The sequence below is a fragment of the Oncorhynchus mykiss genome, chromosome 25, assembly GCF_013265735.2.
Source record: "Oncorhynchus mykiss isolate Arlee chromosome 25, USDA_OmykA_1.1, whole genome shotgun sequence".
NCBI classification, from domain to species: Eukaryota; Metazoa; Chordata; class Actinopteri; order Salmoniformes; family Salmonidae; genus Oncorhynchus; species Oncorhynchus mykiss.
Window position 1 is genome coordinate 39,750,025 of NC_048589.1, and position 144,179 is coordinate 39,894,203.

General features: G+C 44.5%; 2 protein-coding genes across 4 annotated transcripts in view; both read left to right on the plus strand.

The window, feature by feature from the left end:
- Positions 1-27,497: 27,497 nt before the first annotated feature.
- LOC110505904 (EMILIN-1) lies at positions 27,498-108,007 on the plus strand. Of its 2 annotated transcripts, XM_021585376.2 has the most exons (9): positions 27,498-28,182; positions 88,618-88,740; positions 94,884-95,095; positions 95,226-97,661; positions 98,327-98,353; positions 99,109-99,234; positions 99,367-99,384; positions 100,826-100,960; positions 102,153-108,007. In XM_021585376.2, the coding sequence occupies exons 1-9, from the start codon at positions 28,034-28,036 to the stop codon at positions 102,473-102,475; spliced, it is 3,549 nt and encodes a 1,182-aa protein (XP_021441051.2). In that variant the 5' UTR covers positions 27,498-28,033; the 3' UTR covers positions 102,476-108,007. The 2 variants fall into 2 exon arrangements, with proteins under 2 accessions (XP_021441051.2, XP_036818948.1); XM_036963053.1 differs by lacking the exon at positions 98,327-98,353.
- A 31,614-nt stretch (positions 108,008-139,621) lies between these two features.
- The window catches only part of LOC110505907 (synaptosomal-associated protein 25-B), a 76,808-nt gene continuing 72,250 nt past the window's right edge, over positions 139,622-144,179 (plus strand). For both annotated transcript variants that reach the window (XM_036962705.1, XM_036962704.1), the window contains exon 1: positions 139,622-139,723. The gene's annotated coding sequence lies outside the window, so the exon portion shown is untranslated. The remainder of the gene's footprint in view (positions 139,724-144,179) is intronic.

The window sequence follows — 144,179 nt, forward strand, 5'->3', positions numbered from 1 at the left end:
CACAGGGCCATGCTAGGTCTCTAAACACAGGGCCATGCTAGGTCTCTAAACACAGGGCCATGCTAGGTCTCTAAACACAGGACCATGCTAGATATCTAAACACAGGGCCATGCTAGGTCTCTAAACACAGGGCCATGCTAGGTCTCTAAACACAGGGCCAGAACAGGTCTCTAAACACAGGGCCAGAACAGGTCTCTAAACACAGGGCCAGAACAGGTCTCTAAACACAGGGCCAGAACAGGTCTCTAAACAAAGGGCCAGAACAGGTCTCTAAACACAGGGCCATGCTAGGTCTCTAAACACAGGGCCATGCTAGGTCTCTAAACACAGGGCCATGCTAGGTCTCTAAACACAGGGCCAGAACAGGTCTCTAAACACAGGGCCAGAACAAGTCTCTAAACACAGGGCCATGGCAGGTCTCTAAACACAGGGCCATGCCAGGACTCTAAACACAGGGCCATGCTAGGTCTCTAAACACAGGGCCATGCTAGGTCTCTAAACACAGGGCCATGCTAGGTCTCTAAACACAGGGCCATGCTAGGTCTCTAAACACAGGGCCATGCCAGGTCTCTAAACACAGGGCCATGCCAGGTCTCTAAACACAGGGCCATGCCAGATCTCTAAACACAGGGCCATGCCAGGTTTTTAAACACAGGACCATGCCAGGTCTCTAAACACAGGGCCATGCTAGGTCTCTAAACACAGGGCCAGAACAGGTCTCTAAACACAAGGCCATGCTAGGTCTCTAAACACAGGGCCAGAACAGGTCTCTAAACACAGGGCCAGAACAGGTCTCTAAACACAGGGCCAGAACAGGTCTCTAAACACAGGGCCAGAACAGGTCTCTAAACACAGGGCCAGAACAGGTCTCTAAACACAGGGCCATGCTAGGTCTCTAAACACAGGGCCATGCTAGGTCTCTAAACACAGGGCCAGAACAGGTCTCTAAACACAGGGCCAGAACAGGTCTCTAAACACAGGGCCATGCTAGGTCTCTAAACACTGGGCCAGAACAGGTCTCTAAACACTGGGCCAGAACAGGTCTCTAAACACAGGGCCAGAACAGGTCTCTAAACACAGGGGCAGGCCAGGTCTACATTTATAGAGGGATAAACGACTGAAGGAGTGTGAGTCGCTGGCCGCATCTCTCTGAAGACCTTGTCAAGGCAGAAATTCTGAGGAAAGAGCCTGACAGATTGGTTGGGTGGTGGACTGTGTGTGTGTGCGTGTGTGCCTGTGTTTGCCTGTGTGTGTGTGTGCCTGTGTGTGTGTGCTTGTGTGTGTGTGCTTTTGTGTGTGTGTGTGTGTGCTTGTGTGTGTGTGTGAGCGTGTGAGTGTGCTTGTGTGTGTGTGTGTGCGTGCGCGTGTGTGAGTGTGCTTGTGTGAGTGTGCTTGTGTGTGTGTGTGTGTGCTTGCTTGCTTGTGTGTGTGTGCGTGTGCGAGTGTGAGTGTGCTTGTGTGAGTGTGCTTGTGTGTGTGTGTGTGTGTGTGTGTGTGTGTGTGTGTCAGAGAGCATGCAAGCTACATATTTGGGGCTATGTAGCAGTCAGGGACACTTGAGAGCTTGTCTGGTGATGTAAGTGACCTGTCTCCGATGAGAAGGTTAGCCAGCGGCCAGGCAGACACGGTCAAGGGTTTGTTACTGGACATTTATATTCAGTGTGTCAGTATCATCAGAGTTATATGGAGTCTGTGGTCTGTTTCCATTAGACGGACTCATTCAGGAAGATACAGAAACACTTCCAAATCAACTAGAGGTGAAGTTACTGAACTCTGAAACGCCTGACGTTGAACTCCATGGTGAACAAGTTGGCCAGGCTCCCAGATTATTGTGACCTTTTAGGAACTAACCACAGACTCTAGAGGATGATGAAGACATCTGACTTAGCGGAGGCCCGGTGGTCCCTTTAAATCAGAGGCCGGGCTCATTGCGATGGCTGGAGTGGAATGAATGGAACCTTTGGACGGTGTCATAATGGAGAGTTTGAGACCTTCCTCTTCTATTCATTCCATTTGCGCCATCCTTCCTCCACTGACATTTACTGCAACTGACAGGGTGCTTTTGACATATGACATTGTAAACCTTTAACCATTCAAATAAAAATATCCACCCGAAGCCATATGTCTGCTCCACCTGATTGCCCTATAGCCAGGTGAGGCTCTAGCCCTTTTAAGTGACACCTGACTGGCCCCTGTTAAACCATCAATGTCAGTCGTTAGCTCCATTCCTTAATTAACCCTTTGAATGTTTGTTCTTTCTGAATTGAGGAAATTATTTTTTTTTTTAGACAGTTATATTCTCAGACAGTGTTTTGTTGAAGAATTCCGTGGGACGAAAGGAATTAGAAGTCCTAATATTGATGTCGTCAATCTGATTGTTCAGCAACTGGAGGACATATGGCAACTGAAATACCAGCTTGAAAAAGTTACACATAGCCCTGTGTGGAATGTGTTGAGTGAGGGGCATTGTGGTTAGTAGATGTGCATAGTGTGGTTCCCCCAGGGCAGGTGCTGAGGCCAGGTGAGGAGACCAAACAGGACTATAAATAGCTCACTGTGTGGACCCCCCAGGGCAGGTGCTGAGGACAGGTGAGGGGGGGGTCTATACAGGACTATAAATAGCTCAATCACAACATGCCAAGAAACTCGGTCATAGAGATATTTCAGTTTCCAGTCATTCTCAAATGGCTTTGAAAGTAATGAAACATTAGAGCAAAGATAACACACTACATATTTTCAATCTGTACTAAATAATCCCTGCATACTCCAAAATGATCCTAGAATGAAACATGAGGTTAACGGGTTGCACTTTAATAACAACAGGCTCTGTACAACGTTGTTCCCATAATAGTGCCCGTTTGTGCTTCGTTCGTGTGTCCTTTTCAGGTTAGTCATTCTACTTTGATTAGGTGTATTTATTAAAACTTGTCTGAATGTAAATAGTGACCTCATTACTCTTCCGTCTCATTTTTATCAAGAAAGTATTAAAAAAAAGAAGAAAACCGTTTTGTTTATAAACCGTATGGGTTCGGTTTCCTAGACGCAGATTAAACCATATCCTGGACAATAAACAAGCTCAACGGGAAAAATCTATTGCAATTATTTTCCCAGCTGTGTTCTATTTATGTTATATCTACCATGGTAACTGCTGCTCACTACTATGGTAACTGCTGCTCACTACTATGGTAACTGCTGCTCACTACTATGGTAACTGCTGCTCACTACTATGGTAACTGCTGCTCACTACCATGGTAACTGCTGCTCACTACTATGGTCACTGCTGCTCACTACTATGTTCACTGCTGCTCACTACTATGGTCACTGCTGCTCACTACTATGGTAACTGCTGCTCACTACTATGGTCACTGCTGCTCACTACTATGGTCACTGCTGCTCACTACTATGGTCACTGCTGCTCACTACTATGGTCACTGCTGCTCACTACCATGGTAACTGCTGCTCACTACCATGGTAACTGCTGCTCACTACTATGGTAACTGCTGCTCACTACTATGGTAACTGCTGCTCACTACCATGGTAACTGCTGCTCACTGCTATGGTAACTGCTGCTCACTACTATGGTCACTGCTGCTCACTACTATGGTAACTGCTGCTCACTACTATGGTCACTGCTGCTCACTACTATTGTCACTGCTGCTCACTACTATGGTCACTGCTGCTCACTACTATGGTAACTGCTGCTCACTACTATGGTCACTGCTGCTCACTACCATGGTAACTGCTGCTCACTACTATGGTCACTGCTGCTCACTACTATGGTCACTGCTGCTCACTACTATGGTCACTGCTGCTCACTACCATGGTAACTGCTGCTCACTACCATGGTAACTGCTGCTCACTACTATGGTAACTGCTGCTCACTACTATGGTAACTGCTGCTCACTACCATGGTAACTGCTGCTCACTGCTATGGTAACTGCTGCTCACTACTATGGTCACTGCTGCTCACTACTATGGTAACTGCTGCTCACTACTATGGTCACTGCTGCTCACTACTATGGTCACTGCTGCTGACTACTATGGTCACTGCTGCTCACTACTATGGTCACTGCTGCTCACTACTATGGTAACTGCTGCTCACTACTATGGTAACTGCTGCTCACTACTATGGTAACTGCTGCTCACTACCATGGTAACTGCTGCTCACTGCTATGGTAACTGCTGCTCACTACTATGGTAACTGCTGCTCACTACTATGGTAACTGCTGCTCACTACCATGGTAACTGCTGCTCACTACTATGGTCACTGCTGCTCACTACTATGGTCACTGCTGCTCACTACCATGGTAACTGCTGCTCACTACCATGGTAACTGCTGCTCACTACTATGGTAACTGCTGCTCACTACCATGGTAACTACTGCTCAATACCATGGTAACTGCTGCTCACTACCATGGTAACTGCTGCTCACTCCCATGGTAACTGCTGCTCACTACTATGGTAACTGCTGCTCACTACCATGGTAACTACTGCTCAATACCATGGTAACTGCTGCTCACTACCATGGTAACTGCTGCTCACTCCCATGGTAACTGCTGCTCACTACTGTAACGATGTACGCTGAGAGAAGCAAGTTCATTTCATTCATTCATACATTTATTAAATAAACGAACATGAAAAAGAAACACGAAGAGCACACCAACATGAAGCAGAAACAATGACGACTGGGGAAGAAACCAAAGGGAGGGACATATATAAATATATATATATATATATATAGGGAAGGAACCAAAGTGAGGGACATATATAACTATATATATCTATATGTATATATAGGGAAGAAACCAAAGGGAGGGAAATATATAAATATATATATATATATATATAGGGCAGGAACCAAAGTGAGGGACATATATAAATATATATATATATATATATATATAGGGAAGGAACCAAAGGGAGGGACATATAAAGTGCAGGTAATCAAGGACGTGATGGAGTCCAGGTGAGTGTCATAATGAGCGTAACGCTGGTGACAGGTGTGTGCAATAACGAGCAGCCTGGTGACCTAGAGGCCTGAGAGGGAGCACACGTGACAACTACCATGGTATCTACTGCTCACTACCATGGTAACTAAGGCTCACTGCCATGGTAGATGCTGCTCGGTACCATGGTAACTGCTGCTCACTACCATGGTAACTACTGCTCACTACCATGGTAGATGCTGCTCGCTACCATGGTAACTACTGCTCACTACCGTGATAACTACTGCTCACTACCATGGTAACTACTGCTCACTACCATGGTAGATGCTGCTCGCTACCATGGTAACTACTGCTCACTACCATGGTAGATGCTGCTCGCTACCATGGTAACTGCTACTCACTTATCCTTGTTCTTTTATCTGCTAGAGGAGAGCCTTGTAATGTGTTATAAATCATCCCTGGAGGGGAGCCTTGTAATTTGTTATAAATCATCCCTGGAGGGGAGCCTTGTAATGTGTTATAAATCATCCCTAGAGGGGAGCCTTGTAATGTGTTATAAATCATCCCTGGAGGAGAGCCTTGTAATGTGTTATAAATCATCCCTGGAGGGGAGCCTTGTAATGTGTTATAAATCATCCCTGGAGGGGAGCCTTGTAATGTGTCATAAATCATCCCTGGAGGGGAGCCTTGTAATGTGTTATAAATCATCCATGGAGGAGAGCCTTGTAATGTGTTATAAATCATCCCTGGAGGGGAGCCGGAGGAAAACAACAGAACACACCTACACAAACATGGAGAAGAGACCCAACCTATATCCTAATGCCTACACCCCTTACCCCTTGGCTCTGACACCAACCCACCGAAACAGAGAGAGAGAGAGATTAGAGAGAGAGAGAGAGAGAGAGAGAGAGAGAGAGAAAGAGAGAGAGAGAGAGAGATTAGAGAGAGAGAGAGAGAGAGAGAGAGAGAGAGAGATTAGAGAGAGAGTGAGAGAGAGAGAGAGATTAGAGAGACAGAGAGAGAGATTAGAGAGAGAGAGAGAGAGAGTGAGAGAGAGAGTGAGAGAAAGAGAGAGAGATGAGAGAGAGAGAGAGCGAGAGAGAGAGATTAGAGAGAGTGAGAGAGGGAGAGAGAGAGAGATTAGGAGAGAGAGAGAGATTAGAGAGAGAGATTAGAGAGAGAGAGAGAGAGAGAGATAGAGATAGAGAGTGAGAGAAAGAGAGAGAGATTAGAGAGAGAAGTGATCCACCTTGTAATTTTTCCACCCTGTGGTTTCACAGATTCTTTCCTTCGCTGCTCACATCTGCAGTTTATCAGCAGGACGCACTCGTCCCTTCTCCCTTTCTCCTCCCCCTTCACCCTCTCTTTCTCTTTCTCTCCTTCCCCTCCCCCTTCACCCTCTCTTTCTCTCCTTCCCCTCCCCCGTCACCCTCTTTCTCTCCTACCCCTCCCCCTTCACCCTCTTTCTCTCCTTCCCCTCCCCCTTCACCCTCTCTTTCTCTCCTTCTCCTCCCCCTTCACCCTCTTTCTCTCCTTCCCCTCCCCCTTCACCCTCTCTTTCTCTCCTTCTCCTCCCCCTTCACCCTCTCTTTCTCTCCTTCTCCTCCCCCTTCACCCTCTCTTTCTCTCCTTCCCCTCCCCCTTCACCCTCTCTTTCTCTCCTTTCTCCCCCATCCTTCACCCTCTCTTTCTCTCCTTCCCCTCCCCCTTCACCCCCTCTTTCTCTCCTTCTCCTCCTCCTTCACCCTCTCTTTCTCTCCTTCTCCTCCCCCTTCACCCTCTCTTTCTCTCCTTCCCCTCCCCCTTCACCCTCTCTTTCTCTCCTTTATCCCCCATCCTTCACCCTCTCTTTCTATCCTTCTCCTCCCTCCTTCACCCTCTCTTTCTCTCCTTCCCCTCCCCATTCACCCCCTCTTTCTCTCCTTCTCCTCCCCCCTTCACCCTCTCTTTCTCTCCTTCTCCTCCCCCTTCACCCTCTCATTCTCTCCTCCCCCTCCCCCTTCACCCTCTCTTTCTCTCCTTCCCCTCCCCCTTCACCCTCTCTTTCTCTCCTTTCTCCCCCATCCTTCACCCTCTCTTTCTCTCCTTCCCCTCCCCCTTCACCCCCTCTTTCTCTCCTTCTCCTCCCCCCTTCACCCTCTCTTTCTCTCCTTCTCCTCCCCCTTCACCCTCTCTTTCTCTCCTCCCCCTCCCCCTTCACCCTCTCTTTCTCTCCTTCCCCTCCCCCTTCACCCTCTCTTTCTCTCCTTTCTCCCCCATCCTTCACCCTCTCTTTCTCTCCTTCCCCTCCCCCTTCACCCCCTCTTTCTCTCCTTCTCCTCCCCCTTCACCCTCTCTTTCTCTCCTTCTCCTCCCCCTTCACCCTCTCTTTCTCTCCTTCCCCTCCCCCTTCACCCTCTCTTTCTCTCCTTTCTCCCCAATCCTTCACCCTCTCTTTCTATCCTTCTCCTCCCTCCTTCACCCTCTCTTTCTCTCCTTCCCCTCCCCCTTCACCCCCTCTTTCTCTCCTTCTCCTCCCCCCTTCACCCTCTCTTTCTCTCCTTCTCCTCCCCCTTCACCCTCTCATTCTCTCCTCCCCCTCCCCCTTCACCCTCTCTGTCTCTCCTTCTCCTCCCTCCTTCACCCTCTCTTTCTCTCCTTCTCCTCCCTCCTTCACCCTCTCTTTCTCTCCTTCCCCACCCCCTCCCCCTTCACCCTCTCTCCTTCCCCTCCCCCTTCACTCTCTCCTTCCCCTCCCCCTTCACCCTCTCCTTCTCTCCTTCCACTCCCCCTTCACCCTCTCCTTCCACTCCCTCCTTCACCCTCTCTTTCTATCCTTCCCCTTCCCCTCCCCCTTCACACTCTCTCCTTCCCCTCCCCCTTCACCCTCTCTTTCTCTCCTTCCCCTCCCCCTTCACCCTCTCCTTCCACTCCCTCCTTCACCCTCTCTTTCTATCCTTCCCCTTCCCCTCCCCCTTCACACTCTCTCCTTCCCCTCCCCCTTCACCCTCTCTTTCTCTCCTTCCCCTCCCCCTTCACCCTCTCTCTTTCTCTCCTTTCTCCTCTTTAGTTCACCATCTCTCTTTATTTTTACTGTGATACTTACACCTCAATGAATGTTAGAGGTGTAGTCATAACATGGGGTTGGGTGGCGGGTGGAGGTGTTTTGGTGGTCACAGGGCCTGGTGCTCTACGGCTACCCCTCCCATGATCTTGCTTTTCTCCATGTTTCTCTCCCTCTGTCGAAGAGAGAGGTGCATTTCTCCAAAAGTTCTGCTTCACTCAGAGGGATATGCAATTTGTAAAATATTAGTGAACAGAAAAGGGCTACAATGACTGAGGGAAAAAGGTCCACTCTGAGCATCACCTGAGAAGGACAAAATAGATGAATTCAGATCTAGGGTAATGGGATGTCTCTCTGGCTGGGAATCGAACAGACCGGGATTCAAACAAAGGCCATTTGTCTGACGTTGGTGCAGGTCACACTCACAATAAATGCTGCAGCTGTCGAACATCAAACATGAATTACCTTTAAAAGTCTGTTGGTGCATTGTGGTTTGCTTGAAGCCGGGCCTCTATCTTTTATTTACATAATAATTATTACATAATAATAATAATAATAATACAAATCAATATAAAAAATATGAGAATAACTGAACACAACACTGCTCTACTTTTAACTTGTAGCCTGTGACCTCTCTCTCTCTCTCTCTCTCTCTCTCTCTCTCTCTCTCTCTCTCTCTCTCTCTCTCTCTCTCTCTCTCTCTCTCTCTCTCTCTCTCTCTCTCTCTCTCTCTCTCTCTCTCTCTCTCGTAAGGATCTCTGACCTCTGACCCCTGACTAGGTGGTGTCAGGGCAGATTTCCTCCTCTTCGTCTGAAGAGGAGTAAGGATCGGACCAAGATGCGGCGTGGTAAGTGTTCGTCATTTTAATGGAAAAACTGAACACTACAAAGTGACAACCTTGACGCTAATCAAAACACTGTGCTAACAAGCAACGTAACATAGACAATCACCCACAACCCACAATGACAAAACAGGCTACCTAAATATGGTTCCCAATCAGAGACAATGACTAACACCTGTCTCTGATTGAGAACCATATCAGGCCCAAACACAGAAACAGACAAACAAGACATCCAACATAGAATGCCCACTCAGATCACACCCTGACCAAACAAAACATAGAAACATACAAAGCAAACTATGGTCAGGGCGTGACAGTTGGGGTCGTGAGGTCAGGTGAGGGCCTCTATGGGGCGTTAGGGTCCTTGACCCCCCCCTTTTAAACATTCCACAAGGTAAAGGACAGTAAAAGAAAAGAAAACACTTCCTAGAAATGTTTCATTTGAAATGGTTTGGCATTTGATTAGTGATAGAGAACAATACGTTCCTCTCTATGTTCTCTACTCCTCTCTCTGTTTTCTACTCTAGGTCTTTATCTTTAGTTCTCATCAAATCAGTTACCATCAGATCAATTACTATCAGATCAGTTACCATCAGATCAGTTACTATCAGATCAGTTACCATCAGATCAGTTACTATCAGATCAGTTACCATCAGATCAGTTACCATCAGATCAGTTACCATCAGATCAGTTACCATCAGATCAGTTACTATCAGATCAGTTACCATCAGATCAGTTACCATCAGATCAGTTACCATCAGACCAGTTACCATCAGATCAGTTACCATCAGATCAGTTACCATCAGATCAGTTACCATCAGATCAGTTACTATCAGATCAGTTACCATCAGATCAGTTACCATCAGATCAGTTACCATCAGATCAGTTACCATCAGATCAGTTACCATCAGATCAGTTACTATCAGATCAGTTACCATCAGACCAGTTACCATCAGATCAGTTACCATCAGATCAGTTACCATCAGATCAGTTACCATCAGATCAGTTACCATCAGATCAGTTACCATCAGATCAGTTACCATCAGATCAGTTACCATCAGATCAGTTACCATCAGATCAGTTACTATCAGATCAGTTACCATCAGATCAGTTACCATCAGATCAGTTACCATCAGATCAGTTACCATCAGATCAGTTACCATCAGATCAGTTCAAATTAAATAAAATAAACTTTTATTGGTTGTGCACACAGATTTGCAGAAACTATCGCAGGCTCAGCGAAATGCTTGCGTTTCTAGCACCAACAGTACAGTAATCCCCAAGCTAAATGCTTGTGTCTCTATCTCCAACAGTAATACCTAGCTAAATGCTTGTGTCTCTAGCTCCAACAGTAAGACTTAGTTAAATGCTTGTGTTTCTATCTCCAACGGTAATACCTAGCTAAATGCTTGTGTCTCTAGCTCCAACAGTAATACTTAGTTAAATGCTTGTGTTTCTATCTCCAACGGTAATACCTAGCTAAATGCTTGTGTCTCTAGCTCCAACAGTAATACTTAGTTAAATGCTTGTGTTTCTATCTCCAACGGTAATACCTAGCTAAATGATTGTGTTTCTAGCTCCAACAGTAATACTTAGTTAAATGCTTGTGTTTCTATCTCCAACGGTAATACCTAGCTAAATGATTGTGTTTCTAGCTCCAACAGTAATACTTAGTTAAATGCTTGTGTTTCTATCTCCAACGGTAATACCTAGCTAAATGCTTGTGTTTCTAGCTCCAACAGTGCAGTAACACCTAGCTAAATGCTTGTGTTTCTAGCTCCAACAGAAATACCTAGCTAAATGCTTGTGTCTCTATCTCCAACAGTAATACCTAGCTAAATGCTTGTGTCTCTAGCTCCAACAGTAATACCTAGCTAAATGCTTGTGTTTCTATCTCCAACGGTAATACCTAGCTAAATGCTTGTGTCTCTAGCTCCAACAGTAATACCTAGCTAAATGCTTGTGTAAGCGTACATGTTCTTTTAATGGAAGAACGAACACTGAACAAAACTAATACAAAACAACAAAACGAACCATGAAGCTGTATGACTAGTGCAAACAGGCAACTAAACATAGAATAACAACCCACAAAATACCCAAGGAATATGGTCCCCAATCAGAGACAACGATAAACAGCTGCCTCTGATTGAGAACCAATCTAGGCAACCATAGACATATAAACCCCTAGACATACAAAACCCCTAGACATACAAAAAACCCTAGACAATACCTCGTCACACCCTGACCTAACCAAAATAATAAAGAAAACAAATATAACTAAGGCCAGGGCGTGACAAAATGCTTGTGTTTCTACCTCCAACAGTAATACCTAGCTAAATGCTGGTGTTTCTAGCTCCAACAGTGCAGTAATACCAAGCTAAATGCTTATGTTTCTACCTCCAACATCAATACGTAGCTAAATGCTGGTGTTTCCAGCTCCCTGGAGGATATGCAGTGTTCCCCCGATGATACGTTGGGCTGACCGCACCACCCTCTGGAAAGCCCTGTGGTTGAGGATGGTGCAATTGCCATACCCAGCGGTGATATAGCCCAACAGGATGCTCTCCATGGTGCATCTGTAGAAGTTGGTTAGGGTCTTAAGGGGCCAAGCCAAGTTTCTTCAGCCTCCTGAGGTTACAGAGGTATTGTTGCGCATTCTTCACCATGGTGTCCGAGTGAAGGAACCATTTCAGGTTGTCAACGATGTGCACGCCGAGGAACTTGAAGCTTTTGACCCCCTGCACTGCTGTGCCTTGCAGTCCACGATCAGTTCCTTCGTTTTGTTGATGTTGAGGGAGAGGTTATTTACCTTGCACCACTCCGCCAAGGCTCTCACCTCCTCCCTGTAGGCTTCCTAATCGTTGTTGGTATTTCTGTCTACCGCTGCCATGTCGTCAGCAAACTTGATGATTGAATTGGAGATGTGCGTGGCCATGTAATCATGAGTGAAGGGGGCTGAGCACTTACCCCTGTGAGGGCCCCATGTTGAGGATCAGCGTAGTATAGGTGGTGTTGCCTAACCTCACCACTTCATCAGACCATTGATTAGTGAAAGGGGCGGCAGGTTAGCCTAGTGGTTAGAGCGTTGGACTAGTAACCGGAAGGTTGCAAGTTCAAACCCCTGAGCTGACAAGGCTCTGTTGTTCTGATCCCTGAACAGTTAACCAAACCCTAGGCCGCCACTGAAAATAAGAATTTGTTCTTAACTGACTTGCCTAGTTAAATAAAGGTAAAATTAAAAGAGAACAATATGTCTTTATCTTTATTTACCATCAGATCATTTACCATCAAATCAGTTCTCATCAGTTCAGTTCTCATCAAATCTGTTACCATCAGATCAGTTCTCATCAGATCAGTTCTCATCAAATCTGTTACCATCAGATCAGTTCTCATCAGATCAGTTCTCATCAGATCAGTTATCATCAAATATGTTACCATCAGATCAGTTATCATCAGATCAGTTATCATCAGATCTGTTACCATCAGATCAGTTATCATCAAATCTGTTACCGTCAGATCATTGCGGTTATGTTTTGCTGACTGTAATATGTGACTAGCATTGTGTACCCCACTCTGTATATGACCTAGGGCCCAACCCAGTATATATGACCTAGGGCTCAACCCAGTGTATATGACCTAGGGCTCAACCCACTCTGTATATGACCTAGGGCCCAACCCAGTGTATTTGACCAAGGGCCCAACCCAGTGTATTTGACCTAGGGCTCAACCCACTCTGTATATGACCTAGGGCTCAACCCAGTGTATATGACCTAGGGCCCAACCCACTCTGTATATGACCTAGGGCTCAACCCACTCTGTATATGACCAAGGGCCCAACCCAGTATATATGACCTAGGGCTCAACCCAGTGTATATGACCTAGGGCTCAACCCACTCTGTATATGACCTAGGGCCCAACCCAGTGTATTTGACCAAGGGCCCAACCCAGTGTATTTGACCAAGGGCCCAACCCAGTGTATAAGACCTAGGGCCCAACCCACTCTGTATATGACCTAGGGCCCAATCTACTCTGTATATGACCTAGGGCCCAACCCAGTATATATGACCTAGGGCCCAACCCAGTATATATGACCTAGGGCCCAACCCAGTATATTACCTAGGGCTCAACCCAGTATATATGACCTAGGGCCCAACCCAGTATATATGACCTAGGGCTCAACCCAGTGTATATGACCTAGGGCCCAACCCAGTGTATTTGACCAAGGGCCCAACCCAGTGTATTTGACCAAGGGCCCAACCCAGTGTATATGACCTAGGGCCCAACCCACTCTGTATATGACCTAGGGCTCAACCCAGTGTATATGACCTAGGGCCCAATCCACTCTGTATATGACCTAGGGCCCAACCCAGTATATATGACCTAGGGCCCAACCCAGTATATATGACCTAGGGCCCAACCCAGTATATGACCTAGGGCTCAACCCAGTATATATGACCTAGGGCCCAACCCAGTATATATGACCAAGGGCTCAACCCAGTGTATATGCCCAAGGGCCCAACCCAGTGTATATGACCAAGGGCCCAACCCAGTGTACATGACCAAGGGCCCAACCCAGTGTATATGACCAAGGGCCCAACCCAGTGTATATGACCAAGGGCCCAACCCAGTGTATATGACCAAGGGCCCAACCCAGTGGAATGTGAGATGGAGAGAAGTGACACACGTTTAACCGTGTAGCCAGTGTTTAAGAGCCAGATTATAAAACGGTTATTCTTCATTACGATTTGTGGGTGGTCTCAGCTCGCGTTTCCGTTCATAACAACTCAACAACAACTAAAACAGAGGGAGGGGGAAATTATGCTGCACAGGAGAGAAGCCTCATGTGTACTAAAATTACCACAGCCCTTTGGCTTTCCCTTTACACACAACCACACACACACACACACACACACACACACACACACACACACACACACACGCACATGCATAAACACTATCGTCAGCTCTGAAGTAAGAGGCCAGGGACAGTGTTCCAGGGAGGGACAGTGTTCCAGGGAGGGACAGTGTTCCAGGGAGCGACAGTGTTCCAGGGAGCGACAGTGTTCCAGGGAGCGACAGTGTTCCAGGGAGGGACAGTGTTCCAGGGAGGGACAGTGTTCCAGGGAGGGACAGTGTTCCAGGGAGGGACAGTATTTCAGGTCCAGTCAGGATTCCAGGGAATGTTTGGCTGCAGCTGCCGGGCGAAGGTCAACTGAGGTCAACGGAGGTCAACTGAGGTCAACGTTATCCCTGGACGTCTGTGTGTGTCCCTGTCCCATCTCTGTAATGGACAACTTGACATATTTGTTTTGGGAATCAGTAATTTGGCACTTCCTTCACTCTTAGCTTTTGATTGAAATCATGTGGGATCATTCCATGAGTATCTTCCTGTTGTTTCCATAGAAATCCAGCCCTAGTGTCACTGCGTGTTGTGTGAGTTAGGTTAGGCTAGATTAGGATAGATTAGATTAGGTTAGTTTAGGTTAGGCTACATTAGGTTAGATTAGGTGAGATTAGGCTAGGTTAGTTTAGTTTAGGCTAGATTAGATTAGGTTCAAATAGGTTAGGTTAGGCTAGTATGCTAGATTAGGTTAGGTTAGGCTAGATTATGTTAGGTTAGATTAGGTACATTTAGGTTAGTCAGTCTTCTTGAACAGCTGCTGAGTCCATAGTGGTACAATATACTGTGAACATGTTTGGTAAGGTTCTAGTGTTCTATTCAGTCACAGGGAGGTTCTAGTGTTCTATTCAGTCACAGGGAGGTTCTAGTGTTCTAGTCAGTCACAGGGAGGTTCTAGTGTTCTAGTCAGTCACAGGGAGGTTCTAGTGTTCTAGTCAGTCACAGGGAGGTTCTAGTGTTCTATTCAGTCAAAGGGAGGTTCTAGTGTTCTATTCAGTCACAGGGAGGTTCTAGTGTTCTATTCAGTCACAGGGAGGTTCTAGTGTTCTATTCAGTCACAGGGAGGTTCTAGTGTTCTATTCAGTCACAGGGAGGTTCTAGTGTTGTAGTCAGTCACAGGGAGGTTGTAGTGTTGTAGTCAGTCACAGGGAGGTTGTAGTGTTCTAGTCAGTCACAGGGAGGATGTAGTGTTCTAGTCAGTCACAGGGAGGATGTAGTGTTCTAGTCAGTCACAGGGAGGTTGTAGTGTTCTAGTCAGTCACAGGGAGGTTGTAGTGTTCTAGTCAGTCACAGGGAGGTTGTAGTGTTCTAGTCAGTCACAGGGAGGTTAATGTGTTCTTCTAGTCAGTCACAGGGAGGTTAATGTGTTCTAGTCAGTCACAGGGAGGTTAATGTGTTCTAGTCAGTCACGGGGAGGATGTAGTGTTCTAGTCAGTCACAGGGATGTTGTAGTGTTCTAGTCAGTCACAGGGATGTTGTAGTGTTCTAGTCAGTCACAGGGAGGTTGTATTGCTCTAGTAAGTCACAGGGAGGATGTAGTGTTCTAGTCAGTCACATTGAGATTAATGTGTTCTTCTAGTCAGTCACAGGGAGGTTAATGTGTTCTAGTCAGTCACAGGGAGGTTAATGTGTTCTAGTCAGTCACAGGGAGGATGTAGTGTTCTAGTCAGTCACAGGGATGTTGTAGTGTTCTAGTCAGTCACAGGGATGTTGTGGTGTTCTAGTCAGTCACAGGGAGGATGTAGTGTTCTAGTCAGTCACAGGGAGGTTGTAGTGTTCTAGTCAGTCACAGGGAGGATAATGTGTTCTAGTCAGTCACAGGGAGGATAATGTGTTCTAGTCAGTCACAGGGAGGTTGTAGTGTTCTAGTCAGTCACTGTGAGAATCTAGTGTTCTAGTCAGTCACATTGAGGTTAATGTGTTCTTCTAGTCAGTCACAGGGAGGTTTTAGTGTTCTAGTCAGTCACAGGGATGTTGTAGTGTTCTAGTCAGTCACAGGGAGGTAAATGTGTTCTAGTCAGTCACAGGGAGGTTGTAGTGTTGTAGTCAGTCACAGGGAGGTTGTAGTGTTCTAGTCAGTCACAGGGAGGATGTAGTGTTCTAGTCAGTCACAGGGAGGTTGTAGTGTTGTAGTCAGTCACAGGGAGGATGTAGTGTTCTATTCAGTCACAGGGAGGTTGTAGTGTTCTAGTCAGTCACAGAGGTTAATGTGTTCTAGTCAGTCACAGGGAGGATGTAGTGTTCTAGTCAGTCACAGGGAGGTTGTAGTGTTGTAGTCAGTCACAGGGAGGTTGTAGTGTTCTAGCCAGTCACAGGGAGGCTATAGTGTTCTAGTCAGTCACAGGGAGGTTGTAGTGTTGTAGTCAGTCACAGGGAGGTTGTAGTGTTGTAGTCAGTCATGGATCTGTGGATGACAACACAGAACAGGTGCTTCATTGTTAGATCACTGGTTTTGGTTCTGCTGGTATGTAGCTTGTTTTTGGTTACACGTTCAGGAATATCTGAAGACTTGCAACTTTTACCTTGATGCTAACTCTGCAAATAGCACTGATTTGAAAAGTCATAGTCAAATCAACCAATAATTGAATAATACTGTTAGCAAAAAAAAAAATCATCATTCATTTCCCATCTGTAGAAACTACGAGAACAAAACGGTTCAGAACGTTGGTGAAACATCACGGGAGGGTTGAAAAAAACATTTGGCAATTAGAAATCAAAAAACTGGATGGTTTTCAGAGATAGATATTAAGGGTTGAGGGGAGCTGAAGGATGGGACCAACAACAAAAAACAAATAAAACCAAAATAAATAAAAAAGATATCTAACGTCAAATATACTGTGTCTGTAAAGAAATATATAGTATGTATAAGCAGGAAGTAGAAGTGTTGTTGTCCATTAGTTTAGTCCAATTAAGGGAGGGGTGGGAGGGTTAAAGGAAGATTATAAAGCAGGAAGTAGAAGTGTTGTTGTCCATTAGTTTAGTCCAATTAGGGGAGGGGTGGGAGGGTTAAAGGAAGATTATAAAGCAGGAAGTAGAAGTGTTGTTGTCCATTAGTTTAGTCCAATTAGGGGAGGGGTGGGAGGGTTAAAGGAAGATTATAAAGCAGGAAGTAGAAGTGTTGTTGTCCATTAGTTTAGTCCAATTAGGGGAGGGGTGGGAGGGTTAAAGGAAGATTATAAAGCAGGAAGTAGAAGTGTTGTTGTCCATTAGTTTAGTCCAATTAGGGGAGGGGTGGGAGGGTTAAAGGAAGATTATAAAGCAGGAAGTAGAAGTGTTGTTGTCCATTAGTTTAGTCCAATTAGGGGAGGGGTGGGAGGGTTAAAGGAAGATTATAAAGCAGGAAGTAGAAGTGTTGTTGTCCATTAGTTTAGTCCAATTAAGGGAGGGGTGGGAGGGTTAAAGGAAGATTATAAAGCAGGAAGTAGAAGTGTTGTTGTCCATTAGTTTAGTCCAATTAGGGGAGGGGTGGGAGGGTTAAAGGAAGATTATAAAGCAGGAAGTAGAAGTGTTGTTGTCCATTAGTTTAGTCCAATTAGGGGAGGGGTGGGAGGGTTAAAGGAAGATTATAAAGCAGGAAGTAGAAGTGTTGTTGTCCATTAGTTTAGTCCAATTAGGGGAGGGGTGGGAGGGTTAAAGGAAGATTATAAAGCAGGAAGTAGAAGTGTTGTTGTCCATTAGTTTAGTCCAATTAGGGGAGGGGTGGGAGGGTTAAAGGAAGATTATGAAGCAGGAAGAACTATTTAAACAAATGAATACATGATGCAGACAATTACATTGATAGAACCCACAAACTATCTGCAAATATTAAAGCTGCTGGTGGTCATGACGATGGCTTTAGTGATGACGATGATGACGATGGTGAACATTTAGAACATTTATAAAATGATGAAAATGAAAGTGCTCTGATGAACTGCATTGAAAACCAGCCAGGAATACTGTGATACTGCACAATGAACTACAGAAATGTATGCTGTGTGTAATGTACTGCTCTAATGTAGTTTTGACCTACTAGACATGTAGGTCACTGCAATCAAAGTTTTTTGCTTAATGTAACCTATGACCTTCCCTGAACCGAACAAGAACACTATTAGTCCTGTCAACCTAAGATGAGTCATCTGGTGTCTGAGGAGGTCATGGCTGAGGAAAGGGGATTTCTGCTGCCTGACCACTTCTCCTAAAGTGGAGGAAGTAGATTTGATAGACTTGAGAATGGTGGGCTTGTTAAAACGCTGACGTGATGTTGAAATCTATTATTTACAAATGTCCTTGGTGATTGTTCCCATGGTACCAAATCAAACAAACACCCTTAACTAGAACCCTGAGACATGCATTGGATTCATGCCGAAACAGAGCTCCCATACGAACCATTTTAGATGGGGAGCATAGTACCTTAGTAAAGGTAGCTGTCACAGGCCATGGCCACTCCATAGTCCCCTGTATAAAACCGTTCAGATGACTTTCACTTGTATCTGTTCCCATGGTAACGAATTGAGTTGGGGTCATGGTGTCCAACTGTGTGGAGAACCACAGGAATACGGTCTAACCGTAAACAACGAATACAAACTCACACGGCCAAGCGAAGGCCTTGGTTATGTAGTATAGAGTACTTAGTAGTAATCTGGTGACCCAACGATCTGGTTATGTTTCCCTGCTCAACAATCAAACTGGTGTCTCCATAGACTTGGCATCCCATCGCACCTTCGTAGAAATAGTTTGAGAATGTGTTTTCCCAAAACTATTAATTTCAGTGTTGGAGAGTGCACACACACACACACACACACACACACACACCAATTACCGCTGGTTGTGGTCGGGTGTGAACTGTGTTTCTGGTGTGAGGCCTGGTTCCAAAATGATGATGTAGTGGATGTATAAAAGAAGGATTGTTCAGATGTGGGCACACCCCTCTGTCCCTCTCTCTCTCTCTCTCTCTGCCGGCCTCCCTCTTTTCCTTCTCCCTGTCTCTCTCGCCATCTCTCTCTCTCTCTCTACCTGCCTCCCTCTTTTCCTTCTCTCTCTGTCTCTGTTTCTCTACATCGCTCTCTCCCTCCGTCTCTCTCTGTCTACATCGCTCTCTCTCTCTCTCCATTTCTCTCTGCCTCGCTCTCTCACTCTCTCTGTCTCTCCATCTCTCTCTCCCTGCCTCCCTCTCTCTCTTTCTGTCTCTCTCCATCTCTCTCGCTCTCCCTCCATTTCTCTAAATACATCTCTCTCTGCCTCTCTCTTTCATCTCTCTCTCTGCCTCTCTCTCTCTCTCTTTCCCCTCCCACTCCTGGCTCTCTGGTGCAGATCTTCAGGGAGTAGGGAAACCCAGATGTCATCAGCCCATGAAAGGGTCTCCTCTCTGGGCAGAGAGAGAGAGAGGAATCAGGGGGTTGGTGGTTGGTGCCTGGTGTTCGTTGGTGGTAGTGGGGATCTGAGGTGGTCACACACATTGTTTTGAGACTTACAAAGTGGGGCAGTGATCGTGCTCCACGTGTGTCTTGTCCCCCCTCGCAGCTGGTGCACGTAAGGGTTGAGGAGAGTGGGTGGGGTGTGGCGGGGGTATTTCCAAAATGGCCTTGGTGAGATTACTAAAGCAACAAACAGCTGAGTGACTGGCAGAAGCCACGTAGGGCTGGTCTCTCACCTTTGATTCTTCATACACAAGACTCAGTCTGTGGTGTGTTTTAGCATTTGTAACTGCTATCAATGTTACAACTTTCTTGTAAATGTATCTCTATATCAATAAGGATAACGCTACATGTGGGTAGCTGTACATCAATTTAAAGTTTAACACAGAACAGAACAGAATAAAAATAAATATGGAAACTAGTTAACATTTAAAGTGCTACCAAATGTTATGTTAATAATAACATCAATCTATAAAATACAATAGAGATGTTTCAAATGTATTGCCCCATCCAGTGTGTTCTGTTAATTTGACATGTTCAGTCATTTAGAAGACTCTCTTATCCCAGAGAGATTTACAGTTAAGTACATTCCTCTTCAGATTGCTAGGTGGGATAACCACATATCACAGTCATAGTAAATACCCCCTTTCCTCCATAAAGCAGCTATCAACAGTCAGAGCTAGTCAGGTGGGAAACAAAGTCAAGTGTGAGTGTTAGTTCACAAAAACACTATTGTTTTAAATGGGGTGGTGGGGGCTGTGGGATTACTTAAGAGGTAGGGTTTCAGATGTTTCGGGAAGATGGGCAGGGACTCTGCTGTTCTAGCTTGAGGGAGAAGCTGGTTCTACCTTTGTGATGCCAGGACAGAGAAGCCCTTTGACTGGGCTGAGCGGGAGCTGCCTTTGCGTAGGGGTGGGAGGGCCAAGAGACCAGAGGTGGCAGAAAGCAGTGCTCGGGTTGGGATGTAGGCTTTGAACATAGCCTTAAGGTAGGGAGGGGCAGTTCCTCTTGCTGATCCGTAGGCAAGCACCATGGTCTTGTAGTGGATGTAAGCGTCGACTGAAAGCCAGTGGAGTGTGTTACGGAGCAGGGTGACATGGGAGAACATGGGAAGGTTGAACACCAGGTGGGCTGCAGGGTTAAGTTGCAGGGGTTTGATGGCTCAAAGTGGGGTATCCCAGACAACAGTGAGTTGCAGTAGTCCAGATGGGAGATGACAAGATGTAGTCTGTAGTCCTGTCGTTGAGCTGTTCTTGTTTGTTAATGTTCTGTATTAGGTCTTGTTTTATGTTCTGTGTGAACCCCAGGAACAGTAGCTACTGCTTTCTCAACAGCAAATGGGGATCCTAATAAATGACCAAAATGTCAAGTGCCTGGATTAGGACAGGTACCACTTCCTGTCTGAGGTAGAGTCGTTCACTACAGATGTTGTATAGCATGAACCTGCAGGAGTGAGTCACTGCTTTGATGTTTGCAGAGCACGACAGAGTGTTGTGCAGGGTCATTGCATTCCGTGAGTGGGACACAGTGGAGTTGTCAACTGTGATGGAGAGGTCTTTGAGTGGGTAAGTCTTCCCCAGGAGGAAAAGCAGCTCCGTTTTGTGACGAGGTTGAGCTTGAGGTTGTGGGCCGACCTCCAAGCTCAGATATCTGCCAGGCAAGCAAAGATGCGTGTCGCCACCTGTGTGTCAGAAGGGGGTAAGAAGCGAAGTAGTTGCATGTAATTCGTACAGCAATGATAGGAGAGACCATGTGAGGATATGACAAACCTTAGAGACTTGGTGTATAGAGAGAAGAGGGTCTAGAACCGAGCCCTGAGGAACACCAGTAGTGAGAGTACGTGATGCAGACACAGATCCTCTCCACGTCACCTGGTAGGAGCGGCCTGCCAGGTAGGATGCAATCCAGGAGTGTGCCAAGCCTGAGACGCACAGCCCCGAGAGGGTGGAGAGGAGGATCTGATGGTTCACCGTGTCAAAGGCAGCCGATAGAAGGATGAGAACAGAGGAGAGAGTCAGCTTTGGCAGAGTGGAGAGCCTCCGTGACACAGAGAAGAGCAGTCTCAGTTGAGGGACACGTCTTGAAGCCTTTTCCTACGATAAGAAAGCAGAACCTACTGGTACCACACAGCAGTGATCACATGGTAGAGCTCTAATGTTTTCCCAAACCTGGTACCGGGCACATTTTGTTTTTTGTACTAGCACTACAGAGCTGATTCGAATCATCAAAGTTTGATGTTATTTGAATCAGCTGTGTCGTGCTAGGGTTAGTGGGACCAAGTTTGGGAAACCCTCCTCTAATGTACTACACAGCACTGATTGCATGGTAGTATGCTAGCAGATACCCATAGACTTCCAGTCATTGCACTAACGCTAGTTAGCATTGGCTGGGGAAACTACTTCTAACTTCCGTCATACTGGACACAGAGACATAAAAAGGGTATCATTGGGTTTATCTGACTCTGGGGAAGTAGATAAAGGGCATCATTGCCAAAATCCCGAAGTATCCCTTTAATATGAACTTTAAAGTACTATACAGCACTGATTGCATGGTAGCATTCACTGTTAATATATGCTTGTGACCTCTCAATCTATGTCTGATTGGACAGAATCCTCCAAAACCCAAACACACATACCCCTCTGCCTAATATTCTAACAACTTCTGTCAGAATGGGGGAAGAGAGGAGGAAGTTTGGATTCCTTTAAATGAATAAGAAATGTATGGCATTCCTATTTGTTTGTTGATTTGGATCCCCATGTGCTTTTGTAGAAGCAGCAGCTTCTACAACTTCCTGGGGTCCACAAAAAAACATAACAAGTAACAAAACACTGTTACAGTACTAGACAAGGACAGTCACAAAATAAAATTATGTACGAACAATACAACTAAAACATAATTCAAACATTACAACTAAAATAATACAAACATTACAACTAAAAAAATGTGTGTTAGAGTATGTCTTTGTGTGCATGTGTTTGTATGTCCCTTCACAGTCCCCGCCATTCCATGAGTCGTTTTTTAGTCAGCTTTTTTAAAGGTAATTTTATTTACCTGAGTAATTGATGTTTGCTTGAGTAATAGGAGATGGAAGGGAATTCCATGCGATCTTGGCTCTGTATAATCCTGTGCATTGCCTTTAATTAGCTTTGTACTTGTGTAACGATCGTCGTATGAAGGAGGGGACCAAAACGCAGCGTGGTAAGTGTTCATGATAAATGTAATACTCAAAACACTAAAACAAAATAACAAAGAGGGAAAACCGAAACATTCCTGTCAGGTGCACACTAAACAGAAAATAACTACCCACAAAAACCAAAGGAAAAAGGACAACTTATATATGATCCCCAATCAGAGACAACGATAGACAGCTGCCTCTGATTGGGAACCACACCAACATAGAAATAAAGAAACTAGAATGTACTCCCTAGTCACACCCTGGGCCTAACCAAAATAGAGAATAAAAACCTCTCTATGGCCAGGGCGTGAAAAACGTGTGCGCTGTGAAGAGACCCCTGGTGGCATATCTTGTGTGTGGGGTATGCATTGGCTGTCTGAGATTAATGTTATTTGATTATAAAAACAGTATGGATTTTTCATCACAGTAATATTTCTCAGAAGAAGACCAGTTGATCTCTCGTCAACCCTCAACCAGGAAAGACTGGCATGCATGTTGTTGATGTTAGTTCTGTATGTGAGGTTAAGAGCGAGGCGTGCTGCTCTGTTTTGAGTCAGCTGCAGCTTTGCTAGGTCTTTCTTTGCTGCACTTGACTATTTTACCGGACAGTAATCGAGATGGGACAAGACCAGAGCCTGAACAACTAGTGCAGTTGATTTTGTGTTATGTCAGGGAGCTCTGAATGGAGTCAAGAGGAGGACATCCTGGGAGTTAGTTAGGGTACTCTGAATGGAGAGGAGAGGAGGACATCCTGGGAGTTAGTTAGGGTAATCTTAATGGAGAGGAGAGGAGTGAAGAGGAGGACATCCTGGGAGTTAGTTAGGGAGCTCTGAATGGAGAGGAGAGGAGGACATCCTGGGAGTTAGTTAGGGTAATCTTAATGGAGAGGAGAGGAGTGAAGAGGAGGACATCCTGGGAGTTAGTTAGGGAACTCTGAATGGAGAGGAGAGGAGTGAAGATGAGGACATCCTGGGAGTTAGTTAGGGAGCTCTGAATGGAGAGGAGGACATCCTGGGAGTTAGTTAAGTATCTTTGAATGGAGAGGAGAGGAGGACATCATGGGAGTTAGTTAGGGAGCTCTGAATGGAGAAGAGAGGAGTGAAGAGGAGGACATCCTGGGAGTTAGTTAGGGAACTCTGAATGGAGAGGAGAGGAGTGAAGAGGATGACATCCTGGGAGTTAGTTAGGGAACTCTGAATGGAGTGAAGAGGAGGACATCCTGGGAGTTAGTTAGGGAGCTCTGAATGGAGTGAAGAGGAGGACATCCTGGGAGTTAGTTAGGGAACTCTGAATGGAGAGGAGAGGAATTAAGAGGAGGACATCCTGGGAGTTAGTTGGGGAACTCTGAATGGAGTGAAGAGGAGGACATCCTGGGAGTTAGTTAGGGAGCTCTGAATGGAGAGGAAAGGAGGACATCCTGGGAGTTAGTTAAGTAGCTTTGAATGGAGAGGAGGACATCCTGGGAGTTAGTTAAGTAGCTTTGAATGGATTGGAGAGGAGGACATCCTGGGAGTTAGTTAAGTAGCTTTGAATGGAGAGGAGAGGAGGACATCCTGGGAGTTAGTTAGGGAGCTCTGAATGGAGAGGAGAGGAGGACATCCTGGGAGTTAGTTAGGGAACTCTGAATGGAGAGGAGAGGAGGACATCCTGGGAGTTAGTTGGGTAGCTCTGAATGGAGAGGAGAGGAGGACATCCTGGGGAAGTGTTCTGATGACAGGCACAGCTACACAGACAAGAGTACTGAGCAACACTACTTATTACCACATTCCCTCATGAATCGTTATTCAAACGGAAACACACACCATAATCTACAGATTTCAACACACTCCGTAATTAAAAGGGCAACACACTCCGTAATTTATGTTGCCTGCAGTTATGGCAAATGTCTCAATTTGCCTTGGAGGTTGCATTGAGTCGTGCAATTAAACTCCACAAAATGAATGAATGCGGAATTATCTGGATTACACCAATCAGTGGCAACCCGTCAGTTTGTTTTGCATTAATACGTGTCACATATCAGTTTGCAAACAATGTAAAAACCTTTTTTTTTATAAATAAAGCTGCATACAAACAGGGTCTGTTTTTTGCTTTCTTGAGTAAGGCAGCTCCAAAACGCAGGTGTTTCAGCCTAGCTCAGTGCTTTCTGTGGTGGTGGAGGGAAGAGGAGGATACCAGCGGAAAATACAGAGCGTAGGGATTGGTAATGTTCTCTAGTTTTGTGTTCTTTCACTCATGGGGACAGTACGTCACTGCCAAATCTAAGGGTAGAGCTCGAAAATTGAAGCCCCTTGGGTGCTGCCATAGAGTTACATTAGAAGTGCCCATCCAAGAAGGTTCAAGGTCATTGACCACAGATAAAATTACATCAAATCATGTTATATCTATAGTAGCTTTGATTGGACTGTCAACATACACTACCGTTCAAAAGTTTGTTGTCACTTAGAAATGCCCTGGTTTTTGAAAGAAAAGCAAATGTTTGGTCCATTAAAATAACATCAAATTGATCAGAAATACAGTGTAGACATTGTTAATGTTGTAAATTACTATTTTAGCTGGAAACAGCAGATTTTTTATGGAATATCTACATAGGCGTACAGAGGCCCATTATCAGCAACCATCATTCCTGAGGTCCAATGGCATGTTGTGTTAGCTACTACCAGTTCATCATTATAAAAGGCTAAGTTTTCATTAGAAAACCATTTTGCAATTATGTTAGCACAGCTGAAAACTGTTGTTCTGATTAAAGAAGCAATAAAATAGACCTTTTTTTTAGACTAGTTGAGTATCTGGAGCATCAACATTTGTGGGTTTGATTACAGGCTCAAAATGGCCAGAAACAAAGCACTTTCTTCTGAAACTCGTCAGTCAGTTCTTGTTCTGAGAAATGAAGGCTATTCCATGTGAGAATAAAAAAAAATAAAAAATAAGATCTGGTACAACGCTGTGTACTACTGTCAATTCAGCATGCCTTCTGCCGCTTCAAAATAAATGGACACTCAGAACTGGGAAATCTCAGACTTCAGTGAGTTCAAGACAACTGGGAACTACAAAAATAACGAGCTCTGACTGGGAAAACAAGATTTGAACTGTCATCCAACTCAGAATTCCAAGTCGGGAACTCGGGCCTCCTTCAAGAGCTCCGACCTGAAGATCACTAACGTCATGATTCAAACTTGTTTTTTTTCCCGAGTTCCCAGTTGTCTTGAAAGCACCATAAATCCAAAGAATGGCAGACTTTGATCACAAAGTTTGATGACAGAATTTGCCCACGAAGGACTGCCACGCCACCTTCCTGTTCAAGTGAGCACAGAACAAGTGGCCCATGTGCCTCACCCTAATAATTGTGTATATAATTTAGCCTACTGTTCTGACTTGGTGCAGCCTATAGCCTGTTTTAGAGAAATGGCATCATTGAATGTTGTAAGAGCTTTCATTGTCTGCTTATATACCCCAGATCCTACGGTTCTGATTTGGTGTACAGGGAGAACACTGTAAGAATGGCCCATGTTCTGAATTCCGTCGCTGTCCATTTCAAAAGTGCTGAACAAATAGTTATATTGACTATGTCCGTCCTAGCTCGGCTCATTAATGTCTTAATATAAATTATGGATTGCCTCTTATCCGCTTATCCCTTATGCCATAGTCTGTACATATCAACTGTCAGTAGAAACCACATTTCTAAGCAAGTCAGCCATATCTGCTATGTTTTTTTTAAAGGTAGTAAATGAGGCTGAATTAACTGTTACGCTGCCAGACAAGGCTCCCCTGATAGCCAGGTGTAACAGAGGTAAGGTGTTGGAACAGCTGTTGAATTAACTGTTACGCTGCCAGACAAGGCTCCCCTGATAGCCAGGTGTAACAGAGGTAAGGTGTTGGAACAGCTGTTGAATTAACTGTTACGCTGCCAGACAAGGCTCCCCTGATAGCCAGGTGTAACAGAGGTAATGTGTTGGAACAGCTGTTGAATTAACTGTTACGCTGCCAGACAAGGCTCCCCTGATAGCCAGGTGTAACAGAGGTAATGTGTTGGAACAGCTGTTGAATTAACTGTTACGCTGCCAGACAAGGCTCCCCTGATAGCCAGGTGTAACAGAGGTAATGTGTTGGAACAGCTGTTGAATTAACTGTTACGCTGCCAGACAAGGCTCCCCTGATAGCCAGGTGTAACAGAGGTAATGTGTTGGAACAGCTGTTGAATTAACTGTTACGTTGCCAGACAAGGCTCCTCTGATAGCCAGGTGTAACAGTGGTAAGGTGTTTGAACTGCTGTTGGGACTGTTTCCTGTTGAGTTGTGTAGTGGCTTTGTTGGCATGCATCACTCTTTTTTTTTTGCTCGCTTCATATTTGTCAGCCCAAAGGTTCTAACCAGACTTGTGAAGGTCTCCATTTTTTTCCCCCCGAGGTCTTGGCTGATTTCTTCTGATTTTCCCATGACGTCAAGCAAAGAGGCACTGAGTTTGAAGGTAGGCCTTGAAATACATCCACAGGTACACCTCCAATTGACTCAAATGATGTCAATCAGGCTATCAGAAGCTTCCAAAGCCATGACATACTTTTCTAGAATTTTCCGAGCTGTTTAAAGGCACAGTCAATTTAGTATATGTTAACTTCTGACCCACTGGAATTGTCATATAGGGAATTTTATAAGTGAAATAATCTGTCTGTAAACAATTGTTGGAAAAATGACTTGTGTCATACATGAAGTAGATGTCCTAACCGACTTGCCAAAAACTATAGTTTGTTAACAAGAAATGTGTGGAGTGGTTGAAAAACAAGTTTTAATGACTCCATCCTAAGTGTATGTAAACCCCAGACTTCAACTGTACATTATGTCCAGAAAGTAGGATTGCAACTTGAAAGTAAGTGTATCTAATCAACTTCCCAGTCTCTTATCCACAGAGACGTTTTCAAAGACATCCCTAGTTAAACACACCTAACTCCACAGTTATTTTTCAAGAACACTCATCCGTTTGTCCAAGAGCAGATACTGTATACCGGTGCTGCGGTCAGATAAGTGACAGTAAATATAGACGATGTTCTCATTCGGGAGTTGAATTAGCCCAAGTTGGTCCCAGGCACTGATCTAATGTCAATGTAGAGTTTCCGCTGACCTGAATTTGGGGAGTTTAAGCTGGTCCTAGATCTGTGCAAAATGTGCGTAAGTGCCTGATATGTAGCCTAGGGAGGGGTCGGGCAACGCACTAAAGGAGGGAGGGAAGAAGGAGAGAGAAGGGGAACTTGGGCAGGGGGAGCATAGTCATTTCAATTCTGCTGCGCTTGAAACTCCAGCTACCTTCTTTGCTTCGCAATAACTTTACTAAATTACTAAAAGCGTAAACCTTTTCTCGGAAACTGTAGCTTATTTGAACGTCGGGAAAAACAACAGCAGGCTGACAGATCCGCCTCGGAGTATCTTGGCACATTTACAAGAATTATAAAGTGAATAGCAGCTGCTTTTGGACATCGTTGAAATCAATATAAGTGCTATCAATCAGAGGACTATAGTATCGATGTTGAGGTGAAGACGGGTTGGAGATACTGTCTCACATCCCGCTATAGCCTAACTATGGGTCGATAGTATGGACTTACCCGACTCTGGAGAGGGACAGTGCATCACGGCTGATCGGAATTTACTTCTCCGCTATTCGTGTGGAATAAAAGTTCATTAACAAACGGGAGGATTATTTACGAGTTTTCACTTAAAAGTTAGTTTTTGTTGTTTCGTGTGGAGGGATGGCGGGACCAGTTATGTTTCTTTTCCTGTGGGTGTTGACTTGGTTCGGGGAAATTCGGGGTGCTTCGTACCCGCAGCGGTATAATCTCTACTCCGGACAGACCCAGGCGCTGCCACAGAACGGCGTCCGGGCGGCAAGCAGACACAGGTATTAAACAAACACACAACTCACTCACCTCACTCACTCTGATGTCAAACGGTATACCAAACAGCTGGGAGAAGCTGATGCATTGAATATGTCAAAGCTGATTACTCAGCGAAGGATCCCAACTTGGTGAAAGGAGCAGGCGTGGGTCTCATTTGGAGTGCAGGTGTAACACAGTGTTAAAAACAAACAATAGTTTGTGTTTAAATGACCCCAAACCGTTATTTCTCTAAGAAACTGGGCTATTATATGTTTTACTGCTAAGGTGCTCCTTTCTTTTCTCTCCCATGTTGTCTACACTATAAACACCAAAGAGAGTCCGCTGGAGTAGTTTCTGTCCCTCTTGTCTTTCTCTCTCAATTCAAGGGGCTTTATTGTCATGGGAAACATGTTTACATTGCCAAAGCAAGTTACATTTATAATAAAACAAAAGTGAAAGAAATAATGAAAAATTAACAGTGAACATTACACTCTCAAAAGTTCCAAAAGACTAAAGACATTTCAAATGTCATATTATGTCTATACACATTGTTGTAATGATGTGCAAATAGTTAAAGTACAAAAGGGAAATTAAATAAATGTAAAAATAGGTTTTTATTTACAATGGTGTTTGTTCTTCACTGGTTGCCCTTTTCTTGTGGCAACAGGTCACTCATCTTGCTACTGTGATGTCACACTGTGGTATTTCACACTATATCTATATATATATCACATTTGGATTTGTTTTCGAATTCTTTGTGGGTCTGTGGAATCTAATGGAAATATGTGTCTCTATGGTCATACATTTGGCAGGAGGTTAGGACGTGCAGCTCAGTTTCCACCTAATTTTGTGTGCATTTTGCACATTGCCTGTCTTCTCTTGAGAGACAGATCTGTCTACGGCAGCCTTTCTCAATAGCAAGGCTTTGCTCACTGAGTCAGTACATAGTCAAAGTTTTCTTAATTTTGTGTCAGTCTCAGCTTGGCAACTGTGTTATTACCTACCCTTACCACCAGGGGATGGCCCGTCAGGAAGTCCAGGATCCAGTTGCAGAGGGAGGTGTTGAGTCCCAAGGTCCTTAGCTTAGTGATGATCTTTGAGGGCACTATGGTGTTGAGCTGTAGTCAATGAATAGCATTCTCACTTAAGTGTTCCTTTTGTCCAGGTGGGAAAGGGTAGTGTGGAGTTCATTAGAGATTGCATCATCTGTTGGGACGGTATGCAAATTGGAGTGGATCTAGGGTTTCTGGGATAATGGTGGTGTTGTGAGCTATGACCAGCCTTTCAAAGCACTTCATGACTACAGATGTGAGTGCTATGGGTCAGTAGTCTTTTAGGAAGCTTACCTTGGCGTTCTTGGGTACATGGACTATAGTGGTATGCTTGAAAGTTGTTGGTATTAAAAAAAAAACTCCAGACCACACACAGAGATGATTACAAAGCTCTCCCTCACAAGATTTGTACCTTGTCAGCTCGGGGGTTTGAACTTGCAACCTTCCGGTTACTAGTCCAACGCTCTAACCACCAGGCTACCCTGCCGCAACTTGGTCAGGGACAGGTTAAAAATTTCAGTGAAGACACTTGCCAGTTGGTCTGCACATGTTTGGAGCACACGTCCTGGTAATCCATCTGGCCCTGTGGCCTTGTGAATGTTGACCTGCTTAAAGGTCTTACTCACATCGGCTACGGAGAACTTGCATGCTTCAGTGTTTGCCTCAAAGTGCGCATAGAAGTTAATTAGCTCGTCTGGTAGGCTCGTGTCACTGGGCTTCCCTTTACAGTCCGTAATAGTTTGCAAGCCCTGTGTTGTAGCATTCAATCTTAGTCCCTTATTGGGGCGGCAGGGTAGCCTAGTGGTTAGAGCGTTGGTCTAGTAACCGGGAGGTTGCAAGTTCAAACCCCCGAGCTGACAAGGTACAAATCTTGTGAGGGAGAGCTTTGTAATCATCTCTGTGTGTGGAGTAAAGGTGGTCTGGAGTTTTTTTTTCCACCTCTGGTTGGACATGTAACCTGCTTGGAGGAATTGGGTAAAACGGATTAAAGTCCCCGGCCACTAGGAGCGCCGCCTCTGGATGAGCATTTTCCTGTTTGCTAATGGCCCTATACAGCTCGTTGAAGGCTGTTCTCACTGAGTCTGTACATACTCAAAGTTTTCCTTAAGTTTGGGTCAGTCAGAGTGGTCAGGTATTCTGCCACGGTGTACTCTCTGTTTAGGGCCAAATAGCATTCTAGTTTAAGCTGTTTTTTGTGTGTTTTTTTTTCCAACGTGTCTAGTAATTTTCTTTCTGTTCTCATGATCATGATCATCATCTCAATCTCTTCACTCAAAGACTCAATCATGGACACTCTTACTGACAGTTGTGGCTGCTTTGCGTGATGTGTTGTCTTTACCTTCTTGCCCTTTGTGCTGTTGTCTGTGCCCAATAATGTTTGTACCATGTTGTGTCGCTACCATGCTGTGTTGCTGCCTTGCTATGTTGTTGTCTTAGGTCTCTCTTTATGTAGTGGTGTGTTGTATCTCTTGTCGTGATGTGTTTTGTCCTATGTTTACATTTTTTTTTTGTATTTAATAAAAATAAATACCTTGCTTAGGGGACTCTTCTCCAGGTTCATCTCTCTGTAGGTGATGGCTTTGGTATGGAATGTCTGTGTGTCTGTCTGTCTGTCTGTCTAACTTGCAGAGAGTGAGACTAAATGTAACACAGATGAGCGGTCCTTCCCTCATCCAAATGTTCCATGAAAACAGCGTCTCCCCTCCCACTCACTGAGGGGGCTTACAGGATCTCTAGGGAGGAATCATAGTGTCTAGTAACACCAGTGAATCACATGTTCACGCACACAAAGACACACACACACACATACATCCTCTCTTTTGCTGTCCCCACTCCCTTTCCCGCTCTCTTTATCCCTTTCTCTCTCCCTCTCCATCCCTTTCAATTCAATTCAAGGGCTTTATTGGCATGGGAAACATATGTTAACATTGCCAAAGCAAGTAAACTATATAATTAACAAAAGGGATGGAGAGGGAGAGTGAAAGGGGTCTCACTAGCACGCACACACACCCACGTACGCATCCACGCACACACACACACAGATATGTCTAGGTTATTGCCAGTTTAGTGTTGGGTGTGGTGAAGCGTAAGGAAGAGAAGGGAGTTCCTCCCAGCCATGACGTACTGTAGGAGTTCCCCCCGTCATCAGTAGGAGTTCCCCCCGTCATCAGTAGGAGTTCCCCCCGTCATCAGTAGGAGTTCCCCCCCGTCATCAGTAGGAGTTCCCCCCGTCATCTGTAGGAGTTCCCCCCGTCATCTGTAGGAGTTCCCCCCGTCATCTGTAGGAGTTCCCCCCGTCATCTGTAGGAGTTCCCCCCGTCATCTGTAGGAGTTTCCCCCGTCATCAGTAGGAGTTTCCCCCGTCATCAGTAGGAGTTTCCCCCGTCATCAGTAGGAGTTTCCCCCGTCATCAGTAGGAGTTTCCCCCGTCATCAGTAGGATTTCCCCCCGTCATCAGTAGGAGTTCCCCCCGTCATCAGTAGGAGTTCCCCCCGTCATCAGTAGGAGTTCCCCCCGTCATCAGTAGGAGTTCCCCCCGTCATCAGTAGGAGTTGAACTCTTTGTTATAACAAAGAGTTCAAACAGGATAGAAAGGCCTTACTCCCAGACTCGGCTTACTGCACCCCAAACAGGTTAAAAAGCCCTAGTGACCAGACTCCGCTTACTGCACCCCAAACCGCATAGAAAGTCCTGGCTCCCAGACTCAGTGTTTCTCAACTCCAGCCCCGGACAAAGCACAACTGATTCAACATATCAATTAATCATCAAGTCTTCAATGACTTGAATCAGGTCATTTTGTCCGGATCTACAACAAATCAATGTGTGCTGTTGGCGTACTGGAGGACTGCAGCAGGGAAACACTGCCCTATCACTACAATAACACACAAGCCCATGCTAAATGTGTATTAACTATATGGTACATAGCTCACTTTGATTTGCTTGGGAATTGAATGTAGGGTCGTTCCACCGATTCGGTGCCTCTTGAGAAGTGTAACTCATTTTAACATTCGGTCATAAAGAGCACATGTTCAACTTCATTAAAAAAACATTTTACCATCTCAAGAGGTTAAAGAAAAACCTATTACGTGCCAAATAAAGTAACAGAGTTGACGATTTTAAATCAGCCATAAATCCGCTCGTGACAGGAGGAATGGAAGCTTGGTATTCAACACCATAGTCCCCTCCAAGCTCATCACCTACCTAGGAACCCTGGGACTGAATCTCTCACTCTGTAACTGGATCCTGGACGTCCTGATGGATCGGCCTAAGGTGGTGAGGGTAGGCAACAACGCCACACTGACCCTTAACATACCGTGCTCCCTGTTAACCCACGATGTGCATGGCCGCGCACAACTCCAACACCATCATAGATGGTGGACTTAGCAGTGTGGTGCCAGGACAACAACCTCTCACTCAACGTCACGAAGACCAAGGAGCTGATCGTAGACTATAGGAGAAAGAGAGGAGAGCTGGGAGGAAACCCTGCAGACGACGGGGGAACCCCTACAGACGACGGGGGAACCCCTACAGATGACGGGGGAACTCCTACAGTACGTCATGGCTGGGAGGAACTCCTGCAGACGACGGTGGAACTCCTACAGACGACGGTGGAACTCCTACAGACGACGGTGGAACTCCTACAGACGACGGTGGAACTCCTACAGACGACGGTGGAACTCCTACAGACGGAGGAACTCCTACAGACGGAGGAACTCCTACAGACGACGGTGGAACTCCTACAGACGGGGGAACCCCTACAGACGACGGGGGAACTCCTACAGACGACGGGGGAACCCCTGCAGACGATGGGGGAACCCCTACAGTTGACGGGGGAACTCCTACAGACGACGGGGGAACTCCTACAGACGGGGGAACTCCTACAGACGGAGGAACTCCTACAGATGACGGGGGAACTCCTCCAGACGACGGGGGAACCCCTACAGACGACGGGGAAACCCCTACAGATGACGGAGGAACCCCTACAGACGACGGGGGAACCCCTACAGACGACGGAGGAACCCGTACAGACGACGGGGGAACCCCTACAGACGACGGGGGAACTCCTACAGACGGGGGAACTCCTACAGACGGAGGAACTCCTACAGATGACGGGGGAACTCCTCCAGGCGACGGAGGAACCCCTACAGACGACGGGGGAACCCCTACAGACGACGGAGGAACCCGTACAGACGACGGGGGAACCCCTACAGACGACGGGGGAACTCCTACAGACGGGGGAACTCCTACAGACGGAGGAACTCCTACAGATGACGGGGGAACTCCTCCAGGCGACGGGGGAACCCCTACAGACGACGGGGGAACCCCTACAGACGACGGAGGAACCCCTACAGACGACGGAGGAACCCCTACAGACGACGGGGGAACCCCTACAGATGACGGGGAACCCCTACAGACAACGGGGGAACCCCTACAGACGACGGGGGAACCCCTACAGATGACGGGGGAACTCCTACAGTACGTCATGGCTGGGAGGAACTCCTGCAGACGGAGGTGGAACTCCTACAGACGGTGGAACTCCTACAGATGGTGGAACTCCTACAGACGACGGTGGAACGCCTACAGATGGAGGAACTCCTACAGACGACGGTGGAACTCCTACAGACGGGGGAACTCCTACAGACGACGGTGGAACTCCTACAGATGGAGGAACTCCTACAGACGACGGTGGAACCCCTTCAGACGGAGGAACTCCTACAGACGACGGTGGAACTCCTACAGACGGAGGAACTCCTACAGATGACGGGGGAACTCCTACAGACGACGGGGGAACTCCTACAGACGACGGGGGAACTCCTACAGACGACGGGGGAACCCCTACAGACGACGGGGGAACCCCTACAGACGGGGGAACTCCTACAGACGGGGGAACTCCTACAGACGGAGGAACTCCTACAGACGGGGGAACCCCTACAGACGGAGGAACCCCTACAGACGGAGGAACTCCTACAGACGACGGTGGAACTCCTACAGACAACAGAGGAACTACTACAGACTTTTTAAGGAGATTTATTTATCCCGCTGTGCTACATGTTGTTTTTCTGTCTTCTGAATGACTGACTAGTCGATGGGGTTTGACACGTGATGCATGCATCAAATATGTATTTTAAAGGAAAGCCAGAAACCATAATCACATTTATCAAAGAATGCAGCACTCGCATGGAATGGGGGATTTTTATACTCGGGGCCTCTGAAAGAGGAACTTCTCAATGCCCTCTGCTCAACTCTCATGCTCTGCTCTGCCAAAATATTTTTGCTATCAAAACAGCTTTCTTCTCAACTGTGTGCATTCATCTTTTGATAATGATGAAGTTAAAGTCTTGTAACTCTCACAGAAGGTTTTATTTTCTGTCCACTTTACAAACTGTAAATGAACACTTAACATTCCCCAAGAACTGAAGTGTTTTTCCAAAAATATCAGTCAATGCACTAAGATTACGTACTTTGAAGAAATAACAAAATAATTAATTGAAAATGCTGTGAACTGGGATTAGGTATGAACAACACCAGTCCAGATCCTACGCTGCTGCTGACAGGGTTCTAAATGTTACTAATGGTCAGAAACAGTGGCTTGAGGTCATGGTTACTAATGGTCACACACAGTGAGCCGAGTCCAGAGCTTAATACGGGGTTGCCAGTTGTGGTGGGATACAGGTCAGAGGTCAAGGGACAAGGGTCTAAACACCCCTGTGTCCTGTAAAATGATGACCTTCACTTGGACCCAGTACTTGGAGGACAGGATCAGCTAACCCTTCCCTAATACTAACCTTAACCACTAGTGGGAGAAAGACAAACCTTAACCACTAGGGCTAGAAAGACTAACCTTAACCACTAGGGCTAGAAAGACTAACCTTAACCACCAGTGGGAGAGACTAACCTTAACCATTAGTGGAAGAAATACTAACCTGACTATAGAAGTGCGTCTAGGTTCATTTGGTTTGGAGCAAGGGGTGCCAACCACCGTGAAGGTTGTAGTGTCTGCTGGTTTTCATCTTTTATTTCTAATCTGAAACTGATTAGCGAATACCTGGACAACGTGTTGAGTCTCAAGTAGATCATTCTCTGGAGACAGGGTTACCAAACAGGACTGTGACTCATGAGGGCTGAAGTTGGCCACCCCTGATTTACCAACATAATACCAACCGTATTGAGACCTGGCAAAAGAAATGGGTGTGAAAAGGCAAGAGGTCACCAAAAACAACAATTTAGACAGTTATTGGACTTATTTGATCTTAGGCCAAGATAAACATAACAATGTCTTTGTTTGGGTTGTGTGTTCTTATAGGAGTTGGCAAAAGGTTTATCTCCCCCCTGGCCGTTGTCTAATGTCAGATGGAGTCACACCTACACCACACTCATCCTTCAATCTATCTGTTTTGTCGGATGTGGAATTCATATTAACATTTTAATATTCCAGAGCATCCACCGTTCAAAAATGAAAACATCGTTCTGTACTTTTTATATCACTGCGCTGTCGCATGACTCTGCTTGAAAAAGGCAGAATAACTAGCTAAATTGTTACAAACATTGTGACAGGGATTTAATTGTTTTTTATTGTGAGAAAATACAAACAAAGGTGGTGGCTTTCTCTGCAAAAATGATGTGCAAGGATGTTGGTTGCTACTGCCAGCTTACTGTTGTAGCTATCTTACTGACATAGCTAGCTCTACCTTTACTGATCAGTCCGTAGATCAGCATGTTTCTCCACGATGGCTAAACTTACTTTGTATCATTGGGTCAGCTGATCAGTCAGCTGACTTGGGAGGCTACTGTAATGACTCTGGCAGAACAGCTGCTTCATTAAAACTCATGATAATGGAAGCAACAACCACAGTAGCTTCCTAGCTATCTTTTGTGTTGGAAACCATCAACATTATGTGTGTGCAGCACTAAGTAGGTGGCTGATTGGTTAGCAGCATCATTTCAGTGACTAGCTCAGAAGCAAGCTAATGTTTTTATGCTAGCATTCGTGTCCATTGTCAAACTTCAGAAACACCGCTCATTGAAGCACACACTCCTTAGCGAAATGTGAGGTGGTGCTATGAAGACTTCTCAAACCAAAATACATCAACATTACGTAAAGATGTATTGTTTTAATGTTGATTTAAATCAGCCTGTTTTGAGAATGAAATGCGGTTCATTAGGCGACGGCACCTAGATAATATTTTCAAACGTTAGACAGCACAATGTAGCCAAATTACTTTCAAAGCTATCCCATTACTCTTTTGTGAGATCATTGCAGGGGGAATCGACACGTTGTCTGACATAAGACAATCACCCCCCAGCTAGACTTACAACATCTAAGCTGCTTCGCTATAACACCTTTCAACACTGGCACCGATGAATGGTTCAATACGTCAGTGTCTCTCAGGCTTCTCATGCCCCTTCTGTCTCGGGTTCTCCGAGTTCTCTTCGGAATGTTTTGCTCTGTCATGGAAGAGGCCTGTGTAATTCTGGTCAGGCTCATTCCAGATGATGTGGTTATTGGACAGCTCAGTTTCCCTGTGTGTGTTTGTGTGTGTATTTCCCTCAGTAGACCACAGACTACGCCATTATCTCTCTCTCTCTCTCTCTCTCTCTCTCTCTCTCTCTCTCTCTCTCTCTCTCTCTTGCAGTGCATGCTGGGAGTTTGAGTGTTTGGTGTGGAGGGCTCTGTCCTAACTAACTTGATTATTTTCTTTCAATTTTATTTTCTATGGTGGAGGGTTGAGACACTTTTTTTTTAGCTGTATCCACATTTTTTTTTTTCAAAGTTAGGGTGGAAGAGGACAGAGTAAGTTTCCTGGGGTTTGGAAGGTGTGGTGTGTGCGATGGATTCTTAGCCTAGCGCGGAGGAGAAGCTGTCGATACGACATGGATTCAGGTGTGTTCCTGAGAATGGAGTTGAGGAGGTAGGAGCTGAATTTATACATTCTGCTTCTAGAATGAACAAAGCTGTGGTTGTGTTTATGAAAAGAGCAAATTTGTTTGGTAGGCTAATTGCTAGTGGAATATTTGTAAGGGGTGTGTTGGCGCCAATTTCACCTCTCTCTATCCCTTCGACCATGGTGGTAGTCACAAATTTGCCTCAGTTTATTGCGGATGATCAAATCAGGAAAGAGCTGAGTTGTTTTGGTAAGTTTGCTAGCGGTTTTCGTGTACTGTCAGCAGGCTTTCAGGCAGATGCCGTTAATCACGTTGTTTCGTTCCGGAGGCAAGTGTTTGTTTCTGAATAACAATGAGCAACAGCTAAATGTGCATTTTAAAGTGAGTCATGGGGAGGGGCTCTATGCAGGGTTTGCCAGCACAGATAGTCTACGGTGTTTTGCGTGTTTCACCCAGGAAATGGTTTAGTTTGAGGAAGTGGGTCACAACAGTGCTTAAGGGTCGATCTCTAGACACTGTTTAGATGTATAGTTTATTTCTGGCACTGGGCCTTTTTGAGCTTTGCTATTGGTCTCTTTCTTTGCTGGCTTTTCTCCCACTTCTTATGGAGACTCTTCCGGTAGGCTCGCTTAATATAATTGGCACCAGAGATGCGGGAAAGAGGAGTCTGTTGGGTTAAAATGTAAAACACAAAAAGTACAGGTGTTGTTTCTGCAGGAGACTCATAGTGATGTGGTGAATTAAGTAGATTGGGGGCTCTGGTGGAAAGAGGCAATTGTTTTGAGCCATGGGACACATTTTAGTGCAAGGGTGGTTGTCCTTTTTGTACTGGGTCTGTCTGTAAAAATGTGTTCCTCAAAGGAGGTGTGTAGGGGTAGGCTGCTTGTTGTAAAAGCAGAAATGAACAACATGGGCTTTATCTTTTAGAAATGTGTGTGCACCTAACACAGGGAGAGAGAAGAGAGGGGGGTACTATTTGGGTGTCTTAGACAGGAACTTTCACAGGTAGCGCCTGAGGAGACGCTGGTGGTCGGCAGGGACTGGAACTGTACAATGGATTTTTACGAAAGACAGTAATGGGGAAGAGCCTCATTCAGTGTCAGTGGGAGTGTTAAGGGACATCATTAATCAGTTCGACCTAGTGACTGTTTGGAGAACTAAAGATACCAACACAATACAGTATACATGGGTGAAGGTTTTTGGGGAGCGATAGGCTTTTGGGCGCTACCGTTCTCCCGGTGGAGTTTTCGGATCACAACAACCATGACTCGGCTATCTATTTCACCAGGGCCCTGGCAGGCATCCTGTTGTAATTTTAATGTAAAATTACAAGATGCCACTTTTTGCTCAGGTTACCAAACCTTTTGGGAAAGATGGTGGCAGGGAAGAGAGGAGTATGAGTCTCTGAGTCAATGGTGGGATGTGGGAAAAGTCCAAATTCGGCTTTTCTGTCAACAGTATACAGCTCTCTCATCCTCAGAGGCTAGGAGAATATTGGGGGATCTAGAGTGTAATATTAGTGAGATGGAGGTAGAGATGGTGGGGCAAGGCAATGTAGGCCTCCAGGCTAATTTAGCTGAATTACGTAGGGACCTGGGTAGTTTTTTCCAGGTTAAAGCAAATGGAGCACTTGTAAGAGCTAGGTTCTCCATGCTCAGGGAGATGGACGCTCCCAGCTCTTTCTTCTTTGGTTTGGAAATACAGAGTGGGGAAGCCAAGGGTATGCAATGTCTACGGCTGTCTGATAGGCAGGTGACCTCTGTGGGAGAGATGCGGGCGCGGACTTTGGAATTTTATACTGTGTTGTATAGGGCAGAAATGTGTGATCCTATGTGTGCTCAGGTCTTGTTCGCAGAACTCCCTAAGGTCTCTCTGGCACAGAGGGATGAAATGGACATTCCTCTGTTGTCCCATGAACTGGCAGAGGCCGTAACACAGATGTCCCCCAGTCGTGCACCAGGGGTCGATGGACTCCCAGTGGAGTTTTAAAATAAATTCTGGGGAATAATTGGACTGGACTTCTTTTGCATGTTGCGTGAATGCGTTGGGGTAGGAGTTGCCAATGAGTTGCCGTCGGGTGGCTCTGACTCTCCTGCCCAAAAAAGGGGACTTTTGTGAACTTAAGAACTGGAGGCCTGTGGCATTTCTCTGTGCGGACTACAAGATATTTGCCAAGATCCTCTCTAACAGACTGAAGTCCCATCTGGACTCGATACTACATAATGACCAAACATATTGTGTTCCGGGATGCTCAATCACGGACAACTTGTTATTAATCAGGGACATGTTGGACTTGTCGAGAGGTTCTAATGTGAACTTTGGACTGGTCTCTTTAGATCAAGAGAAGGTGTTTGATAGAGTGGACCATGAGTATCTGTTTAATGTGATGTTTGGGAAGAGTTTTTTTTTTACCTGTGTGAAGCTGTTGTATGCTGGGGCGTCATGTATGGTCAAGGTGAGAGGGGGGCTCAGTAAGCCAGTCCGGGTGAGATCGGGCATTACACAAGGATGCCCTCTATCGGGGCAGTTATATACACTAGCCATTGAGCCTTTTTTGGGCCTGTTACGCAGGAGACTGTAGGGAGTGTGCTGGACAGGCATGGGTGTGGTGACAGGCATTGCAATGTCAGCATATGCAGATTACATTTCTGTGATGGGCAGGATATGCAGGCAGGAGAGACCAGTCTGAAGATGTATGAGGGAGCTTCGTCAACTAAGGTAAACTGGGGCAAGAGTAAAGCTCTGTTATGTGGGGCATCGGGGGATAGTACCCCTCTGCTTCCAGGGGGTTTGCAGTGGGGTTGTGAAGGGCTTAAAGTGTTGGGGGTGTACCTGGGCTCGGAGAGGTGTGTCAGGAAGAACTGGGAGAGGCTATCACAGGCAGCGGTGTCAAGACTGGCCAGGTGGACGTGGCTCCTGTCCCAAGTGTCATATAGAGGGAGGGGGCTGATCATCAACAACCTGGTGGAATCTTCTCTGTGGCATAAACTGGCTGTCCTCAAACCCCCCTGCCGGTCTGCTCGCAGACCTGCAATGCAAGCTGATGGACTTTTTCTGGCCGGGCCATTACTGGCTGAGGGCGGCAGTGTTGTACATGACCGTTCACGAAGGAGGACAGGGCCTGGTGGAACTGGAGAGCAGGGTGGCTGCGTTCCGACTAAAGGCTGCACATATCTGGTGTGTTTGGGGGCTGTCTGTATAGCTGGGGAAGATGTTTCAGGAGATCTGGTGTGTTGGGGGGCTGTCTGTATAGCTGGGGAAGATGTTTTAGGAGATCTGGTGTGTTGGGGGGCTGTCTGTATAGCTGGGGAAGATGTTTCAGGAGATCTGGTGTGTTGGGAGGCTGTCTGTATAGCTGGGGAAGATGTTTCAGGAGATCTGGTGTGGTGGGGGGGTTGTCTGTATAGCTGGGGAAGATGTTTCAGGAGATCTGGTGTGTTGGGGGGCTGTCTATATAGCTGGGGAAGATGTTTCAGGAGATCTGGTGTGGTGGGGGGTTGTCTGTATAGCTGGGGAAGATGTTTCAGGAGATCTGGTGTGGTGGGGGGGGGGGGTTGTCTGTATAGCTGGGGAAGATGTTTCAGGAGATCTGGTGTGTTGGGGGGTTGTCTGTATAGCTGGGGAAGATGTTTCAGGAGATCTGGTGTGGTGGGGGGGTTGTCTGTATAGCTGGGGATGATGTTTCAGGAGATCTGGTGTGGTGGAGGGGGGTGTCTGTATAGCTGGGGAAGATGTTTCAGGAGATCTGGTGTGTTGGGGGGGGTTGTCTGTATAGCTGGGGAAGATGTTTCAGGAGATCTGGTGTGGTGGGGGGGGTTGTCTGTATAGCTGGGGATGATGTTTCAGGAGATCTGGTGTGTTGGGGGGGTTGTCTGTATAGCTGGGGAAGATGTTTCAGGAGATCTGGTGTGTTGGGGGGGGGGGTTGTCTGTATAGCTGGGGAAGATGTTTCAGGAGATCTGGTGTGGTGGGGGGGTTGTCTGTATAGCTGGGGAAGATGTTTCAGGAGATCTGGTGTGGTGGGGGGGTTGTCTGTATAGCTGGGGAAGATGTTTCAGGAGATCTGGTGTGTTGGGGGGGGTTGTCTGTATAGCTGGGGAAGATGTTTCAGGAGATCTGGTGTGGTGGGGGGGTTGTCTGTATAGCTGGGGAAGATGTTTCAGGAGATCTGGTGTGGTGGGGGGGGGGTTGTCTGTATAGCTGGGGAAGATGTTTCAGGAGATCTGGTGTGGTGGGGGGTTGTCTGTATAGCTGGGGATGATGTTTTGGATATACGGTTTTTGAAGTGGTGAGTTTTGTTTTTGGTTATTGTGATGTTTGTGGTGTGGTGTTTTGTATTGTGTGACGGAGGGAAAGGTGAGTATGGTACATGTATGGTACAGGGAAAGGTGAGTATGGTACATGTATGGTACAGGGAAAGGTGAGTATGGTACATGTATGGTACAGGGAAAGGTGAGTATGGTACATGTATGGTACAGGGAAAGGTGAGTATGGTACATGTATGGTACAGGGAAAGGTGAGTATGGTACATGTATGGTACAGGGAAAGGTGAGTATGGTACATGTATGGTACAGGGAAAGGTGAGTATGGTAAATGTATGGTACAGGGAAAGGTGAGTATGGTACAGGGAAAGGTGAGTATGGTACATGTATGGTACATGGAAAGGTGAGTATGGTACATGTATGGTACAGGGAAAGGTGAGTATGGTACATGTATGGTACAGGGAAAGGTGAGTATGGTACATGTATGGTACAGGGAAAGGTGAGTATGGTACATGTATGGTACAGGGAAAGGTGAGTATGGTACATGCATGGTACAGGGAAAGGTGAGTATGGTACATGTATGGTACAGGGAAAGGTGAGTATGGTACATGTATGCAGGACAGGATATATTTTGGTGTTTTATTTTAAGGGGGTAGTGAGGTTTTAATGAAATGAGAATGTTTCATTAAAGAAAGACAAAGTCTCACTCACTCACACACACACACACACTGACTGTCTTAATGTGCTGGACCCCAGGAAGAGTAGCTGCTGCTTTGGCAGGAACTAATGGGTATCCTTAATAAACACACAAACACAGCGAGAGAGGGAGCTCACTGTCTTTGTCAGTGTGTTTTGTATTGTGTTATCAGTCGTGTTTATGTACTGATTCCATGGTACAGGGTGTATGAGTTGATATATACAACGACGCGAGAGTCAAGACTTTGTGCTTTTCAGCTAAAATTATTGTACGGAATTCTTGTCACCAACAAAATGTGGAATGTTGGGGCATACAGTCATCGCAACGCTGCAGATTTTGTTGTGAGGATACATAATCAATACACCGTTTGTTTTGGTATTGCCCTCCGGTAGCTTGTTTCTGGTTTCAGGAATGGCTGAAAATGCATAACATACATCTAAAATTGACCCTAGAAATAACATTGTTGAAATACCAGGTCAGTCAATTACTAATACTCTTAGTAAAGGTATTTATCATTAACTCGATGTCTGTGGATTCTATTCGAAAGGAAATAACTAATATTTGTAATGCATTTTGTTAGTTTATTGTGTATTCAGGCCCTGATGGCAGGGTTAGGAGCTTCCTAAAGACCCAAGGTTATTACAGTCCATCACATTGTGTTAGTTTAGTGTGTATTCAATCATTCAGGCCCTGATGGCAGGGGTAGGAGCTTCCTAAAGACCCAAGGTTATTAGAGTCCATCACATTGTGTTAGTTTAGTGTGTTTTCAGTCATTCAGGCCCTGATGGCAGGGGTAGGAGCTTCTGAAAGACCCAAGGTTATTACAGTCCATCACATTGTGTTAGTTTAGTGTGTATTCAGTCATTCAGGCCCTGATGGCAGGGGTAGGAGCTTCCGAAAGACCCAAGGTTATTACAGTCCATCAGTGTTAGGGTACTGCTTATTGTGTTCCCACTATGTGTTGTATCCTCTTTATTATATAGCAGATTTTTTTGTGCATTTAGTGACTTTTAGTGCATTTAGTATCGTTGAGTGACTTTCAGTGCATTTAGTATCGTTCAGTGACTTTTAGTGCATATAGTGACTTTTTGTGCAAATAAGAAGTTATTCAATCAATCAAATTTCAATCAAATTTATTTTATATAGCCCTTCGTACATCAGCTGATATCTCAAAGTGCTGTACAGAAACCCAGCCTAAAACCCCAAACAGCAAGCAATGCAGGTGAAGAAGCACGGTGGCTAGGAAAAACTCCCTAGAAAGGCCAAAACCTAGGAAGAAACCTAGAGAGGAACCAGGCTATGTGGGGTGGCCAGTCCTCTTCTGGCTGTGCCGGGTGGAGATTATAACAAAACATGGTCAAGATGTTCAAATGTTCATAAATGACCAGCATGGTCGAATAATAATAAGGCAGAATAGTTGAAACTGGAGCAGCAGCACAGTCAGGTGGACTGGGGACAGCAAGGAGTCATCATGTCAGGTATTCCTGGGGCATGGTCCTAGGGCTCAGGTCCTCCGAGAGAGAGAAAGAAAGAGAGAATTAGAGAGAGCATATGTGGGATGGCCAGTCCTCTTCTGGCTGTGCCGGGTGGAGATTATAACAGAACATGGCCAAGATGTTCAAATGTTCATAAATGATCAGCATGGTCGAATAATAATAAGGCAGAACAGTTGAAACTGGAGCAGCAGCACAGCCAGGTGGACTGGGGACAGCAAGGAGTCATCATGTCAGGTAGTCCTGGGGCATGGTCCTAGGGCTCAGGTCCTCCGAGAGAGAGAAAGAGAGAAGGAGAGAATTAGAGAACGCACACTTAGATTCACACAGGACACCGAATAGGACAGGAGAAGTACTCCAGATATAACAAACTGACCCTAGCCCCCCGACACATAAACTACTGCAGCATAAATACTTCTCAGTTAAGTATCCATATTGATAGCATTGTTTTCATGACTGTCTTCCTTCTCTCTCTCTCTCCCCCCATCACCTCACTCTGAGTTGTTTCCTCAGAGAGGAATTATTACACCCGCAAGGCACCAATGATGTATATAAAACATGCTGCTACCTCTCATCTCACACGGAGATAAGGCAGCAGGACAACGACTTCACATTCCTCTGTGGAGAACAGGCTTTGGTGGACCACCCAGGGAACTCTGACACATGCTTCACATTTAGGCATTTATCGCCACAGTATTGGGACATTTATTGAGAAAGGTCTACCAAAATCGCTCTCTCAAATTCACTCCAAGTCTCTCTCAATCTCTCTGTCTTTAATATAATCTCCCTCTCTCTTGAATGTGGCAGTTATCTTGGTGCCATGCTGAAGACTTGGCTGCTACTCTAAAGTGGTTTCAGCTGTAATGATAGTTAGTGGTTCAAGCTGTAGTGATAGTTAGTGGGTCCAGCTGTAATGATAGTTAGTGGTTTCAGCTGTAGTGATAGGTAGTGGTTTCAGCTGTAGTGATAGTTAGTGGTTCCAGCTGTAATGATAGTTAGTGGTTCCAGCTGTAGTGATAGTTAGTGGTTTCAGCTGTAGTGATAGTTAGTGGTTTCAGCTGTAGTGATAGTTAGCGGTTTCAGCTGTAGTGATAGTTAGTGGTTTCAGCTGTAGTGATAGTTAGTGGTTCCAGCTGTAATGAGAGTTAGTGGTTCCAGCTGTAATGAGAGTTAGTGGTTCCAGCTGTAATGAGAGTTAGTGGTTCCAGCTGTAATGAGAGTTAGTGGTTCCAGCTGTAATGAGAGTTAGTGGTTCCAGCTGTAATGAGAGTTAGTGGTTCCAGCTGTAATGAGAGTTAGTGGTTCCAGCTGTAATGCGAGTTAGTGGTTCCAGCTGTAATGAGAGTTAGTGGTTTCAGCTGTAGTGATAGTTAGTGGTTCATGCTGTAGTGATAGTTAGTGGTTCATGCTGTAATGAGAGTTAGTGGTTCATGCTGTAGTGATAGTTAGTGGTTCAAGCTGTAATGAGAGTTAGTGGTTCCAGCTGTAATGGTAGTTAGTGGTTCCAGCTGTAATGGTAGTTAGTGGGTCAAGCTGTAATGAGAGTTAGTGGTTCAAGCTGTAATGAGAGTTAGTGGTTCCAGCTGTACTGAGAGTTTGTGGTTCCAGCTGTAATGAGAGTTAGTGGTTCCAGCTGTAATAAGAGTTAGTGGTTCCAGCTGTAATGAGAGTTAGTGGTTTCATCTGTAATGAGAGTTAGTGGTTTCATCTGTAATGAGAGTTAGTGGTTTCATCTGTAGTGATAGTTAGGGGTTCAAGCTGTCGTGATAGTTAGGGGTTCAAGCTGTAGTGATAGTTAGGGGTTCCAGCTGTAGTGATAGTTAGTGGTTCCAGCTGCAATGATAGTTAGTGTTTCAAGCTGTTGTGAGAGTTAGGGGTTCCAGCTGTAGTGATAGTTAGTGGTTCAAGCTGTAGTGATAGTTAGGGGTTCAAGCTGTAGTGATAGTTAGGGGTTCCAGCTGTAGTGATAGTTAGTGGTTCCAGCTGCAATGATAGTTAGTGTTTCAAGCTGTTGTGAGAGTTAGGGGTTCCAGCTGTAGTGATAGTTAGGGGTTCCAGCTGTAGTGATAGTTAGGGGTTCAAGCTGTCGTGATAGTTAGGGGTTCAAGCTGTAGTGATAGTTAGGGGTTCCAGCTGTAGTGATAGTTAGTGGTTCCAGCTGTAATGATAGTTAGTGTTTCAAGCTGTTGTGAGAGTTAGGGGTTCCAGCTGTAGTGATAGTTAGTGGTTCAAGCATAGCCACGGGAAGTAGTGTGATAATTTGTATGCTTCCAATAAAAACAAAGACAATTATGTTCCATTATTGATAGAAAATGAGGTCGGGCAGAAAGAAAAACATGTTCCAATATTTATAAATGGGCCCCGTTCTGCATGGAGAGCTTTCTGCTCTGTTTTATGAGCAGTGTGCTCATGATATGCTCTTATAGTGCCTTGCAAAAATATTTACTCCCCTTGGCGTGTTTCCTATTTTGTTGCATTATAACCTGTATTTTAAATGGATTTTTGGATTTCATGTAATGGACAGACACAAAATAGTCCAAATTGGTGAAGTGAAATGAAAAAAATAACTTGTTTCAAAAAAATAAAAGGAAAAGTGGTGTGTGCATATGTATTCATCCCCTTTTGCTATGAATCCCCTAAAATAAAATCTGGTGCAACCAATCACCTTCAGAAGTCACATAATTAATTAAATAAACTCCACCTGTGAGCAAGTAATCTGTCAAATAATCTGTCACATTTTCTCAGTATATATACACCTGTTCTGAAAGGCCCCAGTGTCTGCAACACCACTAAGCAAGGGGCACCACCAAGCACCACCAAGCAAGCGGCATCATGAAGACCAAGGAGCTCTCCAAATAGGTCAGGGGCAAAGTTGTGGAGCAGTACAGATCAGGGTTGGGTTGTAAAAAAATATCCAGAACTTTGAACATCCCACAGAGCACCATTAAATCCATGATTAAAAAAATGGAAAGAAAGTGGCACCACAACAAACCTGCCAAGAGAGGGCGGCCCACCAAACTCATGGACCAGGCAAGGAGGTCATTAATCAGAGAGGCAACAAAGAGACCAAAGATAACCCTGAAGGAGCTGTAGAGATCCACAGCGGAGGTTGGAGTATCTGTCCATAGGACCACTTTAAGCCGTGCACTCCACAGAGCTGGGCTTTACGGAAGAGTGGCCAGAAAAAAGCCAATGCTTAAAGAAAAAATAAGCAAACACATTTGGTGTTTGCCAAAAGGCATGTGGGAGACTCCCTAAACATATGGAGAAGGTACTCTGGTCAGATGAGACAAAAATTTAGTTTTTTGGCCATCAAGAAAAACGCTGTGTTTGGTACAAACCGAACACCTCTCATAACACAGAGAACACCATCCCCATAACGACGCATGGTGGTGGCAGCATCATGCTGTGGGGATGTTTTTCGTCAGCAGGGACTGGGAAACTGGTAAGAATTGAAGGAATGATGGATGGCGCTAAATACAGGGAAATTCTTGAGGGAAACCTGTTTCAGTCTTCCCGAGATTTGGGACGGAGGTTCACCTTCCAGCAGGACAATGACCCTAAGCATACTGCTAAAGCAACACTCAAGTGGTTTAAGGGGAACATTTTAAATGTCTTGGAATGGCCTAGGCAAAGCCAAGACCTCAATTCAATTGAGAATCTGTGGTATGACTTAAATATTGTTGTACACCAGCAGGAACCCATCCAACTTGAAGAAGTTGGAACAGTTTTGCCTTGAAGAATGGGCAAGAATCCCAGTGGCTAAATGTGCCAAGATTATAGAGACATACACCAAGAGACTTGCAGCTGTATTTGCTGCAAAAGGTGTCTCTAAACCCCTTTGGGGGGGGGGGGGGTGAATAGTTCTGCACGCTCAAGTTTTTATTTCTTGTTTCTTTCACAAGAAAACATATTTTGGATCTTCAAAGTGGTAGGCATGTTGTGTAAATCAAATGATACAAAGCCCCAAAAATCGATTTAAATTCTAGGTTGTAGACCACAAAATAGGAAAAATGCCAAAGGGGGTGAATACTTTCGCAAGGCACTGTATCTATTCAGTTTGGAGTTGGATACACACTCTGCTGTACCATAGATAGTTAAGGTCTCTATCTCTCTCTGTCCCTCTCCCCTATCCCATAGGCGGCCATTTTGTTTCACATTTTTGGAAGCTAATTTACACCTACATAAATATTCGACAATATAGCTCTATCACTGTTGGCAAAAAAAAAACCTTCTGAATACATGGCTGAGCGTGTAGTGGTGTAGACTATGCCTAGGCTATAGGCTATTTAGTGGAGACATTAGCAGAATATTTTTGATACGACAGGAATTACAGGCTAGTATAGTTCTATAGGCTACTGCTGACTCTGACAAACAGAACAGTGAAAACGGCCTTGTCTGCAACCATCTAATATTTGCTTATGAAAAGGGGAGACATAAATTATACAATATTACGTCCGTCTAACCTAGAGAATGAACTGATTGTCCAAAGACAAAGTTTCAAGTGGCACTGGTTAGTTGCGGCTGTCAGTTTGCCTTTCACAAATGTCAAAATACAATCACGAGAAAAACGTAGGCCTGCAGTTTGGAAAGCAAATGTCAAAATACAATCACGAGAAAAACGTAGGCCTACAGTTTGGAAAGCAAATGTCAAAATACAATCACGAGAAAAACGTAGGCCTACAGTTTGGAAAGCAAATGCCTACTGCTGAGAAGAGTCTGAGAGTCAGACTAATCTGTCTGTAGAAGCTTTTTCTCCACCGCTATTTAGCGATTCTGAGCGAAAAAGTAGGTTATTTTTTAAATATTGTCACTAGTGCATCGGCCGTTACCGCTGAGTAGCCTATTCTTCATCTTCATCATTGGCTGAGTCACAAGAAAGTTTATTTTGACGCCTATTGTAGCCTACATTTATATTTGGTTCTTTCTATAATCTAGAGTACCAGTGAGGATTTCCTACACTGAACAAGTTATTACAGCTGTTGATCAGTCATTGATAATAATCTGCCATGTTTTTTTCATGTCATTACATTAATAGATAAGGGGGATCATAGCTACAGCACCTTCGTAAAGTATTCTGACCTCTTCACTTTTTCTACATTTTGTTACGTTACAGCCTTATTCTGAAATTGATTAAATTAAAAAAATAAATCTCATCAATCTACACAAGATATCCCATAATCACAAAGCGAAAACAGTTTTTTTTCAAAATAAAAAATATGATACACAATAATAACAATGATAAAACAAATTATTATAAATATGAAGATGTTTTTTTTTATCCAAAATTGCATCCGACCTGAATAGTGAGTTGCAAAGTAGCCTGCATTTGGCCATTTGTGTGGTATAAAAAAACATATTTTGCTAACGTCTTCTGTCATGTAAATGAGGTACAGTTGCATGAAATGCAGTTTTAAAGGACCCTCCTCACTCCTTGCTAGAAAATGTTCCCCATCTGTAGAAATCCCCAAAACATGTCTGCTCAACTGTATGCTACTACGCATTATACTGTAGATGCAATGCTTTATTAGAAAGCTGACCCACGTGTGTGTATACATACACATATAAATACACATATAAATACACACGTGTAAGCACGCGCACACTAACCTCCCAGTGCATTTGAGATGCTGCAGAAGTTTGGCCTCATCAGCCACCATCGACTTTCCTGTTTATGGATTAACAAGCTTTCCGTTTGCAGTTAGAATCACATTCCGGTACATTCCGTACTGGTAAAAGACTGTCTCTGGACACCCTGAGGTTTATCCTCTACCAGCTGACACTGTTTAAGTGTTACGGTCCAGAAAGTCTGTGTCACAAACAACCGTGTTTACCTAAAGGGACCGGAGATGGAATTGTTTAAGGTAGGGCTTCCCAAACCTCTAAGAGGTGACCCACCTAAAACATAAACACATTAAAGCTAATGTTTCTATCCACAGAACCATGATACAGTAGTACTTGACCGTGCCCCACCAGTATGTCCTGACCCAGTATGTCCTGACCCGGTATGTCCTGAACCAGTATTTCCTTACCCAGTATGTCCTGACCTAGTATGACCCAGTATCTCCTGACCCAGTATCTCCTGACCCAGTATGCCCTGACCCAGTATGTCCTGATCTAGTATGACCCAGTATGTCCTGATCTAGTATGACCCAGTATGTCCTGACCCAGTATGTCCTGACCTAGTATGTCCTGACCTAGTATGTCCTAACCTATTCTGACCCAGTGTGTCCTGACCTAGTATGACCCAGTATGCCCTGACCCAGTAGGTCCTGACCCAGTATTTCCTGACCCAGTATGCCCTGACCCAGTATGTCCTGACCCAGTATGTCTTGACCTAGTATGTCCTAACCTATTCTGACCCAGTATGTCCTGTCCTAGTATTTCCTGACCCAGTATGTCCTGACCCAGTATGTCTTGACCCGGTATGTCCTGACCTAGTATGTCCTGACCCAGTATGCCCTGACCCAGTATGTCCTGAACCAGTATTTCCTGACCTAGTATGACCCAGTATGCCCTGACCCAGTATTACCCAGTATCCCCTGATCCAGTATCCCCTGACCCAGTATTTCCTGACCTAGTATGACCCAGTATGCCCTGACCCAATATGCCCTGACCCAGTATGACCCAGTATCCTCTGATCCAGTATGTCCTGACCCAGTATGTCCTGACCTAGTATGTCCTGACCTAGTATGTCCTAACCTTTTCTGACCCAGTATGTCCTGACCTAGTATTTCCTGACCCAGTATGTCCTGACCCAGTATGCCCTGACCCGGTATGCCCTGACCCAGTATGCCCTGACCCAGTATGCCCTGACCCAGTATGTCCTGAACCAGTATTTCCTGACCCAGTATGACCCAGTATCCCCTGATCCAGTATGTCCTGACCCAGTATTCCCTGACCTAGTATGACCCAGTATGCCCTGGCCTAGTATGACCCAGTATGCCCTGACCCAGTATGACCCAGTATCCTCTGATCCAGTATGTCCTAACCCAGTAAGCCCTGACCTAGTATGACCCAGTATGTCCTGACCCAGTATGTCCTGACCCGGTATGCCCTGACCCAGTATGCCCTGACCCAGTATGCCCTGACCCAGTATGTCCTGAACCAGTATTTCCTGACCCAGTATGACCCAGTATCCCCTGATCCAGTATGTCCTGACCCAGTATTTCCTGACCTAGTATGACCCAGTATGCCCTGACCTAGTATGACCCAGTATGCCCTGATCCAGTATGACCCAGTATCCTCTGATCCAGTATGTCCTAACCCAGTAAGCCATGACCTAGTATGACCCAGTATGTCCTGACCCAGTATGTCCTGATCTAGTATGACCCAGTATGTCCTGACCCAGTATGTCCTGATCTAGTATGACCCAATATGTCCTGACCTAATATTTCCTGACCTAGTTTGACCCAGTATCTCCTGACCCAGTATGTCCTGATCTAGTATGACCCAGTATGCCCTGACCTAGTATTTCCTGAACTAGTATGGGAAGCCCTGGTTTGGGGTCTAGAGTTTGGGGTTGGTTGTGACCAGAGAACTGAAGATTTGTGTCCCTGGCACGAGTTAGATACATCTGTCCTGTTTCTCCTCAAATCTCTCTCTTACTCCCCTTCTCTCTCCCCCCCCCCCTCTTTCCCCTCTCTCTCCCCCTCTCTCTTCCCCCTCTCTCTTCCCCCTCTCTCTCCCCCTCTCTCTTCCCCCCTCTCTCCCCCTCTCTCTTCCCCCCTCTCTCCCCCTCTCTCTTCCCCCCTCTCTCCCCCTCTCTTCCCCCTCTCCTTAGTGTAGTGTTTGTCCTCAGCCGATCTCTTCCCCTAGCTGACAGAGGTCCTGTTTAGAGAAGAAACAGATGCCACAGAAGGAGAATGTGACAGGCCCTCTCCCTTCCCCCTTCTCTCCCTTATCTCTCACTCTCTCTCTCCCCCCTTCTCTCCCGCTATCTTTCACTCTCTCTCTGCAATATTTCTGTCTCTCTCATCAGTCTGTCTGTTTTTCCTCCCTCTTACCCTCTCACTTGGAGATGTCCCCCCTGGATCTGCTGTTGTGGAGCTCTTTCCCATGCATCTGTCCCTCCCTCTCTTTTCTCTCTCTCTTTTCTCTCGCTTTCTTTCTTTTTCTTTTTTTCTCTCTCTCTCTCTCCTATCTCTCTCTCTCTCTCCTATCTCTCTCTCTCTCATATCTCTCTCTCTCTCTCCTATCTCTCTCTCTCTCTCTCTCTCATCTCTCCTCTCTCTCCTATCTCGCCTCTCTCTCTCTCTCTCATCTCTCCTCTCTCTCCTATCTCGCCTCTCTCTCTCTCTCTCTCTCTCTCATCTCTCCTCTCTCTCTCTCTCTCATCTCTCCCTCTCTCTCATCTCTCTCTCTCTCTCTCTCTCGCTCCTATCTCTCCTCTCTCTCATCTCTCCTCTCTCTCTCTCATCTCTCCCTCTCTCTCCTCTCTCTCTCTCTCTCTCTCATCTCTCCCTCTCTCTCCTCTCTCTCTCTCTCTCTCTCTCGCTCTCTCTCTCTCCTCTCTCTCGCTCTCTCATCTCTCCCTCTCTCTCTCTCTCTCTCTCTCCTATCTCTCTCTCTCCTACCTCTCTCTCTCTCTCTCATCTCTCCTCTCTCTCCTATCTCGCCTCTCTCTCTCTCTCTCTCTCATCTCTCCCTCTCTCTCCTCTCTCTCTCTCTCTCGCTCCTATCTTCTCTCTCTCTCTCTCTCTCTCTCCTATCTCTCTCTCTCATCTCTCCTCTCTCTCTCTCTCTCTCCTATCTCTCCTCTCTCCTCTCTCTCTCTCTCATTTCTCTCTTTCTCCTTTCTCTCTAATTTCTCTTTCTCCTGTCTCTGGCATACATTTGGGGACAGCTGATAAGAGAACAACAACAGTCTTATCTATAGATCAGCATGTGAAATCAAATTGGACGAACACGCCCCAACGTGTCCCAATATTGTTGTGCTGATAAGAGCGTGGGGTCCTGTGCCCAGCTGGTAATGATGTTTGTCCGTGCCGGGACGGTTCAGAGCCCTCTGTGTGTCTTGGCCAGAGCTTACTTGTGCCAAATTCTGCAACTGGAAGTCTGTCCCCTTTTGCCTGTTTATTTATTTTTCACATTTGGTATTTATTTGTTTTTCAGATAGCCACATGGTTAACTGTTCATTGTTTTGCAGCACTTTTAGCACTGATTAATAAAGGATTGTCTTTTCACTGCTGACAGTACAATTATATTATTGTCCTCCATTCTCTCTCCATTTTACATTCCTTTAATAAATGAACTGAATCCACATCAGCATTGTAGTGTTGGAAGGTGTGCCAGATGTGTTGTGTGGCTGTGGATGTTGCAGAGAGAATTACAGAGCACCCAGGCAGTAAAGTTGTTCTGCCCTGGGGCTGCTTTTCTTTACTAGCCTAGACTACCTCCCAGTATGTAACGTAGGCTAGCAGATGACTGCCTGGAGAACAGACTTCCCACGTCTGTCTGTATGTCTGCCTGCCTGCCTGTCTCTGTCTGTCAGTCTGTTTCGCTGTCTGTTTGTATGTCTATCTCTTTTCTCGTTCACTCTGTCTTATAATTCACAGAACTTTCATGTCAAGAATACCCTACCCAATCACATGCAGAGATTAATGTCAAGAATACCCTACCCAATCGCATGCAGATCTTAATGTCAAGAATACCCTACCCAATCACATGCAGAGCCCAATGTCAAGAATACCCTACCCAATCACATGCAGAGCCCAATGTCAAGAATACCCTACCCAATCACATGCAGAGCCCAATGTCAAGAATACCCTACCCAATCACATGCAGAGCTCAATGTCAAGAATACCCTGCCCAATCACATGCAGAGTGCAATGTCAAGAATACCCTACCCAATCACATGCAGAGCCCAATGTCAAGAATACCCTACCCAATCACATGCAGAGCTTAATGTCAAGAATACCCTACCCAATCACATGCAGAGCCCAATGTAAAGAATACCCTACCCAATCACATGCAGAGCTTAATGTCAAGAATACCCTACCCAATCACATGCAGAGCTTAATGTCAAGAATACCCTACCCAATCACATGCAGAGCTTAATGTCAAGAATACCCTACCCAATCACATGCAGAGCTTAATGTCAAGAATACCCTACCCAATCACATGCAGAGCTTAATGCCAAGAATACCCTACCCAATCACATGCAGAGCCCAATGTCAAGAATACCCTACCCAATCACATGCAGAGCTTCCATATGAATCATGTGATGGTGACCATGGGGGACTGATGTAAAGAGGACTTTTGTTCCTTGGTTAGGATTCTGCTCGCAGTTTAAAACATTAAACAGGGATTTCACCAAACTATTTAAGGCTTAGATTCTCCACAACATGCACTAAACATATTGCCCTTGTTGAGACACTGCCAGAGACGTTGATATAGGCATTCAGTCTGCTTCCTTACAAGTAGTGCACTATAGTAGGGTATCATGTGAGATGGGCCCCTAGGTCTTCCTCCAGGGTGGATGACTCAGGATTACCAGGACAAATTGGAAGATAACCTGGCTGGCTAACGGCTGTGTAATCAGGGAGGAGTTAAAGGCACATTACGGTTATTCTGTGGTGTGTGTGTGTGTGTGTGTGTGTGTCTGGTAATGGCACATTATGGTTAGTCTGTGGTATACTGATTTCCCTCCCTCCCTGACTTAATTGTACCCTTCTCCTCTAAGCACTGCTCCGATACAGAGGGAACAAGCCTGCTGTAAATGGTGTGTGTGTGTGTGCATCTGTGTCACAGACAAGTTGGCCAGACATTTAACCACTTGAACTGGAAGTAAGATTACCTGTGAAAGAATAACTCCCTATTTCATGACTGTGTTTATAATGACCTCCCTAGTCCATAACAGTGTTTATAATGACCTCCCTAGTCCATGACTGTGTTTATAATGACCTCCCTAGTCCATAACTGTGTTTATAATGACCTCCCTAGTCCATGACTGTGTTTATAATGACCTCCCTAGTCCATAACAGTGTTTATAATGACCTCCCTAGTCCATGACTGTGTTTATAATGACCTCCCTAGTCCATAACTGTGTTTATAATGACCTCCCTAGTCCATGACTGTGTTTATAATGACCTCCCTAGTCCATAACGGTGTTTATAATGACCTCCCTAGTCCATGACTGTGTTTATAATGACTTCCTAGTCCATGACTGTGTTTATAATGACCTCCCTAGTCCATAACTGTGTTTATAATGACCTCCCTAGTCCATAACTGTGTTTATAATGACCTCCCTATTTCATGACTGTGTTTATAATGACCTCCCTATTTCATGACTGTGTTTATAATGACCTCCCTAGTCCATAACAGTGTTTATAATGACCTCCCTAGTCCATAACAGTGTTTATAATGACCTCCCTAGTCCATAACAGTGTTTATAATTTTATTTTATTTATTTTTTTATTTCACCTTTATTTAACCAGGTAGGCAAGTTGAGAACAAGTTCTCATTTACAATTGTGACCTGGCCAAGATAAAGCAAAGCAGTTCGACACATACAACGACACAGAGTTACACATGGAGTAAAACAAACATACAGTCAATAATACAGTATAAACAAGTCTATATACGATGTGAGCAAATGAGGTGAGATAAGGGAGGTAAAGGCAAAAAGTCCATGGTGGCAAAGTAAATACAATATAGCAAGTAAAACACTGGAAGGGTAGATTTGTAATGGGAGAATGTGCAAAGTAGAAATGAAAATAATGGGGTGCAAAGGAGCAAAATAAATAAATAAATAAAATACAGTAGGGAAAGAGGTAGTTGTTTGGGCTAAATTATAGGTGGAATATGTACAGGTGCAGTAATCTGTGAGCTGCTCTGACAGTTGGTGCTTAAAGCTAGTGAGGGAGATAAGTGTTTCCAGTTTCAGAGATGTTTGTAGTTCGTTCCAGTCATTGGCAGCAGAGAACTGGAAGGAGAGGCGGCCAAAGAAATAATTGGTTTTGGGGGTGACTAGAGAGATATACCTGCTGGAGCGTGTGCTACAGGTGGGAGATGCAATGGTGACCAGCGAGCTGAGATAAGGGGGGACTTTCCCTAGCAGGGTCTTGTAGATGACATGGAGCCAGAGGGTTTGGCGACGAGTATGAAGCGAGGGCCAGCCAACGAGAGCGTACAGGTCGCAATGGTGGGTAGTATATGGGGCTTTGGTGACAAAACGGATTGCACTGTGATAGACTGCATCCAATTTGTTGAGTAGGGTATTGGAGGCTATTTTGTAAATGACATCGCCAAAGTCGAGGATTGGTGGGATGGTCAGTTTCACAAGGGTATGTTTGGCAGCATGAGTGAAGGATGCTTTGTTGCGAAATAGGAAGCCAATTCTAGATTTAACTTTGGATTGGAGATGTTTGATATGGGTCTGGAAGGAGAGTTTACAGTCTAACCAGACACCTAAGTATTTGTAGTTGTCCACGTATTCTAAGTCCGAGCCGTCCAGAGTAGTAATGTTGGACAGGCGGATAGGTACAGGTAGCGATCGGTTGAAGAGCATGCATTTAGTTTTACTTGTATTTAAGAGCAATTGGAGGCCACGGAAGGAGAGTTGTATGGCATTGAAGCTTGCCTGGAGGGTTGTTAACACAGTGTCCAAAGAAGGGCCAGAAGTATACAGAATGGTGTCGTCTGCGTAGAGGTGGATCAGAGACTCACCAGCAGCAAGAGCGACCTCATTGATGGATACAGAGAAGAGAGTCGGTCCAAGAATTGAACCCTGTGGCACCCCCATAGAGACTGCCAGAGGTCCGGACAGCAGACCCTCCGATTTGACACACTGAACTCTATCAGAGAAGTAGTTGGTGAACCAGGCGAGGCAATCATTTGAGAAACCAAGGCTGTCGAGTCTGCCGATGAGGATGTGGTGATTGACAGAGTCGAAAGCCTTGGCCAGATCAATGAATACGGCTGCACAGTAATGTTTCTTATCGATGGCGGTTAAGATATCATTTAGGACCTTGAGCGTGGCTGAGGTGCAACCATGACCAGCTCTGAAACCAGATTGCATAGCAGAGAAGGTATGGTGAGATTCGAAATGGTCGGTAATCTGTTTGTTGACTTGGCTTTCGAAGACCTATAATGACCTCCCTAGTCCATAATGGTGTTTATAATGACCTCCCTAGTCCATAACTGTGTCTATAATGACCTCCCTAGTCCATAACTGTGTTTATAATGACCTCCCTAGTCCATAACTGTGTTTATAATGACCTCCCTAGTCCATAACTGTGTTTATAATGACCTCCCTAGTCCATAACTGTGTTTATAATGACCTCCCTAGTCCATAACTGTGTTTATAATGACCTCCCTAGTCCATAACTGTGTTTATAATGACCTCCCTATTCCATAACAGTGTTTATAATGACCTCCCTATTCCATAACTGTGTCTATAATGACCTCCCTAGTCCATAACTGCGTGTATAACATAAATATGTCCTCCCTAGTCCATAACTGCGTGTATAACAGAAATATGTCCTCCCTAGTCCATAACTGTGTCTATAACTGAAAGATGACCCCCCTAGTCCATAACTGCGTGTATAACAGAAATATGTCCTCCCTAGTCCATAACTGCATGTATAACAGAAATATGTCCTCCCTATTCCATAACTGCATGTATAACAGAAATATGTCCTCCCTAGTCCATAACTGCGTGTATAACAGAAATATGTCCTCCCTAGTCCATAACTGTGTTTATAATGACCTCCCTAGTCCATAACTGCGTGTATAACAGAAATATGTCCTCCCTAGTCCATAACTGCGTGTATAACAGAAATATGTCCTCCCTAGTCCATAACTGCGTGTATAACTGAAATATGTCCTCCCTAGTCCATAACTGTGTCTATAACTGAAATATGTCCTCCCTAGTCCATAACTGCGTGTATAACAGAAATATGTCCTCCCTAGTCCATAACTGCATGTATAACAGAAATATGTCCTCCCTAGTCCATAACTGTGTCTATAACTGAAATATGTCCTCCCTATTCCATGATGCTATGGACTGGCCTGCCTGTTCTCCAGACCTGAATCCAATTGAGCACATCTGGGACATCATGTCTCGCTCCATCCACCACCGCCACGTTGCACCACAGACTGTCCAGGAGTTGGCGGATGCTTTAGTCCAGGTCTGGGAGGAGATCCCTCAGGAGACCATCCGCCACCTCATCAGGAGCATGCCCAGGCATTGTAGGGAGGTCATACAGGCACGTGGAGGCCACACACACTACTGTGCCTCATTTTGACTGGTTTTAAGGACATTACATCAAAGTTGGATCAGCCTGTAGTGTGGTTTTCCACTTTAATTTTGAGTGTGACTCCAAATCCAGACCTCCATGGGTTGATACATTTGATTTCCATTGATCATTTTTGTGTGATTTTGTTGTCAGCACGTTCAACTATGTAAAGAAAAAAGTATTTAAGAAGAATATTTCATTCATTCAGATCTAGGATGTGTTATTTTAGTGTTCCCTTTATTTTTTTGAGCAGTGTATATGGATGAGCAATGACAGAGCGACATAGGCAAATGTAATATATGTCTGTGTGGTGGTAGTCTCTCTGTGCTAGTGATGGCTGTTTAACAATCTGATGGCCTTGAGATGGAAGCTATTTTTTAGTCTCTCTTTCCCTGCTTTGATGCACCTGTACTGACCTCGCCTTCTGGATGGTAGTGGGTTTTGAACAGGCAGTGCCTCGGGTGGTTGTTGTCTTTGATGATCTTTTTGCCTTCCTGTGACATCGGGTGCTGTACGTGTCCTGAAGGGAAAGTAGTTTCACACCGGTGATGCGTTGTGCAGATCGTACCACTCTCTGGAGAGCCCTGCGGTTGTGGGCGGTACAATTGCCGTACCAGGCAGTGATACAGTCCGACAGGATGCTCTCAATTGTGCATCTGTTGATGTTTCTGGGGGTTTTAGGTGACAAGCTACATTTCTTCATGTAGCGCCGCCTTCACCACACTGTCTGTGTGGATGGACTATTTAAATTTGTCCGTGATGTGTACGCCGAGGAACTTGAAACTTTCCACCTTCTCCACTGCTGTCCCATCGATATGGATAGGTGGGTGCTCCCTCTGCTGTTTCCTGAAGTCCACGATCATTTCCTTTGTTTTATTGCCGTTGAGTGAGAGGTTGTTGGGCACACTCCGAGTGCCCTCACCTCCTCCCTATAAGCTGTCTCATCATTGTTGGTGATCAAGCCTACTACTGTTGTGACATCTGCAAACTTGATGATCGAGTTGGAGGCGTGCATGGCCACGCAGTCAGTGAACAGGGATTACAAGAGGGGGAGGAGCACGCACCCTTGTGGATCCCTAGTGTTGAGGATCAGCGAAGTGGAGATGTAGTTTCCTGTCTTCACCACCTGGGGGTGGCCCGTCAGGAAGTCCAGGACCCAATTGCACAGGGCAGGGTTGAGACCCAGGGCCTCAAGCTTACTGATGAGCTTGGAGGGTATCATGGTGTTGGATGCTGAGCTATAGTCAATGAACAGCATTCTTACATAGGTATTCCTCTTGTCCAGATGGGATAGGGTAGTGTGCCGTGTTATGGCGATTGCACCACCTGTGGACCTATTGGGGTGGTATGCAAATTGCAGGATGACCGGTAAGGTGGAGGTGATATGGTCCTTGACTAGTCTCTGAAAGCACTTCATGATGACAGAAGTGAGGGCTATGGGGCGATTGTCACTCAGTTCAGTTACCTTTGCATTCTGCGGTACAGGAACAATGGTGGCCATCTTGAAGCATGTGGGGACAGCAGACTGGGATAGGGAGAGATTGAATATGTCCATAAACACACAAGCCAGCTGATCTGCGCATGCTTTAAGGACGCGGATAGGGATGCCTTGCAAGGGTTAACACGTTTTAATGTCGTACTCGCGTCGGCCATGGGAGGGGAGGGGGCAGTCCTTGGTAGCGGGCCGTGTCAGTGGCACTGTATTATCAATGCGAGCAAAGAAGGTGTTTAGTTTGTCTGGAAGCGTGACGTCGGTGTCCATGACGTGGCTGGTTTTCTTTTTGTAGTCCGTGATTGTCTGTAGACCCTGCCACATACATGTCGTGTCTGAGCCATTGAATTGCGACTCAACTTTGTCCCTTTACCGGCATTTCACTTGTTTAATTGCCTTGCAGAAGAAATATCTACACTATTTGTGATTTTTATATATATTTTTTTCTCCCCAATTTCATGGTATCAAATTATTAGTAGTTACTGTCTTGTCTCATCACTACAATTCCCGTACGGGAGAGACGAAGGTCAAAAGCCATGCGTTCTCCGAAACACAACCCAACCAAGCCGCACTACTTCTTAACACAGCGCGCATCCAACCCGGAAGCGAGCCGCACCAATGTGTCGGAGGAAACACAGTGCACCTGACGACCTTGGTTAGCACGCCCGGCCCGCCACAGGAGTCGCTGGTGCGCGATGAGACAAGGATATCCCTACCGGCCAAACCCTCCCTAACACGGACAACGCTAGGCCAATTGTGCATTGCCCCACGGACCTCCTGGTCGCGGCCAGCTGCGACAGAGCCTGGGCGCGAACCCAGAGTCTCTGGTGGCACAGCTAGCGCTTCAATGCAGTGCCCTAGAACACTGCGCCACCCAGAAGGCCTACACTGTTTGTATTTGACCAAATTCCTAATCATCTTTCCGTGTTTAAATGTGGTGGTTCGCGTTTTCAGTTTTGCGCGAATGCCGCTATCTATCCACAGTTTCTGGTTAGGGTACCTTTTAATAGTCACAGTGAGAACAACATTTCCTATGCACTTCCTTATAAACTCACTAACTGAATCAGCATGTAAACCTATATTATTCTCTGAGGCTACCCGGAACACGTCATCAATCATAATGTATTACAATGCCACAAAATGAGGGGTGGACAATTTGGTGACTGGCTACATCTGCAAAAGAAGAACCCTGCACTGGTCACTTGTGATGTTGAAGAATATCTTGGACATCTTGGCATACAACGCTCATGTCATCTGGATGGCGTTGAACCCAGACTGGAACAGAGCGAAGCGCCAAAGGAGACGGCTCTTTCTCGAGGAGCTGGGCAAGGCATTGGTAAGACCTCAAATCCAGAGAAGGCAGGACCCCAGCTTCTGCAGCCATCATGCAGAGGATTTAGGAGGATGATAGTTCCCCATCTGCCCGACCCACAGAACCAACAACTCAAATACCAGAAGTAAGTGTGAGTGATGTTGCATGTGTGTGTGTCTGACTCTCCTACCTTGGCCTGCTGTAACTATCTATGTGAGTGATGTTGTTGCATGTGTGTGTGTCTGACTCTCCTACCTTGGCCTGCTGTAACTATCTATGTGAGTGATGTTGCATGTGTGTGTGTGTCTGACTCTCCTACCTTGGCCTGCTGTAACTATCTATGTGAGTGAGTGAGATGTTAGTAAAATTCCTGAACTAAGTGTTTTAATCATTCTAGATCACAGCCAGTAACAAGAAGAAGAAGAGCTGTGATGTGTGTGGACCCAATAAGGACAGGAAGACACAGAACACATGCATCAAGTGCAAGAAATACATTTGCAACACACACACACACACAGTAAAACTCTGTCCCTCATGTTGTGTGTAGACCAGCCTTAATTTGTGTTCAATGGGGCGGCTCATTCCATTTTAGTTTACAAAAATCACATTTTGTCCCCAAAAATGAATAGAGCTTTTATTGATAAATGTGATCTAGCAGAGGTAAATGGCAAATATTAACCATGTATACTGTCTGTGTTAACCATGTATACTGTCTGTGTTAACCATGTATACTGTCTGTGTTAACCATGTACACTGTCTATATTGCTTGTAATTGATATAAGCCAACATCTAAGTATTACGTTTTTACCTAGGTTTTTATGGCTGTATCATTTTAAAAACCCAGTAATGTTGTGGGTTCATCAGACATGCGAACATTGAGCGAATAACAAAAACATGAACACCACACAAGGGTTAAGGAAGTGGGAGGATGAATGGTCAGACCATGTGTGTGGATGTGCGTGTGGCTGGTTAACCACATGAAGGACTGCAGGCTAACCACATGAAAACCCCCAGACCAATTAAAGTCCTTGTTAAGGCATTCCTCCTTATGAAAAGATCCTATAGAAGGAGAGTTGTTCTAATGAAACTTTCTTACTGCAGGGGAATCTGACAACTGAATGGCTTCTGTTGTTCTCAGCCTCTCTGTGACCGTGTGGGAGTGTCAAGAGTGTGAATTTACAAAGAGAATGATGGAAAAGAAGTGAGAGGAAGGACTCACATCATTGACCAACTCTGAATCAGTTTAATATGGAACACGGTGTGTAGTTCTCTGTATTCTAGTTCTAGAAGCACCATCTAAGCTAAAGGTTGCAGCTGCTCTGTTATTCAAAACAGCCTGAGATCTTAAGATGTCACAACTTTCTGTACCAAACAATGCATTTTGGTATTGTTCAGTGGTTATGTAATTTCTTTATTTTACTAGTTAAGAACAAATTCTTATTTTCAATGACGGCCTAGGAACAGTGGGTTAACTGATTTTGTACCTTGTCAGCTCAGGGATTTGAACTTGCAACCTCTCGGTTACTAGTCCAATGCTCTAACCACTAGGCTACCCTGCCGCCCCAGGGTAATAGATGGTTGATCAGTTTTGTTTGAAATCCTAACCTTCTCCAGTATCGGCTGGTTCCCTGCAGCCATTTGACCAGTTAGTTGGTACAGTAGACGCTGTTGGCTTTCCTCTGTGTGTAAAGAACAGGACCGTAGAACAGATTAGTTTCCTGGTGAAATTTGGGAGTGGCAGCCTTTATTATTTATTTATTTAACCTTTATTTAACCTTTATTTAACTAGGCAAGTCAGTTAAGAACAAATTCTTATTTTCAATGACGGCTTACCAAAAGGCAAAAGGCCTCTTGAGGGGATGGGGGGGGGGCGTGGATTAAAAATAAAAAAATATACGTCAATTTAGATGGATGCACACATGCAAAAGCTGTCCAGCAACGACAAGAAGACTGGTCTCGGCGAGAAGACTGGTCTCGGCGAGAAGACTGGTCTCGGCGAGAAGACTGGTCTCGGCGAGAAGACTGGTCTCGGCGAGAAGACTGGTCTCGACGAGAAGACTGGTCTCGGCGAGAAGACTGGTCTCGGCGAGAAGACTGGTCTTGGCACTAGTTTAAAAATTGGGATCGTACTTCGTAACTCTCTTGCGTTGTCTGTTTTTAAAGAAAGGACTATCCAGCCAGCGAACCCAGTTGATTGGTGTTTATTCTGACGATAGACACAAGGAAACACATTAGATGTGCAGGACAACAGCTTGTTGATGGCTGTAGTTTCCTGATTCGTCTGTTAGCATGGAAACAACTGTGGATTAGCAGGGGGAGGTAATGTGAACATTATAAATAGAGCCTGCTAGCTAACTCACTCTTACAGCGAGAACATACAAAAGCACATCCCAGAATGCCCCCCAACATTTAACAGGCAACATACAGTGTATATATACATCAGGACATGTACTTAGTGAACTTCAAAACGCGACCTACCGCTTGCATGTCAATATCTTATTGACATCTGACTTAAACCAACCAATTAGAAAACATAAACATCAAATACACATTTCTGCAGTGTCTAGTTGAAACATAACCAATCCTGTTACACACATACATCACAAGCATGGCGAAAGATGCTTGTGATTGACACACACACACACAAACGCACACACACACTCAACCCCCCCCCCCCCCCCACACACACACACACACACTCAACCCCCACACACACACCACCACACACATGCACATGTAACACAGTCTCCATATTGTTTAGCGTTGTCTGTCTGATAGGTTGCGTGTGAGGAGCAGACAGAGGAAGCTGTTTTCACTGAGAGCCCATTAGAGAACACGGCCTGCAGGCAGCATGCAGCAAGTTAAGATGGCGAGACTATGACTAGATGGAGAGATGAGATCAGATAACAGGGACTTTGTCCAGTTCTTTACATTAGGATGGTGAATGTACTCTAGATGAGCTATAGCCATCATATGATGCTGCGGTTAACATGTTTTAGCTACATTAGTAAATTAGTGTTGGGGCCATGTTGACATGCTGTGCGTGTGATGACAGCTTTATTGCAGGGTTTTGATTAGGTGATCCCCTAATCAACTCGAAGGAACGCACGCACGCGCACACACACACACACACACACACTGGGAACGTCCATAAACCTAGCCATTGAGTATCACTATGCCTGAACCACAGCAGATAGCTCAGAGCCACACAGATTAGTGGAATTACAGTCCCCAGGGTTGGCCTTAAATCAAGACATCATATATCGTTGCCTGCAGTTTCGTCTGAAGTTTGCTGGATGAGTTGGAGCTGGGACACGTTGGTCCGCTCTCATTCAATAAACTATTTTCTATTCTATTCAGTTCTATTCCATTCTATTCCATTCAGTTCTATTCTATTCTATTATATTCAGTTATATTCTATTCTATTCAGTTCTATTCTATTCAGTTCTATTATATTCAGTTATATTCAATTCTATTCAGTTCTATTCTATTCAGTTCTATTATATTCAGTTATATTCAATTCTATTCAGTTCTATTCTATAATATTCAGTTATATTCTATTCAATTCTATTATATTAATTTATATTCTATTTAATTCAGTTATATGCTATTCAGTAATATTCTATTCAGTTATATTCTATTCTATTCAGTTATATTCTATTATATTCAGTTATATTCTATTCTATTCAGTTATATTATATATTATTCAGTTATATTCTTTTCAGTTATAGTCTATTCAGTTCTATTAAATTCAGTTCTATTCTATTCTATTCCGTTCTATTCTATTTAGTTATATTCTATTTTATTCAGTTCTATTCTATTCAGTTCTATTCTATTTTATTATGTCATATTCTATTCTATTCAGTTCTATTCGTTTTTATTCAGTTCTATTATATTCTATTCAGTTCTATTCTATTCAGTTCTATTCTATTCAGTTCTATTCTTTTCAGTTCTATTCTTTTCAGTTATAGTCTATTTAGATATATTCTATTCAGTTATATTATATTATATTCTATTCAGTTCTATTCTATTCTATTTCATTCAGTTCTATTCTATTCAGTTCTATTCTATTCAGTTCTATTCTCTTCAGTTATAGTCTATTCAGTTATATTCTATTGTATTCTATTCAGTTCTATTCTATTCAGTTATATTCTATTTCGTTCTAGTCTATTCAGTTATATTCGATTTAGTTATATTCAGTTCTATTCTATTCTATTCTATTCAGTTATATTCTATTTTATTCAGTTCTATTCAGTTCTATTCTCTTCAGTTATAGTCTTTTCAGTTATATTCTATTGTATTCTATTCAGTTATATTCTATTCAGTTATTTTCTATTTCGTCTAGTCTATTCAGTTATATTCTATTCAGTTCTATTTTATTCTATTATTTTCTATTCAGTTATATTCTATTCAGTTATATTTTATTCAGTTATATTCTATTTTGTTCTAAACTATTCAGTTCTATTCTATTCTATTCAGTTCTATTATTTTCTATTCCGTTCTATTATATTCTATTCAGTTCTATTCTATTCAGTTCTATTCCATTCTATTCAGTTATATTCTATTCAGTTCTAATCCATTCTATTCAGTTCTATTCTATTCAGTTCTAATCCATTCTATTCTATTCCGTTAATTCTATTCCGTTATATTCTATTCAGTTCTATTCTATTTTATTGTGTTATATTCTATTCTATTCAGTTCTATTCTTTTCAGTTATAGTCTATGTAGTTATATTCTATTGTATTCTATTCAGTTCTATTATATTCAGTTCTATTCTATTCAGTTATATTCTATTTTAATTCAGTTCTATTCTGTTCAGTTATATTCTATTGTGTTCTATTCAGTTCTATTATATTCTATTTTATTCAGTTCTAGTCTATTCAGTTCTATTCTATTCAGTTCTATTTTATTCAGTTCTATTCTATTTCGTCCTAGTCTATTCAGTTCTATTCTCTTCTATTCAGTTCTATTATGTTCTGTTCAGTTCTATTATATTCTATTCAGTTCTATTCTATTCAGTTCTATTCAATTATATTATTTTCAGTTATATTCCATTCTATTCAGTTCTATTCTATTTTATTATATTCAGTTCTATTATATTATATTCGGTTCTATTCCATTCTATTCAGTTCTATTCTATTCCGTTCTATTCTATTGTTTTATATTCAGTTATATTATATTCAGTTATATTCAGTTCTATTCAGTTATTTTCTATTCTATTCAGTTCTATTATATTCAGTTCTATTATATTATATTCGGTTCTATTCCATTCTATTCAGTTCTATTCTATTCCGTTCTATTCTATTGTTTTATATTCAGTTATATTCTATTCAGTTATATTCTATAGTGTTATATTCAGTTTTATTCAGTTATTTTCTATTTTATTCAGTTCTATTTTATTCAGTTCTGTTCTATTGATTTAATTTCTCTTGTATTTGGTTCCTTTCTATAAGTCCATATAGCTGATATATGATGTACTGAGTGAGACTTGTGGGATGTGCATACAGCACTGCTTTCCAATCTGATCCTCTCTCCTCTATCCTCTCCTCTTCCTGAGGACTAAGGGTCTCTCCAGAGCAGAGTTAGGCTGGGGAGGATGGGACAGATGTTTGGGAAGGAGAAGGCACAAACAGGAAGGATAGAACTTGGTGGCCAGGAAGTGGATGGTGCCAATGGTCACGGAGAAACAAAAAACAAACACAGCAAATCTGGTTGTTATTTGAGATCCCTTGTGTGTGCTGCACTGCAAAGCTCATTGTTTGAATAACGATATGTAATGTACTATAGACGGTCATTTTCAGGATCCCGGTGTGGTTAATGGGGGATATCTCCAGTGTTTTACATGTCTAGCTATAGGATCCCCGTGTGTTTAATGGGGGGTAATTGGGAGGTAATTGGTGGCCAGGGAGGTGCAGGCCGGGGCTGTATTGCCAGATGGATTATGGGAAATTATGAGTGTTCAGTGTTGTCAGTGTCTGGGGGGAGAATGACCTGACTGTGTTTGAAACAGGGTGACTGGCAGGAGAGGGGAGAATGACCTGACTGTGTTTGAAACAGGGTGACTGACAGGAGAGGGGAGAATGACCTGACTGTTTGAAACAGGGTGACTGACAGGAGAGGGGAGAATGACCTGACTGTGTTTGAAACAGGGGGTGCGGATTGATGGTCAATGGCATGACTGTGTTGTGTGGGGGTGGGTAGCTGTGTGGGTGTATAGCCATGTAAGAGGGCTAATGTCTGTGGTGTGCACAGTACTAATCCACGCATTCATTCATTTTCTGCATTGTTTTGCTGCAGGTGCTGATTGCATTTCACACATAATTGCTCTTGTACGTACCACCAGCTAACTTGTAATGCTTCTGTTATTCTGGGTATATTTTGGAATCTGTAAGTAGCTTGCCCTCTCCCTACTATCACTCCCCCCTCTCTCTCTCTTTCCCCCTCCCTCCCTTGCTCCTCTCTCACCCCCCACCTCTCCCCCCCCCTCCCTCTCTCTCACTCTCTCTCTCTCCCCTCCCCTTACCTCTCTCTCTCTGCCCCCTCTATCTCTCTCTCTGCACTCTCTCTCCTCTTCCCTCACTCTCTCCCCCCTCCATCTCTCTCTCGCTCTCTCTCCCAACCTCTATCTCTTTCTCCCCCTCCCTCATTCTCCCTCCCCTCTCTCTCTCTCTCTCTCAATTCAATTCAATTCAAGGGGCTTAAATGGCATGGGAAACATATGTTAACATTGTCAAAAAAGTAGATAATAAACAAAATAGAAATAAACAATAAAAATGAACAGTAAACATTACATTTCAAATGTCATTTTGTACAGTTGAAGTTTTTCAACCACTCCACAAATTACTTGTTAACAAACTATGGTTTTGACATGTCGGTTAGGACATCTACCTTGTTGATGCCACAAGACGTTTTTCCAAAAATTGTTAACAGACACATTATTTTGCTTATTAGTTGAAGTCAGAAGATTACATACACTTAGGTTGGAGTCATTAAAACTTGTTTTTCAACCATTCCACAAATTTCTTGTTAACTAATTGTAGTTTTGACACAAGTATTTATTCCAACAATTGTTTACAGACAGATTATTTAACTTATAATTCACTATATCACAATTCCAGTGGGTCAGAAGTTTACATACACTAAGTTGACTGTGCCTTTAAACAGCTTGGAAAATTCCAGAAAATGATCTCATGGCTTTAGAAACTTCTGATAGGCTAATTGGCATAATTTGAGTCAATTGGAGGTGTACCTGTGGATGTATTTCAAGTCCTACCTTCAAACTCAGTGCCTTTTTGCTTGACATCATGGGAAAATCTAAATAAATCAGCCAAGACCTAAGAAAATTAATTGTAGACCTCCACAAGTCTGGTTCATCATACCGCTCAGGAAGGAGACACGTTCTGTCTCCTAGAGATGAACGTACTTTTTTGCATATAGTGCAAATAATTCACAGCACAACATCAAAGAACCTTGTGAAGATGCTGGAGTAAACAGGTACAAATGTTTCTAAATCCACAGTAAAACGAGTCCTATATTGACATAACCTGAAAGGCAGCTCTGCAAGGAAGAAGCCACTGCTCCAAAACCGCATAAAAATAGGTTGTGTTTAGAGGGAAAGGGAGGAGGCAAACTCTTTTTTTCCTCTAAACATAACGATGGTCATTATGGCCAAACAGTTCTATTTTTGTTTCATCAGACCAGAGGACATTTCTCCAAAAAGTATGATCATGTGCAGTTGCAAACCGTAGTCTGGCTTTTTATGGCGGTTTTGGAGCAGTGGCTTCTTCCTTGCTGAGCGGCCTTTCAGGTTATGTCGATATAGGGCTCGTTTTACTGTGGATTTAGAAACATTGCTACCTGTTTCCTCCAGCATCTTCACAAGGTCCTTTGCTGTTGTTCTGGGATTGTTTTGCACTTTTCGCACCAGTTTAAGTATAGCCAATTGGAATTTGTTGTCTGTATATTTTATAATTTCATTGAAGATACCATGAACACTTATAATTTCATTGAAGATATCATCAACGCCACAAGCCTTTTTGGGATGAAGGTTGTTTTTTTTGTCCTGTAGTTCATTCAATGTAATTGGATAATCCACTGGGTTCTAGTAGTCTTTTATAGTTGATTCTAAGATTTGTATTTGATCATGTATATGTTTTTGTTTTTTGTTCTTTGTTATAGAGCCAAAAACATTGGAGAAGAGGTTTACCCAAATATCTCCATTTTGGATAGATAATTATTTGTGTTGTTGTTTGTTTCGTTTTTTCAATTTTTCCCAGAAGTGGTTGGATTCTTCAATTACATTGAGCTGAGTTCTGACGTGCTGTTCCTTCTTTTTCCGTAGGGTATTTCTGTATTGTTTTAGTGATTCACCATAGTGAAGGTGTAGACGCAGGTTTTCTGGGTCTCTATGTTTTTGGTTGGACAGGTTTCTCAATTTCTTTCTTATGTTTTTGCATTCTTCATCAACCATTTGTCATTGTTGTTCATTTTCTTCAGTTTTCTATTAGATTTTTTTTTATTTGATAGGGAAGCTGAGAGGTCAAATATACTGTTTAGATTTTCTACTGCCAAGTTTACACCTTCACTATTACAGTGGAACGTTTTGTCCAGGAAGTTGTCTAAAAGGAATTTAATTTGTTGTTGCCTAATTGTTTTTTTGGTAGGTTTTCACACTACTTTCCTTCCATCTATAGCATTTGTTAATATTACTCAGTTCCTTTGGCTTTGATCCCTCATGATTGAGTATTGCTCTGTTCAAGTAGACTGTGATTTTCCTGTGATCTGATAGTGGTGTCAGTGGGCTGACTGTGAACGCTCTGAGAGACTCTGGGTAGAGGTCAGTGATAAAGTAGTCTACAGTACTACTGCCAAGAGATGAGCTATAGGTGTACCTACCATAGGACTCCCCTCAAATCTTACCATTGACTATGTACATACCCAGCATGCGACAGAGCTGCAGGAGTCGTGACTCGTTTATGTTGGTTATGTTGTCATAGTTGTGCCTAGGCGGGCATATGGGGGAGGGAATGCTGTCACCTCCAGGCAGGTGTATGTACCCCTGTTTGCCGAGGGTGTCAGATTATTGTCTGGTTCTGGCATTTAGGTCGCCACAGACTAGTACATGTCCCTGGGTCCGGAAATTATTGATTTCCCCCTCCAGGATGGAGAAGCTGTCTTCATTAAAGTATGGGAATTCTAGTGGGGGGATATACAGTAGATAGCACACAGGAGGATATTTTTCACTCTTAAGATAATTTCCTTTTGAATTTCTAGCCAAATGTAAAATTTTCCTGTTTTGATTAATCTAATAGAGTGAGTTAGGTCTGCTCTATACCAAATTAGCATACCCCTGAGTTTCTTCCCTGTTTCACACCTGGTAGTTCGGTGGATGGGACTACCAGCTCTCTGTATCTTAGAGGGAAACCAGTGGGTCCGTCTCCTCTATACCTTGTTTCTTGTAGGATGACAATGTCTGTATTTCTGATTTCTTTGATGAAGTCCAGGTTCCTGCTCTTTAGGCCAAAGGCAGATGACCTCAGGCCTTGGATTTTCCAGGATGAGATAGTGAAGGATTTGTGTTCCTTAAAGTGTCCAGTTGTCCATTGTGTGATTTCGCCTAAGGCCAGTAATTGTGAGCAGAATATGATGAGCATCTGGTACATGCCATTGGCTTGGGCTAGTGTAAGAGTGGGGGTTGGGCCTTTTTTCCTGGTTCCGGGCGAAGGTGTGCACTGCTGCCTTGTAGAGGTGGACCTGGTCATAGAGGCTGTTCAAGTCCAGGGTGGAGTGGTGGGCACTGCTGCCTTGTATAGGTGGACCTGGTCATAGAGGCTGTTCTAGTCCAGGGTGGAGTGGTGGGCACTGCTGCCTTGTAGAGGTGGACCTGGTCATAGAGGCTGTTCTAGTCCAGGGTGGACCTGGTTAAAGAGGCTGTTCAAGACCAGGGTGGAGTGTTGGGCACTGCTGCCTTGTTGAGGTGGACCTGATCATAGAGGCTGTTCAAGTCCAGGGTGGACCTGGTCATATAGGCTGTTCAAGACCAGGGTGGAGTGTTGGGCACTGCTGCCTTGTAGAGGTGGACCTGGTCATAGAGGCTGTTCAAGTCCAGGGTGGAGTGGTGGGCACTGCTGCCTTGTAGAGGTGGACCTGGTCATAGAGGCTGTTCAAGTCCAGGGTGAAGTGGTGGACCAGGTAAACATTTGGTTTTGAGGCACAGTCACAGGAAATACTTGTGTTTACACGCTGTATAGTAGCAGGGTGGAAGTCTTTTCCTGGTAGCAGGGTGGAAGTCTTTTCCTGGTAGCAGGGTGGAAGTATTTTCCTGGTAGCAGGGTGGAAGTCTTTTCCTGGTAGCAGGGTGGAAGTCTATTCCTGGTAGCAGGGTGGAAGTCTTTTCGTGGTAGCAGGGTGGAAGTCTTTTCCTGGTAGCAGGGTGGAAGTCTTTTCCTGGTAGCAGGGTGGATATAACCACTTGTGCATTGGGGAAAGTAGAAGAAGCTTTTTTCAATCACTCCTGTGAGTGCTGTGGCCACCCTTTCCTACTGTGTTCTCAGGTCGTTTGTGCCTGTGTGTATTATTATGTGGCTGGGTGACTCTAGGTGGTCCTCAGACAGAAGGTCTAGGGATTGCTGGGTTTTTGGACACCAGAGTTTAGACACAGTGCGTTTGGGAAAAATGTTTTTTTCTTGTATATATTTCCCATTTGAGTCCATAAGTAGCACAATCTGTGTCTTGTGTATGTTCCCCTGGGCTTGGGGTTCTTCATGTTTCTGTCCCGCTGTGATGTCAAGGCTATGGTCAGGGTCTGGGGTGGACTGTTCTGCTGTGTTGTTGAGACATTTGTCTTCTTGGCTTTTGGAAATAAAATATAGCTTCAGACTGAAAATTATTCGCTCAGTTCCAGGCTGGATGGTGTTTTCAGGTTTATGTTGTTTTCCAGAGAATTTGCTGTATAGCTTTGGAATAATGATCTTTGGCAGTTGTAAGCCTTCCAGGTGATTCTGTAATTCCTTCCAAAATCAGGTTGTAGGTTTTGAGTTTTTATTTGGAGTGAAGGTTATGTTGTAGAGGGCAGTATCCTGTATATGTACCTGTTTTTCTAAATCTATCTTTTTTTAAGAAGATGCTGAAAAATACAGGCGCTCATCTGCTCATGACCTCAACTCTCTCTTGACTCTCTCCCGCTCTCTCTCTCTCTCTCTCTCTCTCCCCTCCCCCTCCGTCACTCTCTCTCCCCTCTCTCTCGTTCTCCTAACCTCTCTCTCTTTCTTCCATCCCTCATTCTTTCTTCCACGCTCCCCACTCTCCCTCCCTCTCTCTCCCCTCCCTCCCTACCCCCTCCAACCCCTTCCCCTCTCTCCTCCATCTCTCTCTCTCTCTCTCTCTCTCTCTCTCTCTCTCTCTCTCTCTCTCTCTCTCTCTCTCTCTCTCTCTCTCTCTCTCTCTCTCTCTCTCTCTCTCTCTCTCTCTCTCTCTCTCTCTCTCTCTCTCTCTCTCTCTCTCTCTCTCTCTCTCTCTCTCTCTCTCTCTCTCTCTCTGACAGTAAGTTCTACGGGGCATTTGCCAGACCTACTCACTCAGCGCTGTCTGTTAAATTTATTCTGGAGAGCTTTAGAGAAAGATGTGATGGAAAAAGAGGAGTGGGCGAACAGTCTCAGGACAGAGATTTGGCCATAAAACAGCACATTTTTAAAACATAATGGAATTCATTCTTTCTGATACACTCTTGCTGCCCCATCTCTTTGCTAGTATACTAGTAGAGAATGAGACAAATCATGTGTGGAACAAACATTTACAATGGAAGCATCTGTGAAAGTTGTCATACTGATAACAAAGCACATGACATAATTATTATGCCAAGTTTTCAAATTACCAGTTGTATCTTTGGTAAGATATATAAAGTGATCTGTGCATTTGAACAACAGTATAAATACTCCTATTTCATTTTGGCATGTAAACAGAATCACCACTGCTGCCCATGTGTTTTAGAACGAGGCAAGAACAGTGCAGCCAGCTGAAAAGTGCATTGGACGGTGACACAACATAAGCACAAGGAAAATGCACAGATGCGACAAGTTGAAAACATATCTCAACTGGGGATAGATAGCTCAACTGGGGATAGATAGCTCAACTGGGGATAGATAGCTCAACTGGGGATAGATAGCTCAACTGGGGATAGATAGCTCAACTGGGGATAGATAGATCAACTGGGGATAGATAGATCAACTGGGGATAGATAGCTCAACTGGGGATAGATAGCTCAACTGGGGATAGATAGATCAACTGGGGATAGATAGCTCAACTGGGGATAGATAGATCAACTGGGGATAGATAGCTCAACTGGGGATAGATAGCTCAACTGGGGATAGATAGCTCAACTGGGGATAGATAGCTCAACTGGGGATAGATAGCTCAACTGGGGATAGATAGCTCAACTGGGGATAGATAGCTCAACTGGGGATAGATAGATCAACTGGGGATAGATAGCTCAACTGGGGATAGATAGATCAACTGGGGATAGATAGCTCAACTGGGGATAGATAGCTCAACTGGGGATAGATAGCTAGCATAACGTCACAAGGATGATGAGTTCTCCAGTAACTTTTTTTTTTTGCAAACCAAAATCCCTGACTTTCAATCTTTGTCATTCTTCTTCTTCTTCTTCTTCTTCTTCTTCTTCTTCTTCTTCTTCTTCTTCTTCTTCTTCTTCTTCTTCTTCTTCTTCTTCTTCTTCTTCTTCTTCTTCTTCTTCTTCTTCTTCTTCTTCTTCTTCTTCTTCTTCTTCTTCTTCTTCTTCTTCTTCTTCTTCTTCTTCTTCTTCTTCTTCTTCTTCTTCTTCTTCTTCTTCTTCTTCTTCTTCTTCTTCTTCTTCTTCTTCTTCTTCTTCTTCTTCTTCTTCTTCTTCTTCTTCTTCTTCTTCTTCTTCTTCTTCTTCTTCTTCTTCTTCTTCTTCTTCTTCTTCTTCTTCTTCTTCTTCTTCTTATTATTATTATTATTATTATTATTATTATTATTCGGAACACTATTCATCTTACACCGTTTAAGGTAGAAACACCTTTCAAACCTTTAAACGTGTAGACAAATCAAATCAAATCAAATCAAATTTTATTTGTCACATACACATGGTTAGCAGATGTTAATGCGAGTGTAGCGAAATGCTTGTGCTTCTAGTTCCGACAATGCAGTAATAACAAGTAATCTAACTAACAATTCCAAAACTACTGTCTTGTACACAGTGTAAGGGGATAAAGAATATGTACATAAGGATATATGAATGAGTGATGGTACAGAGCAGCATAGGCAAGATACAGTAGATGGTATCGGGTACAGTATGTACAAATGAGATGAGTATGTAAACAAAGTGGCATAGTATAGTATAAAGTGGCTAGTGATACATGTATTACATAAGGATACCGTCGATGATATAGAGTACAGTATATACGTATGCATATGAGATGAATAATGTAGGGTAAGTAACATTTATATAAGGTAGCATTGTTTAAAGTGGCTAGTGATATATTTACATCATTTCCCATCAATTCCCATTATTAAAGTGGCTGGAGTTGAGTCAGTGTCAGTGTGTTGGCAGCAGCCACTCAGTGTTAGTGGTGGCTGTTTAACAGTCTGATGGCCTTGAGATAGAAGCTGTTTTTCAGTCTCTCGGTCCCAGCTTTGATGCACCTGTACTGACCTCGCCTTCTGGATGATAGCGGGGTGAACAGGCAGTGGCTCGGGTGGTTGATGTCCTTGATGATCTTTATGGCCTTCCTGTGACATCGGGTGGTGTAGGTGTCCTGGAGGGCAGGTAGTTTGCCCCCGGTGATGCGTTGTGCAGACCTCACTACCCTCTGGAGAGCCTTACGGTTGAGGGCGGTGCAGTTGCCATACCAGGCATTTACAATGGAAGCAATGATTTACAATCAAGCATTTACAATGATACAGCCCGCCAGGATGCTCTCGATTGTGCATCTGTAGAAGTTTGTGAGTGCTTTTGGTGACAAGCCGAATTTCTTCAGCCTCCTGAGGTTGAAGAGGCGCTGCTGCGCCTTCTTCACGATGCTGTCTGTGTGAGTGGACCAATTCAGTTTGTCTGTGATGTGTATGCCGAGGAACTTAAAACTTGCTACCCTCTCCACTACTGTTCCATCGATGTGGATAGGGGGATGTTCCCTCTGCTGTTTCCTGAAGTCCACAATCATCTCCTTAGTTTTGTTGACGTTGAGTGTGAGGTTATTTTCCTGACACCACACTCCGAGGGCCCTCACCTCCTCCCTGTAGGCCGTCTCATCGTTGTTGGTAATCAAGCCTACCACTGTTGTGTCGTCCGCAAACTTGATGATTGAGTTGGAGGCGTGCGTGGCCACGCAGTCGTGGGTGAACAGGGAGTACAGGAGAGGGCTCAGAACGCACCCTTGTGGGGCCCCAGTGTTGAGGATCAGCGGGGAGGAGATGTTGTTGCCTACCCTCACCACCTGGGGGCGGCCCGTCAGGAAGTCCAGTACCCAGTTGCACAGGGCGGGGTCGAGACCCAGGGTCTCGAGCTTGATGACGAGCTTGGAGGGTACTATGGTGTTGAATGCCGAGCTGTAGTCGATGAACAGCATTCTCACATAGGTATTCCTCTTGTCCAGATGGGTTAGGGCAGTGTGCAGTGTGGTTGAGATTGCATCGTCTGTGGACCTATTTGGGCGGTAAGCAAATTGGAGTGGGTCTAGGGTGTCAGGTAGGGTGGAGGTGATATGGTCCTTGACTAGTCTCTCAAAGCACTTCATGATGACGGATGTGAGTGCTACGGGGCGGTAGTCGTTTAGCTCAGTTACCTTAGCTTTCTTGGGAACAGGAACAATGGTGGCCCTCTTGAATCATGTGGGAACAGCAGACTGGTATAGGGATTGATTGAATATGTCCGTAAACACACCGGCCAGCTGGTCTGCGCATGCTCTGAGGGCGCGGCTGGGGATGCCGTCTGGGCCTGCAGCCTTGCGAGGGTTAACACGTTTAAATGTCTTACTCACCTCGGCTGCAGTGAAGGAGAGACCGCATGTTTTCGTTGCAGGCCGTGTCAGTGGCTGGTCGGGAATAGTGTGCTTCCATACAACTTTTTGATATATTTTATACATTTTAAACTACACTGAATGAAAATATAAACACAAGGACATCGGTCAATTGAAATAAATTCATTAGGCCTGTCATGTCTTTGGCTATGCCGGATTAAGTGATATGACATGCTATTCTAGAAAATAATTTCTCCGTAATTAATATTACCTGATTGAGCTAATCATGCAAATGTAATTAACTAGAGAGTCGGGCACCACAAAATAATATTTATAGATCTGTTATCTTCCGAATAAACTCTTAAAGACCTAGTAATATTTTACATCAATAGCAGTCAATATTAATCGTCATCTTAATTCAGTCTCATCTGAAAGTTGTAAATTCTTGGTTATCTGCACGAACCCTGGCTAACAAGATGAACCAGCAATACAAAATTGGGTTTAATAATTTATTTACTAAATACCTAACTAATCACACAGAATTACACATACACATAATATACACATACACATATACACATAATTAAATCATAACTTGATTACAAATTACATCATAAAGGAAAACGATATGACAGCTTGTTACACAAAAGAAAAGGGGCTGGGTTTGAGTGAAAGAGCGGGAAGACTGAGGAACAAAGGGCAAATCTGTGCTATCGTAAATACAGTATCTTATGCATTCTAAATTACCGCCCATTTGGAAAAGGAAAATGCAATAAATATTTACTCTGACTTGCGCTTCGGTAGGTTGGTGGTATATGGAAGGCCGTGTTGCCCAACCTAGTCCTTTGTCCTTTGAAGAATGTCTCTGCTGGTAAATTGAATACGTTGTAGTAACGTCGTTGTGTGGTAGACGGCATACTCTGTCTGTTCCTTCCTAACCCTCGTTTGCAGCGGCTGTTGCTAACTAAACAACTAGGAGGTATCACTTCTGTAGTGAATATGAGTTCAAAGTTCATACCATTCGCAACCAAAGCTCATGCTGATGTTGGCTTCATTCTGTAGTTATTATCTGAACCATTCTGACATCGGACCGTCGTCCTCACGTCCTCGGAACAGGAGGTTATATTGTCATCAAGGGCTTATATAGGAAGGGAGAGGATGGCGTGTTTGAAAAGTTTTATAGCCCAAGTCCCTTCATAGGGGCGGGCCACTGATTGAGCAGAGCCCTATCTTATGAAAACCCAAATCTCACATTTTAGAGGCTAAAATCACATTTCATCCCATCACAAATAATTTAATATTCAAACATTTAAATTGAACAACAATTCCATGTGAATCCAATAACTCTGATGTGTAGACTTTCCACTGTAGAGTTTATGTCATCTTATCATTGATGAGAATGTCTCAGATGACCACCGAACTGACATCATATTCATTAAGTACCACCGCATATGTTCAATTGGTCGGATTACCAGAATATAGTTAATTTCCCCCACCTTCTGATGTTCCCAGAATCTCTATGATAACCAAGGGTTTTGCAAATGTAACATCAGTAGGGTAGAGAGAGGAAAGGGGGGAAAGAGGTATTTATGACTGTCATTAACCTACGCCAAAGGCCAACGTCATGACAGGCCCTAATCTATGGATTTCACATGACTGGGAAAACAGAAATGAATCTTGTTGTTTACAGATACCTTTAAAAAAAGATAGAGGGGTGGATCAGAAAACCAGTCAGAATCTGGTGTGACCACCATTTGCCTCATGAAGCGCGACACATCTACTTCGCGTAGAGTTGATCAGGATGTTGAATGTTTCCTGTGGAATGTTGTCCCACTCCTCTTCAAAAGATGTGCGAAGTTGCTGGATATTGGCGGGAACTAGAACATGCTGTCTTACACGTCAATCCAGAGCTTCCCGAACATGTGAAGCCGGATGTGATGGTCCTGGGCTGGCGTAATTACATATGGTCTGCGTTTGTGAGACTGGTTGGACGTACTGCCAAATTCTCAAAAAAACATTGGATGCAGTTTACAGTATGGTAGAGAAATTAACATTAATTTCTCTGGCAACAGCTCTGGTGCAGTCAGCATGCCAACTGTACTCTCCCTCACAACTTCAGACATCTGTGGCATTGTGTTGTGTGACACAACTGCATGTGTAAGAGTGCCCTTTTAAGGTCCCCAGCACAAGGTGCACCTGTGTAATGATCATTATGTTTAATCAGCTTCTTGATATGCCACACCTACCAGGTCAATGGATTATATTGTCAAAGGAGAAATGCTCACTAACTGGAATGTAAACAAATTTGTGCACAGCATTTGAGAGAAATAAGCTTTTTGTGCATATGGAAAATGTTTGGGATCTTTTATTTCAGCTCATGGAACCAACATGTTTATATTTTTATTCAGTGTATTAAGCTTTTGGCTCTTATTTTTTGTCCTTCATCCACTTTCAAGGGATTTCCTCAGCATTCTCAAGATCCCATTGTGACATCCTCACTCACAACATTCTATTCTATTCACTCTAAACAATGCACTTTTTTGACACAAATCAGCTACTTTGACCGCTTTCCCAACAATTTACAGAAAGGTACAACATATGCAATCTTCCTCTGCTGTTCAAAATAAAAAATCAGAACATCATCATCTGGTACCGATCAAATGTTACAGCTGTTTAAGTAACCGCGTCGATAACATGTTCTCTAACTTTTTATTGTACAACTTTCCTAACATCGTCTACTTTTCTGTTATTCAAATCGGATATCGGAACAAAAATATCTCATACTGATCAAACGTTAATGTTGTTTAAATATGTGATCTAACTTCCTCACAGTCCAAAGTAATAAGGTATATAGTCTATCAAAGTAATCAGATCAGATATTAAAATATATTTACTGTTGACTATATTTCACCACTTCACTTAAGTAAAAGGTTTTCAACTTCTTCCACTACCTCCAACATACTTTCAAAGAGCTGTCGCAAGTCACACAATTTTTATTCATGGGAAATGTACATGTAGTTACAGTTGAAATTGGCATGCAAGCTAGTTAACTACTGGTAGCTAGCTAGCGCGTCCCACTAGCTTGTCCCACTAGCAAGGATCTTACACAGGAGAAGCTAAAACTGTGATGCGAATTGGGCACAGCCACAGAGCCATGATTGTTTGTCCTACCAGATCTAGGAGAAGGTTATAGATGGTGGATCTCTCAGTCCTTCAAATGTTGATGGTTGTACATATCCAGTTCAGGCCCCAGGCTTCCATTGACAGTCATAATTATTTATAATTTATAATTATAATTCACAAGTTCATTGCAATTTGCTACTGCTGTAAAGCCATCTGTTCAGTACCTGATAGAGCAGTCCCAGAAGACCCGGGCGTTCATATTAATGCTCACAAAGGTCCAAAATCATCTGATGAAATCCTAATGTCCTAATGGATAAGCTACCACTGTACCTGAGAGTGTGTGTGTGTGTGTGTGTGTGTGTGTGTGTGTGTGTGTGTGTGTGTGTGTGTGTGTGTGTGTGTGTGTGTGTGTGTGTGTGTGTGTGTGTGTGTGTGTGTGTGTGTGTGTGTGTGTGTGTGTGTGTGTGTGTGTGTGTGTGTGTGTCTGTCTGCCTGCATCTGCCACACTGTTCTTCAACAATGGGGCCCCTCAGGTGTGTGTGCTTAGTCCCCTCCTGATCTCCCTGTTCAACTATGACTGTGTGGCCAAGCACGACTCCAACACCATCATTAAGTTTGCTGACGACACAACAGTGGTAGGCCTGATCACCAAAAACAGACAACCTATAGGGGGGAGGAGGTCAGAGACCTGGCAGTGTGGTGCCAGGACAATGACCTCTCCCTCAATGTGAGCAAGACTAAGGAGCTGATTGTGGACTATAGGAAAAGGAGGGCCGAACAGGCCCCCATTAACATTGACAGGGCTTAAGTGGAGCGGATCGAGAGTTTCAAGTTCCTTGGTGTCCACACCACCAACAAACTAGCATGGTCCTAACACACCAAGACAGTTGTGAAGAGGACATGACAACACCTTTTCCCCCTCAAGAGACTGAAAAGATGAGGCATGGGTCCCCAGATCCTCAAAAAGTTCTACAGCTGCACCATCAAGAGTATCCGGACCTGTTGCATCACCGCCTGGTATGGCAACTGCTCAGGATCTGACCGTAAGGCGCTACAGAGGGTAGTGCGTACGGCCCAGTACAAGGCCAAGCTTCCTGCCATCCAGGACCTACAGTTGAAGTCAGAAGATTACATACACTTAGGTTGGAGTCATTAAAACTTGTTTTTCAACCACTCCACAAATGTCTTGTTAACAAATTGTAGTTTTGACAAGAGTATTTATTCCAACAATTGTTTACAGACAGATTATTTAACTTATAATTCACTGTATCAAAATTCCAGTGGGTCAGAAATTTACAAACACTACGTTGACAGTGCCTTTAAAGAGCTTGGAAAATTCCAGAAAAGTATGTCATGGCTTTAGAAGCTTCTGATAGGCTAATTGACATAATTTGAGGCAATTGGAGGTGTACCTGTGGATGTATTTCAAGGCCTACCTACAAACTCAGCCTCTTTGCTTGACATAATGGGAAAATCAAAAGAAATCAGCCAAGACCTCAGAAAAAAAGTCTGGTTCATCCTTGGGAGCAATTTCCAAACGCCTGAAGGTACCACGTTCATCTGTACAAACAATAGTATGCAAGTATAAACACCATGGGACCGTGCAGCCGTCATACTGATCAGGAAGCAGACACAGTCTGTCTCCTAGAGATGAATGTACTTTGGTGCAAAAAGTGAAAATCAATCCCAGGACAACAGCAAAGGACCTTGTGAAGATGCTAGAGGAAACAGGTACCAAGTCTATGTATCCACAGTAAAACGAGTCCTATATCGACATAACCTGAAAGGACGCTCAGCAAGGAAGAAGCCACTGCTACAAAACCACCATATAAAAGACAGACAACTGCACATGGGTACAAACATCGTACTTTTTGGAGGAATGTCCTCTGGTCTGATGAAACAAAAATAGAACTGTTTGGCCATAATGACCATCATTATGTTTGGAGGAAAAAGGGGGAGAATTGCAAGCTGACGAACACCATCCCAACCGTGAAGCATGGGGGTGGCAGCATCATGTTGTGGGCGCGCTTTGCTGCAGGAGGGGCTGGTGCACTTCTCAAAATAGATGGCATCACGAGGAATAACTATTATGTGGATATATTGAAGCAACATCTCAAGACATCAGTCAGGAAGTTAAAGCTTGGTCGCAAATGGGTCTTCCAAATGGACAATGACCCCAAGCATACTTCCAAAGTTGTGGCAAAATGGCTTAAGGACAACAAAGTCAAGGTATTGGAGTGGCCATCACAAAGCCCTGACCTCAATCCTATAGAAAATTTGTGGACAGAACTTAAAAAGTGTGTGAGAGCAAGGAGGCATACATACCTGATTCAGTTACATCAGCTCTGTCAAGAGGAATGGGCCAAAATTCACTCAAATTTTTGTGGGAAGCTTGTGGAAGGCAACCCGAAACGTTTGACCCAAGTTAAACAATTTAAAGTCAATGCTACCAAATACTAATTGAGTGTATGCACACTTCTGACCCACTGGAAATAAAAGCTGAAATAAATCATTCTCTCTACTATTATTCTGACATTTCACATTCTTAAAATAAAGTGGTGATCCTAACTGACCTAAAATAGGGATTTTTAAATGTCAGGAATTGTGAAAAGTTTAGATGTAGTTGGCTAAGGTGTATGTAAACTTCCGACTTCAACTGTATATGATAGGCGGTGTCAGATGAAGGCCCAAAAAATTGTCAACGGTTCCAGTCACCCAAGTCATAGACTGTTCTCTCTGCTACCACACGGCATGCGGTACGGCACCGCCAAGTCTCGGACCAAAAGGCCCCTTAACAGATTCTGCCCCCAAGCGATAAGACTGCTGAACAATTAATCAAATGGCCACCCAGACTATTTGCATTTGATTATCTATGCATAGCCACTTTACAAATGACCTCGACTAACCCCCGCACATTGACTCGGTACCGGTACCACCTGTATACAATCTCGTTATTGTTATGTCATTTTCTTGTGTTTCTTTTCAATAATTTTTTTTTTCTTCACTTTAATTTATTTGGTAAATATTTTCTTAACTCTATTTCTTGAACTGCGTTGTTGACTAAGGGCTTGTAAGTCAGCATTTCACGGTGAGGTCTACACTTGTTGTATTCGGCATTTCACGGTAAGGTCTACACTTGTTGTATTCAGCATTTCACGGTGAGGTCTACACTTGTTGTATTCAGCATTTCACGGTGAGGTCTACAGTTGTTGTATTCAGCATTTCCCGGTGAGGTCTACACTTGTTGTATTCAGCATTTCACGGTGAGGTCTACTACACTTGTTGTATTCGGCATTTCACGTTGAGGTCTACACTTGCTGTATTCAGCATTTCACGGTAAGGTCTACACTTGTTGTATTCGGCATTTCCCGGTGAGGTCTATACTTGTTGTATTCAGCATTTCCCGGTGAGGTCTACACTTGTTGTATTCAGCATTTCCCGGTGAGGTCTACACTTGTTGTATTCAGCATTTCACGGTGAGGTCTACACTTGTTGTATTCAGCATTTCACGGTGAGGTCTACACTTGTTGTATTCAGCATTTCACGGTGAGGTCTACACTTGTTGTATTCGGCATTTCACGGTAAGGTCTACACTTGTTGTATTCAGCATTTCACGGTAAGGTCTACACTTGTTGTATTCAGTATTTCACGGTAAGGTCTACACTTGTTGTATTCAGCATTTCACGGTGAGGTCTACACTTGTTGTATTCAGCATTTCACGGTAAGGTCTACACTTGTTGTATTCGGCATTTCACGGTGAGGTCTACACTTGTTGTATTCAGCATTTCACGGTAAGGTCTACACTTGTTGTATTCGGCATTTCACGGTAAGGTCTACACTTGTTGTATTCAGCATTTCACGGTAAGGTCTACACTTGTTGTATTCAGCATTTCACGGTAAGGTCTACACTTGTTGTATTCAGCATTTCACGGTAAGGTCTACACTTGTTGTATTCGGCATTTCACGGTGAGGTCTACACTTGTTGTATTCGGCATTTCACGGTAAGGTCTACACTTGTTGTATTCGGCATTTCACGGTAAGGTCTACACTTGTTGTATTCAGCATTTCACGGTAAGGTCTACACTTGTTGTATTCAGCATTTCACGGTAAGGTCTACACTTGTTGTATTCAGCATTTCACGGTAAGGTCTACACTTGTTGTATTCGGCCTTTCACGGTGAGGTCTACACTTGTTGTATTCGGCATTTCACGGTAAGGTCTACACTTGTTGTATTCGGCATTTCACGGTAAGGTCTACACTTGTTGTATTCAGCATTTCACGGTAAGGTCTACACTTGTTGTATTCAGCATTTCACGGTAAGGTCTACACTTGTTGTATTCGGCGCACATGACAAATACTTTTTGATATATTTTTTATTTAGTTGCATATGTGCTTCCATTCTTGCTCAAAAGGCATATGTGTGCACATGTGTGTGTGTGTGTGTGTCATAGGAACGTGACATAGCTCTGGCATAGGACTCCACGGTCTGTGCCAGATGTATGGTCTGCAGCTGTGGGGAAATAGCAGAGGTGGGACCACTATTATTCAAGTCACAAGGTCTGAGTCTCATGTAGAATGGGTCCAAGACACAAGGTCTGAGTCTCATGTTGAATGGGTCCAAGACACAAGGTCTGAGTCTCACGTAGAATGGGTCCAAGTCACAAGGTCTGAGTCTCACGTAGAATGGGTCCAAGTCACAAGGTCTGAGTCTCACGTAGAATGGGTCCAAGACACAAGGTCTGAGTCTCACGTAGAATGGGTCCAAGTCACAAGGTCTGAGTCTCACGTAGAATGGGTCCAAGTCACAAGGTCTGAGTCTCACGTAGAATGGGTCCAAGTCACAAGGTCTGAGTCTCACGTAGAATGGGTCCAAGTCACAAGGTCTGAGTCTCACGTAGAATGGGTCCAAGACACAAGGTCTGAGTCTCACGTAGAATGGGTCCAAGTCACAAGGTCTGAGTCTCACGTAGAATGGGTCCAAGTCACAAGGTCTGAGTCTCACGTAGAATGGGTCCAAGACACAATTCCATGTCGTGCATTCTAAGAGCATGTCAAGTCGACTCTCAAGTAAAAATCTCTACATGTAGATTGACCAAATATAGATTGGGTAACAGCCCAATAGAAATTGCCTGTGTATCAGGCTCAACCGGTCCTATCTGAATGGACACACGTAGAGAAACCAAATGGAACAGGAGCTCAAACTGATAGGTCTAGATAATATAAGCACTTGGCCCTCGGGACCATACAATTACTCAATTGGCATTTACAACCAATAAATTGGTTCTACAATGTAGAAGGCAATTTCCAAATCCATTGTTACATTGATACATTTGTCTTAATCAGACTATTTCAACAGCATGCATGCATGGAACAATCATTTTCTCTTATTCAGTGTTCTGACTACAAAGCGTTACGCGCACAGGCCACATGGTCTTAATTCCATGCTCCACTGAGGCTTTACACGCTCCTATTATGCACAACAAAAAATGACCGAGACATAGGACATAGACACATGGAACCTCGACCATAACCCGGGTAAAAAAAATAAAATAAAAAAAAAACTTTTAATTAAAAAAACACAACTTCTACCTCATGAGTCTTGTGAATGTTCTATAAACGCTGTGCTCACTCAGAGCAGGGTAATAAATTGTTTGGCTAATTGAAAGTGTATTGTAGTCTTATCAGACATGTAACAGAAATGTCTAGGTGTTGCAATTAACGGTACGGGGATGGAATGGTGAAAATCGCTGTCGATTATTGTCGTATTAGATAGAAGGTACATTTACAGCATGGGGCCTATGCATTTAAACGTGTGAAACCAACAGCAAACGTTTCAACAAGAGAGAAAAAAAGCACTCCAGTTGTTAAATACCAGTAGGCCTATGATAGTAATTCTTGCCCCCTTTCTGGTGAATTTGCAAAGAAAACAATTAATATTCTTGATCACCAAACATTTATTTATTATGGCAATCCTCTCTTCCTACAATTTGACATATGTGTTGCACCCGATCCTATAGCTGTACAGCAAATCAGCAATCTGTTCTCTAGCTCACCCGACCTGTGTTGATTGACAGTTTGCTTGTCCAATCAAAGTGCCGAGTGTGCATTTCACTAGACAATCTTATGCATTTTTTTTCTTTTTACAAGGGACGATGCTGCGGCTACAGTCTCTGGCCTCCTGTAGAAAAATCTGCGTCGACTCTGTGAAACAAAATGAGTGACGAAAAATTACCAAACCTGTCCAAATAAATTCAAGTCATCAGTCTCAAGTCAAAGTCGAATCCCGAGATTTGAGGCTGCAAGTTCAAATCAAGTTATCTATTTTCTATCAAGTCGAGTCTCAAGCCATAAAATGTGTGACTGGAAACAGATTGGGGTCCAAGTCATGTGACTTGAGTCCACAATTCTGGGAAATGGGTCAAAGGTCATTGCTGATGTAAGGCTGCAGCCCTGGCCTTGAGGCTGCAAGCGAGGTGGGGACAAAGCGATCATAGTGCCTCTGCGGTTCTGGGTCATACAGATAGGAAATGAGGGGCATTTGAAATCAGAGCTTGGCCACTGCAGACCACACGGATCAGACCACACGGAGCAGACCACACGGAGCAGACCACACACAGGTCTAACCCCAGTCTGAAAACCAATCCCTATGCTTTTTTAGATGAGTAGATTAGTACTTAGTATAACTGAACAAAGGTCATATTTGTAAGAAATATGGTGGAAGCTTGACTAAGTTCTTCAAAAAACCATGTGGAACCTACATCATGTAGCTCACATCTTTCCCACTCTATCAGATCTACAGACACAGGAGGAGTTGAGACGTGGGGTTGTTTTGGACTGAGCAATAGACATGTTGCTCACACAGAGACACAAAGCACAGTCTGGGAATGTGTTTGGGAATCTGTTAATGAATCTGCACAATGCCAAAGTTGGTCAATTAAAGAAAGACACAGTTTATCATGCTATTGTTTTGACATTAGAAAGGGTTGTTGTTGTTAGAGCCAAGATGGCTGCCACCACTGGGGCAGTTTCGCAAGATGAGTTTCACAAGATGATTAACACCGATTGTTGTGACACTGAGTCAAGCATACTCTGCCACACAGTACGCATTCAGTGGTCTGAGAGAGAGCATGCCGTGGTGCAGAGAAAGACAAGCAGGGAAAAAAGACAGAAAGATAGAGATAGAGGGGTGGTTTTGGGAGGATATTACATCATTGCCAAGTGTTTATCATTTTAAAATAAGGCTTGTTACACTCCAAACCCTTTTGTCCCGGAACCCATAAGAACAGCATAGAAGAATGCTGCTGCTTGCAGAAAAAGTCCATCAAGAGCCATGCCGGATGGTGAGGCCTGGTTCCAACCCTCTGTGTCTCTGTGCAGCTGCTTATCCGTTCAAACACAGGACACAGGTCAGATGTGGGGAGAAACAGGACTTCTCACTGGTACTAGAAAGCAGTGAGCTCAAGCTTCAGGCTTGGAGGAATACAGTATAGACCTGGCCTGGTTAGTTTGGTATGCTGACAAATGTATTGCATGCATCACTGTGGCTTCAAGCCAAGACTTTTGAAAAGTGGATGATGAATCCAGAATGTAAAGCCTCAGTGGCATACAGACCACAGCCTATATTCTGATGGAGGGCTACAGTGTCAGGTCAGCCACAGACAGCTGATCCTCCTCTCCTATCCTCTCCTCTCCTGTTCTCTCCTCTCATCCCCTCTCCTCCACTCCTCTACTCTCCTCCTTTCCCATCATATTCTCCTCTCCTGTCCTCTCCTCCTATCTCCTATCCTCTCCTATTCTATCCCTTTCTCTCTTCTTCTCCTCCCCCAAACAGGGGTGAAACCTGAGATGCTGTATTTGCCAGGAGGGAGTTAATGGTGTGATGTTGGCTTCCTGAGATTGGTCTGGTGTTCTAGTGTCCCAGTGTCTTCTAGTGTCCAGTGTCTTCTAGTGTCCCAGTGTCTTCTAGTGTCCCAGTGTCTTCTAGTGTCCCGGTGTCTTCTAGTGTTCCAGTGTCTTCTAGTGTCCCAGTGTGTTATAGTGTCTCAGTGTCTTCTAGTGTCCCAGTGTGTTATAGTGTCCCAGTGTTTTATAGTGTCCCAGTGTCTTCTAGTGTCCCAGTGTGTTATAGTGTCCCAGTGTTTTATAGTGTCCCAGTGTCTTCTAGTGTCCCAGTGTCTTCTAGTGTCCCAGTGTGTTATAGTGTCCCAGTGTTTTATAGTGTCCCAGTGTCTTCTAGTGTCCTAGTGTCCCAGTGTCTTCTAGTGTCCCAGTGTGTTATAGTGTCCCAGTGTGTTATAGTGTCCCAGTGTGTTATGGTGTCCCAGTGTGTTATAGTGTCCCAGTGTCTTCTAGTGTCCCAGTGTCTTCTAGTGTCCCAGTGTCTTCTAGTGTTCTATTGTTTATATAAAGATATGGAAAGAGGTGGTTACAATGGGCTCAGTCTCCCCATTGAATGTCTGAGCATTTATGTTTGGTTCAGAACAGATCCTAGTGTGTTCCTGGTGTTGTGTTCTCTGGCATTGTTCCGTCCCGGTGTTCCGTCCCGGTGTTCCATCCCAGTGTTCCATCCCAGTCTACTATCCTCATGTTCCATCCTGGTGTTCCATTCCGGTGTTCCATCCCGGTGTTACATCCCAGTGTTCCATCCCAGTGTTCCATCTCAGTGTTCCATCACAGTCTACTCTCCTCATGTTCCATCCCGGCGTTCCATCCAGGCCTTCCATCCAGGTGTTCCATCCCGGTGTTCCATCCCGTTCTTCCCATCCCATTCTTCCATCCCAGTGTTCTATCAGTGTGAAGCTCTGCTAGATGCATGTGTCTGAGCGCCCAGTGTGACACCTGAGTTGGTTCACTCTGCAGGGGACAGTGACTGCAGCAAACTGACTACACAGCTCATTTCTCTGTTGCACCCAGTTTTTTGCATTGCCATAACCAGCCCTGGGGCTGCTATGGAAAGTAGTGCATTTTGGGATACAGTGGTTTTCTACTGCAGTGCAATATGTCCCCCTCTGCACAGAGCTGCAACCCCTACGTTAGTTATGACAGGAGATGTTAGCTCTCTTTTGTTGTGAGAGGAACCAGTACTTGATATCCTGGTCAAATATTAGAGTGCAATACTGTATTTGCCTTTCCATGTATTCCTACCTATGACAATGCCATGAACATGACTCAGTCATAACTGAAGTTTTACACCCAATCTCTCTCTTAATTTCTCATCCCAAACTTGCATTTAAATTATTGATTTGTATGCAATATCTGACCTCTGAGCATATGAATGTACAGTTGAACTCGGAAGTTTACATACACCTGAGCCAAATACATTTAAATTCAGTTTTTCACATTTCCTGACATTCAATCCTCGTAAAAACTGCCTATTTTAGGTCAGTTAGGATCACCACTTTATTATTATTTTTATCGATTTTCCAAAGATGTCAAGCAAAGAGGAACTGAGTTTGTAGGTAGGCCTTGAAATACATCCACAGGTACACCTCCAATTGACTCAAATGATGTCAATTAGCCCTTCAGAAGCTTCTAACGCCATGAAATCATTTTTGGGAATTTTCCAAGCTGTTTAAAGGCAAAGTCAACTTAGTGTATGTAAACTTCTGATCCACGGGAATTGTGATACAGTGAATTAAGTGAAATAATCTGTCTCTAAATTTTTTGGGGAAAGATTACTTGTGTCATGCACAAAGTAGATGTCCTAACCGACTTGCCAAAACTATAGTTTAACAAGACATTTGTGGAGTGGTTGAAAATGAGTTTTAATGACTCCAACCTAAGTGTATGTAAACTTCCGACTTCAACTCTATATGACTGACCCTCAAACCTCCCTCTCCATCTCCCTCCCTGTAGAAACTGGTGTGTGAATGTATATGACTGACCCTCTCTGTTTCTCTCCCTCCCTGTAGAAACTGGTGTGCGTATGTAGTGAAGAAGACAGTGAGCTGTGTGGTGGAGGATGGAGTGGAGACCTACGTGAAGCCTGACTACCACCCCTGCTCCTGGGGCACGCAGTGTTCCCGTATGGTGACGTGAGTATTCTTCTATCATACATACACACACATGTACTCACACACACATTTTCACACACACAAACACACATGCAATATTGCGTATACTAACACACGTATACTCACACACACACACACACACACACACACACACACACACATACACACACATATACACACACATACACACACACACGCACGTATACTCACACACACACACACACACACACGCACACACACACACACACACACACACACACACACACACACACACACACACACACACACACACATATACACACACACGCACGCATACTCACACACACACACACACACACACACACACACACACACACACACACATATACACACATATACACACACACGCACGTATACACACATATATACACACACACACGTATACTCACACACACACACACACACACACACACACACACACACACATATACACACACACACATACACACACATATACACACACATGCACACATATACACACGCACGTATACTCACACACACATTTAACTCCAGCTAGTAAAGCTTAAGCCAACACCTTTACACAACACACACACACGCAGCTCCATTCCAGTCATCACAACCAGAACAACACACTGCTGACACACCACGCCTACTATTTTTCCATTCTTTCCATTTCACTCTTCGTTGAGAGAGAACGTAACCTAGTTTGTCATGCTGCTTATGGGAACGAACTGAACGGGGAGACAGACATGTAAGAGAGCGAGACAGAGAGAGGGAGAGAAAGAGAGAGACAGACTGAGAGAGAGAGGGCATAGAACTTAGAACACTATCCAACCAAAAGACACAGAGACCCAAATAATGGTGAATTATGCCTCCGTTACTGTGAGACTTTAAAACTCAGAACCAAAAAAGCACAGTACAACAGCAAGCAGCTGACACCAATTGATGAGTCCATAAACACAAACAACTTCTGGCAAAATTGGAGAACAAAAATAAATAATCCAAACAAGAGATAATTAGCGAAGTAAAATGGTGACATATTGACAACCCATTTTAAAACACCGTTCAACACCGTTCAAATTGACACAAACGCAGAGCAACGACAAATTCAGGAGAAGTTGAATGGATTAGAAAACGCTATAAAGGACAATCAACATCTATTGGACTCCCCAATTAAACTATTACTGACCAGGAGCTCTATAAGACACTAAACTATTACTGACCAGGAGCTCTATAAGAAACTAAACTATTACTGACCAGGAGCTCTATAAGACACTAAACTATTACTGACCAGGAGCTCTATAAGAAACTAAACTATTACTGACCAGGAGCTCTATAAGAAACTAAACTATTACTGACCAGGAGCTCTATAAGAATCTAAACTATTACTGACCAGGAGCTCTATAAGAAACTAAACTATTACTGACCAGGAGCTCTATAAGAAACTAAACTATTACTGACCAGGAGCTCTATAAGACACTAAACTATTACTGACCAGGAGCTCTATAAGAAACTAAACTATTACTGACCAGGAGCTCTATAAGACACTAAACTATTACTGACCAGGAGCTCTATAAGAAACTAAACTATTACTGACCAGGAGCTCTATAAGAAACTAAACTATTACTGACCAGGAGCTCTATAAGAATCTAAACTATTACTGACCAGGAGCTCTATAAGAAACTAAACTATTACTGACCAGGAGCTCTATAAGAAACTAAACTATTACTGACCAGGAGCTCTATAAGAAACTAAACTATTACAGACCAGGAGCTCTATAAGAAACTAAACTATTACTGACCAGGAGCTCTATAAGACACTAAACTATTACTGACCAGGACCTCTATAAGAAACTAAACTATTACTGACCAGGAGCTCTATAAGAAACTAAACTATTACTGACCAGGAGCTCCATAAGAAACTAAACTATTACTGACCAGGAGCTCTATAAGAAACTAAACTATTACAGACCAGGAGCTCTATAAGAAACTAAACTATTACTGACCAGGAGCTCTATAAGAAACTAAACTATTACTGACCAGGAGCTCTATAAGAAACTTCAGGCCCTCAAATTAAAAAAGCATGCGGACTTGATGGCATCCTAAATGAGATGCTCAAATTTACTAGCGCAAAATTTCAATTGGCTAAATTAAAACTGTTTAATTTGATCCTTAGTGTAGGTTATTTCCCTGACATCTGGAATCAAGGACTCATGACCTCAATCTTTAAGAACGGAGACAAATTTGACCCTAACAATTACAGAGGCATTTGTGTGAACAGTAACCTCGGGAAGGTTTTCTGTATTATTATAAATGTAAGAGTTCTAAACTTCCTAACTTCTTTGGGATAGGGGGCGGTATTTTGACTTCCGGATGAAAAGCGTTCCCAAAGTAAACTGCTTGCTTCTCAGGCCCAGAAGCTAGGAGATGCATACAATTGGTCAATTTCGAAGGAAAACACTCTAAAGTTTCTAAAACTGTTAAAATAATGTCGGTGAGTATAACAGAACTGATATGGCAGGAGTTTTTATGGATATAAAGAAAGAGTTTATCGAACAAAAGGACCATTTGTAATGTAACTGGGACATTTTGGAGTGCCAACAGAAGAAGGTCTTCAAAGGTAAGGCATTTTTCATATCGCTATTTCTGACTTTCGCGTCACAACTCCCTGGTTGAAAATGATTTGTTATGCATTTGTGAGCTGGGCGCCGTCCTCAGATAATCGCATTCTTTGCTTTACGGTAGCATTCGCAAGAAGTTTAAGAACAATGGCTTGAGTAAAAGCCAAATTGGATTTAGACCAAAACATCACACGACTGATCATATTTACACCCTACACACCCTAATAGATAAACATGTCCACCAAAATAATACCAAAATATACGCTTGCTTTATCGACTTCCAAAAAGCATTTGATTCTATTTGGCATACAGGGCTGTTCTACAAATTATTATTTCTCTGTCTCCATCTCTCTCTTTTCTCTGTCTCTGTCTCCATCTCTCTTTTCTCTGTCTCTATCTCTCTTCTCTCTCTCTCTCTCTGTTTCTCTTTCTCTAATCTCTCTCTCTCTCTCTCTGTCTCTTGCTCATCTCTCTCCCGCGCTCTCTGTCTCTCTATCTCTGTCTCTCTCTCTGTCTCTCTCGCTGTCTCTTGCTCTGTCTCTCTCTGTCTCTTGCTCCATCTCTCTCTTGCGCTCTGTCTCTGTCTCTCTCTCTTTCTGTCTCTCTGTCTCTCTCTCTCTCTCTTGCGATGTCTCTCTCTCTGTCTGAGTGTGTGCGGAGCGTGTGTTTGTTTGTCTGTTCTAATTGTTTGACAATCAGGATCTCATTTTGGGGTTTGGCTTCCACGCTCCATTGCAGCATACAGTACATTTGCTACAGCCTGAGGACTTCATTCAGAGATTTGCATAGAGAGTATTCTCATCCATCAGAGGGGGGAGGGGTGTCCTATGAACTATGGCTAGCTAACCAATTAAAACACAGCCTGAGTTTCGATTAATTTAATGTAAATATTGAGAAAGAGAGGTAGAGAGAGACAGACGTGACGACTCACTAAATAACAAATACATATTTGTTACTAAGTAACAAGTATTCCTGCGAAATCAGGACCTTTTTGACTAATCTGAAACCAATACTATATACCTTTCTCTCTCTCTCTCTCTCTGTCTCTATCTCTCTCTGTCTCTCTGTCTCTAACTCTCTGTCTCTAACTCTCGCTTTCTCTCTCTTTCTCTGTCTCTCTGTCTCTCTCTGTCTCTCTGTCTCCCTGTCTCTGTCTCTCTCTGTCTCTGTTTCTCTGTCTCTGTCTCTGTCTCTCTCTCTGTCTCTCTCTCTGTCCCTCTCTCTTTGTATGTCTCTGTGTGTCTCTCTGTGTCTCTCTTTCTGTCTCTCGCTCTCTGTCTCTCTTTCGCGCTCTCTCTGTCTCTCTCTCGTTCTCTCTGTCTTTCTCGCTCTCTGTCTCTCTCGCTCTCTGTCTCTCTCTCTCTTTCTGTCTCTCTCTCTCTCTGTCTCTCTCTCGTTCTCTCTGTCTCTGTCTCTCTGTCTCTCTGTCTCTCTGTCTCTCTCTCTTGTTCTCTCTGTCTCTCTCTCTCTCTCTGTCTCTCTCTCTCTCTACTTCACAGCTGGGAAGCAGATGACTGTGTATGAGCCTGAATAATACAGTACATACACAGGAAATAAAACAATTCATGCCTGTTCATGTGCAGGGGTATTCATTGTGAAACATTTCTTCTTTTTTAAAAGGGTTTCTTCTGAACGCAGTCCAACCTAAATTTGGAGACTGTCTGTTTGTTTGTTTGTCTGTTCTAATTGTTTGACAATCAGGATCTCATTTTGAGGTTTGGCTTCCACACTCCATTGCAGCATACAGTACATTTGCTACAGCCTGAGGTCGATGAGGTTAATGTAAAAACTGGGCCACTTGACTTGTGTATTGCGTGTGTTCGTACAGTAATTCAATATGTTTAGACAGTTATCACAGATGTGTACAATGAAGTGCAGTGCTCCTTTAGATGACATGATTGGGTAAAAGGAGATTGCGATGCATGCCTACCATGCCTAAGTCTTCTACAGTAGAGAGTGACTATAAGGACACAAGGCGAGACCTAGATGCAGACATGGGAGGCAGATGGTTTGAGTCTTGATATTTATTAAACAATCCAAAAGGGGTAGGCAAGAGAATGGTTGTGGACAGGCAAAAGTTCAAAACCAGATCAGAGTCCAGGAGGTACAGAGTGGCAGACAGGCTCGAGGTCAAGGCAGGCAGAATGGTCAGGCAGGCGGGTACGGAGTCCAGAAAACAGGCAAAGGTCAAAAACCGGGGGGACTATCAAAAGAGAATAGAAGCAAAAACGCTGGTTGACCTGAAAGGCACACAAGATGAACTGGTACAGAGAGACAGGAAACACAGGGATAAATACACTGGTACAGAGAGACAGGAAACACAGGGATAAATACACTGGTACAGAGAGACAGGAAACACAGGGATAAATACACTGGTACAGAGAGACAGGAAACACAGGGATAAATGCACTGGGGAAAACAAGCAACACCTGGAGGGGGTGGAGACAATCACAAGGACAGGTGAGACAGATCAGGGCGTGACAGATGTTTCTGATACTGTGTTATACACTCGAGCGGAGAAGGAGATTGATTGCAAACATGTTGAGGTCTGAATAGTTTCCCCAGTAAATGATTTAATTAACCTTGGTATTGAGTGAGGATTAGAGTTACATCAAACTGCCCCTCAGGGCAGAAACCAGCCTCCGATGTTCATGCCTCCGTGCCTGGGAACGATGTGAAAATCTCAAATTAAATGCAAATGTAATTAGGGAGAAAATGCTTGTTACTTGGCTTTGTGGCCTGTAGTGAGTGCGTTTTGGATTGAGACACATAAACATTCTCCATAAAGGTCTTTGGCTGAGAGTGCAGTTTCATGAGTTCAGGCCAACAGAATAGCCAACAGTCCCATTGAAACTCAGTGGTAGGAACTCCAGTTTAACTTGGAAATAGATAGATATTAAATAAACAAAATGCGTGAAGTGGTAGAAAAACCCAGCGTGTTAAAATGAGGATGAATGTTGAATTCTGCCAACGGCTAGTGGTGTTATAGATGGCATTTACGCCATTTAGCAGACACTCTTATCCAGAGCTACTTACCGTAGTGAGTCATTTAGCAGACACTCTTACCCAGAGCTACTTACCGTAGTGAGTCATTTAGCAGACACTCTTATCCAGAGCTACTTAACGTAGTGAGTCATTTAGCAGACACTCTTATCCAGAGCTACTTACCGTAGTGAGTCATTTAGCAGACACTCTTATCCAGAGCTAGTTACCGTAGTGAGTATACACATTCTCGTACCGGTCTCTCGTGGGAATCAAACCCACAACCCTGGCGTTGCTCTACCAACTGAGCCACACGGGACTATTACAATTTTTTTTACAAAACTTTGGTCAGTGTGTCAGGGGCCAAAGGCAGATGTACAGTAAGTTGAAAATTACCACCCGTGACCAATTATAATTGCGTACTGTCAATAACATTTACATTTAGTTAACTCTCTTAGTCTTATCCACTGCGACCAACGGTAAGTGTATTCAACTAAGATAGGTGAGACAACCTCATTGTAAATCACTTCACTTCATTGTCGTCGTCTCTGATTCTCAACAGGTATCGAACGTATATGAAGCCGCGGTACAAGGTGGCCTACAAGATGGTGACGGACATGGAGTGGAAGTGTTGCCATGGTTACACCGGAGATGACTGTAGCGAAGGGCCGAGCGGCGGGTCGGGGACCCAGATCGCTACAGCCAGACCCAAACCGTCCCGACCGGGACAGACCGGAACCGACACAGGTCACAGAGGACAGAATGGGGGAGACGGTGGGTGGATGTTTATGTCCCTGCTCTCCCTCTTCCTCTTCCTCCTCTTCAGTCCCTGTCTTCTCCATGTTTCATGGGAGCTCTCATCCTCTTATAATAGAAGTATAATAATATTCTGTTTGTGTTCCAGGGCGAGGCGACAGCGACAAGACGCAGCAGCTGGAGGACAAGATCCAGAGCCTAACCAAGGACCTCCAGGACCTGCAGTCCACGCTGAGGGGCATGAACGAACGCTTCCAGGAGGAGATGCGCAAACCGGGCTTCAGTGGTGGTGGCACCAAGGCCCCAGCGGATGCGGCCCAGCCGGAGATTAAGGACACCATCCACAGCATCCAGACCAAACTAGACCAGCTGGACAACCGGACACAGGCTCATGACAAGAACTTGGTCAGCATCAACAACCACCTGGTCAACGGGAATGGCGGCGGTGGGAATGATCTTGGCGCTGGCACTGGCGACTCCTCTGGAGGCACCGGTGGGATTAGTGGCGGGAAGCTCAACACGCTGAAAGAGGAGATCCTGAGGGAGCTGGAGAGAAGGGTGTCTCTGTCCTGCTCCTCCTGCCAGTCGGGGGTGGAGGACATACGGAGACAGCAGCAGGAGGACAGGGAGCGGATCAATGCGCTGGAGAAGCAGCTGAACGCTGTGGATGGACGATATCGCCAGAGCCTGGACGGCCTGCGCCGCGAGGTGACACGCTCCCAGGGCTTCTACGATTCTGTCACCGACCTCAAGGACAGGGTCACAGATGCTGAAAGGAAGATAAGCTCCATATCAGAGAACTATGATGTCATCCAGAACCGCCTGGATAAGGAGCTGGGCAGTGGCGGTGGTAGTAATGTAGGTGGAGGTTTCCCAGGAGGTGGAGGTAGCTTTGTCCATGGAGGTGGTGGTTTTGGCCCTGGAGGTGGCAGCAGGTTATCCAGGGTGATAGAGGACAGGCTGGACGGTCATCTCAGGGAACTTGAGAGGTGGGTTAACAGTACAATGCAGCACACAGAGGAGACAGAGAAAGACCTGAAGGACTACTTCAACCGTGAGCTGGGTGACCTCCGGACCGTGTTCCTGGACCGTTTCGACGACCAGGGATACCGCATCGGCGACATAGAGCTAGACGTGGGCATTGTAAAGGACCTTGTGTCGGACCACGACAAGAAGGTGACCCGCCTGGCGAACTCCACGGCACTACTAGACAATAGTCTGACTGACTGTGGCTGTGGAGGAACAGGAGGAGGAGGAGGAGGAGTTGGAGGAGGTGGAAGAGAAGATGGAGGAGGAAGTAGAGGAACCGGAGGAACAGGGGGAATGGGAGGGAGAGGATCTGAAGGTGGGGCAGGGGAAGGAGGAAGGGGAGATACAGGAGGAACAGGAACTGAAGGAAGGAGAGATGGAGGAAGTGGAGGAACAGGGGGAACCGGAGGAGGATGGGGAGGAGCTGGAGGGGACGGAGGAAATGATTACGACGGAGACTCTGTGAAGTCTATCACCTGGAGGGTGGTGGCCAATGAGGACGAGATCCGACGCTTTGACACGCGGATCAAGGACCTGTCCGTCTCGGGCGACTCACTCATGGACAAGGTGCTGGATCTCAGCCACGACATCCGCAAGATCAAAGCCCTGACCGGAGACAATGGCGAGCACTTCAACCGCATCGTCACAGAAGTTGAGACGCTCGGGCGCGGCATGGATGACTGCGACGTCTGTGGAAGAGTGGAAGACGAGTTCAAGAAGCTGAAGAACCACACCCTGAACCGCTGGGAGAAGGACATCAACGCCATCCGGAACCGGGTGGATTCCAACCAAAGCTTTTGCTCCCAGGTGTGCTCCACCCTACAGGAAGAGGTGGGGAAACTCTGGGAGGTGGTAGGGAAGTGTAGCGACCAGTGTAAGATCCACCTGGAGACCCCAACAACAGGAGGTGGCACTGGAGGACGAGGCCTGGATGAACCTGATAAGCCCCTGGACGGCCACAGTGTGATCGGAGGCACGTCCAACAACGGCCACCTCAAGTCCCTGCAGGGCGAGCTGTCCGAGGTCATCCTGACCTTTAGCTCCATCAACGACACGCTGAGGGGCCTGGAGCAAACGGTGCAGAAACATGGCAGTGTCATCACAGACCTGGGCAACACCAAGGACAAGATAATCTCTGAGCTGGACAAGATACAGCAGGAGGTGACTGAGCACATTGAGAAGAGCCGCGACCGCCTCGACGGGGTGGATCGCGACGTGCGACGCTTCGAGAGCACCCTAGTGGTGGAGGTGGGCGACTGCAAGCGATCTGGCGACGGCCTGGAGAAGAGGCTGTTCAAGATGGAGGGCGTGTGCGGACGGCTGGACGGCGTCTCTGACTCGCTCCAGAGGATCAAGGAGGGGCTGACCAAGCACATGTCGGGCCTGTGGAACTGTGTGAATGGTCTGAACGCCACGGTCATCTCCCATGGAGGGATCATTGAGAGCATCCAGACCACTCAGCTGGACGGGATCCACGGGAAGATCAAGAACCTCAACTCGTCCGTCAGTCACATCCTCACGGAGTTCCAGAATCTTTCGGAACAGGACCTGACCGGTGAGTGTGCTGACTTGACACTGTATTCCTTTCAGAGAGATTATGGTCTAGACCAGGGCTCTCCAACCCTGTTCCTGGAGAGATACCCTCCTGTAGGTTTTCACTCCAACCCCAGGTGGAACTAACCTGGTTCAGCTTATCAACCAGCTAGTTATTAGAATCAACCCAGTGGGCACAGACGTCAGTTCAACGTCTGGTTTTGATTTACATTTGGTTGAGTTGTCATTTAACAGGAATTCAATGTTAAATAAAATAAAACAATTCACAATGTCATTGGATTTAGATAAAAATGTTGGTGAAAAACATGAAATTACATTGTTACTTTTTTTTATCCAATCAGTTTCCACATTGATTTTCTTGTTTGAAATTACATGGCAACAACATTGATTCAACCAGTTTTTGCTCAGTGGGAGGGGCACTTGATTAGGGTTGGAGTGAAAACCTAGAGGACGGTAGCTCTCCAGGAACAGGGTTGGAGAGCACTGATCTAGATCCAACATTAGTAACTACAGAAATTAAACAATGCATGGTTTTAAAATAAAGAGCATGTTCATTTAGAGAGGATTTACATTGACACAGAGTATTTTCTGAGTTCATGTTGACAATTATATATTTATATTTTCGATTAAACTTATCCTCTCTCTCTCACATGTTCTGCTTTGTAGGTGTGCAGTTGGTTAGAGGTTTGAATGGTACACAGCTTTTGGTAAAACTGAACTAAAACCATCGTGTGTCTTAAACTCTAGACTAACCTTGTCCTGTCTATACTTGACCAGTCTACAAGACAGCACATTCAGTGGGTATAAGGACACAATGAACACGGGTGCATATGTAAAGTCTCAAGTAAACACATTTGCACACAAGTGTCAACATACAGAACGGTGTTAGCTACAATAAACACAGAGGCCCCATCGAACAACACCAAGAAACAGCCTGATGATTACAAAAACATTCATAATCCACTAATTAAAACTAACAATGTCTATTTGTATAATATGTGAGTCTCACGTTAAATGGTGGCCTGCTCTATTAGTGTGTCTGTCTGTTATGCAGTCTTTCATAACACTCCTCGAGGCTTCTCGGGTTACACACGTCTCAGTGTTCAAATAATCTGATGCTTCTGTGTCTGGATCAATGTATTATAATGTCGTAATATGTCATTCAGTGACATATCTGAATGAGAAAACTCCTCCACTGTATTGTTACAGTGGTTTTGTCTGGAATGGTTTCTATGTTCCCTAACAGGCCGTCTTTGGGTCAACTTTGATTATTTAAGTTAAATAATAATGGCAATTATTAAAGTTACTTCAAATGCCTTAAATAACTTTAATAAATACGTAATATTTAAATTATAACGTGTATTGATTATTCAACTTTTTTAAATGTTAATTAAAAAAAAGGAATATTCCGGTATTAATATTGTTGTCATTGCCTCCCACCACCCTAGGCCTGCCTGGTCCTCCAGGTCCCTCTGGGGAGAGAGGGTTCCAAGGGCTGCCTGGCGCTAAGGGGCCCCAAGGCAGGGACGGACCCCCGGGCAGGCAGGGAGAGAACGGGCCCAGAGGATCACCAGGTTAACAGGAACCATACAAGCACTTTATAAATCAGTCTTTATGCCTCAGGAAATTTGTTTTTATATGTTTATGTTTGACTGAATGGTTTGAGTCAGGCTAACTTGTCTCTTCCTCTCTTTTTTTCACTGCAGGCCTCAAAGGTGAACAAGGTATGTTGATGTTTCATTATTAGCATTTGACTCTGACATGTTAGCAATGTGCTAATGCACTCAACAGTGCCGTGTGTTACTTGTCATTACATAACATGAGTATTGCTGAGGGTCATTAACAGTCAGGGTGAATTGAGTTCAGTTTGAGTGTGTGTGTGTGTGTGGGGATCACTGTATAGGTCAGAGGTCAGCATTGGGCCAATGAGAACATGAATCCTCAGAGGCAGCCAGGAAATGTGCACATAATGCTTTCTGGGTCAGCTTGAGCGTTACTTGTGGTGATTGTGAGATACATAGTGTGGCTATTAGAGTGTGTGTGTGTGTGTGTGTGTGTGTGTGTGTTTTAATGTGTAGAGTTGTTGACCCCTTTTTGTTTTACATAATGCTCTGAAGCAATGAAGGCAACTGCATCTGAAATATACTGAACAAAAATGCTGCAAAAACACAACATATAAAGTGTTGGTCCCATGTTTCATGAGATTAAATAAAAGATCCCTGAAATTTTCCATACGCACAAAACTCTCTCAAATTTTGTCAACAAATTTGATTGCATCCACGTTAGTGAGCATTTCTCCTTTGCCAAGATAATCCAGCCACCTGACAGATGTGGCATATCAAGAAGCTGATTAAACAGCATGATCATTACACAGGTGCACCTTGTGCTGGGGATAACAATGACCACTGGCATTCACAGATGAATCCCGGTTTCAACTGTACCGAGCAGATGGCAGACAGCGTGTATGGAGTTGTGTGGGCGAGCGGCTTGCTAATGTCAACGTTGTGAGCAGTGGCAGTGGGGTTATGGTATGGGCAGGCATAAACTACAGATAATGAACACTACTGCGTTTTATTGATGGCAATTTGAGTGCACAGAGATACCGTGACGATATCCTAATGCCCATTGTCGTGTCATTCATCTGCCGCCATAACCTCATGTTTCAGCGTAATGTATGCATGTCGCAAGGATCTATACACTATTCCTGGAAGCTGAAAATGTCCAAGTTCTTCCGTTGGCCTGCATAGTCACCAGACATGTCACCCATTGAGCATGTTCGGGATGCTCTGGATCGATGTGTACGACATTGTGTTCCAGTTCTCTCAAATATCCAGCATCTTTGCACAGCTATTAAAGAGGAGTTTGAAAACATTCCACAGGCCACAATGAACAGCTTGATCAACTCGATGCGAAAGAGATGTGTCGCGTTGCATGAGGCAAAAGCTGGTCACACCAGATACTGACTGGTTTTTAGTTTTCTGAGCCATTGCTTTTGAAGGTATCTTCTTTTTAAAGTCTCTCTCTTGCCATGTTCGTTGTTTACTTTGCCATGTTGTCTGTAATGAACTGTGAACATGGATTTCCTCATGTCAGAACAATGAAACATCATAAATAGTTGATAATAACCGTGCTCTTTCTGAGATGTTGTTGTAATTTTGCCCTCAGGTATGCCAGGTGCCGATGCCAACGTCCCCAAGCTGTCCTTCTCTGCCGCTCTCACCTACCCCATGCTTAGTGCTGGCACCATCGTCTTCGACAAGATCTTTGTCAACGAGGGAGAGTTCTATGACCCGCGGACTGGTACTGAATAGATAGGACTTGTAATGTAATGTTTTTAGTTGCACATAACTGCCTTCATTTGACTGGACCCCAAGAAGAGTAGCTGCTGCCTTTGCAGGAACTAATAGGAATGCATTATAACCCCAGGAAGAGTAGCTGCTGCCTTGGCAGGAATTAATGGGAATGCATTATAACCCCAGGAAGAGTAGCTGCTGCCTTGGCAGGAACTAATAGGAATGCATTACAACCCCAGGAAGAGTAGCTGCTGCTTTGGCAGGAACTAATGGGGAGCCATAATAATCCCCAGGAAGAGTAGCTGCTGCTTTGGCAGGAACTAATGGGGAGCCATAATAATCCCCAGGAAGAGTAGCTGCTGCCTTGGCAGGAACTAATGGGGAGCCATAACAATCCCCAGGAAGAGTAGCTGCTGCCTTGGCAGGAACTAATGGGGAGCCATAAAAATCCCCAAGAAGAGTAGCTGCTGCCTTGGCAGGAACTAATGGGGAGTCATAATAATCCGCAGGAAGAGTAGCTGCTGCCTTGGCAGGAACTAATGGGGAGCCATAATAATCCCCAGGAAGAGTAGCTGCTGCCATGGCAGGAACTAATGGCGATCCATAATAAACCCCAGGAAGAGTAGCTGCTGCCTTGGCAGGAACTAATGGGGAGCCATAATAATCCCCAGGAAGAGTAGCTGCTGCCTTGGCAGGAACTAATGGCGATCCATAATAAACCCCAGGAAGAGTAGCTGCTGCCTTGGCAGGAACAAATGGAGATCCATAAAAAACACCAGGAAGAGTAGCTGCTGCCATGGCAGGAACTAATGGCGATCCATAATAAACCCCAGGAAGAGTAGCTGCTGCCTTGGCAGGAACAAATGGAGATCCATAAAAAACACCAGGAAGAGTAGCTGCTGCCATGGCAGGAACTAATGGAGATCCATAATAAACACCAGGAAGAGTAACTGCTGCCTTGGCAGGAACTAATGGAGATCCATAATAAATACAAATACAAATACTGTGAGTTCAATCTACATGTGAAGGGTATTTATAGCAATTAGTTACATCATTATTTTAGTTAATGTACAATGAGCCAACTGTCAAACCAAGCCATAAACCTAAACAGGGAACTGTTTGCTACATTGCTGTGTACAACATCAGTGAGTATGCTAAGCTAATGCTAACCTCACTATTTCTGTCTCTGTGTTGCCCAGGCATCTTCACGGCGCCCGTTGATGGCCGCTACTTCTTCAGCGCAATCCTGACTGGCCACAAGAACGAGAAGATTGAGGCGGTGCTGTCCAAGTCCAACTACGGAATGGCCCGTGTGGACTCCGGGGGATACCAGCCAGAGGGACTGGAGAACAAGCCGGTAGCCGAGGCCAAGATCACCCCGGGCTCCCTGGCTGTGTTCAACATCATCCTGCCCCTCCAGGCCGGAGACACAGTCTGCATTGACCTGGTCATGGGCAAGCTGGCCCACTCTGTAGAGCCTCTCACCATCTTCAGTGGAATGCTGCTGTATGAACATATGTAAGCCAAAACCCCCTAGGTTGTCCATCTGGAACATAAGAGAGGGAGAGGAAGGAAGAAACGGAAGAAGGACGAGGGAAGAAGAAAGTTAGAGAAGAGAGGGTCTGGGGTTGGTCCCCATTCTGGACTGTTTAGACTCACAGTTTGAATTGACAACCGCTTTTCAAAGCAAAACGACAGGGTCCAGAGATGGAATTACTTTATATCAACTCGCGAAACACGGGAACGAACGACAACTAGGAGACGACTACAACGACAGAAAAGTGTTGTGTTTCTCCCTCTGTGTGTCATTCCTGGCCCTCTGATGTTGTGAGACCTGATGAACTTCTTGAACAAACACAGGATGTACTATAAACTAAGTAGCAGACTGAGAGACTTCGCCATTCATTTTTTTTTTTACCTAGCTCGTCCAGTATATGGAGAAGTGTTTTTCACACCAAATGTGTTGCTACTACTGCAGGATTTTTCTATGGTTATTCTTATTAATATGTCCCTGTTTCTATATTACTCACTCCAGGCATGGGGCTCAGCGTACAGTAGTCCTCAGTGCACCACTGCCGACCATAAGGTCTGCTTGACATCCCACCTTTGCTGCAAAGTGTTTCCCTGTCAAAGAACCAGACCCACTGTCAAGGTCTGATGTCAAGCATTAGGAATAGGGGAGAGAACCTGGAATGAGAAATTCCTTGCTTGATTTTCTATAGCTGATTTCTATGGTGATGAATTCACGTTTTGTGATTTTAATGTTATCGTGCACCTTTTGCCTCCTTGTCTCTCCGTTCTGTAATGCCTTTGGCCTGGCGATCCAAACTTGGCCTTGTTGACGATATTGCTACAGCTTAAGTGTGTTATACTGGTGGTTCCCAAAGACTTTTATGTGCCCTACGTGACCTTGCCAAATGTGCCATCCGTGACCTAGCTAAATGTGCCGTCCGTGACCTAGCTAAATGTGTTGTCTGTGACCTAGCTATATGTGATGTCCGTGACCTAGCTAAATGTGCCGTCCGTGACCTAGCTAAACGTGTTGTCCCTGACCTAGCTAAATGTGTTGTCCGTGACCTAGCTAAATGTGCCGTCCGTGACCTAGCTAAATGTGTTGTCCGTGACCTAGCTAAATGTGCCGTCCGTGACCTAGCTAAATGTGTTGTCCCTGACCTAGCTAAATGTGTTGTCCGTGACCTAGCTAAATGTGTTGTCCCTGACCTAGCTAAATGTGTTGTCCGTGACCTGGCTAAATGTGTTGTCCGTGACCTAGCTAAACGTGTTGTCCGTGACCTAGCTAAACGTGTTGTCCGTGATCTAGCTAAATGTGCCGTCCATGACCTAAAGCCTTCAGACATGTCTTGCCATGCTCCAGACTTATGAAAACATGTTCATACCCCAGACCCAGCCTTAACCACAACCAAGTAGGAATTTGCCTCAACCAAGCAGAAGGAAACTCTGCCCTGTACCCCAGTACAGAAGGAAACCCTGCCTTATACCCCAGTACAGAAGGAAGCCCTGCCTTATACCCCAGTACAGAAGGAAGCCCTGCCTTATACCCCAGTACAGAAGGAAGCCCTGCCTTATACCCCAGTACAGAAGGAAGCCCTGCCTTATACCCCAGTACAGAAGGAAGCCCTGCCCTGTACCCCAGTACAGAAGGAAACCCTGCCTTATACCCCAGTACAGAAGGAAGCCCTGCCTTATACCCCAGTACAGAAGGAAGCCCTGCCTTATACCCCAGTACATAAGGAAGCCCTGCCTTATACCCCAGTACAGAAGGAAGCCCTGCCTTATACCCCAGTACAGAAGGAAGCCCTGCCTTATACCCCAGTACAGAATGAAACCCTGCCTTATACCCCAGTACAGAAGGAAGCCCTGCCTTATACCCCAGTACAGAATGAAACCCTGCCTTATACCCCAGTACAGAAGGAAGCCCTGCCTTATACCCCAGTACAGAATGACCACATGGCCTATAGATCCTTTATTACATCATTAGTGGGAATCAGATGATGTGACTCAACAATCTTCAACCTAACACAGAGTCACACCCCAAAGTGTGAGAAAGTCAGTCTGAAAGCCTCAGTGACCAGTCAGGAGGGAGTATCACCCCTCCCCCCGAACCCGAACCCCCCATTTCTCCCTTAAGCACACGATGTGTTGAACGGCTGCCAAGGGCCACAAGGAGTGAGCGGATCATAAACAGAGCGATGTGCTCTCTCTCTCTAAGAGGCCCCGGTGGACGTCATTAATCGAGGCACAGTGAAGTGTTTACACAGGACGATAAATAAGAAGCTCTCTCTGACAGCAGGGGATGATTACTTGGTCATGTCTGTCGGCCCCCCAATGGCCCAATGATGCAGAGGAATAGTTACAGGCCTTCTAATGGCCCATTGATACAGAGGACTAGGTTCTCTAATGGCCCAGTGATACAGACCGGGCCAGATGCAACAATGAGGATCCTTCAGACTAAGGAAGATGTAACAATGAGGATCTTTCAGACCGGGGCAAATGCAACAATGAGGATCCTTCAGACTAAGGAAGATGTAACAATGAGGATCTTTCAGACCGGGCAAATGCAACAATGAGGATCTTTCAGACCGGGCAGATGCAACAATGAGGATCTTTCAGGCCGGGGCAGATGCAACAATGAGGATCTTTCAGAGCAGGGCAGCTGCAGCAATGAGGATCTTTCAGACCGGGGCAGATGCAACAATGAGGATCTTTCAGGCCGGGGCAGATGCAACAATGAGGATCTTTCAAACCGGGGCAGATGCAACAATGAGGATCTTTCAGACCGGGGCAGATGCAACAATGAGGATCTTTCAGACCGGGGCAGATGCAACAATGAGGATCTTTCAGAGCAGGGCAGCTGCAGCAATGAGGATCTTTCAGAGCAGGGCAGAGAAAATAAAAGGAAGAAAAGCAGGTTTAATTATAACTGAAACATGATGTCAGTCAACTAATTTCTTTCGTTAAAAGACAGGTGCTGCTGATAACACTGCCATCGTCATCAAGGATGTTGGAATTATTTTGGTATGAACGTGCAAAAGTAACCTACTTTTTTTAAGTGATTTGTTTGACAATAAGATGAAAACATCATGACTGATTGTGGTCATGCTACATTAAAAGTACATTTTTACAGTTAAATGACATGTCTTTACTATAAAACCCATAGGGGGGGGGGGTGGTGGGGGAAGCTCAGACTGACCTCTGCCTGGGTCCTGCAAATCACTAAGCCCGCCCCTGTACAGAGGAATATTTTACAGGCCCTCTGATGGCCTATGTGATACAGAGGAATAGTTACAGGCCCTCTGATGGCCTTATGTGATACTCCGCACCTAGTGTTTTCCCAACCCAGTCCTAGGTTCCCCCTTAACCGTTTCACATATTTTGATCTATACCAACACTAGCTCACCATAACAGGATCAGGATGGTGCTTTCCAGTGCTGCATTAGACTGTGTGTTATTTACTAGGAAAATGGATTCAGTTTACAGAACAGCAAATGGATACCAACATATTTGGCAGAGAGGTACACCATTGCAATAAAATACATGGAGTTGTATTCAAATTCTATCACTAGTTCTATCACTATTCTATCACTATTCTATCACTATTCTATCGCTATTCTATCGCTATTCTATCACTATTCTATCACTATTCTATCACTATTCTATCACTATTCTATCACTATTCTATCGCCGTTTTGAAAGACGCTGCATTTAGTTGAGAAGCTGCCGTCTTGCTACTCTTGTGCCTTTTGAGTATTTCTCCACTTGGTCCTATCTGACCTCTGTGTTTGTTATTGCTAAAGGAATTCCAAAGGTTTACTCAATCTATGAAGTCACCAACAACTGGTCATTCCACATGCCAACCAAAGCAACGCTATGTATTAAAGGTGCAGTTCCTCTTTGTTTTCTGCAGCTCCTCCTCCCTACAGTCTAACCTTTTGCCTTGAATGTGTGATTTGGTCGACACGTGTAGCTCAAATAAAGGTATTTAATTTTACAGCCATGTCCTCTACGTAGGAGTTTGTTTTGGATTCTAATCTAGCTGCTCAGAGGGTTAGGACTCTAATCTAGCAGCTCAGAGGGTTAAGACTCTAATCTATCTGCTCAGAGGGTTAGGACTCTAATCTATCTGCTCAGAGGGTTAGGACTCTAATCTATCTGCTCAGAGGGTTAGGACTCTAATCTATCTGCTCAGAGGGTTAGGACTCTAATCTATCTGCTCAGAGGGTTAGGACTCTAATCTATCTGCTCAGAGGGTTAGGACTGTAATCTATCTGCTCAGAGGGTTAGGACTCTAATCTATCTGCTCAGAGGGTTAGGACTCTAATCTATCTGCTCAGAGGGTTAGGACTCTAATCTATCTGCTCAGTGGATTAGGACGGTAATCTTTCTGCTCAGAGGGTTAGGACTCTAATCTAGCTGCTCAGAGGGTTAGGACTCTAATCTATCTGCTCAGAGGGTTAGGACTCTAATCTAGCTGCTCAGAGGGTTAGGACTCTAATCTATCTGCTCAGAGGGTTAGGACTCTAATCTATCTGCTCAGAGGGTTAGGACTGTAATCTATCTGCTCAGAGGGTTAGGACTCTAATCTATCTGCTCAGAGGGTTAGGACTCTAATCTATCTGCTCAGAGGGTTAGGACTCTAATCTATCTGCTCAGAGGGTTAGGACTCTAATCTATCTGCTCAGAGGGTTAGGACTGTAATCTATCTGCTCAGAGGGTTAGGACTCTAATCTATCTGCTCAGAGGGTTAGGACTCTAATCTATCTGCTCAGAGGGTTAGGACTCTAATCTATCTGCTCAGAGGGTTAGGACTCTAATCTATCTGCTCAGTGGATTAGGACGGTAATCTTTCTGCTCAGAGGGTTAGGACTCTAATCTAGCTGCTCAGAGGGTTAGGACTCTAATCTATCTGCTCAGAGGGTTAGGACTCTAATCTAGCTGCTCAGAGGGTTAGGACTCTAATCTAGCTGCACAGAGGGTTAGGATTCTAATCTAGCAGCTCAGAGGATTAGGACTCTAATCTAGCTGCTCAGGGGATTAGGACTCTAATCTAGCTGCTCAGAGGGTTAGGACTCTAATCTATCTGCTCAGTGGATTAGGACGGTAATCTTTCTGCTCAGAGGGTTAGGACTCTAATCTATCTGCTCAGAGGGTTAGGACTCTAATCTAGCTGCTCAGAGGGTTAGGACTCTAATCTATCTGCTCAGAGGGTTAGGACTCTAATATATCTGCTCAGAGGGTTAGGACTCTAATCTAGCTGCTCAGAGGGTTAGGACTAATCTTTCTGCTCAGAGGATTAGGACTCTAATCTAGTTGCTCAGAGGGTTAGGATTCTAACCATGAAGGGAAAGGAGATGGTGATGATGTCATGTTTTGAGATATTCATCTGTCAGCGCAGTATGTAGCTTTAGCAGACTTCCCGGGTTCAGTGCTCTTGTGTGATTGCTTAAATGTATATAGGCAGTGATCCAAATGCTGTGATTTATTAATGAATACAGTATATTGTATGGAATCAACTATTTCCATAAGTGGACCACTATTCCTGTTGATTTACTGAAACCATTTGGAACTTTAGTCAAAGAATATAGAAATGGTTTGATTCATTTTTATTCCTGCACATTAATAAACATGACATTTAGCTTCCTCCTCGACCCGCGCTGTAAAGGCTGAGAAAGCGTCAAGCCACGTCATTTTCTTTTCCAGCCTGCAAGCCAAAAAGAGAAAGTCATGCTGGGAGATCTGCCTGTGAGTTCATGGAAAGAATAACATCTCACATCTGTCCATCAACGGAAACATAGAGATCAAATTTTCAGACGAACAAAGTCCCTTTTCCCCAATTAGTTTCTCCTGAACTGAGCTGGAATGGGACTTTAACAGCCCTGGTTGTCTAAACCAGGCTTTCCCAACACTCTCCTCGCTCCTCCAGACGTTTCACATTTTAGTTTTAACCCTAAACTGGCACAGCTGATTCAATTAGTCAGGAAATCATTAAGCCTTTGACTAATCAAATCAGGTGTTCCAGTAAAAAATATGAAACTTCTGTGAGGACCGGAGGAGAGGGTTATGTGTAGGGTAACCCTGGTCTAGACTTCAAGGGGGGCTGGAGGAGAGGGTTATGGGTAGGGTAACCCTGGTTTAGACTTCCAGGGGGGCTGGAGGAGAGGGTTATGGGTAGGGTAACCCTGGTCTAGACTTCCAGGGGGGCTGGAGGAGAGGGTTATGGGTAGGGTAACCCTGTTCTAGATGTCCAGGGGGGCTGGAGGAGAGGGTTATGGGTAGGGTAACCCTTGTCTAGAGAGATCTCCACGAAACACACTCGTTCCCCCTTTAAGTTTCTTCTTCATTAGATGTCCACTGTCCATCTGTGGAATGAACCCAGATCCTTCCCTCTGAAGCCTGGTGCTCAGATGCCGGATTATCTCCTCTGGTTGGAATGGGAAGACCTGAATGGGACTTAGAGTTGACATTATGTTATGATGTACATGAAGTGTGAATGTTCTGCCCTGGGTGTGTGAGCGGGAGGGGGGGGGGGGGGGTTTGGGGCTGGAATCTGTACACACCAGCTGTGTGTGGCCAGGACAGGGTGGGATACTGACATATTTCCTGTTTATCTTTCATTTTTACACACACACCCACAAACACACAGTTTTGTATTGCTATCCTTGTGGGGACAAAATAATTGATTCCCATCCAAAATCCTATTTTCCCTAACCCTAAATCTAACCTTAACCTAACCGTTACCCTAATCTTAACCTTAACCCCTAACCCTGAATCTAAAACTATACCTAACCCTAAACTTAAACCCTAAATTTAAACCCTAAACTTAAACCCTAACCGTAATTGTAGCCCTAAACCTAACCTTTAAAACAATATTTTTCCTCGCAAAATGTCCCCACTTGTCCAAATGTTCCAAACATTGTGACTTTGAATTCTGTAAAGTGAGTGAAATAATTTTTGTTGTCTATCAACAATGACAAGCCACCTGGGTCTGACAGCTTGGATGGAAAATGACTGAGGATGATAGAGGACAATATTGCCACTCCTATTTGCTATCTCATCAATCTAAGCCTACAGGAAAGCGTGTGCCCTCAGGCCTGGAGGGAATCAAAGTCATTCCGCTACCCAAGGATAGCAAATCACCCTTTACTGACTCAAATACCTGGCCAATCAGCCTGTTACCAATCCTTAGTAAACTGTTGGATAAAATGGTGTTTGACCAGATACAATGCTATTTCACAGTACACAAATTAACAACAGGTTTTTGGCACGCTTATAGGGAAGGGCATGGGACATGTATGGCACAATCAAAAGACTAATGATTGGCTGAGAGAAATTGTTGATAAATGACTGTGGGACCTTTTTTTGTTTGACTTCAGTGCAGCTTTCGACATTATCGATCATAACCTGCTGCTGGAAAACGTGTGTGTCATGGCTTTACATCCTCCTGCTTTATTGTGGATTGAGAGTTACCCGTCTAACAGAACACAGAGGGTGTTCTAGAATGGAATCCTCTCCTACATAATCCAGGTAGAGTCAGAGGCGTTCCCCAGGGCAGCTGTCTATCTTCACTAATGACCTTCCACTGGCACGGAGTAAAGCCTGTGTGTCTATGGACGCTGATGACTCAACACTATACACCTTAGCTAGCACAGCAAGATAAATCACTGCAACACTTAACAAAGAGCTGCAGTCAGTTTCAGAATGGCTGTCAAGAAATGAGTTAATCCTGAATACTCAAAAAAAAAATAAACTAAAAGCATAGTATTTGGGACAAATCATTCACTAAACCCTAAACCTCAACTAAATATTGTAATGAATAAATTGAGCAAGATGACGAGACTAAACTGCTTTGTGTAACCCTGGATTCTAAACTGTCATGGTCAAAACATGTTAATGCAACAGTAGCTAAAATGGGGGAGAGGTCTGTCCGTAGTAAAGCGCTGCTCTGCCTTCTTAACATCAACAAGGGCAGGTCTTAGATTTGTTGCACATGGACTACTGTCCAGTTATGTGGTCAGATGCCACAAAGAGGGACTTACAACTGGCCCAGAACAGGGCAGCATGGCTGGCCCTTAAATGTACATAAGGAGCTAACATGAGTAATATCCATGTCAACACTATATGCACTTCATCACTACTTGTATTTGTGAGACATGTTAACATGTTGAATGCACTGAGCTGTCTCTTTAAAACTACTGGCACACAGCTTGGACACCCATTCATACCCCACAATAAATGCCACAAGAGATCTCTTCACATTCCCCAAGTCCAGAACAGACTATGTGGTCATGGCTCTATCTTCCACGTTAAGTAACAGATTACAAGCAGTAAAGTCAGATTTTAAAACAGATACAAATACACCTTATGGAACAGCGGGGACTCTGAAGAGACACAGGCACAGACACATGATAAGATATGCACCATACAGAGTAGCGACCTGAAGGCACACACCTAATGTGCTGTGAAATGAAATGTTTTTAGTTGTATTTAACTTGCCTTAATTTTCCTGGACCCCAGGAAGAGTAGCTGCTGCCTTGGCAGGAACTAATCAGGATCCATAATGAACCTCAGGAAGAGTAGCTACTGCCTTGGCAGGAACTAATCAGGATCCATAATGAACCTCAGGAAGAGTAGCTACTGCCTTGGCAGGAACTAATCAGGATCCATAATGAACCTCAGGAAGAGTAGCTGCTGCCTTGACAGGAACTAATGGCGATCCATAATGAACTCCAGGAAGAATAGCTGCTGCCTTGGCAGGAACTAATCAGGATCCATAATAGACCACAGGAAGAGTAGCTGCTGCCTTGGCAGGAACTAATGGGCGATCCATGATAAATACAATTGAATACAGTTGAAATTGTAAATGTCGCACATCATTGTCCATTTTTTGTCACCCTGAGAGGAGAGGTTGCTTCAGGACAGGTTCAGGAGGTAGCAGGGTTTTATAACATTATCAGGTTTGGTAAATCCCTCTCCAATGCCAGCAATGACAGAAGCAGGATTAAAAAATGATTCATGTTATACAAATCATAGAATGCATAGTTATTTCTTATACTGTGAACGCTACACCCTTAAATGCAAACTATGAATCTTGAACACGTTGTCCTATAAAAGCCCATGTGGGCTAGGCATTCTGAAGATGCTCGACACTTATAGTAACATGAATCAAAATCCCATCTCCAATCCTGTACAGAATGCTGAACAACATGTTCTGGGAATTAAATGACGTCATAGAACATTCCTACAGAACATTGTCTGTCTAGATGTTGTTTGGGAACATTCTCCACAGGTGTTATGGGGTAATATTCCTGTTATAATTGAGGGTGTGGTACCACATCACCATAGTGAAAGAGTTGGTACCATAGGCTCCCTGGTCTTCTCCGTCTCCACGGATACGGTGATCCTGTGGCAACATGCTGTTAGACAGCTCCACCTGCTGGATCGTATTCACCTTCTCCTCAGCATTATCACACAGTGTTTTATCTAACAAGGCAAGTCAGTTAAGAACAAATTCTTATTTACAATGACGGCCTACCAAAAAGTAAAAGGCCTCCTGCGAAGACGGGGGCTGGGATTAAAAATAAAAATATCTGCGACCTCTCCAGCTTGCTGTTAACACACATCACGACAAGAGAGACAACACAACTACATAAAGAGAGACCTAAAACAACAGAGCATGGCAACAACACATAACAACACGGCATGGCAGCAACACAACATGACAACAACATTGATAGCAACATGGCAGCAACACAACATGACAACAACATTGATAGCAACATGGTAGCAACACAACATGACAACAACATTGATAGCAACATGGTAGCAACACAACATGACAACAACATTGATAGCAACACAACATGACAACAACATTGATAGCAACATGGTAGCAACACAACATGACAACAACATTGACAGCAACATGGTAGCAACACCACATGACAACAACATTGATAGCAACATGGCAGCAACACAACATGACAACAACATTGATAGCAACATGGCAGCAACACAACATGACAACAACAGTGATAGCAACATGGCAGCAGCACAACATGGCAGCAGCACAAAATATGGTACAAATATTATTGGTAACAGGCAACAGCACAAAGGGCAAGAAGGTAGAGAACGTAGAGACAACAATACATCACACAAAGCAGCCACAACTGTCAGTAAGAGTGTCCATGATTGAGTCTTTGAATGAACAGATAAAACTGTCCAGTTTGAGTGTTTTTTGCAGCTCGTTTCAGTCGCTAGTTGCAGCGAACTGAAAAGAGGAGCGACCCAGGGATGTGTGCTTTGGGGACCTTTAACAGAATGTGACTGGCAGAACGGGCGTTGTATGTGGAGGATGAGGGCTGCAGTAGGTATCTCAGATATGGGGGAAGTGAGGCCTAAGAGAGTTTTATAAATAAGCATCAACCAGTGGGTCTTGCGACAGGTATACAGAGATGACCAGTGTACAGAGGAGTATAGAGTGCAGTGATGTGTCCTATAAGGAGCATTGGTGGACAATCTGATGGCCCAATGGTAAATAACATCTAGCCCCTTGAGAGCATCATTACCTGTCGATCTATGAATTATGTCTCCGTAATCTAACATGGGTAGGATGGTCATCTGAATCAGTGTTAGTTTGGCAGCTGGGGTGAAAGAGGAGAGATTACGATGGAGGAAACCTAGTCTAGATTTAACTTTAGCCTGTAGGTTTGATATGTACTGAAAGGAGGACAGTGTTCTGTCTAGCCATAGTACTTGTATGAGGTGACTACCTCAAGCTCTAAACCCTCAGAGGTAGTAATAACACCTGTGGAGAGAGTGGCATTCTTCTTACCAAACCACATGACCTTTGATTTGGAGGTGTTCAGAACAAGGTTTACAAGGTTAACAAACATGTTATAAACATGACCAGAAATCAATTAGTTTAAGTGTTATAAACTATACATGATACAAAATGGTTGATCATGACTAAATCTAGAGGAGTGTTCAATAATGTGAATGTTAACCTCTGCGTGAGCTCATTTCCCAGTGATCCATTTGTACAGACTGAGAACTACCTGGAAGTAGTCTGCTTCTGACACCTCAGGCAGGTTTCTGAGAGGAGAGGAGGGTGGAGAGAGGGAGGAGGGTGGAGAGAGGGAGGAAGGTGGAGAGAGGGAGGAGGGTGGAGAGAGGGAGGAGGGTGGAGAGAGGGAGAGGGTGGAGAGAGGAGGAGGGTGGAGAGAGGAGGAGGGTGGAGAGAGGAGGAGGGTGGAGAGAGGAGGAGGGTGGAGAGAGGAGGGTGGAGAGAGGAGGGTGGAGAGAGGAGGAGGGTGGAGAGAGGAGGAGGGTGGAGAGAGGAGGAGAGAGGGAGAGAGGGAGAGAGAAGGGTGGGAGAGAGGAGAAGGGTGGGAGAGAGGAGAAGGGTGGGAGAGAGGGAGAGAGGGAGAGAGGAGGAGAGAGGAGAAGGGTGGGAGAGAGGGAGAGAGAGGGAGAGAGGAGGAGAGAGGAGGAGGGTGGAGAGAGGAGGAGAGAGGAGGAGGGTGGAGAGAGGGAGAGAGGAGGAGGAGGGTGGAGAGAGGGAGAGAGGAGGAGGAGGGTGGAGAGAGGAGGAGGGTGGAGAGAGGAGGAGGGTGGAAAGAGGAGGAGGGTGGAAAGAGGAGGAGGGTGGAGAGAGGAGGAGGGTGGAGAGAGGAGGAGGGTGGAGAGAGGGAGAGAGGAGGAGGGTGGAGAGAGGGAGAGAGGAGGAGGGTGGAGAGAGGGAGAGAGGAGGAGGGTGGAGAGAGGGAGAGGGTGGAGAGAGGGAGAGAGGAGGAGTGTGAGACTTAGTTCCTTTTTTAAACACTACTGCAGTGGAGCAGCCACCACTTATTTGATCTAAACACAGCGGCATCACAGGATCCAGCGCCAGATCCTCCGTCACGTGTGTCTTACGTGTCAGAGAGAAGGACCTTGAAGGACACACCACCCTCCCTCTGCCAGACAATGGCCAAAATGTCCATCCCACGGCACGAGAAGCTGAGCGAGCAGGCAGGCAGGCAGATAGGACACAGCCCTCAATGAACACAATGATAATGATAATACATGCATATTAATATCTTAAATATTGAAAATAATAAAAACGATACAGTGTGTGGGTACATTTGTTGCAGACTGAGAGGGATGGGTTTCCACCTAGTGGTAGAGACGAGGATAGCAGCACTAAAGAGCCCAAGTGGAGAAGCGAGTGAGTGAGTGAGTGAGTGAGTGAAGGATTTCAGGAGAGGAACTGAATTGAACTCAGAGCAAACACCTAGACACAGACACACACCTAGACAGACACAAACACACACAGACACACACCTACACAGGCACAGACACACACCTAGACACAGACACACACCTAGACAGACACAAACACACACAGACACACACCTAGACACACACACCTCGACACAGACACACACCTAAACACACACAGACACACACCTAAACACACACACACACACACCTAAACACACACACACACACACCTAAACACACACACACCTAAACACACACACACCTAAACACACACACACCTAAACACACACACACACCTAAACACACACACACACCTAGACATACACACACACCTAGACATACACACACACCTAGACACACACACAGACACAGACAGACATACAAACTGATGGTGCAGTTGCCCATGGTCGCATTGGTTATAATCCTAGACGTAGGGAAGGAGCATTGGTTATAATCCTAGACGTAGGGAAGGAGCATTGGTTATAATCCTAGACGTAGGGAAGGAGCATTGGTTATAATCCTAGACGTAGGGAAGGAGCATTGAGCGTGATAGAAGAGAGATGTCAATCTAGTACTTCTAAAAGTAATCTAGTACGAAGCTGTCGTTCTCTGAAAACATCAAAGCAGTGACTCACTCCTGCAGGTTCATGCTCTACAACATCTGTAGAGAACGACTCTACCTCACACAGAAAGAGGTTCAGGTTCTTATCATCTCATGTCTAGACTACTGCAACTCGCTGTTGGTTGGGCTCCCACTTTGTACCATCAAAACCCCTGAAACCTATCCAGAATGCTGCAGTCCGCCTGATGTTCAACCTTCCCATGTTCTCCCATGTCACCCCGCTCCTCCACACACTCCACTGGCTTCCAGTCGAAGCTTACATCAGCTACAAAGACCATGGTAAGAGGAACTTCCCCCTCCTTACCTTTAAGCTATGCTCAAACAATACACCCCAACCCGACTGGGACTCCCTTATGCCACCTCTGGCCTCTTGGCCCTCTGTCAGCCCAGTGTAAGCTCTTCTCTGTCATGGTACCCCAATGGTGGATCCAGCTTCCACCTGAAGCTAGGACAGCAGAGTCCCTGTCTCATCTTCCGAAAACATCTGAAACCCTAAAATGTAAATAGACTGTTTTAGGTAACTGGCTTCATAGCCTTTTCCGTTTACTAAACTTAAACCAATTTAGCTCCAACTTGACAAAAATTCTGTCAATATAAAATATGTTTGCTCAACTGGTCTCATATGTTCAATCAACTAGAAATGATTATTTCTTCACTAAAAAAAGTATTTGGAACTTGTTAAAAAACACACTGTGCTTTTGACGTACAACATTTATACATATATAATTATAATTCAAACTGGTCATCTGGGATTTGAACTCAATCTCTTGGCTCGGGGCAGTCCAATCTTCCAGCTACACCACCATGTACCGTGTCAATGACTGATTTCACCTGTATTGCTACACTTTTCACTTCTACACTTTTCACTTCAAAGAAGCTACCATTTTATTTATCATAATAATTAAAGAGTAACATTAAAAAAAATTGTAATATGCCCGACCAACATTAGAAAACAATACAGATTGCTTAAATAAGTACATTAAAACCCTGATGACAAAATAATCAGATTAACTGATCTGTGAACCAAAAGGTTGTGAGTTTGAATCCCAGGTGAGGAGGATATGTTGAATAATAATTACTGCACGTTTGTCGAATACGTGGATAACTGAAGCATCGTGTGTAACTAGTTCCGAAGCATTTTTTAAAAACACAAATCATTTCTAGTTGAATGAACATATAAATTGAGCAAGCACATCATTTAAATTGACAGAATATTTTGAGTGAAGTTTGAATAAACTAAAAACGGCTGGGGAACCAGTTACATAATACCTGGTTTCGTGGGGTGATGGAAAATATTGTTGTGTGTAAAGAGACAGCCTTGAAAATGTTCAACTCTTTCGTGTCATAAATAATCCTTGGTTTCTGCTTGGTAAAGACATGAGGGTGGGCGACACGACCCTCTCCTTAGGACCATCTGGCAGAACGCCCAGAATATGTTCTATCAATTAAGATAGGAGACGGTGCCAGACACGTGCAGAAACCAACCTTATGAACCATGTGTTACGACTTCTAGGAGTAGTGGGTGCGGAGTCAGGGGCAGAGGCTAAAGGACCACTGTATTTCTTCCGGAGAAAAGTAGGTCACGCCAAAACACCAATGACCGGCCCAAAAAACAGGACACAAACATTCCGGAAAAATACAGACAATATCACATCCACAAAACGAACAGATGAACAAGCCCGCACAAAAGCCGTTTAAATAGCCCACAATCACAACCTAAACACAAAACAGGTGCAACTAATCAGACACAACTAAATGAAACAGAAAAGGGAATCGGTGGCAGCTAGTCGGCCCGCGGCGACGACCGCCGAGCGCCGCCCGAACAGGAAGAGGCACCATCTTCGGCGGGATTCGTGACACCATGTCTATTTAACTTGTCTATGTAAGCAGTATCTACAGTGCATTCGGAAAGTATTCAGACCCTTTGACTTTTTCCACATTTTGTTACGTTACAGCCTTGTTATAAAATGGATTAAATCGTTTTTTCCCCTCATCAATCTACACACAATACCCCATAATGACATCACAATACCCCATAATGACATCACAATACCCATAATGACATCACAATAGCCCATAATGACATCACAATACCCCATAATGACATCACACTACCCCATACTGGCAAAGTAAAAACACGTTTTTAGAATTTTCTGCAAACTTATATAAAAAAAACTGAAATATTACATTCACATAAGTATTCAAATCCTTTACTCAGTACTTTGTTAAAGCACCTTTGGCAGCAATTACAGCCTTGAATCTTTTTGGGTATGATGCTACAAGCTTGGCACACCTGTATTTGGGGAGCTTCTCCCACTCTTCTCTGCAGATCCTTTCAAGCTCTGTCCGTTTGGATAGGTAGTGTCGCTGCACAGCTGTTTTCAGGTCTCTGCAGAGATGTTCAATCGGGTTCAAGTCCTGGCTCTGGCTTGGCCACTCGAGGGCATTCAGAGTCTTGTCCCGAAGCCACTCCTGTGTTGTCTTGGCTGTGTGCTTAGTGTCGTTGTCCTGTTGAAAGGTGAACCTTCGCCCCAGTCTGAGGTCCTGAGCGCTCTAGAGCAGATTTTCTTCAGGGATCTCTCTGTACATTGCTCCGTTAATCTTTCCCTCGATCCTGACTAGTCTCCCAGTCCCTGCCACTGAAAAACATCCCCACAGCATGATCCTGCACCACCATGCTTCACCGTAGGGACGGTGCCAGGTTTCCTCCAGACGTGACACTTGGCATTCAGGCCAAAGAGTTCAATATTGGTGTCATCAGACTAGATCATCTAGAAAATCAGACCGTTAATGCTGCTGACATTTTTTGGTACCCGTCCCCAGATCTGTGCCTCGACACAATCCTGTCTTGGAGCTCTACGGACAACTCCTTCGACCTCATGGCTTGGTTTTTGCTCTGACATGCACTTTCAACTCAAGTCTGGGATCTTAGATAGACAGGTGTATGCCTTTCCCAATCATGTCAAATCAGTTTAATCTTAAAAACTTAAAAACTTTAAAACTTAAAAAAATATATACAAAATAAAAAAGTAAATAACATAAGAGGAATCACATAAAATACACAAGAATGGAGCTAAAGAATGCCTGAGTATTCATCTCACTTGGCGTTTTTCCTATTTTGTTGCATTACAACCTGTATTTTAAATCGAGTTTTATTTGGATTTCATGTAATGGACATACACAAATAGTCCAAATTGGTGAAGTCAAATGAGAATAATAAAAATTGGTGCCTGCATCTGTATTCACCCCCTTTGCTATGAAGCCCCTAAATAAAATCTGGTGCAACAAATTAGCTTTAGAAGTCACATAATTGGTTAAATAAAGTCCACCTGTGTGCAATCTAAGTGTCACATGATCTGTCACATGATGTCAGTATATATACATCTGTTCTGAAAGGCCCTAGAGTCTGCAACAACACTAAGTAAGGGGTACCACCAAGCAAGCAGCACCATGAAGTCCAAGGAGCTCTCCAAACAGGTCAAGGACAAAGTTGTGGAGAAGTATAGATCAGGGTTGGGTTATGAAAAAAATATTAGAAACTTTGAACATCCCACGGAGCACCATTAAATCCATTATAAAAAGATGAAAGAATATGGCACCACAACAATCCTGCCAAGAGTGGGCCGCCCACCAAAACTCATGGACCAGGCAAGGAGGGCATTAATCAGAGAGGCTACAGAGACCAAAGATAACCCTGAAGGAGCTGCAAAGCTCCACAGAGGAGATTGGAGTATCTGTCCATGGGACCAATCTAAGCCTACACTCCACAGAGCTGGACTTTATGGAAGTGTCCTGAAAAAAAGCCATTGCTTAAAGAAAAAAATAAGCAAAAACATTTGGTGTTTGCCGAAAGGCTTGTGGGAGACTCCCCAAACATATGGAGTTAGGTTCTCTGGTCAGGTGAGACTAAAATTTATATTTTTGGCCATCAAGGAAAAAGCTATGTCTGGTGCAAACCCAACACCTCTCACCACCCCGAGAACACCATCCCCACAGTGAAGCATGGTGGTGGCAGCATCATGCTGTGAGGATGTTTTTCATCGGCAGGGATTGGGAAACTGGTCAGAATTGAAGGAATGATGGATGGCGCTAAATACAGGGAACTTCTTGAAACCTGTTTCAGTCTTCCAGAGACTGGGATGGAGGTTCACCTTCCAGCGGGACAATGGCCGAGTGGTTTAAGGGGAACTGTTTACAAGTCATGGAATGGCATAGTCAAAGCCTAGACATCTATCCAATTGAGAATCTGTGGTATGACTTAAAATTGCTGAACATCAGCGGAAGCCATCCAACTTGAGAGAGCTGGAGCAGTTTTGCCTTTAAGAATGGGCAAAAATCCCAGTGGCTAGATGTATCAAACTTATAGAGACATACCCCAAGAGACTTGTAGCTGTAATTGCTGCAAAAGGTGTCTCTACAAAGTATTGACTTGGGGGGGGGGGGGGTGAATACTTACGCATTTTATTTTGACTTATTTGTTGTTTGTTTCACAATAAAACAATATTTTGCATCTTCTAAGTGGTAGGCATTTTGTGTAAATCAAATGATACAAACCCCCCCAAAAAGCCATTTTAATTCCAGGTTGTAAGGCAACAAAATAGGAAAAATGCAAAGGGAGGTGAATACTTTCGGAATCCACGGTATACAGGGAGTACCAAAACCAGTTTAATGTGCAGAGGTATGACATACTTGAGGTAGATATTTACATGAAGGCGGGGTAAAGTGATTACGCATCCAGATAGATAATAATCAGAGTAAAAACATTTATGATGTGTGTAAAAGTGTGTGTGTTTATGTACAGTGGGGAGAACAAGTATTTGATACACTGCCGATTTTTCAGGTTTTCCTACTTACAAAGCATATAGAGGTCTGTAATTTTTATCATAGGTACACTTCAACTGTGAGAGACGGAATCAAAAATCCAGAGAATCACATTGTATGATTTTTAAGTAATTAATTTGCATTTTATACCTCTACATACTTTGTAAGAAGGAAAACCTGCAAAATGGGAAGTGTATCAAATACTTGTTCTCCCCACTGTAGTATGTGTGTTATTTGTGTGTGCATATGTATCTCTTGAATGTGTGAGGGATTTGCGTGGGAGTGACAGTGTAGTGTGTGTGAGTGAGTGTGTATATGTGGTGTGTATATAAAGTCTAGTGAGTGTGAGTAGGGTCAGTGCAGATAGTTTGTGTACCATTAAATGACTATTTAGCAGTCTGGCTATTTAGCCGTCTTATGGCTTGGGGGTAGAATCTGCCACGGAGCCTGTTGGTCCGAGAGCCGATGCTCCAGTACCGTTTACCAGACTGTAGTAGAGTGAACAGTCTATGGCTTGGGTGGCTGGAGTCTTTGGCAATTTTTTGGGCCTTCCTCTGACACCGCCTGGTATAGGTCCTGGAGGGCAGGGAGCTTGGCCCCTATAATGTACTGGGCTGTCCGCACCACCCTTTGTAGTACTTTTCTGTCAAGGGCGGTACAATTGCCATACCAAGCGGTGATGCAGCCAATCAAGATGCTCTCGATGGTGCAGCTGTATAACTTTTTGTGGATCTGAAGGCCTATGCCCAATCTTTTCAGCCTCCTGAGGGGGAAGAGGCGCTGCCGTGCCCTCTTCACGACTGTGCGGGTGTGTGTGCGGGTGTGTGTGCGGGTGTATGTTAAGTTCTTAGTGATGTGGACACCAAGAAACTTAAAGCTCTCGACCCGCTCCACTACAGCCTTGCCGATGCTCTGCCCTCTTTCTCCTGTAGTCCATGATCAGCTCCTTGGTCTTACTGATGTTGAGGGAGAGGTTGTTGTCCTGGCACCATACCGCTAAGTCTTTGACCTCCTCCCTGTAGGCGGATTCATCACCGTTGGTGATCAGGTCTACCACCGTTGTGTCATCAGAAAACTTGATGATGGTGTTGGAGTCGTGCAGGACCATGCAGTCCTGGGTGAACAAGAAGTACAGGACGGGACTAAGCACACACCCCTGAGGGGCCCCGTGTTGAGGGTCAGCGTGACAGAGTTGTTGTTGCCTACCCTGATCACCTGGAGCCAACCCATCAGGAAGTCCAAGATCCAGTTGCAGAGGGAGGGGTTCAGTCCCAGGGTCCCTAGCTTGGTGATGAGCTTTGAGTGGACTATGGTGTTGAATGCTGAGCTGTAGTCAATGAACAGCATTCTCAAATACTGAAGTTAATTTCCTTGTCCAGGTGGGAGAGGGCAGTGTGAAGTGCATTTGAGATTGCGTCCCCTGTGGATCTGTTGAGGCGGTATGCGAATTGAAGTGGGTCCAGGGTTTCTGCGATAGGGTGTCAGGGATGATGGTGTTGACGTGTGTCATTACAAGTCTTTCAAAGCACAGATGTAAGTGCTACAGGGCAAAAGTAATTTCCTTCACTTATTTCATTGCTTTTCTATGTTGCTTATTTGATATGTGACTTTTGTAGCGTGAAATATTCTAGTGTGATAAGCCTGCAAGTACATGACAATAACATTTACAGTACCTTTCAACAAATATGTTTTAAATGGAAATTGCATGCAATGTACGTTAAATAACAAAAATGGCAAAAAATATTAAATGCTGTTGTCGTGGAAATTCTTCTCATGGGACACTCAAAGTCAATCTTAAATTATTCATTGTTTATTAACAGCAAGCTGGAGAGGTCACAGTCCAACTTAGATGAATCAGTGTTTATTAACAGCAAGCTGGAGAGGTCACAGTCCAACTTATATGAATCAGTGTTTATTAACAGCAAGCTGGAGAGGTCACAGTCCAACTTAGATGAATCAGTGTTTATTAACAGCAAGCTGGAGAGGTCACAGTCAAACTTAGATGAATCAGTGTTTATTAACAGCAAGCTGGAGAGGTCACAGTCAAACTTAGATGAATCATTGTTTATTAACAGCAAGCTGGAGAGGTCACAGTCCAACTTAGATGAATCAGTGTTTATTAACAGCAAGCTGGAGAGGTCACAGTCCAACTTAGATGAATCAGTGTTTATTAACAGCAAGCTGGAGAGGTCACAGTCCAACTTATATGAATCAGTGTTTATTAACAGCAAGCTGGAGAGGTCACAGTCCAACTTATATGAATCAGTGTTTATTAACAGCAAGCTGGAGAGGTCACAGTCCAACTTAGATGAATCAGTGTTTATTAACAGCAAGCTGGAGAGGTCACAGTCCAACTTAGATGAATCAGTGTTTATTAACAGCAAGCTGGAGAGGTCACAGTCCAACTTAGATGAATCAGTGTTTATTAACAGCAAGCTGGAGAGGTCACAGTCCAACTTATATGAATCAGTGTTTATTAACAGCAAGCTGGAGAGGTCACAGTCCAACTTATATGAATCAGTGTTTATTAACAGCAAGCTGGAGAGGTCACAGTCCAACTTAGATGAATAAGTGTTTATTAACAGCAAGCTGGAGAGGTCACAGTCCAACTTAGATGAATCAGTGTTTATTAACAGCAAGCTGGAGAGGTCACAGTCCAACTTAGATGAATCAGTGTTTATTAACAGCAAGCTGGAGAGGTCACAGTCAAACTTAGATGAATCAGTGTTTATTAACAGCAAGCTGGAGAGGTCACAGTCAAACTTAGATGAATCAGTGTTTATTAACAGCAAGCTGGAGAGATCACAGTCCAACTTAGATGAATCATTGTTTATTAACAGCAAGCTGGAGAGGACACAGTCAAACCAATGCAATGTTCCAGCTATATTTAATCATATGGCCAATGAGCAGAACTGAAGTATATAGCCTAATTAACTAACCCAAACTAGGCCTATCTAAAATATGAAAATAATCAATGAAATCGGCAGGTAGCCTATTGTTCTGGTACAGAAGCGTCCGTAGCAGATAGCTAAACTGTATTTTATATGGATAATATAAACGTAGACTACTCTTGTTTTCATCAGGCAAACCGGATAAAATCAAACAAACACTCTCTGGTTACTAATATGGATTTGTGCGCCTGTCTTTGCATGCTAATGCTGATGTCTGGTCATTGGTGAACCTTAGGACAACCTTTTGGTTCTGAAGCAATGATTTGCTGTAATGCCGAAGGCCTATTTTATTGGCCAGATCGAATAGACAAAGGTAGAAATATAAAATGAAAATGTTATTGTAACGGATGTAAAATGGCTAGCTAGTTAGCGGTGGTGCGCGCTAATAGCGTTTCAATCAGTGACTTCACTTGCTCTGAGACCTTGAAGTAGTGGTTCCCCTTGCTCAGCAAGGGCCACGGCTTTTGTGGGGCGATGGGTAACGATGCTTCATGGGTGACTGTTGTTGATGTGTGCAGAGGGTCCCTGGTTCGCGTCCGGGTAGAGGCGAGGGGACGGATTAAAGTTATACTGTTACACTATACCAGTTTATTAATATGTATTTGTCCCACTCAGTTTCACACGCGCGACTTCCCAAAACCTTGTCTCGACTGACCCCCTACTTTGACAAACACTAGCTCATGCTACCTGTGTTGGTTGACAGTTTGCTGCTCCATTCAGAGAGCCTTGTGCATTTCACTGGCCAATCTGTTGCACGTTTCTTTGTGCAATCCACTGTCTCTGGCTGTGTGGAGAGTGTCAAAACATTACAAAACCTGGCCAGATAGTTTCAAGTCATCAAATCTCAAGCAAAGTTGAGGCCCACGTCTTGAGGCTTCAAGTCTCAAGTTATTTTATTTGCTATCAAGTCGAGTCTCAAGTCATCAAATTTGTGACTGAGTCAGACTTGAGTCCAAGTCATTTGACTCGAGTCCACACCTCTGGCTAGCAAACCATCTAATATTAGCAAGCTAGCTTGCTTAAGTGACTTCGCTAACAAGGACACAATCAGATAGCAAACTAGCCAACTTAACAGCATACAGTATATCATAATTTAGCTAGCTAGCAACGGTCAAGTTCATGTTTCTAGCTAGCTAGCTAACATTCTCAAGCCATTGAACATTAGCAATGTCCGGGGAATCCAGGGGGGGGGGGGGGGGGGGGAATACATATTACAACCTATGTGTAGTGATAATTGGGTTGTTTGCTCTATAACCTGTTAGTTAATTTGCCTCGCCACTGTGATATACTGTATCGAGACCGAGACAAGATCGAGACAACATCTGTCTGTGGTGAAGTCCACAAAGCATTTTGCAGGTAACAAACAGTTACATGACCTACAGCAAGTTGATGTTTCCGACATTTTCATACTACTAAACAACTATTGATTTAGAACCATGGGGAGTCACAGCAAGTCACAATGAAGGGAAATCTTAATGCTACAGCATTCCGTATTAGAGGTCGACCGATTATGATTTTTCAACGCCGATACCGATGCCGATTATTGGAGGACCACAAAAAGCTGATATCGATTAATCGGACAATTTTTATACATATATATTTGTAATAAATTACAATTACAACAATACTGAATGAACAATGAACACTTTTATTTTTATTTTATTAATATAATACATAAATAAATTACATTTAGTCTCAAATTTATAATGAAACTGATTCAATGTGGTTTAAATAATGCAAAAACAGTGTTGGAGAAAAAAGTAAAAGTGCAATATGTGCCATGTAAAAAAGCTAACGTTTAAGTTCCTTGCTCAGAACATGAGAACACATGAATGCTGGTGCTTCCTTTTAACATGAGTCTTCAATATTCCCAGTTAATAAGTTTTATTTTGTAGTTATAGGAAATATAGGACAATTTCTCTCTATACCATTTGTATTTCATATATCTTTGACTAGTGGACGTTCTTATAGGCACTTTAGTATTGCCAGTCAATCTCGGGACAGCGCTGTGCATCCCAGCATTGCTAAGAGCTGCTGTTTGAATGAATGCTTATGAGCCTGCTGCTGCCTACCACCGCTCAGTCAGACTGCTCTATCAAATATCAAATCATGTACTTAATTATAATATAATAAACACACAGAAATACGAGCCTTTGGTTTATTAATATGGTTCTGTATTTTATCTAACAGGTGGCATCCCTAAGTCTAAATATTACTGTTACATTGCACAACCTTCAATGTTATGTCATAATTATGTAAAATTCTGGCAAATTAATTACGGTCTTTGTTTAAGAATAAATGGCGTTTCAACAGATCGCTTCGACCCAGGCGGCCCAAACTGCTGCATATACCTTAACTCTGCTTGCACTGAACGCAAGAGAAGTGACACAATTTACCTAGTTAATATTTCCTGCTAACATTAATTTCTTTTAACTACATATGCAAGTTTAAAAAAATATACTTGTGTATTGATTTTAATAAAAGCATTGATGTTCATGGTTAGGTACATTATTGCAACGATTGTGCTTTTTTCGCCAAAATAGCTTTTGTTAAATTATCAAGTTGAAGTAGGCTGTGATTCAATGACAAATTAAATTAATTGATTATATGCAATGCAGAACAAGCTAGTTAACCAAGTAATATCATCAACCTTGTGTAGTTAACTTGTGATTATGTGAAGATTGATTGTTTTTTAATTAGATAAGTTTAATGCCAGCTAGCAATTTACCTTGGCTCCTTGCAGCCACAAGGCTGGTCAGCCTGCCGTAACAGGCGGTCAGCCTGCCGTAACAGGCGGTCAGCCTGCCGTAACAGGCGGTCAGCCTGCCGTAACAGGCGGTCAGCCTGCCGTAACAGGCGGTCAGCCTGCCGTAACAGACGGTCAGCCTGCCGTAACAGGCGGTCAGCCTGCCGTAACAGACGGTCAGCCTGCCGTAACAGGCGGTCAGCCTGCGCCGTAACAGGCGGTCAGCCTGCGCCGTAACAGGCGGTCAGCCTGCGCCGTAACAGGCGGGCAGCCTGCGCCGTAACAGGCGGTCAGCCTGCGCCGTAACAGGCGGTCAGCCTGCGCCGTAACAGGTGGTCAGCCTGCCGTAACAGACGGTCAGCCTGCCGTAACAGGCGGTCAGCCTGCGCCGTAACAGGCGGTCAGCCTGCGCCGTAACAGGCGGTCAGCCTGCGCCGTAACAGGCGGTCAGCCTGCCGTAACAGGCGGTCAGCCTGCCGTAACAGGCGGTCAGCCTGCCGTAACAGGCGGTCAGCCTGCCGTAACAGGCGGTCAGCCTGCCCCGTAACAGGCGGTCAGCCTGCGCCGTAACAGACGGTCAGCCTGCCGTAACAGACGGTCAGCCTGCGCCGTAACAGGCGGTCAGCCTGCCGTAACAGACGGTCAGCCTGCCGTAACAGGCGGTCAGCCTGCCGTAACAGACGGTCAGCCTGCCGTAACAGACGGTCAGCCTGCCGTAACAGACGGTCAGCCTGCCGTAACAGACGGTCAGCCTGCCGTAACAGGTGGTCAGCCTGCCGTAACAGGTGGTCAGCCTGCCGTAACAGACGGTCAGCCTGCCGTAACAGACGGTCAGCCTGCCGTAACAGACGGTCAGCCTGCCGTAACAGACGGTCAGCCTGCCGTAACAGACGGTCAGCCTGCGCCGTAACAGACGGTCAGCCTGCCGTAACAGACGGTCAGCCTGCCGTAACAGGCGGTCAGCCTGCCGTAACAGGCTCCTCGTATATCGCAATGTAATCGGGCCATAATCTGCATCCAAAAGACTGATTACCGATTGTTATGAAAATTTGAAATCGTCACTAATTAATCAACATCTATTCAGTATATTTTGACTGTACTGTTTAGCAAAAGCAAATGCAGTAAGCAACAAATATCAGCATATTAGGCTCATTCTAATGAGAATGCACATGAAACGCGCTGTAGCCTACACATATCCTACATAAGCTACTTGGACTGGTGCCCAGTGGACCTGCAGTCTAAGTACAATGTAGGTACACTGCTATAGTGTAGGCCTGTACAAACACGGCTTCCAGCTGCCCCCTGGCGGCCATTCTAAATATTTATTTAGACAGTCAAGTCCTCCTGCTACGGAATTATTTAACTTCTGTGATGAAAGGGGTCGAATTAAGACCCGACATCTGTAGCCATAAGTATTTTATGAAGCCAGCATGACATCATATCGTTACTGACATACAGTACACATATGCCAAATTGTATTCGCAGTTCAAGCAGGCAGAAATACGACCATAGATTCATACTGGCTGTATTTCTGCCTGCTTGATCGGAAATAGCTCAGATACACATGAAAACATGAAATGCCCCAATGAATCGATAGAACATCACTCAGCGATGAAAACAACAACAACAACAGCATCTTCAACAAAATGGGCCAATCTTTCCTTTATATGATAGATGACACAGTACTCAGTTGCTGATACGGTACAATACCACATAGTTCCCATATTGCTTGTTTTATTCAGTAGATGAAAAGATGAGAATTACGATCTTTCATGCTGTTCCTTTACAATTCCTGTTTCATTGCATTCAGTCATACATTCAGCTTATAACTGACACTGTACATGTCCATCGTTTCAGTAAACAGAAATACTAACAAGCTAAACAAATATATCTCCAGGCCCGGGGTTCATTGGCAATATGTGTACCCCCCCCCCCCCCCCCCCCCCCCACACACTTCTCTCATGTCCTTATACAACCTGTCCTCTCCCTCTCGCTGTGAGCACCACCTGTTTCTCTCACACACACACACACATATATATACACACACACACACGCACATATATACACACACACATATATACACACACACACACACTTCCAATAGTGTTCCACGCTGGGGCCACCCATACATGAAATGTACACACGCATGACTGTAATTCTCTTTAGATAAAAGTGTCTGCTAAATGGCATATATTACACTGAATCAGTCACGGTATTATTTCCCAGTCAGACCAGGAGGGGGCAGAATGTGGTTGCCAGGAAAGATCACCTCTCCTGCCAGGAGAGGAAGGTTACATCCCAAATGGCTCCCTACTCCCTTCAAAGGACCGATAGGGCTATGGTCAAAAGTAGTGTACCACTTGGAATAAGTGTACCACTTGGATCATTGGATGCAGCCGAAATGTCAGTACCACCGAGAGTGCAGTGAAAACAATGGGAGTCTGCTTGGCATGCAAACTCATCTCAGTGTGTGAAAGGGCACTGTTTGAAGGTAGACTGTTTGAATGGTACACATTCTCCTCACATGAACCTTCTAATCAGAGTTTTATGTTGTGCTGGTTTGTGTCTTTGTTCTTGGCCACTTGGCCGCTTGTATGATGTTCGACTCATCATGATTCTTTACCTCTCAGAACACTTCACGGGTTCAAAAACAAGTAGAAGAGAGAGAGAGAGAGAGAGAGAGAGAGAGAGAGAGAGGAGAGAGAGAGAGAGAGATACTGTAGATGGCAGGATGAAAACAGAGGGACAAAGAGAGATGGAGGGAACAGAGGAATTGAGATAGAGGGACAAAGAGAAAGAGAGGGAGGAAAAGAGAGAGAGTAGGAGAGTTAGTCAGGGATAATGGCGGTGGCAATAGAGGAGAGGGACAGGGGCCCGGCTGGGTCCATTCCTTGAATTCATAGCATGTAGCATTGACGGACTGGGACCAGAAATTGGCCCTAACATTTCTAACACACCGTCCCATCTTTTTTTCATTGAAGCCCCCATTTTTAGCCAAATAATGATCATTTTGCACTAAGCCCACAATTTAGACAGGCACAATTGGCTTAAACTGAGCCCATCTGGTATTCTGCACGAATTGCCCTTTATTTAGCCAGTCCATTTCTGACTATGAGCACTGAACATATCTCCTCTGCACCTGATAGGAGATTATGCTCTCTGTCTCTCTACCCTGAGGGACTATCAGCTCTCTGCTGACTGGACAGAGACAGGAGGAGAGGACACTCACCATAGGTCTATTACACATTCCCTGAATAACGTGACGATCTTACCAACATTCTTATCTTGTGTTAAGACAATGGTGTTAAATATACTTTCAGTTTTAGAGTTGATTTCCTGAAACAGTTTACTCTCACCATCAACTTATGATAATGCCCTACTTACAGTTTTGATTATTATTTAAGCAATAAGGCCAGAAGAGTTGTGGTATATGGCCAATATACCACGGCTAAGGGCTGTTCTTAGGGATGACGCAACGCGGAGTGCCCTTAGCTGTGGTATATTGGCCATATATCACAAACCCTTGAGGAGCCCTATTGCTATTATAAACCTGTTAGCAACGTCATTAGAGCAATACAAATAAATGATTTTGTCATGCCTGTGGTATACGGTCTGATATAGCATGTCTGTCAGCCAATCAACATTCAAGGCTCGAACCACCCAGTTTATAAACTGTATTATAGAATAGAGCTAAATCTCCTGGTCACCAGCCTGTCTATTCTAATCACAGGAACCCATCTTAGGTTTGATGTGATCAAACACCGCAGCCCATGCACCTGCTCACCTCGCTCGGGTGACAGCATAAGTCATTTCCTGTGATATGAATCATGGAGAGAGGTAGAGGTGTGGGGGATTCTAATTAAAATATCTAATCTCTCCTTCTCTCCATCTCACGCTCTCTCTCACACTTTATTTCTCCCCCCTCCCTCTCTAGGCCATCACTCTTTATATTCCCCCCTCTCTCTCTAGGCCATCACTCTTTATACTCCCCCCTCTCTCTCTAGGCTATCAATCTCTCCACCTCCTCTCTTCACATTGAAAATGGATGTGATTTATATATTTCTGTGTCCTTGCTCATGATGCCAATGTGTTGGTGTGTTTAATGTATGTGAATGTACAGTTGAAGTTGTGAAGTTTACGTACACCTTAGCCAAATACATTTAAATTCAGTTTTTCACAATTCCTGACATTTAATCCTCGTAACAATTCCCTGTCTTAGGTCAGTTAGGATCACCAGTTTTTTTTAAGAATGTGAAATGTCAGAATAATTGCAGAGAGAATGATTTATTTCAGCTTTTATTTCTTTCATCACATTCCCAGTGGGTCAGAAGTGTACATGCACTCAATTAGTATTTGGTAGCATTGCCTTTAAATTGTTTAACTTCGGTCAAACATTTCAGGTAGCCTTCCACAAGCTTCCCACAATAAGTTGGGTAAATGTTGTCCCATTCCTCCTGACAGAGCTGGTGTAACTGAGTCAGGCTTGTAAGCCTCCTAGCTCACACACACTTTTTCAGTTCTGCCCACAAATGTTATATGTGATTGAGGTCAGGGCTTTGTGATGGCCACTCCAATACCTTGACTTTGTTGTCGTTAAGCCATTTTGCCACAACTTTGGAACTATTCTTGGAGTCATTGTCCATTTGGAAGACCCATTTGTGACCAAGCTTTAACTTCCCGATTGATGTCTTGAGATGTTGCTTCAAAATATGCATGTTATTTCCCTGCCTCATGATGCCATCTATTTTGTGAAGTGCACCAGTCCTTCCTGCAGCAAAGCACCCCCACAACATGATGCTGCCACCCCCATGCTTCACGGTTGGGATGGTGTTCTTCAGCTTGCAAGCCTCCCCCTTTGGTGGTCATGGTGGTCATTATGGCCAAACAGTTATATTTTTGTTTCATCAGATCAGAGGTCATTTCTCCAAAAAGTATGATCTTTGTCCCCATGTGCAGTTGCAAACCGTAGTCTGGCTTTTATGGCGGTTTTAGAGCAGTGGCTTCTTCCTTGCTGTGCGGCCTTTCAGGGTATATCGATATAGGACTCGTTTTACTGTGGATATAGATACTTTCATACCTCTTTCCTCCAGCATCTTCACAATGTCCTTTGCTGTTGTTCTTGGATTGATTTGCACTTTTTGCACCAAAGTACCTTCATCTCTAGGCGACAGAACGCGTCTCCTTCCTGAGCGGTGTGAAGGCTGTGTGGTCCCATGGTGTTTATGTGTGTGTGTTCATGTGCGTGTGTGTATTCATGTGTTTGTGTGTTCATGTACTGTGTGTGTGTGTGTGTGTGTGTGTGTTCTTGTGTGTGTGTGTGTGTTTGCATCTGTGTGTACGCTCTCCAAGTGCCACTGTGGGCATTCCTACTGGGATTGGATGCCCGTCTCCTGGAGGAGGGCAATCTTAACGTAACAGATTCACACCTCAATACAGGGGGTTCATTCAGAATCAGGATATTGTTGACACGGTGTAGTACAGAGTAGTACATCTCTATTACTGGGTATCACCCCAGGGTATAGATGTGTGTGGAGGAGCTAACCAAACCATATGCCGTTCACAAGCAATATACAGCATATTTCACCATTGGCCCCATGGCCAATCGTTGTAGAGAGTATTAAGTGTGTCAGGGTGTATTGACACATTTGTTTGAAATGTAAATGCTATAACACTATAATACTATAATGATATAATGTTATAACACTATAACGCAATAACGCTATAAAGCTATAATGCTATAATACTATAACGCTATAATGCTATAATGATATAATGTTATAACACTATAACGCAATAACGCTATAAAGTCTAACTAGGTGGTGTCACACTCTTATCTGTTTCACCTGTCCTTGTGCTTGTCTCCACTCCCCTCCAGGTGTCAACCATCTTCCCCATTATCCCCTGTGTATTTATACATGTGTTCTCTGTCTGTCTGTTGTCAGTTCATCTTGTTTGTCAAGCTTACCAGCGTTTGTCCTGTCAGCTCCTGTCTTTTCCCAATCTCTCTTTTTCTCGCCCTCCTGGTTTTTGACCCTTGCCTGTCCTGACCCTGAACCCACCCGCCTGATCACTCTGCCTGACCCTGAGCCCACCCGCTTGATCACTCTGCCTGACCCTGAACCCACCCGCCTGATCACTCTGCCTGACCCTGAGCCCACCCGCCTGATCACTCTGCCTGACCCTGAGCCCACCCACCTGATCACTCTGCCTGACCCTGAACCCACCCACCTGATCACTCTGCCTGACCCTGAACCCACCCAACTGATCACTCTACCTGACCCTGAACCCACCCGCCTGATCACTCTACCTGACCCTGAACCCACCCGCCTGATCACTCTGCCTGACCCTGAGCCCACCCACCTGATCACTCTGCCTGACCCTGAACCCACCCACCTGATCACTCTCAAATCAAATCAAATTTTATTTGTCACATACACATGGTTAGCAGATGTTAATGCGAGTGTAGCGAAATGCTTGTGCTTCTAGTTCCGACAATGCAGTAATAACCAACAAGTAATCTAACTAACAATTCCAAAACTACTGTCTTGTACACCGTGTGAGGGGATAAAGAATATGTACATAAGGATATATGAATGAGTGATGGTACAGAGCAGCATAGGCAAGATACAGTAGATGGTATCGAGTACAGTATATACATATGAGATGAGTATGTAAACAAAGTGGCATAGTTAAAGTGGCTAGTGATACATGTATTACATAAGGATACAGTCGATGATATAGAGTACAGTATATACGTATGCATATGAGATGAATAATGTAGGGTAAGTAACATTGTATAAGGTAGCATTGTTTAAAGTGGCTAGTGATATATTTACATCATTTCCCATCAATTCCCATTATTAAAGTGGCTGGAGTTGAGTCAGTGCCAGTGTGTTGGCAGCAGCCACTCAATGTTAGTGGTGGCTGTTTAACAGTCTGATGGCCTTGAGATAGAAGCTGTTTTTCAGTCTCTCGGTCCCAGCTTTGATGCACCTGTACTGACCTCGCCTTCTGGATGATAGCGGGGTGAACAGGCAGTGGCTCGGGTGGTTGATGTCCTTGATGATCTTTATGGCCTTCCTGTGACATCGGGTGGTGTAGGTGTCCTGGAGGGCAGGTAGTTTGCCCCCGGTGATGCGTTGTGCAGACCTCACTACCCTCTGGAGAGCCTTACGGTTGAGGGCGGAGCAGTTGCCGTACCAGGCGGTGATACAGCCCGCCAGGATGCTCTCGATTGTGCATCTGTAGAAGTTTGTGAGTGCTTTTGGTGACAAGCCGAATTTCTTCAGCCTCCTGAGGTTGAAGAGGCGCTGCTGCGCCTTCTTCACAATGCTGTCTGTGTGAGTGGACCAATTCAGTTTGTCTGTGATGTGTATGCCGAGGAACTTAAAACTTGCTACCCTCTCCACTACTGTTCCATCGATGTGGATAGGGAGGTGTTCCCTCTGCTGTTTCCTGAAGTCCACAATCATCTCCTTAGTTTTGTTGACGTTGAGTGTGAGGTTATTTTCCTGACACCACACTCCGAGGGCCCTCACCTCCTCCCTGTAGGCCGTCTCGTCGTTGTTGGTAATCAAGCCTACCACTGTTGTGTCGTCCACAAACTTGATGATTGAGTTGGAGGCGTGCGTGGCCACGCAGTCGTGGGTGAACAGGGAGTACAGGAGACGGCTCAGAACGCACCCTTGTGGGGCCCCAGTGTTGAGGATCAGCAGGGAGGAGATGTTGTTGCCTACCCTCACCACCTGGGGGCGGCCCGTCAGGAAGTCCAGTACCCAGTTGCACAGGGCGGGGTCGAGACCCAGGGTCTCGAGCTTGATGACGAGCTTGGAGGGTACTATGGTGTTGAATGCCGAGCTGTAGTCAATGAACAGCATTCTCACATAGGTATTCCTCTTGTCCAGATGGGTTAGGGCAGTGTGCAGTGTGGTTGAGATTGCATCGTCTGTGGACCTATTTGGGCGGTAAGCAAATTGGAGTGGGTCTAGGGTGTCAGGTAGGGTGGAGGTGATATGGTCCTTGACTAGTCTCTCAAAGCACTTCATGATGACGGAAGTGAGTGCTACGGGGCGGTAGTCGTTTAGCTCAGTTACCTTAGCTTTCTTGGGAACAGGAACAATGGTGGCCCTCTTGAAGCATGTGGGAACAGCAGACTGGTATAGGGATTGATTGAATATGTCCGTAAACACACCGGCCAGCTGGTCTGCGCATGCTCTGAGGGCGCGGCTGGGGATGCCGTCTGGGCCTGCAGCCTTGCGAGGGTTAACACGTTTAAATGTCTTACTCACCTCGGCTGCAGTGAAGGAGAGACCGCAAGTTTTCGTTGCAGGCCGTGTCAGTGGCACTGTATTGTCCTCAAAGCGGGCAAAAAAGTTATTTAGTCTGCCTGGGAGCAGGACATCCTGGTCCGTGACTGGGCTGGATTTCTTCCTGTAGTCCGTGATTGACTGTAGACCCTGCCACATGCCTCTTGTGTCTGAGCCGTTGAATTGAGATTCTACTTTGTCTCTGTACTGACGCTTAGCTTGTTTGATAGCCTTGCGGAGGGAATAGCTGCACTGTTTGTATTCGGTCATGTTACCAGACACCTTGCCCTGATTAAAAGCAGTGGTTCGCGCTTTCAGTTTCACGCGAATGCTGCCATCAATCCACGGTTTCTGGTTAGGGAATGTTTTAATCGTTGCTATGGGAACGACATCTTCAACGCACGTTCTAATGAACTCGCACACCGAATCAGCGTATTCGTCAATGTTGTTGTCTGACGCAATACAAACCATGTCCCAGTCCACGTGATGGAAGCAGTCTTGGAGTGTGGAGTCAGCTTGGTCGGACCAGCGTTGGACAGACCTCAGCTTGTGTCTGTAGGCAGGGATCAACAAAATGGAGTCGTGGTCAGCTTTTCCGAAAGGGGGGCGGGGCAGGGCCTTATATGCGTCGCGGAAGTTAGAGTAACAATGATCCAAGGTCTTTCCACCCCTGGTTGCGCAATCGATATGCTGATAAAATTTAGGGAGTCTTGTTTTCAGATTAGCCTTGTTAAAATCCCCAGCTACAATGAATGCAGCCTCCGGATAAATGGTTTCCAGTTTGCAAAGAGTCAAATAAAGTTCATTCAGAGCCAACGATGTGTCTGCTTGGGGGGGGATATATACGGCTGTGATTATAATCAAAGATAATTCTCTTGGTAGATAATGCGGTCTACATTTGATTGTGAGGAATTCTAAATCAGGTGAACAGAAGGATTTGAGTTCCTGTATGTTTCTTTCATCACACCATGTCACGTTAGTCATAAGGCATACGCCCCCGCCCCTCTTCTTACCAGAAAGATGTTTGTTTCTGTCTGCGCGATGCGTGGAGAAACCTGTTGGCTGCACCGCCTCGGATAGCGTCTCTCCAGTAAGCCACGTTTCCGTGAAGCAAAGAACGTTACAGTCTCTGATGTCCCTCTGGAATGCTACCCTTGCTCGGATTTCATCAACCTTGTTGTCAAGAGACTGGACATTGGCAAGAAGAATGCTAGGGAATGGTGCACGGTGTGCCCGTCTCCGGAGTCTGACCAGAAGACCGCCTCGTTTCCCTCTTTTTCGGAGTCGTTTTTTTGGGTCGCTGCATGGGATCCACTCCATTGTCCTGTTTGTAAGGCAGAACACAGGATCCGCGTCGCGAAAAACATATTCTTGGTCGTACTGATGGTGAGTTGACGCTGATCTTATATTCAGTAGTTCTTCTCGTCTGTATGTAATGAAACCTAAGATGACCTGGGGTACTAATGTAAGAAATAACACGTAAAAAAACAAAAAACTGCATAGTTTCCTAGGAACGCGAAGCGAAGCCGCCATCTCTGTCGGCGCCGGAAGTAACCCACCCGCCTGATCACTCTGCCCGACCCTGAGCCTGCCCACCTGATCACTCTGCCTGACCCTGAACCCACCCGCCTGATCACTCTGCCTGACCCTGAGCCCACCCGCCTGATCACTCTGCCTGACCCTGAGCCCGCCTGCCGTCCTGTAACTTTGTCTCTATTGCTATATTAAACGTTGTTATTTCAACACGGATTGCATCTGGGTCTTATCATGATAGGTGGAGGATTGGTTCACCAGCCATATGACGCTTCAGTCTAACTGCGTGAAGGTTTGGTTCACCAGCCATATGACTCTTCAGTCTAACTGGGTGGAGGTTTGGTTCACCAGCCATATGACTCTTCAGTCTAACTGGGTGGAGGTTTGGTTCACCAGCCATATGACTCTTCATTCTAACTGGGTGGAGGTTTGGTTCACCAGCCATACGACGCTTCAGTCTAACTGGGTGGAGGTTTATACACAGTGGCAGCAGAAGACTGAGATTCTCGGTCTGTAAACAGTGGGCCTCTGCTTTCTCCGATACCCTCCTCTCGAACCAGGTCCTGCATGTACTGGGTCATGTTCTGTTAAGTATTTAACTTAGAATGGCTCTATGGAGGATGTTAGGTAACTCTCAGATAGACTAGATCAGCACCTCAGCCAAGGATCAAAGAACTAATTCTAATTCATACATTACATGCTCCCTCCTGGTCAGGTCGTTATTGTAAAAGAGAAATGTGTTCGCAATGACTTAGCTGGTTAAATAAGGTCAAACACAAACACATGCTAATGAGCCACAGCTGACAGATATTAAGTAGGTTTTATATTGGCTCATATTCATCGGGCATGTCACATGTCTAATAAACACTACATCAATATGAGATACAAGCTTAACATTTACAATACATTCACTCCTTGATCAAAACCCTTAGAATGACGGGAGTTTGTAGTGCACTATGTAGGGAACAGAGTGGAATGTGTGATACAGCCCTGGACTGTGTTAGTGATCATACCGCCCTGGACTGTGTTAGTGATCATACAGCCCTGGACTGTGTTAGTGATCATACCGCCCTGGACTGTGTTAGTGATCATACCGCCCTGGACTGTGTTAGTGATCATACAGCCCTGGACTGTGTTAGTGATCATACAGCCCTGGACTGTGTTAGTGATCATACAGCCCTGGACTGTGTTAGTGATCATACAGCCCTGGACTGTGTTAGTGATCATACCGCCCTGGACTGTGTTAGTGATCATACCGCCCTGGACTGTGTTAGTGATCATACAGCCCTGGACTGTGTTAGTGATCATACAGCCCTGGACTGTGTTAGTGATCATACAGCCCTGGACTGTGTTAGTGATCATACCGCCCTGGACTGTGTTAGTGATCGATGTTTCAGTATGTTATTCAGCAAAACCCTGTGAAATCACCATGGAGAAATACCTCCCAATGTTACTTGTAAAATCATGACAAATACACCATGGATTTTTTTATTTTTTACTAAGTGTCAGTGATCAATAAATAAATATTTTGTTGGAGCATCCTAGTCATCAATGGGACATATACGGCAATGAATGGAATATGCGTTTCCCGATTAGGGCGGAGTAACGAAAACCAGGCTTGAAAAGATATGAGACGTTTAGCTTTGGGTCAGGTATTCAGTTCAGGTGAAATGACAAGGCATTCTAAATATTTATCTAGAAGTCTTTCATTCAACTCCATCACATGCATGGATTAGTCTACTCCAGTACCTGTATGTCTTGCTCAACCAGAGTAAACAATACGCTGATGAAATATGACTGAGTCCATCAGGATATATGAGGTGCATTTAGATCAGATGGATAACCCGTGTGTACCTCTGAGTGAAGGTCATTTAGATCAGATGGATAACCTGTGTGTACCTCTGAGTGAAGGTCATTTAGATCAGATGGATAACCTGTGTGTACCTCTGAGTGAAGGTCAATCAGATCAGATGGCTGCCCAGGATCGCCGGGAAACAGGCAGATGTGTTTGTTTGTGTACGTAGATAGGAAACCCGCAAACACTGAAACACAGACTATTTCTCACTGCAATGTGTCTGTGAAACAGACTATTTCTCACTGCAATGTGTCTGTGAAACAGACTATTTCTCACTGCAATGTGTCTGTGAAACAGACTATTTCTCACTGCAATGTGTCTGTGAAACAGACTATTTCTCACTGCAATGTGAGAGAGGGAGAGAGAGGGAGAGAAGAGATGGAGAGGAGAGAGAGGGAGGGAGAGAAGAGAGAGGGATGAGAGAGAGGGAGGAAGAGAAGAGAGAGAGAGAAGAAAGAAAAAGAGAGGAAGAGAAGAGCGAGAGAGGGAGAGAAGAGAGTGGGGGAGAGAAGAGAGAGAGGGAGAGAAGAGAGTGGGGGAGAGAAGAGAGAGAGGGAGAGAAGAGCGAGCTGGAGTGAGAGAAAGAGAAAAGAGAGAGAGAGAGAGAGTGCTGGGTTCAGGGTACATCTATGCCTCCTGCTGTGAGTGACTCAGTGAGCCTCTCTGAAATGGATGAGTAGGTTCATCAGACAGACACAGAAGTTTACCATTACCAGGGCACAGTAGAACAGGTGGTAAACAAGTATTAAGACACTGATATCATACACTGAGACAATGAATTCTTTCGGTTTAGGCTGTTGATTCAAGTACTGGTTATTTCCATGGAAGCTAGATGGGCTTTCTCAACCTAGCTAGATATAGGGCTGTCTCAATATTATTTATAGTGTCCTTTCCTCATCTCCTCTTAGTGTCCTCCTCTTAGAGTTTCCTGCCCTCTTAGCTCTTAGTGTCTCCCATGCTCCATCCTTAAACTAGAATATCAGCTGTCTACGATTAGCCCGATTGATCCCATTGAAACACAGCACACATCAACATTAACAAGTCAACAAGTCCATCACACACACACACACACACACACACACACACACACACACACACACACACACACACACATATACTAATGTACAATATAACTGTCCTGCTAATTGGCAGAGTGATGGAAACCTGAGCATCATCAATCAACTGTCATGAGGGAGGGGAGAGAGAGAGAAAGAGAGAGAGAGAGAGAGAGAGAGAGAGATACAGAGAGAGATATACAGAGAGAGAGATACAGAGCGAGAGATACAGAGAGAGAGAGATACAGAGAGAGAGAGATACAGAGAGAGAGATACAGAGAGAGAGATACAGAGAGAGAGAGAGAGATACAGAGAGATATATACAGAGAGAGAGAGAGATACAGAGAGAGATAAAGAGAGAGAGATACAGAGAGAGATACAGAGAGAGAGATACAGAGAGAGAGATACAGAGAGAGATACAGAGAGAGATACAGAGAGAGAGATACAGAGAGAGAGATAAAAAGGGAAAGAGAGAGAGAGAGAATGAGAAAGATATAGAGAGAGAGAACGAGAAAGAGAGAGATAGAGACCTATTCATCTCTCCTTCGCTTTACTCTCTTACTGACTCTACAGCACTGGGCTAAAGAGACCTGCTTCTCTTCATGGAGACCAATAACGCCTGTCTAGAGGATGACAGAATCACAGAGCCAATCTCCAGCCGGTGGTTAACATGATGGGTCACAGGTACTCAAAACAGGAAGTTGCTTTTTTTGGACATGGCTTTTATCGTGAGCTGTCTGTATTATTTAGAATCTGTTACAAGTTCCCAACATCCCTACGAGTCTGACTACCTCCTCCACAAACAGCAGGGCAGTGTATATCAGTCACCTACCATTTAACTTTTTACCTGGTTATACTTTATTATCAGTAACCACTAATGCCTAAACGTCAAGCTGTGAGCCTCATCTACATTACGGGCTTGTGACGTCAGAGAGCGCAACCATCTTTGTTGAGGGTGGAGGCTGTCGCTTGCAGGCGGGGCGGAGTTTCCTCCGAGGGCAATCCTTTTGAAGCGAGGCAGCAGTAGGAACTAGAAGGTGGGGGTAGCACCAAGGAGACATTTTCCAGTCATAAACTGACGACGGTCCACTGAAAACAACTTCAGGTATGTTTCTGAACGATTCAGTTCAGTTGAGATAAAACATAATAGGTTATTTAATTAAAGAAAATAAGAGTTTATTTTTAATGGCTGAGCCAAGTTTCAAAACAGTGTGGTGTCGCCGATTATTTTGTAAATTAGGGTTTGTAAAGTCTATCTCAACCACTTTCAATATAGTATTCTTTAGTTTCGTCAAAATAAATTACTTTTACATCGGTATCAAATCCGATTATGTTGTTGTTAAGACAGAGTAAGGTTTTATCTTCGAGTAACGTCCCATTTTAATTCACCCGTGATAAAGCTGCTTATCAACGGTGTTACATGTTGCAATGAGCGCGCGGTACGAGGGTGGTCAATTTCAGAACCACGGACAGCGCTTGAGCGCTCATTCTAGAAACAGCCGGGTAAACCACAGGCTACGCTACAGAAACGTTGAGAGCATTAGTAAAGGTTTGTTTCTAGAAAAGCTGCACGAGATACCAATCGTGTGATTTGTTAGGGAGAAAAAAACATTTGCAAGCTAGACCTGTTTTTTTTTTATCGTTTATCTCACAGAAACTGGTCATTCAGCCTTTACCTCCTTTAGGTTGTTCTCTGAAAACAAATGTCAAGATGCTGTTTAAACATAATTGGTAAGATGGTGCGATATTGCTATTGACCTTTCTTTGTAATAATTTAGGTTCAAATGTTAGGTTATATGGAGATCAAGAATCAGTCTGTTTTGTTTAGTTTAGTGCACATGGCTGTGTAATGTCAAGCAGTTCTCAAGCAAAAGTGAATGTGACAATATTACATGAGTTATATGACATTTGCACCTAGTCCACCCACGCATGCTGCCAGAAGGTCACTCATGTCGCTGGACGAGAACATGTGTATCTTTATAAGGTTCAAAGAGGACAGCCTCCACCCATTAACAGGAAGTGATGATGATATAGTTTGGTCCGCCAACACAGGGACAGGAAGTGATGATGATATAGTTTGGTCCGCCAACACAGGGACAGGAAGTGATATAATTTAGTCCGCCAACACAGTGACAGGAAGTGATGATGATATAGTTTGGTCCGCCAACACAGGGACAGGAAGTGATGATGATATAGTTTGGTCCACCAACACAGGGATAGGAAGTGATATAGTTTAGTACGCCAACACATTGACAGGAAGTGATGATGATATAGTTTTGTCCGCCAACACAGGGACAGGAAGTGATGATGATATAGTTTGGTCCGCCAACACAGGGACAGGAAGTGATGATGATATAGTTTGGTCCGCCAACACAGGGACAGGAAGTGATGATGATATAGTTTGGTCCACCAACACAGGGACATGGAGTGATGAGGATATAGTTTGGTCCGCCAACACAGGGACAGGAAGTCATGATGATATAGTTTGGTCCGCCAACACAGGGACAGGAAGTGATGATGATATAGTTTGGTCCGCCAACACAGGGACAGGAAGTGATGATGATATAGTTTGGTCCACCAACACAGGGACATGGAGTGATGATAATATAGTTTGGTCCGCCAACACAGGGACAGGAAGTGATGATGATATAGATTGGTCCACCAACACAGGGACAGGAAGTGATGATGATATAGATTGGTCCGCCAACACAGGGACAGGAGGTGATGATGATCATACAGTTTGGTCCGCCAACACAGGGACAGGAAGTGATGATATAGTTTAGTCCGCCATCACAGGGACAGGACGTGATGATGATATAGTTTGGTCCGCCAACACAGGGACAGGAAGTGATGATGATATAGTTTGGTCCGCCAACACAGGGACAGGAAGTGATGATGATATAGTTTGGTCCGCCAACATGGGGACAGGAAGTGATGATGATATAGTTTGGTCCACTAAGACAGGGACAGGAAGTCATGATGATATAGTTTGGTCCGCCAACACAGGGACAGGAAGTGATGATGATATAGTTTGGTCCGCCAACACAGGGACAGGAAGTGATTATGATATTGTTTGGTCCACCAAGACAGGGACAGGAAGTGATGATGATATAGTTTGGTCCGCCAACACAGGGACAGGAAGTGATGAGGATATAGTTTGGTCCGCCAACACAGGGACAGGAAGTGATGATGATATAGTTTGGTCCACCAAGACAGGGACAGATAGTGATGATGATATAGTTTGGTCCGCCAACACAGGGACAGGAAGTGATGATAATATAGTTTGGTCCACCAACACAGAGACAGGAAGTGATGATGATATAGTTTGGTCCGCCAACACAGGGACATTGAGTGATGATGATATAGTTTAGTCCGCCAACATGGGGACAGGAAGTGATGATGATATAGTTTGGTCCACCAAGACAGGGACAGGAAGTGATGATGATATACTTTGGTCCACCAACACAGGGACAGGAAGTGATGATGATATACTTTGGTCCACCAACACAGGGACAGGAAGTGATGATGATATAGCCTATCTAATACAGAATATGTAATCGGAAACCCCAGTGGAAGAGGAGCTGGAAGGTTGCCAGGTTCCCTGTGCCGTCTCCCACTGCCAAGGGGATATCCTTCACACGTCTTAATAGTTTACATTGAGCCAAAAGGCCCAGAGCATTAACCCTGGGAGTCCAGTGTATTTCTGTATATGTGTGTCAGAGGAGACAACCTGCTCAGTCTGAGCTATCCACAACGAGGTAGAATACAATACAACATTTGCTTTATTAGTCCAATTACACAGATATTCTTTATTTATTGTTGTCATAGTACCCAACCTGACGCGCAACACACACATCACAGGCTGAGATCAACTGTTGCCGAGCAGTGCCCCTGGATCAAAGTGACTTGCTCAAGGGCACAGCGGCGGTAGGTAGTATACGGGATATGTAGGTAGGGAGATCAAAATGTGTTTGTTTCTAAAATCAGTGACTGTGTGGCCTACGATAGGCCTGTATAGTGCTGTTGCTTGAATACGCAGGATTCTATGTTATTGCCCAGGGTTTTGTCCTATGAAGAGGAAGCCTGCACTCTTCATCTCAGTCACACAAATAATGGGGAAGGAAAGCTGCTCGTAGAAAGCCTCAGACTCACCCGGGTCACATCCATTCATTGGGATGATGATGCTGAGGCACTTGATTATCTTTGCTGTGCACTATAGGCCTAGTTTTAATGGAAGCAGAGTCTAGCAGGGACTGGCAGACTGACTGACGTTTCAGCATGACCCCTGACCTCTTCCTGAGATACAGTTTTATAGGTAGAACTCCAGCAGCTTGACATCCACACTGATTTCACAGTTGATTCACTTCGTATTCAGTCTGGTTTAACCACACTGATCTCTCCCATTCATTGTTCTAACTCAGGATAATGAGACAGGAGCACTAGATTATTTCTGCTCCACTTTTAATGGGAAGCAGGGAAGGTCTGCCACACAGACATCTTTCTGAGATGGTGTGTAGGTTAAATGACAGTATGTTGAAGTTGTTCACGAGTGTGTATTTACAGGTGGAGAGTTGGCACATTCCTTGTTGTCCATGGCCTTAATGCGGCTTATGTAGCCTGGGTTTGGTCAAGCAGGGTGAGAACAGAACATAACAACAGGTGGTGACCTAGTGGCTGAGTTAGGCTGTGAGGATCACTCACTAACGCACAGAATGCGGGGGGTTCCAAAGTGGTGGCGTTTAGGCTAGCTCAGTGTAAAATATGCCCTTGTACTGATCTAGGATCAGCTTTACTGTCCCTAAATCCCAAACCCGCTAACCATTTGGGGGAGAAACATTCTTCATTGTAAGATTGTTAGTGTGAGTGTGTGTATCTAATTCTAAGTGTGTGGGTGTTAGTGTGAGTGTGTGTATCTAATTCTAAGTGTGTGGGTGTTAGTGTAAGTGTGTCTATCTAATTCTAAGTGTGTGGGTGTGAGTGTGTGTGTGTGTGTCTGTACAAGAGTGTGAGTATAGGCGTGATAGGTGGATATACAGAATAGGACTATATAAACACTGGTGGTAATATACTAGTAGTAATATATACATGTAAACAGGGATGAAAAGTGACTGGTAGCAGGACTATATAAATACTGATGGTAATATACTAGTGGTAATATATACATGTGACACGCCCTGACCATAGAGAGCCCTTGGGGTTCTCTATGGTGCAATAGGTCAGAGCGTGAATAGGGGATGTTCTGGTCTTGCATTTCTATGTTGGTGTGAGTATGGTTCCCAATTGGAGGCAGCTGATGATCGTTGCCTCTAATTGGGGGATCATACTTAGAGTGGTCCTTTTCCCACCTGCGTTTGTGGGATATTGTTTCATTTTGGTTTAGTGCTAAGTTGCTCTACGAACTGCACGGTCGTTTATTCTTTTTTGTTTTGAAGGTTCACTTTAATAAATATACGTGGAACTCTACTCACGCTGCGCCTTGGTCCGCTCATTATGTATACGACGAACGTGACAACATGTAAACAACAGTAATAGTGACCAATAACAGGATAAATAGATAGAAA

Coding starts and splice junctions, on each gene's coding strand:
- LOC110505904 (XM_021585376.2), top strand. CDS start 28,034: ATGGCGGGACCAGTTATGTTTCTTTTCCTGTGGGTGTTGACTTGGTTC. Junction 28,183..88,617: donor CGGGCGGCAAGCAGACACAG/GTATTAAACAAA, acceptor CCCTCCCTGTAG/AAACTGGTGTGCGTATGTAG. Junction 98,354..99,108: donor GTTGGTTAGAGGTTTGAATG/GTACACAGCTTT, acceptor CCACCACCCTAG/GCCTGCCTGGTCCTCCAGGT.